The sequence below is a fragment of the Sarcophilus harrisii genome, chromosome 5, assembly GCF_902635505.1.
Source record: "Sarcophilus harrisii chromosome 5, mSarHar1.11, whole genome shotgun sequence".
Classification (NCBI taxonomy): Eukaryota; Metazoa; Chordata; class Mammalia; order Dasyuromorphia; family Dasyuridae; genus Sarcophilus; species Sarcophilus harrisii.
The window spans coordinates 268,445,159-268,589,337 of NC_045430.1; the positions used below are offsets into that span (position 1 = coordinate 268,445,159).

Sequence of the window (144,179 nt, forward strand, 5' to 3'; positions counted from 1 at the left end):
CATGCTCCTTGAAGTTGGGGACTTCCCCTTTCATTTTGTATTTGCATCCCTGGTGCCTTGTGTAATGGGGCAATGATGTGGGGAAAATGTTTCACATAGAATTTAGTAAGGTGAGTAGTGAAAGAATTATCCTTTTCCCCAGCTTGCAGAGGAAGCGTTCTTTGAAGTTCCTAGGTTCTTATTCTCCTCCTTTCTCTTTGTCCCAAGTCCAAATCCAGTGTTCTGAAGTGGCCTTATATCTTAACTGTCCCCTCCCCCCAACCCTCCACTGACATGGACTCTTGCCAAAGACACAAGGGGCTTAGAAAGCAGTGCACAGCCCATTTATCCAGGCTCATGTCAAATATTCGATATTGTTGAAACTCTGGGAACACAGGACTGTGCTCATACGTGCAATAGAAGAAAAGGTTGAAAGGCTTCATATTACGTTCACTGGGCATCTAACAAGAAAGAGCGAGAGACTATCAGCTGAAACAGAAGGAAATATTCTAGTTTTCTAATTCAATTTTCAGTCTCATGTTTCTTCATACTCATGTTTTCAGATATTACATCCTTCTGTCTCTGTTTCTTTCTGCTTCTCTGCCTCTGGCTGTCTGTCTCTCTATCTCTGTCTCTCCCTTTGTAACTCTGACTCTGTTTTTCCATCTGTGTCCCTCTATCTGTCTCTCTGTCTTTGTCTGTTGACCTGTTTCTCTGTCTCTGTCTCTCTGCCTTGATCTCTCTCTCTCTCTCTTTTTTTTTTGTTCTGTCTTTCTCTTTAAACTTTCTAATCCATTTCCTCCCTATTATCAGCTTCCTTCAGCTCCTTAAATGGAGAAATCTAATAATGAATTGATGATAAAGACTAATTTAAAAGGGGGCAGTCACTGCTGACACTGTTTTATACAATTGCCTACATTTCTTTCCAAAGACTTGCCCCTTGACTGCTAGGAAATTTTCTGTTATAAATGCATTATCCATCAATCAATGAGAATAATTCAAATACAATAAACACAATGTTTAAAATGATCCCCGAGTAGAGAATCCTCTTGTTTCTGCTTCTAAGACCACCAGAGGTCACCCTATCACTCCATCCAATTGATGGAAAGACTTTCCCTTTCCATCTAAAAGCAGTGAAGACTTACTGTAAACAGTTCTTTACACTGGCAGGTCCACGTCTGAAAGGGGTCAGTAAAGCCCTTACAAGGGGGGCAACTGACCTACTTCTAGTTCCATGATTTGTTCATTCTTTAATCAAGTCTCTTAAGCGAAGGGCCAAACCTGCAAAGATAGACTTACTCATGGCCTGAGAGCGGCAAAAGTCCCGGATCTAATTGTAAACTCTGCAAGCATTTCTGATCAACTAGTAATTAGATATTCATATTATTTATTAATACGATCAATTACCAATTAGCATAACAATTACTTATTAGTAATGGGATTTAGAATTTACATAGCACTCTTTGTTTTAAAAATTGGTGCTAGGTGGCGCTGCAGTGGATAAAGCTCTGGCCTAGAGTCAGGAAGCGACATCTTTCTGAGTTCAAATCTGGCTTCAGACACTTCCTAGCTGTGTGATCCTGGTTTTTCTCAGTTTCCTCATCTGTAAAATGAGCTGGAGAAAAAAAAAATGGTAAGCCATTCCAATCTCTCTGCCAAGAAAATCATGGAAAGTGGGACATGACTGAAACAACTGAAGTCCCACATTAAGATTTGCAAAGAACTTCAAAATATTATTTCATTCTATCCTCACTATTATTGTGGATTCAAATTATAAGAAGTCTTCAAATCAGAGAATGGATTAGAATATTTAAATTTTTTATTTTTAAAGTTTCATTAAACTTTGTCTTTACATCACTTATATTTTCTGATAAATTCCTTCCACTTTTCTTTCCCAGAAAGCCATTATTTCTAATAACGAAAAAAAAAAGAAAGAAATAGCACAGCCAAAGTAATCAGCATAACAACCTAGACTGAGGTTATTTTGCAGGGATCCATGAATTATAATATTCTTATTATATGTCTTCCTTGGAACATGTTTCATCATTATAATTTCATTGTATTTTATTATTTCATAATTATCATTTCCACTGTCGTAATCGTTTTGAAAAAATTTCCAGGTTGTCCTTATTCACTTTACGTTGGTTTTAATAAGTCTTCCCATGTTTGTCTCTACTGTTCAAATTGTTTCTTATGTGGTGGTGATATTCCAACACATTTAGGTACTACAATATGTCTAGCCATTCTTCAGTTGATAGTAGTGTACTTGACTTCCAGTTCTTTGCTGTCATAAAATAATGCTGCTATCAATATTTTGGTATAGATGAGACATATATTTCTTTTTATTATTGAGCTCCTTGGGGCATATATCTAGCAGTGAGATCTCTTGGTCAGAAGGTACAACATTTTAGTCACTTTCTTAGCATAATATCAAAATGCTTTCCACAATGGTTGGATCAATTTACAGTTCCCCAAACAAGACCTTAATGTTAATTATTCTTATTTATTTTTAAAATTTATGTTATGTTATTTTTTTCAATTTTCTAGGTATTCAATGGAATCTCATTTAAATTAAATAACTTCAGGCCTATTTTGATTTGAATTTCTTTTATTATTTGTGAATTGGAGTGACTTCATGTAGCTGTGAACAGTTGCTAATTCTTTGGAGAGCTCTTCAGATCCTTTGATTATTTATTCTTTGCAGAATCGCTTTTGAGCTAATATATTTGTTCTAGTCCTTTACGTATCTTGGATATCAGACTCTTAGCAGAGCTGAGGCAAAGACTGACCACTTCCCTTTGTATCCTAATGGCATTGCTTGTACAAATTGCATGTGATGAAAATTACCTATTTTATTTCTTACAATCACCTCTTGTCATTGTTTGGTTAGAAATTCTTCCCCTTGTCACAATTGTGAAGGGTATCTGATGTGGTTTTCCTATGATTTTTTTTTAAGGTGGGGCCCTTCTCATTCAAGCTGCATCTACTTGGAGCTGATTATAGCTTATGGTATAAATCATTGCTCTAACTCTAATTTTTGCCAAACTGCTTTTCATTTTCCCCAGCAATTCTTTTTGAATAGAGTTCCTGTCCCAAATAACTATTTTTCTCTCATTTATTAAATGCTAAATTACGTTGTTCAATTTTTTCTTATTCTTCCTGATGTAATCTATTCTGCTGATATAGTTTTCCATTTTTTAGGTAGTCCTGAATCATTTTCATGATTTCTGTTTTACAATAGAATTTGACATCTGGAGAATGCTATTCTCGTCATTCCTAATTTTTCATTATTTCTCTTGAGATTCTCATTCTTTTGTTCCTCCAAATAAATATTATTCTCAATTTACCTAGAAATTACCCGGTTGGCACTTTGGTATAGCACTAAATATGCAAATTAATTTTGGGGAGTATCATCTCAATTTTTATTAGTAGGGCCCCGCCATGAACCTTCTCTTCTCCATAACCATCTTCTCCCTTTTGGCCTCTCTTCATGACTTTGATCTCTTTCTTTCCTTTCTGGAACTATATAAAGTAGCAGTAGGGAAAGATGACATCTTTGCTTTACTTGTAAATTTATTTGGAAAATTTCTACAGTTTCCCCATTACATATAATGCTAGCTTTTGCTTCTCAATATATGCCTTGGATATAAATATAGTCCCTTTATACTTATACTTTGTAGATCTTTTCTTTTCTTTCTTTCTTAGCATTAAGATATTGCAAAAGACTCTTTTTAGATCTCTCGATATAATAGTTTTGAATATTGTTTTCTTTTAAAAATGATTATGTTAATTATTCTTCTAATGTTGAATTGTCCACTTGTCCTTGATATAAATGGAACTTGATCATAGTGTGTGGTGTTCTCTTCTTTAGAATATAATGGTTCTCTCTGGGAGCAGGTTTCTTGGGGAGGTTTTCTGGAGGCAGCCTTAGTTTCAGTTCAGAGTAACAATCCCTTCAAATACAGCCAGCTGATAAAATCCAAACGTTTATTTCTTATCTCTTTCCTTGGGCCCGATTAGCTTTCTTAGAGGCCTATCTCTCTGCTTGGTTCCAAGAGCTCTTGCAGCTTGTTCTTTGCCTCTGCTTTCTTCAGCCTCCAGTCAGCACAAAGGTGGAAGATGGAATGAATCTGACTTTGCTTCCAAGAGTGGGCTTGTGGGCTTCTGCATCTCCCAGAGTGCTCTCTGGCCCTGAGAGCTTCTTGCTTATATGCTATACACTGAGCACACACCAATCATTATATCACTGGGAGACCATTATCTGTTGTAGGATTAAATCAGTGCTAAACTAGGTTTAAACATTGCCTCCTCAATTCTATTTAGTACCTTGTTTCAAGTTCTGGCCCATAACATCTCCTCATAGGATCAGATCATACTGAACCAGGCTAAATTTGATAAATATCGTCTCTATCAACTCTAATGAGTTAACACTTTGTAAAGATTCCAACAACAGTGAATAATTATGTGTGGATATATCATGGCAGTTTTTTCCCCAGAAATTTATTTAAAAATTTTATATTGATGTTCATGAATATTGATGAAAATTTAGCTGTCTTTGCTTTATTCTTCCATGGATTAGGTATTAGGATTAGGTTAGGTAGTAGAGAAAACCAGAGGGATTATATGACTTGCCCAGCCCTTTTGTTTTAATTCTCTTTCTATTGGACCTCATTGCCTTCTTAGAGTTGAGTTGGTACAACAAAATGGACTTCAATGTGGGGAGAGAGACCCCAGAATGCTTTGATGTTAGGATATTACAGCCTGACCTCAAAAAGGCATGTGATCAACTAATTGGAAGGGGGGAAGCTTCCATCTTCCCTAAGGTAGCCAGGAGTTGGGCTTACTTCCAACACCCCACACAACTCATCGTCACATTCTAGCCTACAAGTAACCAACTTCTCTCCTTATGAGTTAGGTTTAGCCATTGAGTGATGGGGAGGGGGAGAAAAGGAGAGGATTGAGTTTTCACAACAGCACCTGAGGAGTAGCAATGGAATGCCCTGAGGTTTAAAAAGAAAGAAAAAGAAACAGTTTGAGGGCTATTGTTTTAGGCACTAGGAATTTTTTGATCCAAGGAGTGACATGATGAAAGTGATTAAGGGAGATTTATTTGGTAACAGTGTTCAGGTTACAAAACGGATTTCATTTTGTTTTTTATTATCATCTTCATTTTCAGACTGCTGTGGCTTACTTATAGTTATGAAGCCTTGTTTATGTAGATTCCATTTTGGACACATGCAGACATGAGGCAAACAGATGGATTCCTCTGGGTAAAAAGCTTACTTAGAATTTGACAACATCTTCTTTTCTTCCAGTCATGTTTCTGGGAGACAATACAAAACATGCTCCATCATTCCAAAAGAGAATCCTGCTAAGAGCATCCCCATCCCTGCTAAGTGAACCATAATTGCTTTGAGGACTGTTAGCGGGTCCCCATCATCTGTAATGAAGAACTGAAAACAAAATATGGCAAGATGAGCACTCGCTAACGTTACAGCCAGTTCCCAAAGAGTGTTTAATCAATTTTAAATCAGAGATTTAAATCAGAGATTAAGAGCTAAAACTGCAGGATACAAATGTTGCCTTCAAATGTACCAGTGTAAAACATGGCTATCTTAGAGCATTCCAACCTGGATGATAAAACATTTACTAATTCGATACATCAGAGTAAATCAGATAAATCAGTTCCTTCAGTTTGTCTTTCTTTTTTTCTTTTCTTTTCATTTTAAAAAACAAGATAGACTGCTTGTAAAGCAACTTTCTTGCAGGGACAAGAGGTGGACGTGAATTCATTGGTATGGGAGTCTGAGATGGCGGAAGAAAAAAATCATTTATTAGGACCCACTATGTGCTGAGCACTTTCTTAATCTCATTTGATCCTCACAGCAACCCTGGGAGATATTGTTTGTCCCTATTTTACAGTTGAAGCAACAGAGGCAAAGGGAGGAGACTTGCACAGGATCCCACAATCAGCATATGTATGCCAGTGGCAGGCTCTGAGGGTTAGCCCTTATGCCTCTTATGAATCATTTTGAATAATTTCTTTTATAATTAGTCTTTTTGCTTGGTAGAGATCCATAAAGGGCAGGAATAACACCATATATAGAATTCATATTGCTAGAATTAATTCTAGATTGGCTACTTTGTAGCAAAAACCTTAAAATGCCAGATCAAGGTGCCGTGGGTAGGTGGCAGAAGTATCGGCATTAGTTGTGTGTGGCCAGCATAAGAATAAGAAAGGATAAATAATAAACATTTATTAAGCTCCCACAGTATACCAGGCCCTATGCCAAGTGCTTTACAACTATCTCATTTTGGGGCAACAATGAATGACCCTAAATACAGAATTAGGGAAGCGTGAGACATTTCCAAAGTATAGCTATTCCTCTCAAATCTCATATGTTTGAATATTATGAAACTTGAAGATTCTCAAGCTACAATACTTTCCCACCTCATCATGGCGGGTTGATAGTGGGTTTGTGAAACTGGATCATTTTAGTGCAGAAGAAGGCAGGTTCTTCTATGCTGGAAAGACTTTTGAATATGGATTAAGGCATGAGACTATTTCAGATTATGGCAGAATAACCTAAGTATTAGCTTACCAGGTTGGTCCCTACCTGATGGATTGTTTGGCCAGAGTAAATTCGACCCACCGTGAAAGCCATTACGGCTCTATAAGAAATGATCAGCAGGCCGATTCTAGAAAAGCCTGGAAACTTACATGAACTGAAGCTGAGTGAAGTGAACAGAACCAGAATATTGTACACAGCAACAGCTAGATGATAGACTTAGCCCTTCTCAGCAATTCAGTAATCCAAAACAACTCCAATGAACTCGGAATGTAAAATGTTATCCACATCGAGAGAAAGAATTATGGAGACTGAACGTGGATCAAAGCAGAGTATTTCCACCCTTTTTTTGTTGTTGTTATTCGTTTGCTTTTTCTTTCTCATGGTTTTTTCCTTTTTGGTCTAATTTTTCTGGCACAATGTGATAAATATGGAAATAAGTTTAAAAGTATTGCACACATATAACCTAAATCAGATTGCTTGCTATTTTAGGGAGGGGGATGTTAAAGGAGAAACAATCTGGAGCATAAAATTTTACCAAAATGAATGTTGAAAACTATCTTTACATGTATTTGGAAAATTGAAATACTATTGAGGAAAAGAAAAGAAAATCATCAGATAGTGTTTAATTAAACAATTATATTTAATTAAAAATTAAATTAAGAAATCTATTTTCTCTTTCCCACAATCCTTTCACATATGCACCCCTCCCCCAACTGGGGAAAAAATTCCCTCATAATATACAAAAGCAAGCAAAACAAATTACCTCATTGGCCATACACTCTCCTTGTCCCCGCCCAAATCTGCTCTCTAAATCTAACTCCTCAGGAGGCAAGTAATATGTTTTCTTGTGCAAATTAGAATTGCGGTTGGAAAATTTGTATTGATTTGGGTTCCTAAATCTTGCAAAGTTACACGACTTTACAAAGTTTCTTTTATATAAATTGTTCTTCTGGTTCTGCACATCTCACTTTGCATCAGTTTGCAATTCTTTCCAGGTTTCTTTGAAACTGTTTCCTTCATCATTTCTCATAGCACAGTAATGTTCCAGCACATTTTCCATAATTTGTTCAGCTTTCCCAGCTCATGAATGCCTCCTCAGTTTCCATTTTGCTGCTATCACAAAAAGAGCTGCCATAAATATTTTTGTACTTTTGAGTCTTTATTCTCTTTATGTCTGTGGAATACAGACCCATTGACAGGTATAGTTGAGGCAAAGGATATGCATCGTTTAAAATATCTTTTCAAAATGCCTGGATCAGTTCACAGCTCCCTTAAGAATGATTACATCAGTATACCTGTTTTCTCAGTCTTTCAAGCACATTATTTTTTCTTTCTTTTTTTTTTTGCCAGTCTTATTAATCTGATCAGTATGAGGCAAAATTTTTGAGGTATTTTAATTTACATTTCTCTAATTATTCAGGACTATGTATATATATATATATCTTGGATTTCTTTCTCTGAAAACTTTTTATTATATATTTTATCAATTGGGGAATGATTTATTCTTATGTAAATCAATTTTCTGTATCTCTTAGAAAAGGGATCTTTCTTTACTGGAGAAAGATACTACAAAGATCTTCCTTATTTATCTGAGTCTCTTCTCATTTGAACTACATTGTTTTTTTTCTGGACTTCCTCTATCCCTCATCACTTCTTGCAAAATAAAGTCTTCAATTGACACTCATATGCCATAATTTGTTCTGTTCTCCAATGAATAGGCATTCCAAATACATTAATTCATAAAGTAACCATCACCGATGCTAACAAGTCAGGTTCTGAACTTAGACTCAAGGAATATTGCTTTTGGTCCACTCGTGTTCTGTAGCTTTTTGCAGTAGAATGTATGAGGGTGTGGATTATTTAGTTTTTATCTTTGTACCTGAGCACAATTTAGAGTAAGTTACTTATACATAGCGAGTTCTTAATAAATGCTTGATGACTTGAACTGAAGTTAACTGAATCCCCAAATGGGGAGTAGGTAAAGGACCAGGCTGGACCAGAGGTGCTTTCTGGGATCTGTGAGGTGGGTGGGTACACTCCTCCCTGCGCCTGTAAGTAGGAGGCTCATGAAAAAGGGCTGGGAGAGATCTGAAGTCAGGAGACCCAGGTTTGAACCAGATTGCAGAATTCACCACCTGTGAGGATCCTCTCCATATTAAAAAAAAAAAAAAAAATTGCCACCTTCCCTCCGGACTCTGTTTCTTCATCTGTAAAGTGCGGATAATCAGACTTGTAGTGTGTAACACAAAGGTTTTGGACCCTGAGCGTAAGTGTTGTTACTATTTCCTGTTGCACCGTGAATACAAAGCAAGGGGGAGGAGGAGAGGCAGAAAAGTCAGACACCCACCCCCAAGAAGTTCAGTGGGGAATGAAAAGCTTCTCCGTTTTATTCCGTATACTTCATGCAGACCCCAGTCACTAGCTTAGCGCCGATTTGCTACCTGTCGGGTGGGCAGATCACTTATGGGTGAGGCATTTTTCTAATAAAAACATCTTTTCTTCTCAATGAATAGAAAACAGTTTGTTAATAACAAAATAGTAAGGAAGATATTTATATGGTTAATACAGATTATCTTTATTGTATAACAATTAATTAGTTCTTAGAGGCAAAATCCAGTTCAAAACATACTACTGGAAATTATATTTTAGTTAATCTTACAAAGGGGATAATCTAGTTCTAATTTTTTTCATTTAAAAATTACTAATAAGATGGCAGTTTTAGGGTTCTTTGCAGGTTTGGTCAAATGTTCCAAGGCAGCAGACGTTCATTCTAAAAGACAGAAGATATTTTTGTAGCAGATTTATGCAGAGGTAAAAAGGACAATGTTTGCATCTACAAACATTAATAACAGTTCAAATGAACGCTTTTTTTTTTGAATCCAGAATTTTAAATTTTTGTTTGCATTTTTGAATTGAATCAGATGATTTTTGAATCTAGGTTTCAGATGAACTTAAATCTGCCCCAATCTCCTCCAACGTCTAACAGCCCACACTGAAAACGGGCACTTTCCATGCTACCCTGCGTTGCCCAGGGAAGCCAAGCCAGATCACTGCCTGACCTCCCTGTTGTTGGCCCCCTCAGTGTTCTGGGGAGACTCTGGGCAGGCAGGAGCTGTGTAATCTATGAAGTTGCCTTCAACAGAACACTCAGCTCTAGGATGAGCAGGCCCTGGGTCCTTCACAGGCTCCTCAGGGACATGGCAGCAGGAACCCGAGGGGGCTGGGAAGGATTCAATCAAGTGACCCCTGACCTCGACCCTGCTCTGGGCAACAGCCTCCTGTAGCCTATGACCAGAGTCTTCCTGAGAACAATTTCCCACGTGGAAAAGTCACACTTTTCCACTCACGTGCAGCCAAATCCTGACAGGAAACCCTCAATTATGGGAGCAATTATCTAAAAACCAGATTCTCCAGCAACAAGAGTGGATGATGCCATTGAAAACATATTGGCCCCAAATAGCTTATAAAAACATCCAAGGGACATCATATAGTCTCTATATACAACTTTTCATAATTCTAATCTCTTTCCAAATAAAAATGGAGAATTAATTTTTGCTTCCTAGAAATCACCCTCTTTGGCTAATACCAACTGTCCACCTCTAGTGACAAAACATGTAGGTATGAGGTTTGACAATAAAGAAAGGGGAGAAGTTTCACTTCAATTCAATAAGCACTGAGTAAGTGCCTCTTACATACAGGGCACTGGACCAGGTGCCTGCAAGAAGGAGACTCGGTTCTCTCTACTTCATTCCGTGTCTGTTCCTTTCTTGGGCCCTACCCCGACCCCAACAGCCGAGCATATAAAAATAGAAATGTTTCTTTTGTAGAATTCTTGCTTCGTTTAAAAGTGTCTTTTGCCCACTATTAAAAATATAAATGGCCTCTTTCATTCCAATACCTCTAAGTTAGACTTATCTATCATTTTGGAAACCATGGAAGGCGAGGGGTGAAAACTGGAAATACACAAAGTCTTTACCAAGTGTACCAGAACTTCTACTTTCAAAGCAGCAATGAGGGGTTACCCTCCGGCAAGAGGTATAACAATACTGTTGTAGCAAAATGTAGATTTAAATAAGTTAAGTCAAAAATTTATTTCTCGGTGACCTCTTACAAAAAAAACAACAGAGTTTTTTTTTGTCCCATGAGGCGGTTCTCTCAACGCTTCCAATTCCAAGGAATACACAGGTCTCCATCTTGCATAACAGAATAAAAATGTGAAATGCAGACGTGCATCCCCTGCAGATACGGCAGTGACTGATCGAGGAGTCGCTTCAGGCAGTCGATCATCTGGGCGCTTGAAATGCTGGGCTCCTTGTACAACTTTTTCAGAGAAAATTTCTTAATTGAAGCATGGATCAATTCATTTTCAATCATCTTTAACCTGAGACAGGAATGAGAAAGCTTTCAGAGCTTATGAACGGAAAGAAACCCCACAGAGCGTGAGTGAGGGTCACTTGGGAAGGATCACAGGCCCGTCCCTGGGGGCTGGGAAAGGGCATCAAGAGCATGTGACCTGGCAAAAGCCACATGGTCTGGAATCAAACTCAGGTCCCACCACATAATGATCGGCTTGCAATACAGTAAGAAGTGCCAGAGGTCAGAGGATCAGTAATGTACCCACTGATTTGAAGACTTAAAAAATACAGAGTGAGGCTGTGTTTGATTCTATTCAAATAAACATTGGTTAAGTGTCAGCTGTATACAGGGTGCTGTGCTCTGGAGGATCTAGCTGGTTCTCCCTGAGCAAGTAGAGGCCCTGAGAGGTAAGAAAGGCCCCCGTGTCCTGGAGCCATCTGGGAAAGCACGTCTTTGGGCCTGAGGCAGAGGCCTTCAGTCTCACCTCTGAGATGGGGGTGGGCTTTGTTGGCCTCCAAAGGCCAAAGGACTGGCTCCCTGGAGGCCCGAAGCCCCCTCTAACCTTGAGAGGCAACAGTGGGTGGGGAGGAGCTCAGCACGCAGGCCTTGGGGATGACCAAGCAGCTGCCGGTAGAACAGAACAGAGCTGACAAATACTTACTCCTCCTTCTTTTTCATGTTTTCTCTGGCTTGGGCCGCCTTGGTGAAAATGAACCATTGGAGGGACACGGGGTCGCACAGTGCTGGGATGTTGAAGTGGCCAAGCTCGTGGAGGCTGGGAGCGTACCTGTCACTGCAGGGAAATGGAGACCAAAGGCCTTTCAGACACGCCCCAGTTCCCATGCGTGGCCTCGGCACCTGTGCCACATCTGGCCAGTGGGTGCAGGACCATCCCCTGAGCAGTAGCCCAATCCCACGGTCTCTCGGCTGCCCCAGCAATCGGGACACAGCATGCTCTTCCTTCCCGAGTGCGAGCCAAGGAAACGTGAGGCTTACCTGTCCAGGATCATCTGCAGGCCGCGGAGACTGCGAGGGTGGAAAGCCAGCCGGCTCTTCAGAAGCCGGGAACAGAAGCCGTCGAGGAGAGCGTAGTACTCCTCGATGGTCAGGGCTGGCTGCAGCTCCTCCAGGTAGACCACCTGAATGCCGCCCAGCAGGTAGCTGATCCGGTCCTCCAAAAGCACCAGCTTCCTTTGCAGGGCAAAGTAACTGGGCAACCGTTCAAATAGCTGTGGCCCAAAGAGGAGAAAGAGAGCTTTTCATCAGAGGCAACCGATGTGTAAAAACAATAAAATAAAACCATCTGTTTAAAAGCACGGCCCAGAATGCAGGAAGCTGGCCAGCAGCTGGTGCATGACAGTAGCCATCGCGAGGACCTTTGGATCTAAGCCCCAGAGAGGAGAAGCCGGGCTCGTGGGCCCGCACCTGAGGAATCAGGATTTGCTGAAATGTGCTTTAGCTTAGGAGGCTGAAAATGGGGAGAAAGTCACAGCAAAGAGAAGCTGGATTCACACCTTCATCTTTCTGACTGATCTTCCCTAGGGAAGTGATGAGGAGAAAAATCTGTCATGGTTAAAACGCTAGTAGCAACTGCCAAAAAAAAAAAAAAAAAAAAAAGGAGAATCCCTAACTACTTTGCTGCAGTTGGGGTTGGGGTGTTTTGGGGGTGTCAAGTCTGTGACCCCATTTGGGGCTTTTTTGGCAGAGATATGGGAGGGGTTTTGCCTTTTCCTTCTCCATCTCATCTAGACAGGCTGCAGAGACTTGTCCTGGGTCACACAGCCAGGAAGTGTCTGAGGCTGGATTTGAACTCAGGAAGAGGAGCTTGATTCCAGATTTAACGCTCTGGGAACTGTGGCGACCCCTAGCTTCCCCTATAACTACCCTAGCTTCCACCTATAATTACTTAACCAAATCTCAGATTTTTTGGGGAAATAAATCATTCTGCTGTTTTCTAATCTAATCTGATTCTTATGAGGAAGGTCCTTCTAGCCATCCGGTTCAGTTCTAATACCTGGTCTTCTATTTGGAAGATGTCAAACCTGATCAGGAAGTTTGGGTAGTGGATGCAAGTCAGTTGTTTCTAACAGTTTTAAGGGCAGTGCTCTCCTTTTACTTTTGGGTTTCCTTACTTTTGTCCAGTGGTGATGAACATCCATGGTTCCGAGCATGACGTGGCCCGAGGCACTCATGCCTGAGCGGTCCGTGAACACGACTGTGCATCCTGACGACAAAACCAGAAACCCTTTAGCTCACCCGAGGCTGCGCCCTGAGTCCTTGGGCGCGCTCCCTCCCTCATGGTGACCTCGGGCAGCAAGAGGATGTTACATGGCCTGAGGCCAAGCACAAAAGCTCTCACTCCGGGCTTCTCCAGCAGAAACTGGCAGACTATGCTAGATGCCCACACGAGCCCCCAGGAATGAAAGATGTCCACATAAACATTACTCCCCCTCACCCCCCGTGAACAAGAGACACCCGCAGACGCACCTTTAACATTCTGCAGGACTTCCAGGTTGTGCTGGGCTAAGCGGCCCAGGCTGTGCAGCTGGCTACAGCGGTGAGCTATCCCCCAGCTCCTCTGCCACCTGCACAAAAGGGCACAGAGAGAACGTCACCGGCACATTTGGGGGATCGGGGCGCACAGGAGATGGCGACGCCTTGCCAGAGTTGCCAAGAGCCCCCTTGGGAGGTGTGTGTGCCACGGCACTATCTCCACATCAACACTGTCAAGAGCCTTTGAGAAAGTAACCAAGGAGAAAGTCATGGACTTGGCTGACTTCCTGAATCGAGAAGGTGGCTAGGTTGAATGATCATGAGTAAGCAAACTGGATTTTTAAAGCTTATAACAGAGGTGTCTAAAGCAAGGAAGAAACGTGTTACAAATTTGACACACTTTGTCAGGACTGAGAGCGCCAGCCTTGAGCTGGCCACCCCTGGGCTCACTGTGCCCGTGACAGAGACTGGCTGTATGGTCTTGGGCAAGCCATCTGGCAGGAGCTATCTTGGGTGAGAAGTGGCAAAGCACAAACTGACCTGCACTGATCCAGTCTCTTCTCTGTCGAAAATTATAATAAAACAATTATTCCCCCCCCCCTTTTTTTTAGTAAAATCATTTCATTTTCCTAAAAATCCCTGGCAAACATTATTAAAAAAACTTAGCTAACAGAAATGAGTTTTTGATACAGAAAATCATTTTCATGTATACCGTGTGCTATTTTAGTCCAAATAAAAGCTGCGCTTTCCCCCAAATCTGTATGTTTGTGGTCCACAACTGATCTTTTTTTTTTTTAACTGTATATTTCTTTCAAAGACATTATTTATGATTTTAAATGTATGTGGTTTCATATGCCAGGATTTTCTATATTGAGATTAGTATAATGATCTGGCTTTTAAAAATATTTGAAATGTTTTTCAAAATTTTGAGGGAAAATTAAATCTGATGTTCACAAATTTTGACTTGAATTAAATGTCCATTTACAACATTCTTAGTTCTTTTTAACCATAATGAAAGATTGTGATGTTATTTCCGCCCTCTTATCCAATGACAAAAATCACTCTGAAAACACTTTGGATGGCATTTGTTTTCTCAATGCTGGTAACTTAATATTGTAAAGACACAGCTTCAACAGTCAGGGAGCCCTGGCCCAAGCTGTTTCTGACACAGTGGCGGTGCAACTCTAGATAGAACACTTAACTTCCACTCTCCAGAATTCTCTCCGATCATAAATCATGGTGAATTCATCATGTGTATGGGTGAAGGGAAGGCTTGCACTGGAAATTCCTTACACCACAGAAGTCATAGGAGAATAGCAGTTAACAACATTCTCATTTGTATAGGTGGCTTGGGCCAGTTTATTGTCATTATATAAAGTCATTATGAGTAAGTCATTAACTGCTATTCTCCTCAAACTAATATTGCTTTCAGGTCAGCTGGATTTGAACTTGGGTTTTCCTGACTCTAAGACCAGCTCGCTAACTCCTCAGAGTTGGGATACAAGTATCAGATACACCTCTACAGCGCTGAACTATCCCCCAGCTCCTCTGCCATCTGCACAAAAGGACACAGAGAGAATGTCACCAGCACATTTGGGGGGTCGGGGCGCGCAGATGGCGATTCCTTGCCAGAGTTGTCAAGAGCCCCCTTGGGAGGTGTGTGTTCCAGGGGACTATCTCCACATCAACACTATCAAGAGCCTTTGAGAAATCAAGCAAGGAGAAAGTTACAGACTTGGCCAATTTCCTGAATCGACTGTGGGGAATCTGGTAATGCCCGAGGAAGAGATTTTTTTTTTTTTAAAGTATGAGGACTCCCTATTTTTTTTTCCAGTGGAAGAGCAGTCACCACTCTGAGGCCTAATTCTGCTGGTGGAGAGCATGGGCGTCTTAGCTGGCTGCATTTCCAACCCGGCCTGGGGCCTCTCCTAGGGATCCACCATACTGGTATTGGGCTATTGGGCTTAACTTCCTCCTTCCCTCTCAGAATTCCCAAACTCTGGTGATCCCAGCAAACAAACACCTGCACTTAGACACACCAGCTTAAGATGCTGCAAGCTGAGGTTCAGCCACATGTGAACTGAGAAAGATCAGAGGAACAGATCGGTTGTCAAAGAGGTAGAGGAATAAGAGACCAAAAAGCCAACATTTGCAGGATTATGGAAAAAACAAAGGAGTTTTGGAGAAAAACTTCTTCTGCTTCATTGATTACACCAAAGCCTTTGACTGTATAGATCATAACAAAATGTGACAAGTTCTCAAAGAAATGGGGGTATAGATTTTCGTCTCCTGAGAAATCTGTTGGCCAAGAAGCAACAATTAGAACTGAATGCGGAAGAACTGATTGGTTTAAGACTGGAAAAGGAGTGTGACAAGGCTACATATTATCATCTTCTTTAACTTACAAAGTACATTTGGATGAATCAGAAGCCAGAATGAAGGTTGTTGGGAAAAATATCAACAGTCTCAGATATGCTAATGAGGCTTCTCTGATGGCAGAAAATGAAGAATTAAGGAGCCTCTTGAAGAGGATGAAAGAGGAGAGTGTAAAAAGTAGCCTGAAGCTTAATATCAAAATGGAAAGATCTCAGCCCCATCGGTCCTAGCGATCAGAGGGAGGATGGAAGCAGGGTCCGATTTTTGTATTCTTAGGCACTGCAGATGGAGACTACAGCCATGAAATTAAAGACGCTTGCTCCTTGGAAGGAAAGCGACGGCCAATCTGGACAGCAGACTAAAAAGCAGACATCTCCCTTGGCGACAAAGGTCTGTATAGTCAACACTCTGATTTGTTCCAGTAGTCATGTCTGGCTGTGAGAGTTGGACTGGAAGGAGAGCTGAGTGTGACAGATTTGATGCTTTTAAATAGTAATGCTGAAGACTTTGGGAAGTTCCTTGGACAGCAAGTCAGTATTTAAAGAAATTAATTCAGAAAGCCAAACAATGAAGCTAAAGTTTAAATATTTTGGCACATATGAGAAAGCAGGATTCACTGGAAAAGATTCCAACTTTGTAAAGTTTGAAGGCAAAAGGAAATAGGAACAGCAGAGAATGAAGTGGATAAAGAGTGTCATGGAAGGAATGAACAGGAGCTCAGACTTGGGAAGTATGCTATGGGCCCAGGCTGTAACAAAGAGCTGAAAATGACTGAACAACTTTACAAGCACTGCAAAGGAGCTTTTATATGTCCTTTCCTTTCTTCCTCCTTCTTTCTTCTTTCCCTCTCTTGCTCCTGGTGCTACAGTCAGATCATGGTCTGGGCCCCAAATGGTTGTGAGACAGAGACGAATATTTTTGGAACTTCCCAGGGAACCTATTGCTCCCAGAGATGGCTGAAATGGAGAAGCAGCGGGAGAGCAGTAAAGGAGGTCCTGGACCACACCGAGTCTCTAGTCCAAGTGGGCACATGAGCTGAACAAAGCAAGTAAGAGAGTTGGAGTGTTGAGTAGTAAACCTGGGCCCTGTCTTTCCAGGACCATATGTTCTGTGCACTGGATGTGCTGGCAGTGATGACAGGATATTTCTACTTTGCAAGGAGGCAGAACCCAACTAGGAGAGAGCAATAAATCTGGAGGATTGGGGGAATTCTTTCTTCCAATCCTGGGGCAATAACAAGGCTAGAAAACCTGTTCAGTATGTAAGGAATGGGTTAAACTGCCACTGAGCCCCTTTCCCCTATGACTTTCTAAGTTCCCAGAGAAGTGGAACAATAGTGGAGAGGGGAAGAGAACTATCCTGGCTATCTATGGCATCTGCACTGGACAACCTAATGCTCTCCCTATGTTCAGAGCACTGCCAGCCGTGTCCTTGCAAGGGAGCTGAGGGCTTTTGTCTTATGGTTGTAGAGTGATGTAGTAATACTTTCAGGCAAACCCTCTATGCAGGAATGAGCTCTCTGTTACTTGAGTAGCTTCCCAAGATGGAATCCGTTGTGGAAGCCTAGAACTTTAGTCTTATGGGACAGGTCACAAGTTTTACAGAAGACGATACACAAGAGTTAAAAGAGATTTGAGTTCAAATCCTACTGGGGACCCGAGCAAGTCTTGTTACCTTTTTAAGCCCCCCTTTTCCAATACATAAAATGGAGACAATTAATACCCCTGGTCCTGGTTACACAGGAATGCTGAGTGTGCTGAATGCAGTAATTTGCCCTCCATGGAGAGGACTTATGGCCCAATGGTTAGAGCCTAGCCTTGGCGTCAGAGGGGCTGAGTTTGCACCCAAATGTAGCACCTGGGTGGTCCTGGGATCCCTACTTCTGCATATACAAAACTAAGCTAAGAGAGACAATCCTTCTGTCCCTCCTCCAGCTCTAAAATGATGAAAACACTTCAATATTGTCTATGCATGTGTCCAGCTATTTCTGGTGAAATAAAATAGAAGGACTTTGAAGACAAATAGCATGACATTAACTATGAAAGGGAAGAAAGCCAGGCGAGGGGGCAGCACATGCTCAATTTGGCCTCTGCAGGATTACCTGATATCTGCGAGCAGGAGTTGACGCGACAGTTCTTCTTTTAAACGGTTTAGTTCCTCTCTCAGTGGCAAACTATTGGTCAGCTTTTTAATGGCACTTTTTTCATTACTATTTAACCAGGACCTAGAAATAAAAAGAGAGAAGTAACCACTGGAATTGCCCATTTACTCCCACAGAATGCAAAACTAAAACTCCTATTATTTTAAAAAATGTTTTATTCCCCCCCCCCCATTACATGTTAAAATGATTTCTAATTTTTTTTCTAAAGTTTTGAGTTTAAACTATCCCTCTTTCACATATCAGACGGCTTACTTATAATCTGGCATAGATCAGCCACATGCAATTATGTAAACTTTTCCATGAGTCATTTTCTATAGAAGATTAGAACAACAAAAGAATGGGAGAAAAAAGTAAATGGCATGCTTCAGTCTGTAATTAGACAACATCAGTTCTTTCTCTCTGGAGGTAGACCATGAGTCTTTTGGCATTGCTTGGATTATCATACTGCTAACAATAGCAGTCATTCATAGTTCTTCATAGAACAAGATCGCTGTTGTTGTATATGATGTTCTCCTGGATCTGCTTGCTTCACTATGAATCAATAAGTCTTTCCAGATTTTTTTCTGAAATCACCCCACCTGTCACGTCTTATAGCACAATAATGTTCCATCATAATCATATACCAAAACTCGTTCAGTTCCGTCCCTAACTGGTAAGCATCCCCTAATTTCTAATTTTTAACTATTGCAAAAAGATGTGTTATATTTTTGTACAAATAGGTCCATTTCAGTTTTTTTGATCCCTCCCTTCCCTCCTACTTCCCCCCCCCCCCTTTCAACAGTGGTAGTTCCTTTTTTTCCCCTGAATTTATTTCATTTTATTTTTTAGGTTACTTTTTTATTATAGCTTTTTATTTACAGAACACATGCATGGTAATTTTTTAGCACTGACCCTTGCAAAACTTTCTGTTCCAACTTTTCCCCTCCTTTCTCCCACCTTTCCCCTAGATGGCAAGTAGTCCAATACATGTTAAATATGTTAAAGTATATGTTAAATACAATATAAGTATACATATTTATGCAGTTATCTTGCTGCTCAAAAAAGATCAGATCTAGAAAGAAGGTTAAAAAAAAACCTGAGAAGGAAAACAAAAATGCAAGCAAACAATAACAGAATGATGGAAATGCTATGTTGTGGTCCACACTCATTTCCCATAGTTCTCTCTGGGTGTAACTGATTGTCTTCATTATTGAATAACTGGAACTGGTTTGGATCATCTCATTGTTGAAGAGAGTCAGGTCCATCAGAATTGATCATCATATAATATTGTTGCTGAAGTGTATAATGATCTCCTGTTTCTGCTCATTTCACTCAGCATCAGTTCATGTAAGTCTCTCCAGGCTTCTCTGAAATCATCCTGTTGATTGTTTCTTACAGAACAGTAATATTCCATAACATTCATATACCATAACTTATTCAGCCATTTTCCAATAGATGGGCATCCACTCAGTTTCCAGTTTCTAGCCACTACAAAAAGGGCTGCCATAAACATTTTTGCACATACAGGTCTCTTTCCCTCTTTTAAGATCTCTTTGGGATATAATCCCAATAGAAACACCGCTGGATTAAAGGGTCTACATAGTTTGATAACTTTTTGAGCATAGCTCCTAATTGCTCTCCAGAATGGTTGGATTCGTTCACAATTCCACCAACAATGCATCAGTGTCCCAGTTTTCCCACATCCCCTCCAACATTCAGCATTATCTTTTCCTGTCATCTTAGCCAGTCTTGAGAGGTGTAGTGGTATCTCAGAGTTGTCTTAATTTCCATTTCTCTGATCAACGACGACTTGGAACACCTTTTCATATGACTAGAAATAATTTCAATTTCTTCATCTGAAAATTGTCTGTTCATATCCTTTGACTATTTATCAATTGAAGAATGCTTTCTTATAAATTTTGAGTCAATTTTCTATATATTTTGGAAATGAGGCCTTTCTCAGAACCTTTGACTGTAAAAAATGTTTTCCCAGTTTATTGCTTCCCTTCTAATCTTGTCTGCATTAATTTTGTTTGTACAAAAACATTTTAACTTAATATAATCAAAATTATCTATTTTGTGATCAATAATGATCTCTAGTTCTTCTTTGGCCACAAATTCCTTCCTCTTCCACAGGTCTGAGAGGTAAACTATCCTATGTTCTTCTAATTTATTTATAATCTCATTCTTTATGCCTAGATCATGAGTCCATTTTGACTTTATCTTAGTATACGGTGTTAAGTGTGGGTCAATGCCTAGTTTGTGCCATACTAGTTTCCAATTTTTCCCAGAAGTTTTTATCAAATAGTGAATTTTTATCCCCAAAGCTGGGGTCTTTGGGTTTGTCAAAGACTAGATTGCTATAGTTATTGACTATTTTGTCCCAACAATGGCATTTCTGTATCAAAGGGCACGTGTAGTTTTACAGTGTCTGGCCGTGGTTCCAAATTGCTTCCCAGAATGGTTAGATTAGTTTATAACTCCACCAATAATGCATTAATGTCCTAGTTTTCTCACATCTCCAACCAACATTTACCAATTTTCTTTCTTGTCATATTAGTCAATCTGATAGGTGTGAGGTGGTACCTCAGAGATGTAAAACTCTTAATTGTTAAAAGACATTTGTGATTGTAGAGTTAAAAGCAGTCTCAGTTAAATCATTCAGATTTCTATTAAGATCACCAGACTCCTATCTTTCCTCATTATCATTTGCGTTTTTAGCACTTTCCAAATTTCCTGCAAAGTCTTTCCTCCTGTGCTTCAGATACTCCCATGGATTTGCATTCTCCTCCCTGATCAATGCAGACTATTGTAGCTCGACCTCCCTAGGTAAAATAATCACTTTTGTGAAAAGAATGGCTGTCACAGCTTAAGAAGTTTGGAGAGAAAAAAAAAAAAAAACCTTTGCTAAGAAATTCTTCTTCTGAAAATATGTCCATGCCATGATGCTGATGGGCCATGTGACTTCCAGAGAGAAGTGAACCTCCACTCGGGTATCCGGGCTGCTGACTTTCTCTTGGTCCAGCTCTCCACCTTATCTGGCTGTGCGCTGTTTAATTTATTTTCGATTTCGACTTGTTTGTGCTGGGCACAAAGTACACAAACCAACATGTTAGAAGTGTATAATTTGTCTTGAGCTGTCACAAATGCACAGCAAGGGTTCCGGTCTCATCACCCCTCCTGAGACCTAGAAGCTCCTCATTAACTCCACTGTCCTCCTTCAGTCCATGCTCCTCTAAAGCTCCTCAGGATGTCAAGTCGCCTTTAGGCCAAGATGATCCATGATTTCTATACCAGAGAAGCTTGAGGATTCACAAAACCTACCCTCAAATTGCTGGCAGGCCACCTTCCTTAGAAGGAAAAAAGCTTACAAAATCATCATTTAGACTTTTTTTTTCTCTATGCGGATCACAACTGTTTAGAGACCACCAAACTTCAAATTTCATAACTGATGGAAAGGCTGAACATGTTTTAATTCAATATTTGATCAATTTTCCAATCAAAAACCTGAAACTAAATTACAATTTAGCCAAGAGTCATTCCCAGCCAGCTATTGATGCCAAGGATCTCAGAAATCACCAAGCCACAAATGATAACACACATGCAATAAGCAAACACACAAATAACTCCTTATAAACTGTGGAACAACCTTACTAATTGGGGGGAGGGGGGAGCGGAGTAAAGGGGAAAGATGAACTCAGAGACAAAGATTCCATTTATTCCTTCAACAACAAACCACTCAAAATTAAGAAAACAAACAAAAGCCAAACCACTAATTTTTAAGTGGGCAAATGTTCTTAAAATTCAGCCTAATTCTTGCCTAAATTTTTGTAAGCATAAAATCCCCACATATGCATTTATACTCTTGTATATATTTGTCTATATATTTTTATGCCTTTTTATTAAAGGGCATTTTTTTCCTGTGCTGCATTTTCACAACCATAAGCCCAAACATCAGCATGCTCTTTAATGCTTCCACTAATTAACTTTTTGAAAAGGAAAAATGAAATTTCATAATTTCACAGTGATTTTAAGCTTGTCTGTTGTGCTTTTGGACAGTTGGGTAGTGCAGTGGAGAGAGCCGGGCCCAGAGTCAGGAAGACTCATCTTGGTGAGCTCAAATCTGGCCTCAAACCTACCAGATGTGTGACCTTGGGTCAGTCCCTTCACCCTGTCTGACTCAAGTTTCCTCATCTGTAAAATGAACTGGAGAAGGAGCAGGATATTTGCCAAGAAAACCCCAAATGGGGTTGTGAAGAATCATGACTGAAAATAATTGAGTAGCATTATTGTACTTTAAAATTAAACATTAATTTGTAAGGCGTTTTCTTGGGAAGTCAAAATACAAGAATAAAGTAGAGTTAAATATCTGCGAGAAAGAAGGAATCCTCTTTTCAAATAGTCTCCAAGGCTCCATGGGAGGGTTCTCCACTGAGGGGGTTTTGCTTCAGATAATCTCCAAAAGAACTTGGAAGACAAGGCCCCCATCATGAATCGCTGCAGCCCCTCCCCCAAAGATGGAGGGAATAAGCCCTGGAAGGTGTCTGAAGGGCCAGCTTCTTCCCCAAACACCCCAAGGACCTGTCACATTAAGTCTTTGATGGTGTTCCCTCCTCTCAGATCTGCCAGGAACCCCCTTCAGCTGCCACACAGTCCAGGGCACTCATGGTGTGCAGTCAGTAAGGGTAGGAGACAGAACTGGAAGCCGACCCGCTCCCATGTGCCATATTGCCAAGTCAAATGATAATGGACAGGTCTGGACAGGAGAGCACAGCGAGTGCAGAGAAGGCCAAGGGGAACATTAAAGTTAGATTAGAACTTACATAGAAAATCTGGACTGCACAGAGATACCCAAGAATGTGCAAAAAGTTGCAAAAGAGCTGGGAAGAGGAAGGTTCGACTTTAGAAACGCATCCGTGATGCTCTAGAGCACCGTCCGTCACTAAGATTCCTGGGCAGAGGGAAAGGAGAAGGATGGAGGGATGGGTCGGGCTTCCATCTTTACCAGTGGAGAGGCCCTGCACATGAGCTGATCAAGATCCTGGAGCATCCTGGAGTGGAGGCCACTGGCCTGGCCAACAACAGGGGCCCAGGGGCCACAGGGCTGAAGTCCAGGCACGAGGCCCTGTTGTATGAACAGCTCAGTGGGGAGGGCACTACCGACCCCCAGTGTCACAGCAAACAATGACAGTGACTGCCCTGTAATGACAGAACCAGCTTCCCCTACCAAAGCATTTTGAGAGAACACTGGGTGGTGGGAGATTGCTAGACTCCCTGCTTGGCCACCACCAACTTATTTCTCAGGCCAAGGTATCTTCTGCGCAGCATCTCTGCCCATGGGACAGCACTGGCCATCTAGCAGGTGGACAACCCAGGTTTCTGGGTAGAGACTGAAGGCAAAGAAGTCCCAGAGGCCTAAAGAGTAAGTGATGGGTCTTTCACCCGAGGGGCTTTAAGCACTTTTATCTGTGCAGCGGTCACTGACCCACCAGATTCCTTCTCTTCAGCTTTCACCTCTGCCTAGGCACTTGAGCTCTGCCCCAGACCTGGGCTGCTGTTTGGTGAGCATTTACTGGCTTTAAACCAGCCCCAGCAGGCTTCTCCTCAAGAGGAAGAAAAGGCAATGAGTATTTACATACCACCTGCTGTGTGCTAGGCACTGTGCAAAGTGTTTTATGGACATTATCTCACTTAATCTTTGTGTTCTAAATGCCCCAAACAGAACGGATCGCCAGCCTCAGTTTCTCCTGAGTTGTAGTATCCCAATTCTTTTAGGACAGTACTACGTTTCTGTATCCAGCCTCAGTCATCTGCCTATTCCCATGACTGGTCTCTACCATTCTCTTATGCCCACAGAGAAGTCACAGACTTCTGAACCTGGCACCGAAGGCCATTCATAATTTGGCTTCTGCTGACCTGCTCTGCCATCATTGCTTCATTTTCATTCTTGATCTTTCCATCCTCTTCCTTCTAGACCCACTGGTCTATTTACTGCTCTGTGCCTGCTAAGGGGTCCTGCGCCTGGAACATGATCCCTCCCTTTCCTTGATTCAAGGCTCAATTTGAGGTTGACTTTTGCGAATCCCCTCTTCCTTCATCTCAGGGCTTGGGGTTCTCTTCCTTCTTCTTCTTGTATTTACTCATCTGTATATTCAGTTTATTTTTACAGAAGATAAATCTTTCAAGGAGAAGTTGATGACCCTTTTCACACATCATGCCTCTCTGCCACGTTTATATTATTTTTCAAGCTCCTCATCAACTTCCTTCTTCTGTTTAGTCTATGGTATATGAGCTCACGTACCACACTTTCACGTGGCTTTTCCCAACCCTGGATGTTGCTCCAGTTGCTCCCCATGCATCTCACTGTGAATTCTGGGATTTCTTCCTCAGGATAGCTTCTTCATATACACTGCTACTCCATCATGTTCCCTTTTACAAATTGAATGAATGAAAAATAATTAATTCAATCCTTTGTATGTGTAAAATCCTGTGCCGCGTACTGGGGATGTGGATACCAAGATAGGGAACAGAACCCTGGCTCCAGAAGCTCTAATGGGGAGACTACAGAAATCATAAGGGGAGGCCAAAGCGCAGCAGCAAAAGGACAGGAAAGTCATTTCCTCTGCCAAACTGCAGCCATGTTCAATATTGACCATCAATAGATGTAGCCTAACATTACTGGGGGATGTTCACCTTCACACTGCTAAGAATGATTTACCCCCACCCTGAAGGTTGAGGAAGCATTACTCCCTTTAAGAAAATGAGTTCCAGTAATAGTAAAATACCAAAGGATTTCCTCTTGGATAAAATTTATTTTGACATGAGACTAGAAAAAGAGTGTCCTTAGAGAAATTCTTGTTGGCCTAGTATGAAGGATTTGGTTTGCATCAAGAATTTATTTTCTGGGTTTTCAGGAACTGTAGACAAAGAAGCAGTTGTTGGGCCACAATCCCCAGGACTGAGGCAGCTGGGTGGCACTGTGGTGGAGAGAACATTGGGACAAGCTGGAAGACTTCTTCCCAAGTTCATTCTGGCTTTAACCCTGTCTACCTCAATTTCCTCATCTATAAAATGAGTTGGTAAAGGAAGTGGCCAACGATTCCAGGTGGGGTTGGGGCTCTGGGCTGACCCTCTCAGTGGCTGGATGTTCCTGGCAGCTGCTACCTCCAGACTTTCCCTTCGGGTGCCCCAAGGGCACAAAAAGACACGGAGCTGTCTCCGGGCCAGTCCTGCTAAGGTGATGACTATGAGATCACCCTCTTCATTAGCCTTACTTAATACATTCTCTCCTGGAAATATTATCTTTCCTGCTCTTCTTCCTACTTTGTAGCCAGCGGGGGGTACAGGGTGTGGGGCACTTTTCTTGAAGCTTTTTTGATCAAAATTGTGAAAACTGGCAAATAAATTTTTATTGGTTCTCATTAAGTAGACTTCATTCCAGGCCCAAATATTTTAGTCTATGGTCCCCAAATCAAGCATTACATTGTTAAGGAGAGACTGCAGAGCTTGCCTTGGAATCAGGAGGAGCTCGGTTGGAGTCCTGCCTCCTACACACACCCTGGAGGTTCTGTAGCTCCTCTCTCACATGACTCTGGATTACCTGCTGATTTGCAGTTTCCCCAACAGGAGTTCTTGACAGATAGTTTCCAGGTGTAGGTCATCCCTCCCCCAGTCACACAGATGGATCCTCACCAGACTTTTAGCACTCATCATGAGTCCTCCATCTCCATTTGGCTTCCGAGGCTTCTTAGCTGGGTGTCCCCTGTCAGCCCATTAGCTCCCTCTGATGACTTCAGAGCAGCACTTGTGGTCTCTTCATCTCATCAATGATCCTCTGACATTCTCCCAGCCTAAAAATGCTGCCCATGCATCCCATGGGAACACGCGAGGAGACCCTCTGGTCCTCTAGGAGGAGCACCCTTCCCTTTTCCTTTCAGGCCTGAGTCTAATGACTTGGGAGCTCTCAAACAGCCTTTTTCCAGGTGTCCAGGTAATGACTTCAAATATTCTTTCAGGAGCAAGAAGAAAGGCTTCTAAGAAACAACAAATTCAAATTCATTTTGAACACTACTATGTGCAAAGCACAATGGCATTTAAATTGAGAAAAAAATCTAAACAGAAACATTAACTTTTATCATCTACGTTATGATAGATAGGAAGCATTTTTTGGGGAGGTCTAGATACAACAATTTACTTTTTGAGCATAAACTAAATAACAGGATTCCTGTTCCTAGCACTGTTGGTTTTATTTTAAAAAATGAAAATGCCCATCATGGCCCAGTGCCTGCTGGAAGAGTGAAATGACTCCTCCCTCAATTTGTCTGACCAAGTAAGGCCAGTTGCTCAGCTGCTCAAAGTCTGGGAAATGGAAGAATGGCAACATCCAACCAAGTTGAAGATTCATTAGCTCTTAGCTAATAAAACATCAATGGGAATCCTGTTTACTCTCCAGTATGAGAAGACGGGTGGTCAGAACCAAGCTACACGAAGCTAAAAAGATAAAAATGTGAGACTCCTAAATCTCAGACCATGCACAAGGAGACAGGGCTCCAGAATTACCAATGCCAGTCATTCCTCACCACCCACACTACCGCGGTCACTTATGGCATGGTGGTAGCCGATTAGTTATTCTTCCATCACGTTCCACTCTCCACGAGAGGTTTCTTGGCAAAGATCCTGAGCTGGGTTGCCATTTCCTTTTCCAGCTCATTTGACAGATGAGAAAATAGGGTGAGGTGACTTGTCCAGGGTCACACTGCTAGTAAGTGTCTGGGCACAAGGAAATGTGTTATGTCTTATAGCCAAACACTCTTTGGAAGAAGGTGTTACTGTGGCAGTGGTCCAGCATTTTACCTTAAGCATCATGATTAAATTAGCTGAGTATTTGATCAAACTCTAAATGGAAAATGAATGTGGTTCTCACTACACACCTAAGAAGAGAACAGAATGTGCCCTTCTGGGGAAAGGGACCTGTATGTGCACGAATGTTTGTGGCAGCCCTTTTTGTAGTGGCTAAAAACTGGAAACTGAATGGATGTCCATCAGTTGGAGAATGGTTGAATAAATTGTGGTATATGAAAATTATGGAATATTACTGTTCTGTAAGAAATGACCAACAGGATGATTTCAGAAAGGCCTGGAGAGACTTACATGAGCTGATGCTGAGTGAAATGAGCAGGACCAGGAGATCATTATATACTTCAACAACAATACTAGATGATGACCAGTTCTGATGGATCAGGCCATCCTCAGCAACGAGATCAACCAAATCATTTCTAATGGAGCAGTAATGAACTGAACTAGCTATGCCCAGAAAAAGAACTCTGGGAGATGACTAAAAACCATTACATTGAATTCCCAATCCCTATATTTATGCACACCTGCATTTTTGATTTCCTTCACAAGCTAATTGTACAATATTTCAGAGTCTGATTCTTTTTCTACAGCAAAATAACGTTTTGGTCATGTATACTTATTGTGTATCTAATTTATATTTTAATATATTTAACATCTACTGGTCATCCTGCCATCTAGGGGAGGGGGTGGGGGGGGTAAGAGGTGAAAAATTGGAACAAGAGGTTTGGCAATTGTTAATGCTGTAAAGTTACCCATGTATATATCCTGTAAATAAAAGGCTATTAAATAAAAAAAAAATAAAAACAAAACAAAACAAAAAAAAAGTGAAAAAATAAATAAATAAATAAAAATTCAGTGGGGGGGAAAAAAAAAAAAAAAGAATGTGCCCTTCTGGAAATAGCGCCCCCACCCTGAGGAAAAGGACAGACCTTCCTTGGGAGTTTCAGGGTTTTGTTTCCAAGTATTGCCCTGAGTGGGTACCATTGGCATGGGGCTCCGGTGGCACATGGTGCCTGCCTAGTGCACAGCACTGGATTACCAGCCAAGGAGTTGAACTACACCATTGATCCCATCCACTCTACACTGATTTCTCAGCTTTCTGGGAGGGAGAGGGAAGAAAAGTCTTAGACCTTCAGAGAAGAAACCCATCCATACTATGGGCTTCACAAAGACATGGAAGGAGAGGCAACCCTCACAGACACTTCTCTCTCCTCCTCCTCCCTTCCCCTTTTCTCTCCCTCCTATTGGCACAGAAGGGCAAGGGCTGCAGAGAGCTACTGGCCTGGAGCTGAGATGCTGGACTTCACAGCCTTCCAAGCTCACCCCGATCACTCAAATGGGCACCGGCAACGTCAGGCAAGTGTTACTGCAGCACACAAGCCAACATCCACGGCCGGCGACCATTCACTTCCTCTGTCTCTTCTCCTTTGACTTGGCTGGCTCTCAGCATCCCCGGCCCAATGTGGTCTTCTGCTTGTCTCCTGTACTTTACTTGGCCACAAGCCTCCGCTTTTTACCTACCTCAACCAAAATTCCCTAAGAACTGATTACCCAGTTAAAGTACTACATCCTACTATGTGACCAACAGAATTAACCCCCCTCAAAGAGGGGTAAAATGGGCCTAGCTGGCCTAAATGAAATTGTAAAACTTCCCAAAGAGATGTACAACATGCTGTCTCGGCTCCAGCACTAGTTCATCCTTATCTCTTGTCTGCTCGGGGTTACCCTCTGACCTTTTTTTAAGCTTGACCTTTGTCCTTTTCCTCTGAGCCTCTCTTGCACAGTTATTTGTATTTATGCCTTTTCTCACCCTCCAGGGAGATCTGACTCTTCAGGCATTCCCACTTTCTAATCTGTCCATCTCACATACAGAAGGCACTTTAAAATGCTGCCTTCCATCAAACACAGAGACCCTTTGGAGCTGCCATCAAACCCCCCAACCCCTTTCTGCCAGAGAGAAAATAAGTGGTGCATTAGCCCCCAAATCTCAACCATAATTCAAGCCAAACCAAAGTGGGAAGAGTGATCACAAAGAGTGAAAAAGGAGTCATTTTCTCCTTAAAAAGCCTCAAATTGCCCACATTTTGGGTCAGGAGGCCTTTCTGGTCTTGCATCAGATGGCGGGCCAACAGGCTCCAACAGTCCTTGATATAAAGGGATGAAGCAGAGACCATCTGGGCCCATGCAGACCAGGAGACCAGCGTTCCTCCCACATGGAGCTTCATGTCCCACCTCAGGACCTTTGCCCAGCTGGACACCTCAAGGACGAACTCCTGCTCCTCTTGTCTCTTCAAGGCTGAAGCCTGTCCCATCAGGCTTCTCTGAGGTTTCCTTCTCTTCCCACCATACCTGAAAACAACCTCCTCATGGCCTTGTCACCCCGCCAGGATGTGCCCAGATGGCCTCTCCTTTCCCCTTGATGGCAGGGACTGTCTCACTGCTGCCCCACCTCAGGGAGTGAGACTACCTGCCCCAAGGAATGAGACGGCCAATCCTTCTTCACAATCCAAGCGTCTGCTGGGAGCTGCCTGAAAATTTGTGTAATAATTAGCAAAGGTTTGGGTGTCAAGCTTGTGATTGATTGAATTAGCAGATGGCTTCCTGGAGCTGGATACTGTCTGTAAGGCAGCTCTCCCAAAGGAAACTCTCTTTAACAAGGCCAGGCCTGGCATTCCTGTGGTGGGCAGAGATGAGTGCAGGGTCACCTTCCAGGACATGTTGGGGAAGGGGGTGCCATCTTTAACCTTCCAAATGATATGATCGCTCTTAAGAATTAGCTCATGTTTGAAACAGGAAAGGAACGTTTGTAGAAATGAGGCATCTGGGTAGACAAGCAGAAACATGCAAAACCTTCTAGTGTTGGGTCACGGGGTGTCCTCAAAGTCTCAGAGCAACTTGAGCTTTAAAAATCACCCAAAGACTTTTGGGACATCCCGCAGGTCATTTTTTTTTTTTTTTTTTTTTTTAGCAAATAAAAACTTTATGAAGAAAACTGTTGCAATTCTGTGCCGTGGCTGTGGCCAGCCTTTGCAGACCTCCACTTGAGGAAGATCATCACCCTCAAGAGACTACTGCCCACTTGGTTAGCCATTCTGTGTACAAATTCTAGTACGAGGTAAGAAATCTTAGGGGAAAATAAATTTCAGAAGGGCATCATGCAAGGCAGCTGAGTCCATGACACACCAGATTAAACAATGCTGATGTTTCCTCCTCATCCTTTGTGCTTGGGGTCACCGAGTTCTCACTTACTGTAAAACTCTGGGTCAAAATGGCAGATTCCTGATGTTGTCCAACAATGTTCTTCTTGGGCAGCTCACCTTGGGTCAGTGTCCATCAGAAAATCTGTTCTACATTTTAGACCGACTCATTCCTCCTGACTATGGGCCTTTGAGCTCAACATCAGAGTCTCATGGATACCCATGGGAGGTCTTGCATTGTCTCATGTGAGCAGCTCTGCTTCCCATCCTTATCTCATGACCCCTGGTCCTACACTTCCAGCCATGCCTATTTTCCACCCTTCTTCTCTGTAGCTCTGCCGACTACCAGTTAACTCCCTGATCATCGTTAAATTCACATATCAGTACCCACATCTTCCCCAAAAGTCTTAGAATAATTTTGTCTGAGGCAGAAAGTCGTGCAATTGTGGCCAACATCATGAGGAACCAGGGAATTTCATGGCAGCCAGGCTTGTGCATTTACATCTTTATGAATCTAATCCAAGAGGCAGAATGGTTGGAAGTTTGGGAAATACAGAAAACAGAATTAGGAACATCTGGATTCCAATCCAGTTTCTGAGACTTCCTAGCTACGTTGACTTTGGCCAAGCCTCTTAATCTTTGCCAGCCAGATGGAGATGATATACACCTTCCAGTTTTGTTGGATGAATAAAGTGAGAGAATATCTTTAAAGTGCTTACAACAGCTCCTGGCAAATAATAAGTGCTTAATAAATGCTCATGTGTCCTCCCTTCCTTTCTCCTCCCCTCCTCTTAATAGTTTTGTCCCCTTCTTGATTCAGTCTTACTCTTGGTCAGCTGGGATCTGTGAGGAGCAGATGAGCAAAAAGAATCTGAAAAGCAGCTGATCTGTCTGTTGGTGGGTTGTAAAGCATTGCCTTCAGGATTTCTGTTAGAACATGGATGCCAAAGAATATTACAGGGAATCTCTTTATACCGGATATCAAGAGCAATGTTTTTGATTGTGTGCCACTGATCAGTTCCAAAAATAATTTACTCCAGCAATTGTCAACTTAAAGACTGCCAAGGTGAAAACTGGTATTATTTTTTTCTTTCATTAAAGAGACAGATTTCTAAAAGTTGGCAGAATCTTTCCCTAGAAACTTTTTTTTTTTTTTTTTATAGCATGGGTAATTTTTCAGCATTGACAACTGCAAAACCTTTTGTTCCAATTTTTCCCCTTTCCCCCCCACCCCCTCTCCCAGTGGCAGGTTGACCAATACATGTTAAATATGTTAAAGTATAAGTTAAATACAATATATGTATATATGTCCAAACAGTTATTTTGCTGTATAAAAAGAATTGGACTTTGAAATAGTGTACAATTAGCCTGTGAAGGAAATCAAAAATGCAGGTGGACAAAAATAGAGGGATTCTTAGAAACTTTTAAGAAACTCACTTGGAAAAGAAATTCTTACCTTTTCAGGTATTTGACATTATCAGAACTGTTTGAAAAAAAAAAACAACCCACTTTAATTTGACTTATCAAAGCTGTCAAATAACAATAAAAAAGGTTGTAATACTAAACTTTTTTGTTGTTGTTTAACTGCTATCCTTTTGGTAGATGTGTCAAGTATCTCATAAACATAAATTTTTCAAAAGACCCAAGTGAAGTCAATTTCCAAAAATAATTAATGTTCAAGAACTATTCCCTGAATGATTCTTGAAATTTGAAGAGTAAAGTTATGAAAGATGGAGACTGATGAGGCTCTAAATTATATATCATTTCAAAAATAGTGTTACTGGATGAAGAAATTAGTTTGAGACTATTTTTAGTAATTTTCTATAAAAAAAAGATTTTGAGATATGTGCTACAATGGCAGCTTAATTAAGTAAAAGCATTTACATACATGAGAGAAGTTTCCATTCTTTGGACTTTTTCCAGTTCTTCTTCAGGGTCCTTGAATCCAGTAAAGGAGTAGTAAGTCTTGTCCCATTTAATAGGTCTGTCAAATGTCCTTTTTGCCCCCTTGGGGGCTTCGGAAGCCACATTAGCACTCAAGCTTTGGATGTGCTTAGTCGATAAGCTACAGGATTTGAGAATATTTAAGACGGTGCTCAGAAGATCTCTGCTATGCAAAGTCAAAGTGACGGCTCGGAACCCTAAAAAATGGAATCCCATGACAATTAATTTTGGGTTCAGTTTCATATCACCTTTGCTTTAAAAAGGTAATCTATCCCATTCAAAACATATTCAAATGAATATATATGTTCTATTCAGTTCATAAGATCTAAGTGTGTAATGAAAAATTATCCTTAATTACTTTAAAATTAAATTATTTTTAATGGCAAAATATTAGTGAAAAAACAAAACCTTTCACCCCTCTACTCTCAATATACCTGCCCGTGTACTGCCCTCAACCTCTATTTTAGTTTCATCACTGCTATGCAAAACTGAGTGTTGGTAAATCCTTTATAGCTAAAGGGCAGCAATCTAGAACATGACACCTTAGAAATTAAGGGTTACCAATCTCAAGTCAGGGGATCAAGTTTGGGATCAGTTTCCCTAGCCCCAGTCAAAGGAAAATTTCCTATGAGTTAGAATACACAGAAGACCTTCTTGGGGCCACGAATCCTGGCAATCTGAAGAACAAAAGCCAGCCTCTCTCTTTTAGAAAGAATTTCAGAGAAATCATTTTGGGGCACACCAAGCATAGGAACCTAAGTTTTCATTGTGTGGTGGGACAACATTCCCTCTGATCTCATATTTGCTTTCCCACAGGGCCAGGCCTGCTGTTTCTATGTGTGATTGATCATCATGATTTTTGAATCTGAAGACATGACTAGTCATCATCTTCTTGAGCCAGTCATTGATTTAAGTCTGAAGTTATTAAATGATTAATAAGAAGCTTATTTTCTAGAGTATGTCTACAGAAAAATGCATACATCACTGCAATCCTCAATGGTAAAACAAATGCAGGACATGGTTTGGGAATCAAAGGGACATAATTAAGGCACATAAAATGTTATTCTTCCCTCTACTTTAGAGCTGCTTTGTTCCATTAATATCTGAAACTTACATTTGGTATAAGTGCTATCCTGAGACTTTCTATTCCCCATTATTTAAATACATTTTAATTTTCTCTGGAACTTGCTGACCCCTATCAATTAGAGTGGAAGGTCTTAAAGATTCCTTGAAATATCCAGGAGAATAGGGCAGCTGGATAGTATAGTGGACAGAGCACCGACCCTGAAGTCAGGAAGACTGGAGTTCAAATTCAACCTTAGACATTTTACACTTACTAGCTTGTGTGACCCTAGGCAAGTCACTTAATCCCAATTGCCTTGCAAAACAAAACCAAAAAGAAATATTCAATAGAAGATGGGTTGAAGCTTGTCCAGTCAAAGGCATGAGGTTCCCTTTCTGTGACTTTGATGGTTTTTATCTTGAAGATTTTGCGGAGGGGAGAGAGGTGCTGGGGACAGACAATGGCCCTGGAATGGAGAATGGGGAGGAACTAGAGAAATCAGCCTACAACATCTTAGAAAACCTGTGTTATCCCCTTCCCATGCCTCCATATGCAAAGTTATGTGAATTCTGCCTGAAAGAGAAGAATTGGGCTTTGGAATATAATAACAAAACTATTAAAAATTCAAAATAAACTAATGTCACTTTCCATCAATTTACACAGCATTTTTCTTAAGTTTCTTAAGAGAAACCTACATATAAAACAGTTGGTGATGGGCAAAAATCAGGATTCTTTTAAAGATGATTACATTTCCTCTGTGGTGACCCTGACCTAGCTGGGCTGGGCCAAGGCCATGGCAAGAGCAGCCACCAGTCTGACCACATCCCTCTTCTTTTTCTAGCCTGGTCATAGTAGCAAAAGCACGATTCAAATGCTCTGTTCATATTCCTCAAGCCATTCTTAAACATCAGAATGACTGACATCATGCATCTAAGATATAAAAGGAAAACTGTCCTGCATTCTAGCAAATGGAAAAACCTTCAAAACCCTTGAAGCATGTGGTCTGATCTTCCATATTCTAGACAGATGGTCACCTCTAAAGTCGACAGAGAATCCCGCTCTGGGGATTCCAAGGCTAGTGGCTATTGGGCTTTCCTAGGACAGAGGCTCTTTTCAAAGATTCCTCCCCACATTTTTATGACTACTCTGTACAAGGAGGGTGAACCGTGTCGGAAGCATCGTACAAACAGACAAGGCACCTAGAACATTCAATGATTCGTGGCCATCCGAGGATGTCTGCTCGGTTTCTCTCACATAAAAAGTAAGCTGAGTTGGTTTCAAAGATTTGAAGCCCGGTTTCTGGAGGTTTTCCAAGTAGGCACTTAATTTCTTAAGAGAATTTTCGTTGATTTCCTGGGGGACAAAAAAAAGTAGTCACATATACAATGATGTGAAACAATAGGAGACTGCTATTTGTCAACATTAGAGGAGGCTTTAGATAATTTAAAAAATTTACTATCTATGTAATAGGGTACTAAAATCTGAAAGCGAATTGAGGGGTTTATTAAAACGACTGACTTTTCCTCTTTTCATGTGTTTCTTTGTATTTCAGTGCAATTCTTTGACTTCTGGGGCTGGCAGCACATCCAGTGGCAGAGGCACAGACCTGGAAATACACTGTGTGTACCTGGTTCTCTTTTACTGGGCAGTCTAACATCTGCTGTCCAAGGTACTGGACTGGATGGACCTTTCCTCCTACATCTTAGGCAGTCAGTGAATCCAGCCCAGAGTACGTGAGGATGAAGTCAAACCCAGACTAGTACTTCTAATAATACTCATGTAAGTCATATATGCACCAAGGGCAAGCTAGAGACTCTGAGTTCTAAAGAGATTGGCAACAATCTGAGATGCTTTATTCTCTTAAAGACAAACAAGGAAGTCAGTCTGGGTCTGGCTCGCTATATTCCTTTCCTTGGGAAAGACCTTGGGAGGATGGGGGAGAAGATTTCAACTGGGGAGCTTGATGCATCTGCTGCCTCCCTTGGCTCAGTCTAAGAGTGAACATGTAAGATCCTGGGAGGGTGGAAAATCTCTTTAAAGAAGATGTCTCAAGACCTCAAGTCCATTTAAAAAAGCAAGCATGGGTTAGGGCATGAGGCTGGCGGGGGAGTCACTCACTTATGGGTTCCAAGTTTCTTGCTGTTTGCATGATCTAATTATAAAATAGTAAAACATTTCCAAGAGAACAAATACAGACCATTATCTATTGTCATATCAGAGAGATGAGTTATGGGTAATAAATTTTCCAATCAATTAACCATGATTTGTTTTAAAATTAGTGTCAAAAACCACACTCAAAGCATTGGCATTGATTTATTTTTAACTAAAGTTATATTTTAACTATTTTAACTAATTATATTTTTTCTCTTTATCTAATGACAGTTTAGATTTTCAACAGAGTTTTAGAAGAAACAAATTTGCTCTTTCACAGTCAGTCATTCTCAATGATCCTCAGTCAATTGGCAAGCGTGTATTATGCAACTCCTATGTGCCAGGTGAGCTGGGGGTACAGAGACAAAAGTGGAACAGTCCTTAGTCCTCAAAGAACTCCATTCGACTGGGGGAGGCAACATGTATACATTTCATTATTTGCAGAGTACACACAAAATGAACACAATGTAATTTGGGGAGGAATGGCAGTAGTAGCTGTGGAGATCAAAAGCAAGTTCAGAGATCAGAAAGGCAGAGGGGAAGGAGGAGAGCCCTCCAGGGACCAAACTACAAAGAGGGAGATGAAATCTCTTGTGTACAGAACATCCAAAAGGTCCATAGGGCCAGACTGCACTGTAAATGGAGGGAAGTCACAGGCAGGATGTCTGCAGAGGCGACTGAGAGCTTTGTATATTGGACAGGGGAGGTCCAGGACAATCTCTGGTGGCCCGTGGAGCATGGCTTGGTGTGGAAAGACTGGAGGCAAGGAGACAAAAGGGTCACTGCCATAGTACCCAGGAGAGGTGGTGAGGGTGGGTGATAGCTGTGTGTCTGAGTTCTGAAGATGGAAAAATGAGATCTGGTGACCATGTGTGAGATGGGGGAGCTGAGAACAGGTGAGTTTAAGGAGGATGATGTGTCAGCAAGTGGGAAATCAGCAAGGGAGAGGGTCTGGGAAAAGAGAATGGGTTCTGCTGGGCCATGTGGTTGGAGATGCTTCCAGCACATGGAGTCTACAAATAGCTCGGCGGTTCTGGGATGAGGATGGGGCCCTCAGGAGAGACCAGTTAAGAAGGGTAAAGAATCCCAGAAGAATGTCTTAAAGCACTTCTAGACCTTTTCTCCTCTGGTCCTCACCCACCTTAGGCCATCTTCACATTTAAGGAAAGAAGGCTCAGAGGAGGTAGGAGGCCCACCCAGGGTCCAGGGTGGGATTGGAATCCAGATCTCTCTAATTCTGCACTATGACACGCTACCTCGCCGTGGGTATGTGGGTTCTATGACAAAGGGGAAAACATCTTGAGATATTTATTAAAAACCGTGCACTGATGACACACAAAACGACGGCCCCACAGGCATCATCAAGAATGGATTCGACAGAGTGTCCCAAAAGTCTTAGTGCTGCTTGAGGCGGATAAAAACTTCCAGCTGCACTGAGACTTTTGGGACACCTGCACTCAGGAACACCAATCTGAAAGATTTTCAAAATTCTCCATTTTTCTTCTAAAAATCAATACACAAAATGTAATTGTAAGTAAAATTTGAATTAGTTTATTACATTTTAAAATTTCATCATCATGCTCTTTCAATTAGGTACAAAAGAATTATCCCAGCCCAATCGACAAACCCAAACCGACCACCCATCCACAGCACATTTCACTAGGCCTGGTCACACCCAACAAGCACCAAGGGGACCCAAAGTACAAGGACAAATGCTCACCCTCTCTCTGGGATGCTGTCCAAAGAAATCTGGGTGCACTGCAAAATAGAAAGGTCTCAGAGCATTTACGGCCTCAGCTCCTGAGAGCGTTCTCGAGTGAAGAAGCCAGGGGAGTAATATTTTCTCTAGACATAACCTTATAGGTATATAAAAAAGGTTTTGTTATCCATCAAGGCATAAAGAATAAAAGTAAAGGTACAAAATGATTCAAATAGATATGATTAAAATAGAACACGATTTCTGGGTAACAAAACTTCCAAGAGCAGTCCAAGTAAAGAATATCCTCTTCTGAAATCTATGGTAAGCTTGACAAGATCGTCCAAACTGAGTTAACGTTCCCCTTGAGGCCCAAAGACATCAATGGTATGAGGAGGACAGCATAAAATAGATTGGAAAATATGGTGTGGGGTTAAGAAATGAGTGACCAAAGCCTGGGACATTATCCAGAAGACTCAAGCTTGTCTACTACCATCCCTTTCTTCAAAAAAGAAAGGTGAAAGGCACTGGGCGTAGTAAGTACTGAACAACATCATTGAAAAAGATTATCAAAAATGGGGTTTATTTCGGAATCAGCTATTTATATGGCTACGTTGTCATCATACTGAAGGTCAAAATTAGCATCAAATGGAAAGAGAGTAAAAAAATAAGGAACCACTAGAAATAGTTACAACTACTCCAAAGTGAGTTATTATAAGGAGTAAACAGATGACAGGAAAAAAAAGGAAAATAAAGCTACAGATACTGACTTGGATTATCACCATTTCTTAGATGAGCAAAATGGATATAAGGTGTCCAAAAGAGCCCAGAAACTGCTTCAACCACAAATGGGCAACCTTGTCACTAAGTAAGAACAGGAGGAATTTCCTTGATAGCAGGGACTAAATCATTTTTATCTTTGTACCCCCTGATGCAATACTTGCCAAAGCAGTGCTTACATAGCTGATCCTTAATTAATGCTTAGTGATTGATTCATTCCATTAAAAAAATCTCACTTCTCAAATGGAGCGCTATGGGCAACAATAGCTTCCATTTCAAACTCATCTGTTAAAATATGATGGCGGCAAGGCCTGTTTTTCTGACCGGTGAGTCTGGGGCACACAATCTTCAAGGGCCGTGCCCCCCCCGCCTCGACCTACCACAAGCTCGACTCCCTCTTGGGGGAGCTTTGTCTCCTTACCAGCCACTCCACCTCTAGCTTCTCTCTCGGCTCCCATTCCACTGAGGCCCCACCCAGGCCTGCTCCCCTGGGGAGCCCATATGTCTGAATCCCCTCTGGTTTCTGGTTCCCTTTACTCATTGTTTCCCCCATTAGAAGACAGGATCTTTGTCATGTCTGACTCATTGTGACCCCATTTGGGGTTTTCTTGACAAAGATAGTGAGTGGTTTGTCATTTAGAAGGAAATTCCATTTGATAGATGAGCAAACTGAGGCAGATAGGTTTAAATGACTTGCCCAGGTCACACAGGGAGTAGGGGTCTGAGGCCAGGTTTGATTAACAGGGTTAATGCCCAGTGCTCCGTTCACTGCCCCACCCTGCTGCTTAACAAACGCATCATCTGTCAACAGTCTAGATGATTATAAGTTATGTTTATTTTACAAAGTGCTTTTTCCCTGTATGCTTTTCATAACCAAGTGTTTTAAGTGTCAGTATGTTTTTTCCTTCTAAGCCTCTGGAGGGATTTCCAAAGACTTGGCCAGTCTTAATGCCTTTTCACTTTTGCTTGCTTTCCCCGCAATGATTTGAAATTTGAAAAACAACTGTAAGTTAGCTAACATAATGAAATTTGTTTTTAATATTAAGACAAATTTGACAGCCAATCTTACCTCCTTATAGGTCTCAAGTGGAAAAACATTTCTATATGGTGCTGCAAATCAACTTCCCGGAATCCATTAATCACTACAAGAATGAAACATAATAGGAAGAGAACAACTTTAAAAACAGAGTACATGAACTTTTTCAATCTTTTACAAAGGAAGTGGAAATTTTCTTAAAATAATATTGCCTTAGAGTAATACTATAATGTCCAATGACGACAATATTAAATTGCTCTAAAGAAAAAACTTCCAAATCCCCTCAAAACTTTGATTCATTATTAGGATAACCTTTTAAACATTCCAGTTCACTGAAACATTCCACCACGGTGATTTAAAAAATAAAAGATATTTTAAAAATTCATGTAATGTGTTCCTGGAGCCTGTTTATTCATTCAGATTTGAATTCACAATTATCTTACCATTCAAAATTAATGTCACACTGCAGACTTCTTTATGCGACATTTATGTTCATGCTCATGAAATCCTAATTAAGAGTTTTCACAACTGATGACTTAGGCAGAGAGAGTGAGGCTGACTTCATGTAACTCTGCTTCATGTAACAAGCGCAAGTCAAACCATTACCCATGATGTCATTCATTGTTTCTCTTTGAAAATGAAGAATGAATAATTTTTTTTTTTGATGAGGCAATTGGAGTTAAGTGACTTGCCCAGAGTTACACAAATAGTAAGTGCTAAGTGTCTAAGGCTGGATTTGAATTCAGGTCCTCCTGACTTTGAGGCTGGTACATAGAACAACATTTAAGGGTGACAGGAAAACTGACAATTTTTAAAGGCATCTTTGTGATTTAAAAAAAAAAATCAAACAAAGGCATTAATTCAGTTCCTACTATATCCTATGCACTGGAATAAGACCTGGGGATACAAGAAAAGGCCTTTCACAAGGAGCTCACGGTCTACAGGGAAACAACATGCTCTGCACAAACAAGAGAGATACAAGACAAAACAGGTAACTTCCAATAGAAGGCACTGGGATTTGACAGGCCTAGGAAGGGTGTCTCGTAAAAGCCAGACAAGCCAGGAAGCAGAGAGTAGGAAGCATGGGGAAAGCCCAAGCAAATATCGAGGGCTGGGAGATGGGAGGGCCAGGTGGTCAACATCATGGGACTGGGAATGTGTGGAAGGGAGTGAAACGGAAGCAGACTGGAAAAGGAGGACAGGAGTGGTTTGTGAGAGGCTTTAAAAAACAAACACAAGAGTTTACATTTGGTCCTAGAGGTGATAGGGAGCCCCTGGAGTTGACAGAATGAGTGAGACAAGGTCAGCCCTGGGCTTAAGGAGATCCATTAACACCCGCGTGGATGATGGCCTGTGTGTGGTGCACTCTGTAACAGTACAGGAGGGAGGTGATGAGGGAGGAAACAGTAGTGTCAGAAGAGAGAAGGGAGCATAAAAGGAAGAAAAGGAACAAAATCAGCAACTGACTGGACAGAGGAAGAACCAGAGAGAATGAAGCACTGAGGGCACCATCGGGGTAGAGGGCCTGGATGATTGGGAGGATGCTGGTGCCCCTGACAATGACAGTGAGTTAGGAAGAAGGGAGAGCGCAGTGAGGAAAGATAAGGAAATCCTTTCCCATCTGGCTTCTTTGCTGGTCTTCATGATCACCAAAGATGAAATTGCTTCTAAAACTCCCTTCCTCCCCTCATTTCCCAGCCCAGCTCCATGAATGACTTTGTCATCTCTCAACACCACCCTCCCCCATGCCCATCCTTTTCAGCTCCCTTGTATGTGTCTACCTAGTGAGGCTGTGAGCTCCTTGAGGGTAGGGATCAACTTAGGCCTTTTTTGGTATCCCAAGTGCTTAGCACAGTACTTGGCACATAGTAGGTACTTAAATGTTTACGGATTTTAACTCCGAGTTCCATAAACTCACACTGAGTTTTAACTGTCATGAGGCATGCAGTTCCAAATATCCAACAGGCAGATTTGAGAATCATTTGCATAGAGACAGTAATTAAATCCAAGAGAGCTAATGAGATTACCAAGTAAAACTGTACACAGGGAGAAGAGAGAAGGGTCCAGGACGGAATCCTGAGGCGCACTGATGGCTAACGGACATGACCTTGATGCAGATTCTGCAAAGGAGACCAAAGGGGTGGTCAGAGAGGTAGGAGAACCAAACAAGAGCATCATCATCAAACCTTACAGAGAAGATGGCATCAAAGGGAAGTGTATGACTGAGTGTTCAAAAGTTGTGGGGAGCTCAAAGAGGGTGAGCCCTGAGAAAAAGTTATTGGACTGAACTCAGAGAGGGCAGTTTTGGTTGAGTGATAAAACCGGAAGCCAGACTAGGAAGTTTGGAAGGGAAGAGGAGCCATCCATCACAGCCTGTCTTTTCTCTGAGAGAAGCTATCAAGCTCTTCCACCTGCTTTCTGTTACACCAGGTTTCGTGTGGTAGGGCAGAGAAACAGGCAGCCTTGGATTGAGTGGCAGTGTGACCTTGCAGATGGTCCTTAATCTCCGAGTACCTGCAGCAGTGCTAGGCCTGTACCTGCAGAGGAGGGTGGTCTGTACTGGCAGCCGACATCTAAGAGCCCCTGACACTTTTTCCCTGTGGAATCCCTTCATCTTTCTGAATCCTGGATGCCCCATCTGTAGGTCTGCCATATTTAAGTTCCAGGGTGGCCGCCAGGCTTATGTGAATGAGGGCACGCACAAAGTTCTCTGCAGAATTAAGGTGACCGGTACAGATCAGAGCAGTTCTTATTTTACTAACCAATCAATCCACAGCCTCAAGCACAGGCCTGAGCCAGGTACAGGGGACTGAGGACACAGAGGATTAATTCGTCTCTGCTCCTGAGGCAGCTCCATTTGAAGGGGGAGACAACTGATAATAGCTAGAGAACAAATCTAGCAGCTGGAGGAGATGGCACAGAAGGAGGGGCTTAGGCTCAGTCTAGAAGAAGAGAGACTCTAGAAGATCAAGAAGTGCTTTCTCAACATGGTGGAAGAGCCAACCCAAACTAGGAGCAGGAGTCCCAAGAGGGAGAAGCAGTGAGATGAGTGTGGCTGGATCGCCCAGCCCGAGGTATATGTGGAGCCCAGGGAGTGCACAGACTAGGTGGGGTCTAAGTTTCCTATACCCCAGACCTTGGGCTCAGGGCCAGGAATACACACAGAAGCAAAAGCCAGTGAAAAGGACAGGGAGAAGCTAGTGGGGAGTGGGGATCAAGGTTGGTAAAATGATGTTCCAGGATGGGCTCACCAATCCACCGAGGCTGCAGGGACACAGAGGGAGGACAGTTAGAGCACGGCAACTCTGAGAAGGTCGTCAAGAGCCAAATAAAGGGACTTTATATTTTATCCTGGAGACAAGACTATTAAGTAAAATGAAAACCATCATACTTAATATGGAACTACTACTGGCACTGACTTTATTTCAGGCAATCAACTTCTTTTGTACATCTTTTTACCTTATCTGAATAACCTTAATGCCAGTTCTTTATTAAAATTCTGGAATCACAATAAACTCTGATTATCCCATAACTTCCAAATACCAATTCCAACAAGTAAGTATAACTAATTTATTCATATTCATAGATATCCATAGAACAAGAAACCAAGTCAGAAGACACAAAGAACAATAAGCCATAGTCCTTGCCCTCAGGAAGCTTCCTGACTAGTTCAAAGTTGAGACAAATTCTCAGCTCTGCTCTCCCTGGGCATCCCTCTAAGTGAGAGTATTCATTTGAAAAGAACAAAAGATTGCTGCACAAACACTTTGGCCTCAAGTGGAACTGATTTGCAGTTGGATGAACCAAACCATGAGAATGTTTTCAATAAGAAGACTAATGAAAGCACATTCACCTCACTGGTCCCCAGACACTTCCTCTTTTAATGCAGGCTAACATTCAGTGAACTGTCACGGATGTTCCCACACTGTTTCACAGTCTACCAAGAAACAAAGGCCCATTTTCCAGCAGCCAAAATTTCCCTCTGAAGTTGCAGGGCTATGAATCACGCAACACAACAGTCTCTGAAGACTTAAAATTGTGGGTCATCTGAAGGGCTGGCACGAGGAGGCAGAAACATAATCGATATGTTACTTTCAAGGACTGCAAGAGAATTGGCTTAAGAGATGATCATGAGAGAGATGGGAGGCCAGCAGAGAAAAGGACCTGGTCATGTGGCCTGAGGGAGGAATGGACTGGACCCATCGTGGGCTTTGCTGAAAAAAGCCAGGACAAATAGTGGGTGAGCTCCTCAATGGCTATTTATCTATTTATAGGAGAGCCTGGACAAAGGTCACTGCAGAAGGCTCTGAACTGCATCTCTGGAAAGAATACTCACAACTCCATCCAATGCATTTTTTAACTCATATTTGTCTTACAGACCACTAAGACCCTCCAGATTTTTTTCAGACAAACTTTCTAGCCTCATCTTCCCCAATTTAGATCTGTGAAAAAAATCTATCCTTGTGAATTGGTTTCCTCCCTTCTGACTTCATACATGCTCAAGTCCCCTCCATTCTGTTTAAAAAAAAAAACCTCTCTATTTCACTATACATCTTGAGTGATCTATCCATCCTCCCTTTCTTGGCCAAACTCCTTGAAAAAGCTGCCTCCATTTTCTTTCCTTTTATCCATTTAGTTTTTTCTAATCTGGCTCTCTCCACTGACAGAATTTTTCATCCCCAAATCTGAAGGTCATTCCTCAGTCCTGACATTGTTTACTTTCTCTTCCCTCCATCTGATCATGTCAGGGCTCATATTCCCCCAGCTTGTCCAGGATCCATTGTCTTCTCCCCCAGTGGCCACCATCTCTGTGTAGAAGACTCCTGCCCCAATCTCTTCTCAGAACGGTCCTTACTCCTACAAAACTAACTGCCTAGTGGACATTTCCAAATGGATGTCCCAGAGAGACCTTAAACTTGACATGTCTCAACTGAATTTTTTACCTTTCCTCCTAAATGTCTTTTCTGCCCCCCAATTTTCCTGTTTATGTTGAAGGCAGTACCTCAGATTTGTGATTCTGTTATTTTTTTTGTCTTTTTTGTTATTAAAGTTTTTTATTTACAAAACATATGCATGGATAATTTTTCAACATTGACCCTTGCAAAACTTTGTTCCAAATTTTTCCCTCCTTCCTTCCACCCTCTTCCCTAGATGGTGGGTAAGATTTGTGATTCTGAATTGTGCTGGACTCCTTATTCTCCTTTATCCCACGTCTTATCAGTTGCCAAATCCTGCTGTATGTACACTGTAGATTCTTATATCTTTCTCCACAAACCTTTCTTGATTCAGGCTCTCATTATCTCTCACTGGATTACTGTGGCAGCCTCCTAACCGGTCTCCCTGCCTCATTTTTCACTGGTCCTCTGAATCCTCTATAAGGCTGCCAAAGACAAATTGGTTCTAGCTAGCTGACCCCCTCCTTAACCAACTCAGGTGGTTCCTATTGCACTTACTTATCCTTCCTGCCTTCAGAGAATGACTTTTTTTTTTTCCCTTCTACTTGTTGATCCAGAAAAATGGACTGGATATTCTCTCGGAGTCCTTTCCTCCTCATCCCAGGTACTGCTTTCCTTATGAAGCCTTTCTCTATCTTGCCCTCCCTATTAAACAACCTTGCATCTGACTACTTTGTATATTATTTCCCTTGGCGGTATGTATAGTTTAGTTTGTGCCTATTGTAAGTTGGGATTGTTTCACTCTTTGTACTTCCACCCTCAGTCCCCTACTTGTTAACCGAACCCAAGTGTAAGGCTTTAAAATGACCCTAAATGGAATCTAATTAAGATTTACTCCCGATTTTAAGCTATCAGATCTTTCCAAATTCTGGTTCTATCATTCAGGGCTTGCTTTTTCAACTCTATATTACTGCAAATTTGATAAGCATGTCCATACCCACATGCAAGATGCTGATAAGGCAAAAGGCTAAGTAGAGTTCCTTGGAGCTCTCCATTAGAAACCTCCTGAAAAGGTAACACTTATCCAATTCTGAATCTACTTCACTACTATCAGCCAGTCCCTGGTTTCTCCACCTGTGGGTCATGACCCCATAAGGGATCTTGATGAAGGCCCGTTAACTTTGTGATTAGTTTACTAAAACAATCCATCCCTTTAATAATCTTATTAAACTTTTGCCAGAAACCTTAACCAAATTCCTTCCCTGTCCAAATCAAACTATCTACCTTTCTCTGGCCTTATTCTCCAGAGGTTTCCACTGACAATGGCTTTTTCCAATCCCACTTGTTAGTTCTTTCATCGCCCTGAAAGCCAGGGCTTTCAATTCATTTTTTTTTTAAAATCACTAATCAAATGTTGTCAAAGCTTCTGGAACATGCCTTAATTGATAACTATCGTTTAAAATCAGCACAGTAATTTCAGGGAGATGTAAACTAAACTACCTAATTTCAGACACAGGGGAATAAGTGGAAAGAACAAGAGTCAGAAGACTTAAGTCCCAGCTTTGTCACTTGTCTAATTTCCGCCAACTTTAGTTTCCTCATCTGTAAAATGGGCCCACTAATGCTGGAAGTATTTGCCTCTCAGTAAATGCTAAGGAAATGTGTGGCATTACTAATAATTCACATACTATTAATTTACCTAATAATGTGAGTAACAGTCCTTGAGATCTGGAGGCCTCTAAAACGCTCGGTCATCTTCCATATCCTAGATCCCCATTAGCACACAGTAGGTGCTGAGTGTCAGTAAATGAATGGAACATATAGAAGGAAAAGGCAGTAAAACCTATTTTCTTTTTGAGCAAAAGTTGGGGAAAAGGAAAGAATAAAAAACAAGGGGGTCATTAAAATTTCCTAATAAATCACGGCAAAACATGAAAACGCCGGGGGGTGGGGCATTTGTGGCTTTCTAGAGGCACAGAAGGACAAGGGCCTGGCCAGTGAGGCTCGGGAGGCAAAAATCCCTCCTCCCCCTCCTCCTCCCCTCCTCCTCCCCTCCTCCTCCCCTCCTCCTCCCCTCCTCCTCCCCTCCCCCTCCCCCTCGTGCCCGGCCCTGCCCTCAGCTCACTTCCCCGGGCTCCCTTCTGCCTGCAGGACGCCCCCCTCATTTTCCGCGGGAGGGCGGGCCCGGCCCTCCGGGGCTCACACGGGCCTGCAGCAGCGGGCAACTCCTGAATGACCGCTAGGGGAAGCACACGGCGGGGACGGGGCGCCCCACAAGCGGGGCCGTGGCAGGACAAAGCGGCTTAGGACAGTGGCCCGTGGGTTTCGGGAGTCCGAGGACCACGGGTGACCCCGAGCTCGCACGCCCCTCACGAACACCTGGGACCCGGGGCCTGTGCCCTCGGCTGTACGGAGCAGAGGTCCACAGGGCCCGCCGCACGGAGGGGGGCGGGGTCAAAATCAAGGTCAGGGGAGTGGCCCCTCCTCCCGCAGCCCCGCCGGCTGGGGCTCACCTGGGCCGGACGCCCGGACCCGCGGCCGGCGCGGCTCGCACGATTACACCTTCCCTCCCCCGAGGCGGCGCGGCTGGGGCCCAATTCACGCGCGGAGGGCCGCCCACGCAGGGCCACGGTCCGGGCCAGTCCATTTGGCCTTTGCCCCCAGTCCAGCTCCAGGGTCCCGCGAGGCCGCGAAGACGTGGGGAGGAGCCGCCGGGCCGCACGGCCATTGGCTGCTCCCAGCCCCGCCCAACTTCCTGGCCCCTCCCCATTCTGCAGTGTCTGTGGGGCTGGAGAGGACGAAAAGGTGCCAAGGTGCCAAGATGCGGGAGTGCAGCCTTAGGGAGGGGAGCGGCCCCAAGGCGCGCGCCTATTGGCTGACTTGTGCCAGACTAGAGTCTGTGAGGTCAAAGCGGCTGGGGAGGGCAGGGGAAAAGGGACTTCCTCTGCCTTTGCATTGGCTAAGTTCCTCGAGGCCCCGCCTCGGATCGCTCCTGGGTCTAGCAGGACAAGGTGGTTGGCGTGGGAACCCGCCCCTCTGCGCGCTCATTGGCTTGGCTACGTAAAGCTCGGGGAGGACGCGGTTGCGGGAGCCGTGCGCCGATTGGCTGAGCCGCGCCAGGCCTCGCTCCACGGCGCGCGCAGCCTGAGACCCGTTAAAGAAGCTTCCAGTGGCCCTTCCTCCTCAGCTAGTCTTTCCCCAGCCACCAATTCTGGCGGAAGCTCAATGTGCTTCTCCCCCAACCCTATTCTCTGGAGAAGGCCCTGGTGCTGCCCCAAGCCCTCGGCCTGCCCCTGCCCGGTTCCCTTACCAGCCTGTCCCGGGAGAGCTTCGCCCACTCCCGCCGTCTGGTTTAAGGGAGAGTGAGCCCGCGGGCAGGGAAGGGAGACAGGGACACGCCGCAGTGTCCCGCGCGCGGGGGCGGGGGGGCTTGAGCTGCAGGTGGTAGAGTTTGGAGCGGGGGAGGAGCGTAGCTCTTGCGCATGCGCTCAAGCCGGCCTAGGTTCTTTTCTTCCGATTGGTTGATTGACCTCAAGCCTGCGGAAGCTTCGAGAGCCAGCTGGTTTGGCGCCTGCGCAGTAGCGACCCCCTCCCCCCCACTGAGCGCGTGCTGTAACTTGATTGATGCTCCGGGGCAGTGACACTGAGCCAGTCTCGGCTGCGTGACGTTCCTCGGCTTCCCCTTCAACAAAACGGGGGGTTTAGACCCGAGCCTCCTCGGGCCAAACCCTTCTCTGGGGCCCCTGCTGCCGCCCTTTCCTGGGAAGTTGGAGCCTTGGGTCTACCCAGCACCGAGCCATCGCTGGCCACCCTGGGCTGCTATTGACCGTTTGAATGATGCTACTGTGTGGATCTAGTACCGAGACACACGACATTCTTTTGTTCCTCCCTATGACTTTCCATGGCAATTCTTTCCTAGATCGTACAGTATTCTTTTGAGTTGTACGATGCTGAATACATAAATTTATCTTTTAAAAAAATATTCACCCAACCTGCCCATTAATGTTTCTTCAATTATTTACTTGTCTTTATTTGTTAATAGTGCTTCACACTTATATAATCCCTTAATGAATCTTAGGTACACTCCAAGATATTTGATAGCTTTGTAATCTTGCATCTCCCTGCTGGATTTTGTTGGTTATATATTGGTTAGTGCCTTAAGTGGATTTATTTCTGGTTATTAATTTTTACTTTATTTTCTAGAGTTCTCTATGCCATCATATCAAGTACAAAAACAGTTTTGCTTTCTTTGCTTATTTTTATTCAGTTTCCATCTCTTCCCTTTAAAGGACCAGATTTGTAAAAAATGTTCTATCTGGCTACAAATTTTCCACTCAGCCATTAGTCTCCTATATTAATTTAATTACATTCATTGTCTTTATGTGAAAACATCTGGCTCAAGCCTCCAATTAATTCCATTTCTATTCACATATCAGGCAGGAGCTACAAATAGCAAAGCACTATTTAATACAGAGTTTCAACCCTACAGGTTTGTGACCTTAAAAAAGTTAACTGCATTTATTTTAATGTGACTGATTTCCTTTTAAATCCTATATATTTTATTTTATGCACTTAAAAACATTACTCTGAGTAGGGGTCCTTGGATCTCACCAGATTGCCAAAGAGTCCATAATAAAAAAGTTAAGAACTCCTGATGTAAAAAGATTAATAACATAGAAGGGGAAAGCAAGCAGCAAGATCATTATTAGGCTCTATAAACAATGAAAACAAGCTCTCACAAACTCACCCATTTACAATGGGTAAATACATCATGCTCATTCCTCGCAGATGGAGTTGTGGCTGGAATACCTTTCCATGAAGCTCTTTGTCTTAATCTAAGTCACTGTTTGCACTCCAGCCTCCCACAACTGTTGCTTGCCTCAGAAACCACTTGTCCAGGGCTGTTGGTTCAGCCTTCTAAGTTGTGGCTGCTTCTGGAAAAGGGTTATTCCTCTCTTAGGGTTGGACTGCCTGGGATCGGAGGCTTTGGGTCGGAGACTCTTAGTCCTATTTTCCACCTACCTAAAGCTCTATCAGCTGGTGTTCAAGGGGCTCTCTAAGGCAGCTGTGGGGCTCTTCTAACAATACCATTCACATCTCACACTCTCTTGCTGAAGCTTGGTACCCACTCCCCTTTTGCCTCCTGATTTTCCCTTTGCCCCTTTGAAGCTTAGATGCAACTCAATTAGACAAGGCTCCTTGGGGTGGGTTGGTATGGAGATGAACTGGTGATCTCGATGGGTTATCACTGCCATCATGGCCAAGACTTTGTCCCCTTGACAAAACTGTTTCCACTGCCTTGTTACCGACTCCCTTCTTCTCCACTGGCCCCTCTGCTGACACCGACATGGGAAAGGTCACAGTGTTCATTTCTTGACTCCCTAGTCAGCAAACCCAGTGCTCGTTTACACCCTCCTCTTCCTTGGTGTCTCTATCACCTGACACTACTGACCACCGCCTCTGCTTCTTGGCCTCTCACGCTTGTTTTTCTCCAAACATTTCTCATGTCTTTGGTTGAATCCGGTCTTTCTTCAGATCCAGTCACAGAAAAAGCATGGGGCATGAAGAAAACTGCTTATGTACATCCCCTCATCTATAAAGCAGTTGAAGTTACAATAGCACTTGAGAGTACTTCAACATAGTTTACAGGACAAAAATCCAAGACAAACCACCCTTAGTTTCAAATTCAAAGTTTAGACAAGAGAACTTGGGCAATTCTAAAAGAGGAGGACAAATTCAACTTCATAGCTAGCCCTGAGACTTGGAATGACATTTATGCCCGTAATGTGGTTCTAAAAGGGTTTGTTTTTTTCAAAGAAATAGGATGAGTCAAAGGAAGTGGAAGGTGAAAAACACTGTGTAATATGATCATGTGAGGAAATCCAGGAGAAAATGGGAGAAGTATGGGTGATGACAATGATGGAAGAAAAATATTGTCATTAAACTATAACACAAGCTACTTGGACAGAAAGAAGAAATAGGGCATTTAGGCACAGAGTCAGGATTCCGTAGCAGCAATATCTACCACTTTCTGCCATGTAGCCTTGGCTGTTTTTTAAAAACTTGGTTCATCCAAAGTATTAGGGCTCAAGTTGCTGAGGTAGCTTCCTAATTCAAAGGGGAACACCCTAAGAAAAATTTCTCTTGGAAATGGTGAAAAGATGCAGAAGGTACGCTTTTCACCTGTCCAATCTAAAACATGATAGGGAAAATCAGAGTCAGATAAAGAAGTAACATAACAGAATGACTTATGATGAGTGATTAAATACCAGAAAGTCATATTAAAGATTCTTGCAGCTCAAACTAAATTAGATCTGGGATAGTTCACACTGGAGTGAAGTCTTGTATGGTCAGCCATGCTATGCTCCTAATACCACTTGGTTTATTATTAGGCACAAGGTTTCCAGTGCTTGAGTGTAAACAGAAGACTTCATTTGTAAGACATTTGGCCTCTGATGGCAAGGATACAGCCTTCGCAGAATTCATAAGGCAGAAATTATAACTATCTGTATAATCAATATAACCACCGTTATATTGCTTAGTTGTGCAAGAATTTAAAACAAAAAACCAATGTGACAAGTTTACATAAGATGTAAGATATTCCATAGGAGATGAAGGATTGGAATTGGAAGCTGTCTACTCATGTGGGGAGAGATAACAAAAATCCATCAGGAATGCTACAAGGAAAGCAGATTTCTAGAATGTCACAGATGGATTGTTTGTAGAGGACTTTATGGAGAACATGAACAAGAATCACATGGCACAAGAAAGGATGGAAGGTGTGACCTCCACAGTGGGGGAAGAGTATCCACATTCATTCACTCTCTGATCCCTCACATTAGGTTAATGTATTTTAAATCAGACATTATGTATTGGTGCATTTGTGTGTGCTCTAATTATCTGACAGTTGTGTTTTTTTGGCGTTTGTAAATTATTTTTGAAAGTATCAGATTTTCTTTCTAGAAGTTTCTGCAATACTTGACATGAAGTCACAGATGGCATGCTTATCAAATTTATGGCTAACCTAAATCTGAAGGCAGCAATATGGATTTAAAAACTGGATCCAAAAGGTCTCAACAAGCTTAAAAGACAAACCAAATCTAACAATAAAGAAGTTTGTAGGAAAAAATTCCAGATCCTGAAGAGAAGTTCAAAAAAATCAGCCATACAAACCACAGGATAGGGAAGCAGTGGCTCATTAACAGCTCACGTGATGAACTAATGCTAAGTGAAATGAGCAGAACCAGGAGATTATACACGGCAACAAGAAGACTTTATGATGATCAATTCTGATGGACATGGATCTCTTCAACAATTAGATGATTCAAACCAGTTCCAATTGTTAAGATTAGCTAAAGATGACAGGAAAAGATAATGATGGATGTTGGAAGGGATGTAGGAAAACTGGGGCACTGATACCTTATTGGTGGAGTTGTGAATGGATCCAACTATTCTGGAGAACAATTTGGAACCATGCCTTAAGGGCTATCAAACTGTGCATGCCCAGTGTTTCTAGTGGGCTTACATCCTAAAGAGATCTTAAAGGAGGGATAAGGGACCCACATGTGCAAAACTGTTTGTGACAGCCTTTTATGTAGTGTCAAGAAATTGCTGAGTGGATGCTCATGAGTTGGAGAAAGGCTGAATAAGTTCCTGTATATGAATGTTATGGAACATTATTGTTCTGTAAGAAATACCAACAGGATGATTTCAAGAGAGGCCTGGAGAGACTTACAGGAACTGATATTGAGTAAAATGAGCAGAACCAGGAGACAAGATTATACAATGATCGACTCTGACAGATGCGGATCTCTTCAACAATGAGATGATTAAACCAATTCCAATTGTTCAGTAATGAAAAGTCAGCTACATCAAGAGAGAGAACTACGGGAAATGAATGTGGACCACAACATAGCATTTCCACTCTGCTATTGTTTGTTTGCATTTTTGTTTTCCTTCTCAGGTTTTTTTCTTTCTAGATCGATCTGATTTTTCTTGTGCAGCAAGATAACTGTATAAATATATATACACATATATTGGATTTAACATATACTTTACAGGGGTCCTCAAACTACGGCCCGTGGGCCAGATGCAGCAGCTGAGGTTTATCCCCTCACCCAGGGCTATGAAGTTTCTTTATTTAAAAGGCCCATAAAACAAAGTTTTTGTTTTTATTATAGTCCGGCCCTCCAACAGTCTGAGAGAGTGAACTGGCCCCCTATTTAAAAAGTTTGAGGACCCCGGCTTTAACATATTTAACATGTATTAGACTACCTGCCATCTAGGGGAGAGGTGGAGGGAAGGAGGGCAAAACTTGGAACAGAAGCTTTTGCAAGGGTCAATGTTGAAAAATTACCTATGCATGTGTTTTGTAAATAAAAAGCTATAATAATAAAAATTTTTAAAAAGCAGGTGGGCATTGCTGTAAGATTATTCATAAGTGAACCAATTTAATTTCATAGGACAATAGCAATGTTTATCTGTTCTTTTATAGGATCACAAGTTTCCATGCCCAGGAGGTCCTCACATCAGTGAAATCACACACCCAAAGGTATGGTAGCATTCAAAATTGTATAAGACACTGTAGCTCAAAGTATTATACATAGAAATCACTGAGTCCGGACACAGTGAGAACTGCCTTTATTACCATTCATTTTCAACAATGATTGCTGGAACTTGAAAAAAAAAAGTCTTTATAACCTAATACTTACTGAAAAAGCCAAACTTTCCCAGCCCATTTCATATTCTCTTTCAACCATTTCAGGGCAGAACAATGTTCCAAACTATAAACTTGCTCCATAGTAATATTTACTGTCATGTGCTTAATGAAAAGCTTTGGATCCGATATCCGAGCAGCCATGATCAATCTTTCCACTGCTGTTCTATAGTCATCTTTACTCCGGCCTTTGTCTTCTTCACACCTGTAAAAGGACCATTGCATCAAGCACAAAAAATTGAGAGAAGCAATATAAAGTCTGTTTCCTTCATATGGTGCCACAACCAACCTAGAGTTAAGATCACACAACTTTCATGCAGGAAAAAAGCCCTGGACCAGGACAAATTACTCCATCTCACAGCAGCTCCTTCCTCTCATCTGTAAAGTGAAGGCAGAGGCCACACACACACCCAGACATGGGAGAGCTGGGCTTTATCAAACCCAGTATTCCATCTGCTGGACAAGGGGGAGGTGCTATCTTTTCTACTTGATAATTTGGAGGTGATGCTCATTTGATATAATGAATGTGAAAGTGTTTTGTACACTATAATGTGTAATATGAATGTTATTAGTCACTATTAAAATCTAGGACTGTTTTGCATTTGATAAATGCATATTAATACTTGCTGCATTGCATAAATAAGGAATATAATACTTTTCTAAGTGTTTGTAGATAAAATTCTACCTCACCATGTCTCTTGGATCTGTTCCATTGTTTCACTCACACTGACAAACCACTCTAGTTCTAGTCCTTAACATTTCTCAACAAGTAGTCATTTATGTATTGATGAACGTTTTGCAACTAAACATGAAATAAAACCTCCAGTGAGCTCCCAAAGGATATGTGCTGTTTTAACATTTTCATTAATACCTTAGATGACATGTTTTTCAAATTTGTAGATGAATATAAAGGTGGAGGAAAAAGAGCTAGCTAACACTCTGGATGAAAGTTGGGATTCAAAAGACAGGTTAAAACATTGGATTGAATACAATGAAATTTAATAGGGAGAAAAGTAAATCTTACACTTGGGTTAAAAAAAAATCAATCTTACAGGAGTTTGTCTTTAAAAGATCTGAGGGCTTTAGTGGATTTCTAAAGTCAATGAACTAAAGCCCTCAGATCTTTTAAAGACAAACTCCTGTAAGATTGATTTATGTGGAGGGCTAAAATACCTGTGATCTTAGACAAACAATACTTGGCAGATAGTGAATAAATGCTTCTTAAATTCTCAATGACTGCTAACCAATTGGACTACATTTAGAGAGGCAGAAGGTTCAGGACAAGGGAAATGAGAAATGCCTGATCAGGAGGCCACTGAGTCAGCTGGAAAACAGCCAGAGAAAGGCAGCAGGATCAATGGACAGAACCAGGGATTTGAAAAGCTTAGAGGGGAATGAGATTGTATGTCAAGTACTTGAAGAAGGAAGAACAGCAAACAATGAGCAGACATTGTAAAGAGACAACTTTGTAATGAAGGAATGGAAAAACTTCCTAAGAATTAGAGTTATTGCAAAGAGGACTTAATTCCCTGAGGAAGTTGATGGTTCCCCCTGAAGAGAAGTCTTCCCACAGTGTCTGGATGAAGCGCTGGGTAGTATGGAGAGAGTAGTCTCTGAAGTCCCTTCTCACTCTGAGATAACTGGTGACTGCTACAGAGCTTTTAACCGGTCATTCTACTTCTAGTCTCTTCTTTCTCCAGCCTATGCTTTCACTACTTTTAGTTTTAAAGATACATTTAAATTAAAAAGTCACAGAACTGTTGGCTAGACAAATGAAATATTAAGTTTCTAGTTTGTTTGGACCTACTGAACAAAAGGGGACAGACAATAAAGCTATAAAGTGTGACTACATCACTTATTTGGATACCCACTTGGTAGTGCGTTTCCTTCCTCTCACACAAAGTAATGACTGTGAAATAGAGTTTAGTACTTTGTTTTCTTGACAACTGTTGGTCTCTTGATTAGTTTTTCTTTGGTCCAGTAGGGCAGATTGGACAAATTTGAGTTCTACCTTTCCTAGGATAATAGAAAATCCCAACTAGAGGCAAGAAAATGAAAGAAAGTTACTTTACTTCTGGGAGAAGCCAATCTTGTTGTCTGGAGAAAAATCAGACAGAATCCTCAAAGCGTGAAACACAGGTTAGGAGAGAAGCAGACATTTTTTCTAGGCCCTATGAGATTATTTGAGCATCAGATTCCTATTAAAAAAGGGAAGCAATGGGTATGATGATAGGAGAGAACACAGGACAAGGAGTTAAACATTACTGTAATTAAATCAGGCAAGATCCTTAATGTCTTATGGATTTCAGTTTCTTAAACTGTAAAATGATGGGAACATATTAGGCTATGATGCTGTGAAAAGTGGTTGATTTGGGAAAGTGAGAAAAGTCTTCAAAATACTTGCATAGTCAGCATATACCCAAAAGCTATATAACAAAGTAGTCCTGGTCCAATTTTCTAAGGCTCAGAGATGGCCACAGAAGTCCAAGGCACAAAACAAATGGAAAAAGGAAATATGATCAACAAATAGAAGAGGCAGACAGATGACACTGCTGAGGACAATCTGGGAGAGGGCAGATTCAGAGGCCAAAGAAGAGCAGGGTTATCTTGGCAGAAACCCTGATATAATAATGAATACAATCACAAGGTTGGGCTGAGCACTAGTGAGCCATAGAAAGCCTCTTGGTTAGAGTACAGGACAGGAAGCAGGAAAGAGATGCTTGTAATTAGAGAACATATCATGAAAAGAAAATGGGGAGTTAACCGCATCCCATGAAACAGAACAATGATTTTACTAAGTTCCTTAGATCACTTTCCTGGTATCAGGGATTCTATCCACTAGTGGAGAGGACCACCTTCCATTCCCTTGGTCATGTTATGCAGGAAATCCTTCAAAGAGCTCTACCAAATGGGCTTTTCTGGCTGGCTTGAGAGGATGGAGCAGCACATCATTCCTGTTTTCCCTTATTCTCCTCTGTCTGTTAAAACAGTATGCTTCTCTTGTGCATTTCTTTGCTAGAAGAGACTGCCTTGTGTGAATGGTTTAACCCCTCTACTGCCTTGTGGGTGGCCCTGGGCTTGTACTTTAATTACTCAGAGACTGTGGTGTTCCAAGACTCAAGGCCATAAAGCTTCACCTTAAGAACACTGTTGTTGAGAAAATGGGCCCATTTCAGGGAAAACTTGGAATTGTTAAAAAGTTCTATACGTCATTCCAAAAATAATCCAAGCTACTTTCCTCCTCTTACTGAATTTTGAACCCAGCTCACTGACCGATATTTGCCCAAGATATATGTTCTACTGGAACAGCTCTACTGAAGGAACTGCACATAGTTAGATGAAGCATTCTTCAATCACTTGGTTTTTCCTGTGTAACTAATTAGGCTTTACTCTTTTGAGTTACTATGGATCTCATAAAGACAGTGCAATATTCCAAGGCATAAAGCAATCAAATTGTTACCTGCAAATATGAGTATCTGGAGAGTCTCACCATCCACAGGGATTCCCTTTTCCATATGTTTGTTGCTAGAGATATGTCATGACAGTAGCAAATACTTTGGGAGAATATGCATGTTCTTATTTTTAACCTTGTTTGATAATAATCAGAGAGTTGTTGACAGTTATTTTTGTTGTATCTTTTAAGGAATTGCCTATAATTTTCACATTCACAGGAAACAATTTTCTAAAGTTATAATATCTAATATGAGAGAGAAGAAAAGTAATCGTTTTGTTTCCTGATGGAATATTTGATGACTTCTTTCTATTATGTTTCTTGTCCTCACTAGGGCTACCTTAATATGTAAAGTATTAAATGCTTAATTCAGCAATTCTAGAGAAATTTGTAAGCTATATAGAGATGAAAATTTATTCAAATTGGATAAAAGAAAACTGAAATATGAACACTAAGGGCACAGTCCCTTTTATTCTATTCAAAGAGGATCATAAGCAAAAATCTTTGGGGGAATTTTCCCATTATAATGTACCAGAATATGAGAACTATAGGAATGATATTTGAATCTTATGGTAGATTTCTGGGAAAGACAGTTCAAAGTTTAGAAACTTTGACTAAAATGTTATTTAATAGCAAATATTTTATCTGGTCTTCTTCCATAGATTTTTATATTTTTATTTTTGTGTTTCCATGGTCTCATAGCTATAATTAGGTACTTTTGCATTAAGGTAAAGATGCCAAAAAATGTGCCCCTAGTTAAGACAAGGCAGAGGCGGGGTAGGGAAGGAGACAGAGACCTGCAGAAAGCTATCAAGGCAAAAGAAGAGGAATATATGCAAAACTATCACAAAACTATGTGATCACATAGATCCCAACTATCAAATAATCAATTTTGATTATTCTTGCCAACCAGACACTAAGTTTTATTGTTTGTTTCTAAAGGACCACAAGGGCCTGCTAAATTTGGCATCTTGAAAATAGTTCTTTTATTAGTCAGTATTTGATAGGTCCTTGCTAATTGTGTACCAATTTGAAAATAACAGATGATAATTATTCCAGCTTATATGCCTCCACTTAAGTATTTATGAACTGAGCCAGAGACTCAATAACTTGTGCAAGGTCACACAAAACAGTAAGGGAGATATGGAGGGTTTCCATTTTACCAGTGGCTTTCAGTCACCATCTTATTTATGCTTCTATGGCCTCCACTCAGTCAAGTATCTTCACTGTCTGTTTTCAATGTAATATAAAATAAGGTCTACAAACCTTTTCAGTACTATTTGTAGTGTCTGTGAAGAAGCACCAGGACTCTGAATACTACTAGCATTAGATACTAGAAAAATTTCAATAGCTAAAAGCATTTCAATCTCAGACAGGTAGGAAGGAATTAGCAGGAGTTTTCGGTACAAATTTCCTTCCAATGGTGGATAACAGCCCAGTGACAGAGCACCTAAAAGTTAAATAAGACATTAATTATAAGACAAATATCACAAAAACATATGACTACACATGCACATATATATGTATTTTTATAAAATCCAAACTTCTAAAATATATTGGGATAAATTATTTGCATTATAAAATAATGTCATTCTCTCCAAAAGTATGAAAAAGCCTATTTCAAGTGATTCTTCCTTATACATTTAAAAGACTAACTACACATTTTTAAATGTAAAACAAAGCAGCAAACATTTCTCTGTAAAAAGGCCATTGATGCCCTTAAGCTTAATTGTGTATTATAAATTCATAAAACTTTTCCAGGATGGTATGGTTTATATAGTTTAAAACTGCACTTAAATGATCTTTTATGATAAATAAAAATTTATTTTCAAAATTGGCAAATGTACCTTAAAATACAGTAGTTTAAAAAAACCATTAAATATATAAATAATATATCTATGATTTTAAGATTCATATGGATTTCAATTGCAACTTACTTTTGTAATGAGCTCTGGCTTTTGGCCATAAACAGCTTCTCCCTAAAGCAGTAATTAACCTTCTGAGAAAAGAAAAATCAATAGGGATGTTCTTTGAAAACATGAATTCTGCAACGGAAGATGACACACCCAGACTATTGCTCTCTATGCAAGCATCTAGAAGCTTGTTAAAAAGAAGGCTATACTGCGAGACTTCCACAGTTTCTGAAACAAAGAAATGATATTAAATTTACTAAACTGATCTGATTTAGTAGTCAAAAATCAAGCTTTCTCTCAAAGTTTCTTCCTTGGGGAACTAAAATCAGCCTTCAAATCCTGCCCACATTCCCACTTTCTAAGCACGCTTCTGCTACTTCAGGCCACAGTGATATCACCTTAATTTCCACAGCACTCACTGATTGTACCATCTCAGCATTCACTTATCAACTGTGCCCTATCTTCTATGTACCTATTAAATAGTGGTGCCTAAACTTTAACATGGGGCCTCATTACCCTATTGATAAGCCCTTGGTATTGAGCACTGTTGCCAAATCCTTATGCCTCTTCCCTCTTCCCCCAGATCCTTAACAACATGTAAAATTTGCTTAATAAGTTTCTTTTCTAAGGTATGAATTGTCTGGCCCTGGAAGCTCAAAGGACACCCTGAAGATGAATGACTAATGATATAAATTTAAATTATATACCTGACCTCCATATTTTGGGGGTTAGATTTTTTAATAGAAAGCTGGAGACTCATCAGAAGAAAGAGCTGAAAGGTCAGAGATAACTTGGTCATAAGTAACACAGAGACTTGGATATCTAGAAGGAAAGTTCTCCATGGAACCACTCTAGGGAACCACATTAGCCTCAGAGAAGGCAGTGGAAAGGATTAAATAATTAGAGTAGGAAGAAACCTTTGGGGGACGACATCAATTCTAATTCCCCTCATTTTACAGAAGAGGAAATTGAATAACTAACCATATAAACTAAACTCAGCATTAGCACCTTATATTTTCAGAAGTATGCCCAGCTTTTAAGATTACATTCTAACTTTTTGCACAATAGATAGTGGGGGTAATTATTGTTGTTGCAGGCTTATTCAATTTATGAAAATGGTTCTTTAAATATAAAATTCTAGGATATTAAACATTCTATGTATAGATTAACGATTTGATAGACTAGGAAAGAGAAAGCAGTGAAAATGAAGTCACCAATATGAAGATCAAAGACCAATTTAAAATAAAGAAAAACATCTGAAATTTTTAATATAGGTATAAAGGTCATTTAATTTATACAAGAAAGTGAAAAAATCAATCAGTTATTAAATAAAGTGAAGGGATAGTTATAAGGTGAGACAGATGTAACTATGCTGGAAGTCAAGAATTACTCTCCTATAAAAACAGATCTTAAGGGGAGAAAATGGATGCAGATTTTTCCAAACATACCTTGAGAATTTTGGAAACCGGGTAAATTCTGGAGAACTTCAAATGTTTGTCGGTAAAGGCTCTTGGCCAAGATCTCATGTGCAATTGTACAGAGCAAGTTATGTCTGTTGAGAACATCCATCCTATCACAGGGCCATAGTGGTGTATTTATTATCCATTCTGACTCTTAAATGAAGAAAAAAGTATTTTATTATGAATATTTCATCTATATGAATTAAGGCTATTAAAATTCAATTATCCATAGTCAACAATTTTTGCAAATATTTTAGAAATTTCTTCTTGGAGAAAATAGCAAAATTTTAATTGGTGGTTAATCTATATGTAGTGGCCACTATTCCTTATTCTAAATATATAATCTTTTTCCTTAAAAGAAGTCTATGAGAGCAGCTAGGTGGCACAGTGGATAGGGCACCAGCCCTGAAATCAGGATGACCCAAATTCAAATCTTAATACTTAATACAAACACTTAATACTTCCTAGCTGTGTGACCCTGGGCAAGTCACTTAACCCCAACCGCCTCAGTTTAAAAAAAAAAAAAAAAAAAAAAAGGACTATAGCTTTTCATTGAGATCAGACAATATAAACTCTTAGTATCACATTCCTAAGGCAAAAATCAAAACATTTATTAGGACCTGAATAACAGAAATGTTAAAACAGAACTTTGAGTTCATTCATTTGGATATTTTTTCCAACAATTATAGTGAACTGGGGGAAGAGGGAGAGAGCACAAACAGAGAGGAAGATAGTACACTTCCTCCAGAAATCACAGACCAACAAAAGAGAAAACATGTCTATACTGAACCATATGACCACATGGCAACACATCTATGTATTTAGACATGTATACAATATGGTTTAGAAGGAAGAACATTAGATTCAAAATATCTGACTTTGATTCCCCAATTTTGCCATTGACTGGTTATTATGTAAATCTGGGCAAGTCACAACCTCTAAGTCTTGGTTATTTCATCTGCAGAACAAAACGGTGCTGCTAGGATCTGTAGTCCATACCCCAGATAGCCATTATGATCAACTGAAATCACATAGTTAAAATTATATGTAAAAACTATTTATTCAAAATGCCAAGGAGACACTCAACAAACAACGAGAGTAAGATGTGGTTAATCAATGAAAGTATCAATGAAAATTTTTTATTTGGATCATGTGTGTGGACTGGCTCAAAGATGTTTATGGTTTTCTAGATATCAAGGAATGAAAAAAGCATTTTAATTGGCAATATGGATACTGGAAGAGATCGTGTAATATGGCAAAATAGAGTAATAGTCTCGACATCAGGAAGAGCTAGCTTCACAACAAGCTTCTGATGTTTGTGAGTTGTGTGAAGGATGAGTATGATTTCAAAATCAAGGCACAAGAGCTGGTACCCTAACCACAAATTGGGAAATTTGGAAGAAAGGTGAGTCCTTTCAGCTCTGTGTGTCTTAAGACCACCTGTCAGAAATGATCTACTGAGTAACAGTTTGCTAGCTGGTAGAGGGATTTCCCACATCAGGTGCATCCTGACACAGTCACAGATCTTAGACATAGTTATGTATCTAAGGCTGGTAGAGTATAGACTGCTGAGTCGGTACAAAGGAAGTGGAAATGGCATTTGGAAATGAGCTGAATGTCTGGGTTTGATGGGATGAGCAGTTGGAAGCTATACTGGTTCTTGAGGAATGAGATGATAGGAGAAAAGTTTTGGGGGTGGACTTGCATAAGATATTTGCATATAGGATTAATACTATCCCCTGGTCAAGCCCTCACTATTCTAGGGATTTTGAACCCTGGCTAGTCTTCATGAAAACTACAAGCTAAGGTCCCCACACTTGATCTTTTATTCTCATTTCCCTTATGGCCCACTGCCATGCTCCAGTCCCATAGCTACTTCCCTAGTCTGTACTCTTTGGAATATCTGGGGTTTAAAAGCACCAAACTTCCCTTCATCCAAAATCTTTCCCTCTACTTTTATCTTCTGGCTTACTTAAAAAAATTTTTTTTTAAAATAATAGCTTTTTATTTTCAAAATACATCCAAAGATAGTTTTCAACATTTACTTTTGTAAAACCCTGTGTTCCAGGTTTTTCCTCTCTCCCTTCTTCCTCCTCCCTTCCCCTAGGATAGCAAGTAATCCAATATATAGGTTAAACATGCAATTCTTCTATACATATTTCCACAAATTATCATGCTACACAAAAAATCATATCAAAAAGGGAAAAAAATAAAGAGAAAAAAGCAAACAACAACAAAAAACTGAAAATACTATGCTATGATCCAAATTCAGTCCCGTAGTCCTTTCTCTGGATGCAAATGGCTCTCTCCATCACAAGTCTACTGGAATTGATTGGCCTGAATCATCTCAACCCTCACTTGAAAAGAGCCAAGTCCACACAATTGATCATCACATAATCTTCTTGTTGCCATGTGCAATGCTCTCTTGGTTCTACTCATTTCACTCAGCATTAGTTCACATAACTCTTTCCAGGACACTCTGTATTCATCCTGCTGGTCATTCCTTACAGAACAATAATATTCCATTATATTCATATCCTATGACTTATTCAGCCATTCTCCAATTGATGGGCATCCACTCAGTTTCTAGTTTCTAGACACTACAAAAAGGGCTGCCACAAACATTTCTGCACATGTGGGTCCCCCTCCCTTTTTTTATGATCTCTTGGGTAACAGGCCCAGTAGAAACACTGCTGGATCAAAGGGTATTCAGTTTGATAGCCCTTTGAGCATTGTTCCACATCGCTCTTTAGAATGGATGGATCAGTTCATGACTCCACCAACAATGTATTAGTGTCCCAGTTTTCCCTTATTCCCTCCAACATTCGTCATTTTCTTTTATTGTCATCTCACTAGCTCACTCTTGATGACACAGCTTCCTTGGCCACCTTTCTAGTCCTGGTTCCCATCTCCACTTCTAGGCTCTCCTTCCTCCATCATCACTCCTTCTCCTCCTCCTCCCTCAGTTCAAATCTATCACCCAATCAAACTCACCAGACCTCTGGCAGCCTTTATCTTATCTCCAGGATACTCTCCTTTGCCCCAATGAGTTCAGTACCTGGCTCTCTCTCCTTCCTTCTTGATTCCTGTCCTTATTTTAGAGAATTTCAACATATGTACCAATACTCTCTTTATCACCCTAACCTTACAGTTATTCAGTGTTTACTCATCTTCCATGACCTATTCTTCCATTTGCCTTAAAAATGGTCATGACTTTGCTCTTGCCATTTCCATGTACGTGAACTCTGAAATTCTCTTAGTTGATCAGTTTCTTGCCATACCACCTCCTCTCCCCGTCTTCCAATCCCACACCCTGCTTTTGGTCCACTTTGTGACTTCTGATACCATAACTTCTCAGTTCTCTTCCAGGTCATCAAGCCTTGGGCTAGCTTCACTGGCTTCCTTTCTCCATCATGATCCCTTGGTATCCAGTTTAATTCTATATTGTCCCTTTCATGCCTTCATAGTGCTGAGGTCAGCCTCAGATCACTCGCATCATCTGCTGCTTTTTCTCCTGCAGATGACAGTACTCTCTAACATCCCCCCACCTCTAAAATAAACATGCTTCTTAAAGAGTCCATTGTAAGAGAAGAAAATTGAAATGCTGTGTGGTATCACATTCATTAAAGCAGAAAAAAAGTTCAAGACAGGAAACTCTGCAACTGAGTTAATTGAGGCATGTCGTAATGGAATGAGACATAATGAAAAAAATCCAGTGGCCTGGTATTTGATGGGAATTTAAAAGTTGCTAAATTATGGGCAGTGGTCAGAAGAAACACATCCGTTTGATTGAGGATAGGAGCTTGCCAAAATATTTAGGATGTGCAAAGAATATAGTTTTCAAGGATTTTCATTCAACCCTTTCTCCCACCGAAGTAGGCCGTGTAGAAAGGGTAAGCTAGGGGTATAGGAAGTAGCAAGATCATGCATTCACTTATTTGACAATGGTGGGGGGGGCAAAATCAACAACATACAAACCCATGGAAGTAGTTCTTATTGAATTGAAGATATCAGGCTATTCAGAGTATGTAATGATTAGATTGGATAAAGTAGCTTAGTTCCTCTTGAATTCTTGCACCCAATGTTATGTAAAAAGATATTACTGGGGGTTGCTGGGTGGTGCAGTGAATAGAGCATCAGCCCTGAAGTCAGGAGGACCTGAGTTCAAATCTGATCTCAGACACTTAACACTTCCTAGCTGTGTGACCCTGGGCATCCCAATTGCAAAAAAAAAAAAAAAAAAAAAAAAAAAAAAAAAAAAAAAAAGATATTACCCCCAACATCTGTTGAAGGATGTTCTGAGTTTCATACTAGTAGACCTCCTTTATTCGGAGTATCCTTTCTGGAGAGAGTAGGGACAATGAGTGGGGCATTATAGTCTAAGTTTTAATTTCCCCCCTTTAAAGCTATGTACAGAGTTGGCTTACTTTCAAAGGTTGGATAATATCAGGAAGAACGCTGGTGTCCTGGAAATCTGGTCAATCTTAAGTTGGTTTGCTCAAATATTCTCCCCAGAATCGTCCTGGAGCTATCTTAAACTCAACAGATCTAAAATGGAACTTGTTTTTTTTCCTCCCAATTTCTATTCCCCTCCAGACTTCCTTATTACTACTGTCAAAGGCACCACCCCTTGCCCAATCTGTTCATTTTACTTTCATAAAATCTGTCTTCATAATCTTGTCTGCTCTGACACTTGTTATCCCTCTAGTACAGGCCCTGATCTCCTCAAGTCTGGATCACTGCACTAGATTACTAGAGACTCTGCTTGCCTCAAGTCTCTTCCAACTCTACTCCATTTTCCACTCAACTGGTAGAGATCTTCCTCAAGTGCAGATTTGACCACGTTCCCCTCTCGTCCCCCAAATAAACTCCCGTCGATGTTCTGTCATTTCTATGATCAAATACAAATTCCTCTGGTATTTAAAGCCTTTCATAACCTCCTCTCTCTCTCTTTCCAATTCATCCCTCACCAAGTTCTCTGTAATGCAGTGACATTGGCTTACTTGTTCCTTGAACAATATACTCCATCTTCATACTCGGGCCATTCTTTCTGGCTGTCCCCCACGTCTGGAATACTCTTCTTCCTCATCTACATCTTCTGGCTTCCTTCAAGCCTCAGCTAAAATCCCTCCTTTGGAAAGTCCTTCTCAATTCCATTCATTCTAGCACCTTCCTTCTGCTGATGACTTCCAGTTATCCTGTCTATAGCTTATGTGGCCATGTTATCTTCAACATAAGGTTGTGAGCTCCTCAAAGGCAGACTCTGTATTGTCTAGTATCTCTCTTTGTATCTCTGGTGCTCAGGTGCACAGTATCTAGTACACAGTTGATGCTTAATAAGCCTTTAGTGGATGATTACAGGAAGAGATGAAGATTGGAGGCAGATAAATTGATCAGGAGGGTGTTGTCACACAGCAAGCAGGTGGTGACATATGCCAATTCAGAAATGAAAGCTAAGTATTTATTCCCAAAATATTATGGAGAATCAGTAGAACCCTGGTTATGTGAGAGTGAAAAGAAATGAAAATAATTTCCAAAGTGTAAGCCCTGGTGATCTCTGTCAGGGAAGGAGAAGTTGAACAATCACTCAAGTTGTTATAGAGAGGAGGCTTTTCATGTCATTTCAGACTAGATGTCCACCGAGGTCCCTTACAGCTTTCCTACTCTGAGAAATAGGCACGTAGTTCTCAAAAAATAGCATCATTCTATCTTTTACGATTCTTCCATCTTTAAGTGTATGCTTCTGTGATCATCATGCAAGGTCTGTAAGAGGCTTTCCAGCAAAACAGATGCTGAATGTGGCAAATATTGGGTTAAAGTTCTGTTTCCGGCTCTCTCCTGGAGCATCTGGCTACTAGACCTCCTAGCTAACAGCTAGAGTCCGTCCTTGTCCCAGCTTCTTATCTGAATCAACACCACAAAGTGTAGTTCTACCTCTAGTGGTCTGCTATCTTCCTTGGATCTTGTGTTCCCTCACCATGAACTGCTAATCTTCAGCTTGTGTTCTCTGCTTTGGCACTCCTCAGTGGGGTCTGTCTAATCGGTGCCATCTGATCTGGATTTCACAGGTGCTCACCACAGGCCACAGAGCTCTCTAATTTTAACCCCAGAAAGGAAACTACTCCTATGTAAAAAGCTCACAATGACAAAGGATGGGACCTTGGAGGGCTCCCTGGGCCAAATCGGACTGTACTACAAGTGGATGACATTTTCAACAAGTATGGAACTTCAGGGGAAAATTATACTGAAATCAATCCAGTTTAGATTAGGTGTGATTTGTTTGTCTCATTCAGGGGACAATCTGATCTCCAGTCTTAGATAAAAATGAATTTATTCAACTTTGGTTGATCTTTGCTTTGGCCTTCTAAACTTGACTGCTCTCGACCATTTCACTCAACCTTCCACCATCCATCAGGGACTAGGCTGCTCAGCATCTTGATATCTGCCCTGCCACCAAGTACAAATCCCCATTCTACTCATTTCTACTGTACTCAGGAACAATAATCAGCTCAACATTACTACTAGTCATTACAAGGAAAAGATCAGTTGAAATACAGAACAAAATACAATCCCAAATCTTTTATATCTTTAGCATATAAATATAACTTACCCCTCAATACCCAAATGGCACCATCCATACTCCCACTTTTAAGAAAAATTTCTGCTGCCACATTAACAATCTGGCACCGTGATGCTAACTTCTCAGGGCCAGTAAGTCCTTTTAAATTTGTGAAATGGATTTGCAGTTCATGCAGTTTGTCAAGTACCTTCCTTCCCTGTAGCAAAAACAAAGAAAACCAACTAACTCGATTATATTACTTTAGATATTTGGAGTAATAAAGAGTTACTCACTTATTATTGGTACAATTATTCAATTTGTCAATTATCTAGGACCTTACAATCTTTAACTATGGACAACCATTAAGGTTTTTCAATAATTAATCTAGGAGTAAATTTAGCTACTCAAATAACAAAAAAGCCAAAGTAACTGAGTTTTACCAAAATTTGCTTTTTCTTATTAATTCAGATACAGAGATACAGGTCTATCAGAAGTGAACCAGACTTTGAAGTTATGTGTGTTAATAATTTACTCTTCATCACTTTTTTCTTTTAGTATGGATAACAATAATAACAAAAAAATCTGTATATTTTCTCCACCAAAGGATTAGGAATATTGCCAAATTGAGCTATTTAAGAAATGTCTTTCCTTCTAGCATGGAGGCATATAAATTCTAAAGAGTCATTTAATATATTACTAGCTTTTACAAAGGAATCTCAAAGATGGTTGGGGATTAATATGAAGGACACAGAGGACTTTTGGCTATACAGAAATCCCTAAATGCCACAAAGTAGAACAAGTTATCTATGGAAAGCCAGATAGTATTGAGACACACAATGACCTTTGGGATCACCACAGAGGACTGACCCCCAGAACTGTACTGCACTGGGTAATTGCAAGACCAATCACTGAAGGTAATCAGAGTGTAAAGACACAGTTCCTGCCCTTGAGGGGTCCGCAGTCTAATGGGGAAGAGAACAAACAAACTACAGAATGAACTGGAAGAATCACCAGGCAGGGGACTAGAATCAAGGGGGAATTGGAAAAAAATCTTTCTATAGAAGTTAAGATTTTTAGCTAAGACTTGAAGAAAGTCAGGAAACAGGGATATACCTTAATCAACAATCAAGTATCAAGATAAATAAAGGATTTAACCATTGTAGGGAGCCTATGTAGAGTTGTATTAAAATATTCTTCTTCACAGAATTTTTTTAAACTATTAAAATATTCCTAGATTTGAAGTAGTCAGGATTTTAGTTCTAAAAGGAAATCAGTGGGAATTGAAGCAATCCTTGAGTAACATCAAAATATGCTAAGTTTGGCTTTATTTCCTATGAAAGAAGTGTGCATATGAGTGTGTTAAATAAGCAGCATTTCTGTGTTGTAAGGTCTATAAAGTGCTTTATGTGTACTTTTTTTTTTTGATCCTCACAATAACCTTTCGAAAAAGATATTAGTATCCTTTCTTCTCATTTTACAGAGAAGAACAGAGATGGGAGAGTTTAAGCGATCCCTTAACTGCTAAGTTATGGGAGGTTTGAGCTCAGGCTCACCACTGTGCCTGGTGACTCTAATTACAAGGCACAGAATACCCTTATGAGGGAGGGCAGGGATGTAAGATACTGGTGCACTTTTCTCCTTAGGCCCTCATTCCTCCTCCCTTCTGTTTTCTATGGACCCCTCTATGCAATGACTATTAAGGGTCTTTTTATCCCAATGGGTGGACTTGTCCTTCTTAAGGATTTAGGGAGACTGGTACTATAATAAGCACAGTGACCAGAGTATAAGCACAGCACTGAAAGGTGGCCTTAGGTTTTGATGCCAGAAGTCCATCTCTAACACCAAGATACACATTGGGTAGGTTTTTAAGGGAAAATACAACTGTCTTTTAGTCCCTTGGATTAAGCCCAACTATCTCTGATATTACCTCACAAGAAAGATAATATATAAAAAATGACTTTATAAAATGTATATGTCCCCACACTTGGAGTTAAGATTCTAATGCTGAGCAGAGGGGAATTTAAAACAGCTGTGAGTCAGGCACTGTTTCTTTAGGCTTTCCTACATCCTGGTCCTCTCCAACTCATCAGCCATCTGCATGGACATCATTTTTGTCTCCCATAAAAAGTATAGAGCTTGGGCATGGAAGTGCTTAATTATCTCAATATTTAAACTCAACACATTTCATTCCCCAAAACAAAATAATCCCTCTCCCCCCACCATGAAATACCTTTGACCACTGTAGAAGTTTGTGATAAAAGTAGACTGCACTGATTCCGATTCTTCCCAATAAAGTTTTATCAATTTCACTGTTTTGGGGATCTTTGCAGACTGAAAAGTAAATAGTTATGATGTAACAGAATGTGAAATAGCAACTTAACCTGTACAAATTATTTTAAATGATAGATTAAAGTAATATTTTTAAAGTAACATTTTTATACTTTATAGTAATAAATATATTATCTCAAATAATTTCAAATCAGGTGAGACCTCAAATTTTATTTCAGTTATTAAGGAATTAAATTAGGAAGAAATTATGAGATTTGCTCTCAGTGACAAGAACTAAAAAACTTGGAATGTTCTTTTTTAATTTGCTAGCACCCTTGTTGCTACTTCAAATGAAAAAAAAAATAAAGCTTATGAAATAGTGGAGATTAGAACTCCAGAATCTTGGATTTGAATGCTATTATTCATGCAATTCACATGTAATTTAGTTTATAAAAATTCTTTTGTAGTTAATGCATCATTGAAAGAAGCAAAATAAGCATATAGAAATAGGTTTTCATGTTCGCTTCCTTTTAATTTTATAGCATAAAAAGGCCCTTCTCTCCCCCTCCCCCCAGCTTTTCTAGGGTCAAGAGCAAGCTAGGAGTCAATTTCTGCATCACTTCGTGACAATAATAGTAACTTTTACCTGCATCAGCAAATTCACAAAAAGGAATTCCTTGTCTTTCTTCTTTGTAATCTTTGGTTAATGCTTCAGCAATGAAAGCTGAAAATCTCTGAAGATCTGCAAATTTTTCACAGCCCATTTTTACATTAATGTACAAATTTCCCAAACTGGTCCAGTCACCTTTTTCTTTACAATGCTATTGAAGATGATAGAAAAAATGATTACTTATATACTAAATCAAATAAAACCTTTAAATAGGCATTACAATTCTATGCTGAGGTACACCTCTCTTTTCTGAATATAATAAATTCTTATGAATTCAGGAGTTATAGAAGATTTCACAATTTAAGTCTTCAACTTCTATTTAATTCCATGAAGTATCCCCCATACTGAATGGCAAGATGCAATGAATTTCACAAAATTAGGTTTTCAGATATGTAAACTATTGAAATTTTACTAGTTTCAAATAATTATGTTTTCCTATAACTTGGACTTTATGAATGAAAAAATTGTTTTCTTTCCATCAATTAAAAAAAGACCATTGATGATATACCCTTGTAAGATTGATTACTAAAATACATTTTTGTAAATTTAATCATGTTAAGTACCGCTAAGCATTTTAAGAGCAGCTTATGCTTAGTGATATACTCTTCTATAAAAATACCTACATTATTTATTTCATTTTTAAAGGTAATTTTTTTAAAAAGAGAGAATATACTTAATGATGGGGCAATTGCATGGCTCAGTAGAGAGAGTACTAGGTCTAGAATTAGGGATTCTCCTCTTCCTGAGTTCAAATTGGGTACCAGACACTTATTAGATGTGTCATTCCCCTGTTTGTCTTAGTTTTCTTACCTATAAAATGAGCTTGTGAAGGGAATGGCAAACCATTCCAGTATCTCTGCAAAGAAAATCCTAAATGGGGTCACAAAAGTTGGACATGACTGAAAAATGAATGGACGAATGCTTAATGATAAAATATTAGTTTGCTATACATTCTGTACCAAAAACTGTATTGAAGGTCACAATTCCTGTTATATACTTTAAAGATCTGAGTTGAGATACTTAATGATACAGGTGTGCCCACATATTTATGCTATAAATTCTTATATTAGAGCAGCTAGATAGTATAGTGAATAGTGTTTAGACTGGACAGATTCCAGTCTAGGAGTCAAGAAAATGAGTTCTAATCCAGCCTCAGACACTTGCTAGCTCTGTGACCTGGGGCAAGTCACATAACCTTGTTTGTCTTAGTTTCTTAAGTCAGAAAAGAAACTGACAAATATACGATCTTTGCCAAGAAAACCCCAAAACAAGGTCAAAACCAGTTGGTTATGACTTAAGTAACTGAATAGTAACAAACCCGCTACTTTCACACCATTAAGTTGATCATCCACTTAAATAATATTTAATATTTAATTTAAATAATAATTAATATTAAAATACCATTTCCATGGAATAACTGTGATATGTAATGTTTCATTTAATATTCCGTTTTTGTAGAAATCACATTAGATGGTATATGACTATGATCAAATTACAACTGTGTAAGTAACATCAATTTGGCTTGCATATTCTACTACTAAATCAATGGCTAGGTAATCAGAATTAAAAAAAAATGCAGATCCTGAAGCTTAAAATTGACCAGTAACTATTCTCTTTAATGGAATATGTTTTCTAGTTAAAATAAATTTTGTTTTCTCAAGTTTAATAAATCTACAACATAAAGAAATTAGTGTTAAGAGTGGAAATATATTTTAAATCAGTTATTTAATCTTGGTTTGCTAAAAATTTGAGTATTCTTCCCTCTTCAAAAATTTTAAGTTGAAGATATAATTAAATATTTTCTTTGGATTTTTATTGTATGAATAGAAAATAAGCAATCTGTCTTAAAAACAAAAGTTCTAAGTCGATAGGTCACTTACCTCTATTTCAGTTATTGCTGAATTTAAGTCAGAAAGCCAATTCTTTTTAAACTGTCTCACCCGTAACCTTTAATAATGGAAAAAGGTTAATTACTCTTATGTTTACCAGACTACAAGGCTGGATATTTTTAGAAGTTCAAATGCTTTTCACCTTAAATAAATTTCAGGATGATATAAAAGTTTCTGATCTCTAAAAAGTTATCAGGAAATTTAAAAATAAAATTCACTGTAGCATTTACCATAGCACTTGTTAATATAGAATGGTCCGGAAAAAATGTTGCAGGGAAAAAAAAGAGGGTGTTAACGGCAAAACACAGGAAATCATTTTAAGGGGATTAGAAACTAGAGTCTTCTAATATATAACCAAATCCTTCTTTAACAATTAGCAAAGTTTTTAGTTATTATGGGGGAGGAAGAAGTGTCTGCAGCTATTAAGGACTTCAGCAGAATAGAAAGTTTGGGGGAAACCACCTGACAGAAAGATGAATGGCTCAAAATGCAGAGCAAGGTGTTTATGTTTGGACATGGCCAATGAGGGATGCTTGACTGTGAATATCACATGAGTTTTGTTTACCTGTTGCTTTTTTCCCCTCAAAGGAAGGAAAGCAGGAGGGAGAGAGAATAAATGCTTGTTAATGGCAAATATTTTTAAGAGAGCTCTGGCTAAGTATGGGGTTGCTCATCAGCGTCTCTCTAAGAGTTGGTGCTACCTAGATGGAAGCTTGGTTTGTATTTTCCAAGGGAAAAAATTTTCACATCTGGCTGACAACATTCTGTTGATTCTATGGATGTGAGACAGTCTATCTTCAAGGTGTAAAATGTAATACTGGCTCAAATGAGGCAGACTGTATGAACTGTCTAGTGGTAGTACATCACTAGTATATGGTGATGAGGATAATATTCAGAACTCTCCTGACTTACAAGTGGGCTACAATCTAAAAGTTCATTTTTTAGTCAGCTGTTGAGAACTCAGAATTCTGTTAGAGAAATGAAAGTTGTTTGTAACAGGTTATTTTTTTTCTTCCTTTAGTAATATAATAGAAACCAGTGGGAAAATATAATTTAAGTTAGGAGAAATATGTTTTGCAACCAATTTTTTTTCAATGGTGTGTATTATCAATATAATCTTTGTCTGAAATAATGGTCAGAAACCACTTCTTTAAATTCATAAAGTCCAAGTTGAGAAAATATAACTATTTGAAACTAGTAAAATGTCAACAGTTTACATATTTACTACCACTCTGAAAATCTAGTTCTGTGAAACTCATTCTATTTTGCTATTTAGGATGGGGACACCATCACTATATTCAGAAGACATTGAACACTTAAATGGGTAACTAAATTATCATGAATTCATAACTCCTGAATTTATGAGAATCTATTTTATTCAGAAAACAGGGGCACCTTAACAGCACAGAGTTATAAAGCTTATTAAAGGTTTTATTTGATTTGGTATATGTAGTCATTTTTTAAACCATCTTTAACATTATCGTAATTAGAGATAGATGAGGAAACAGAAAAAGCATTACAGAGATTCTAGAGGGACACATCTGGGTACTCACATAAACTTAAGAATAATCATCAAAAGTAACAAGTATCTAAATTCTGAAATGGTGGGAAATAGAAGTAAAAGGTAAGGGCAAGCATATGTAAAATCCTACTATGAGGAAAGAAAGGAGGTGGAAATGAAAGACCCTCGAGGATCAGAGGATGGCCAAGATGAGTACCATCAAGGATCATCAACCCAGGACATGCAAACTGACACCTGGAACAGCTGTAGGGTAGATGGACAAATGGGAAGCAGTGTGTGAGTGACATTTCTTAACTTAGACATCTGCCATTTGGGCAAGCCTTGAGTATGAGACTGTTTTAGATGAGAGCATGAATAACTTGCGACCAAGTAAAATTCTGTGTTGATGTCTTAATTTCTGAACTTATTTCTGAGCCGAAAAGGAAAAAAAAAACATTTTTGGTATTTTAATAAAGCTTTAAAAAAAAGCTTTCTTACCTGGATTTCATTTCTAAAACAGCATTTATTTCTTGTTTGGAAGCCTGTACTTGGTATAAGAGCTTAATAAGATAGTTAAAATGTTCAGAATCAAGAATCATCCCAGCTTCTACAAGCTGCAAAATAGCAAGAGAAAAAATATTTGACAATACTTTCTACTGCAAACATTTAGACAAAACAAAGCATTCAGCCATTCTTCTTCTGCTTTCCTTAGACTGTTAATTATTGCCAAAAGTTATGAGGATAGAACCTACCAATATCACAAAAGAATTAGCTAAAGAATTAACCTACCAATACCACAAAAGAATTAGCTAAAGAATTAAAATATTTAACTAGGAAAGTGCTATTTTAGGCAGTGGGGAATAGTTGCTTAAAAATCTGCTCAGAAAGTTTCTGAAGAAAGCAAAGCCACTCTGAAAACAAAATGTGATAATGACAAATATTCTAAGAGTGTATGTGCGTGCATGTGTACCACACAGACCCTAGTGGTATAAACAGAGTGCCTATCTATCCACACACCCTAATATACATAGTATATTAATTGGATGCATTAGATTCCAAAAAAAGAATTATTTTATATTGGGGAGTAAGACTCTCCTTCTTTGCTCTGGGTCTGCAGAAAAAAGTGGCCCCTCTTCTGATAAAGCCAACCTTCACCCCTAGCCCCACATCGGTTCCTTCCATCCCACCCACTCTCAAGCTTCCAAACTATCCTAGGTGGTACCTTCATACAGAATGCTCAAGTTCGTTTGCAAAGCACTGCCCACAGTCACTCATCTCCCACTCTGGAAAAGCAGCCTGGTGCAGGGCTATGTGGAAGGTCAGCCTCTCAGCTCACCACCTGCCTTTAACTCACACCCTAGAGGTAGCTAACTTTGGGCAGGCTGTCCCATCTCTCAGTGCTTCAGGCAATTCTAAGATGATGGGCTTTAGACAAGTTGCTGTTCTGTATCAAGGAAGGAGTTTCTCTGCTGTGGAGTTGGTCCAGGCCAAAAATATAAAACTAAAAGCAGATTTACGAAGCAGATCCTAGAATAACCATCCCTACTTTCACAGGTGAGGACACTGAAGTGCCTTGTCCATGGCCACAGAAGTATCAGGTAGGATTTGAAGCCATATCTTCCTGAATCCAAGGCTAGCCCTACACTTTGCTGCCTCTTTCTAATCCTCAGTGCTGAGTTTTTCTAGACACTTCTTCCCTGCTCCCCATCACGTGTCTTGGTCTCTCCCATTCATTAAAAAACAAAACAAAACAAAAAACCAATTCCCTTCAAGCCTCCTCATTCTCTTCTCTCTGTCACAATCAAATCCTTCTTGTTCCCTTTCCTACTTCCCTTCCAGGATCTCAGCACAGGAAGGGACCTCAGGGACCATTTAGTCCAACCCAATTTGAAGCAAGAATTCCTCATACTAAATATCCAATAAGTGGCCATTTGGCCTGTTGGAAGACTCTTGGTGTTGGGAGACTCCCAACTGCCAGAGAGATCACCCTAATCTAGCGTCTTTCTAATTCTAATTAATTGTGATTCCACAGCTTTTCAGGTCAAACTCTTCCATACTACAGTCCTTGAAATACATAAACCTAGCGATCACGTCTTGTCTGAGTCTGATTCCTTCAACAACGGATCCTCAGCTGGCATGGAGGCTTTCACCCTAACCAAGGTCCTTCTTAAACTCAGAACACTCCAGAGCAGCAAAGGATGCTGGGGTGCGGTGTCATATCCTTATTTCTGGATGCAAAGCTTCTTTTCATGCTGACTTCCATCTGTTCTTCTCTCTTCTCTTACCCTCCTCACCAGGTTCCACTATAGAGTTCTCTCCATACTCTTCCCCTCCCCATTTATCTTCTCACCTTCACTGAGACCTGCCTTCCCACTGATGACACAACCTCCCTAGTTACCCTTTCTAGTATGTCTTTAACTCAGAATGCTCTTTGTTCCTTATTGCCATTTCTAGACTCTTCCTTTACTATTATCAACTCAATGAACTCTCCTCTGAAGTTCATTCTGTCCTTATCTGTCACTTAAGATCATCGGAGCTATTATCTATTGACCCCTCAGGATATGAGCTAAAAAAACTGAGGACATTAACCAAAAGTTCCTTCTTCTCCTTCCTTTATCTCACATCCCTCAGATCTCTTCCTTCACCCTTGATAAGGAGAAGGGTCACCTCTAGGTGATGAGCAAGTCCCTTTACATGTATTCTTGAAACCATTCTATCCTATCTATTCCAGGAAATTGTCTCCTTACTTTCATTCTTTCAATAATCTATAATCACGATTCTTTGAATCAAACTTTTCAATTAATTCTGACTCTAATCATATTATCTAATTATATTATTGTTTAATTCTGTTTCTTCATCTTTTCCATAATAGGATGAAATACTGTGTCAAATGTTTTACCGAACTCTAGGGTTTGGCTGGCTAATATACAAGTTTAGTAACCCTGTTTTTTTTTTTTTTTTTGCAAGTGAACTCTATCAAATATTTTTATACATTTAATATTTTTCCTGAATTACATGTAAACACAATTTTTATCATTTTGAAAAGTGAAGTTCAAATTTTCTCCCTCTTTTTTGTGCATTCTTGAAAAGACAATTCGATATAGTCATGGTGTGATTAAAAAAACATTTAAAAAACACAAGAAAAATAAAGATTCAATAATGATTTAGAGCATTTTTATATGCTTACAGATAACTTCCAATTGGGTAATTTGATATACATATATATATATATATATATGTATATATATTAAAAAATTAAAAAATTGTATATATATGTATATATATATATATATATATACACACACACACACAATTTTAATTTTTAGGCCTTTGAGAATGGTTGAGTATTTATTTCTTTTTTTATTATAGCTTTTTATTAAGATATATGCAAGGGTAATTTTTCAGCATTGACCCTTGCAAAACCTTCTGTTCTAACTTTTCCCCTCCTTCTCCCTACCCTGTTCTCCAGATGGCAGGTAGACCCAATACATGTTAAATATGTTAAAGTATATGAGTAACCCTATTTTTTTTTAAAAAAAGAAATAAAATTAGTCTAGCATGATGTTTTTCACCAAGATATGCTACCTTTCTGTAATCACCACTTTTTTCTAGCTCTACTTTTTTTTTTTTTTTTTTTTTTTTTTTTTTTAAATGATCACATCTAGGATTTCCCCCTGGAACTAAAAGTTAAGCTCACTGTCCTATCACATTTGCACTACAGTTCTCTTTCCTTTTTTTTTTTTTTTTTTTTTTTTTTTAATTAGCACTATTTGTCCCTTCTTCTCCACTTCTGTGGCAGAAAATTCTTCAGGTTTTCATGGTCTTCTCCCCCCTCTCCCAATAATCTTTCAAAAATCACTGGCAGTAACTGAGCAACTGCAAAAGCCAGATGTGAGTTTTCCTCCAGAAAAAAGAAGAAACAGTTCATTTGGTTCAGATGACCTAATTTCATCAAAGGCAACTAAGATGGCCTCTCATGATTTTTCTTTCATATTCTGAACTTCAATTCACTATAAGCTTTGTATCCACATCCACCCGCCTACATCTCACTAACTTCTGTCTCCAGTCATTGTTAACCTCTTGACTCCAGGCCTGGATAAAGACCGGCTATGAACTGAACCTACCTAGACCCCAAGCTGTCTCTATGAATTTCCTCTCTGATCCCACCCCACTTCTAAACTTCCCTATTTTTGTTGGTTCCACTGTCCTGCCAGGTATTCAGAGCCACAATCTGAAGAATTCTTATGTTTTCTTCCTGCTGTTCTAAGTAAATCATGGTTACATCTTTTCAATTTTACCTCACTCTATCTTCTATATCTTCTCCCTTCTTTTTCCTTTGTCTTTTACCTGGTCTACTGAAGATGCTATCATATTGGTTTGCTTGCAATCAAGACTGAAGTCATCCAGCTCTCCTCTATACAAATGTCCAGTTAACAATCCTAAAATGGAGCCATGAATATGTCACTCCCCTATTCAAGTTTTCAGTGGCTGCTCTAATGTCTCTAGGGCAAAATTCAAACTCCCCAGCCTACCACTGAAAGCCCTCCACAACCACCTTTCCAGACTCATTTCATATTACTTGCCAAATGTTTCTGCAGCTCTTGTCTTGAGAGCTTGGAATCCTTCCTCTAACCTCAGAAGTTCTCAGGTTCTACTTCCTACAAAAAGCCACGAGCGCTCTGCTATGTCCAGTTCACTATCCTAGAATTAGGCAACTAGGTGGCAGCAGTGGACAGAGCACTGGTACTGGAGTCCAAAAGAACCGATTTCAAATCCATCCTCAGACACTCACTAGTTCTGTGACTGAGGAAGACATATAATATGTGTTTACCTGAGATCCCTCAACTGTAAAATGAGGATATTAATGGTACATTTTTCAAAGATTGCTGTGAGGACCAATAAGATGCTTGTTAGCCTGGAGTAGGTACTTAATAAATGCTCATTTCTCCCCTTCTTTCCCATCATAATCTGTGTATGTATATATATATATATATATATATATGTGTTGTATCCTTACAAGAAAGGATAAACCTAATAAAGATGGACTACTTCATGTTTTTCTGTTTATCACCAGTACCAATAGCTGCTTAATAAATGTTTTAAATTAAAAAAAAAGTATAAGAGGACAATCATACCTTGCAAAAGATATCAATTAGAGTTGGTACAGCATTCCTTAAGTTCATAGATGCCACATGCTCAAATACTTTTATTAATACTTTTAGAGCAGGCTGGATAAAACAAAAAAAAGATGCACACTCATTTTCACAATTTCTTCTTTCAGGATACTTTTGCTTTCTCAAATTAATTCAGGCTGAAAATGCACTTGTTCTCTAGGAGGTATTTAATAAACATAAACATCAAGCCACTAAATTACACAAACAAATGCATAATGAAACAACATTCACTTAGTGAAAAAACTTTCAAAGGTATTTCTAGATTACTTACCAGCATTTTGACCATTATGCTGATGTTCACTACCTGAAACACTTCTTTCAATAAACAGTGTTTGAGTAAAGAAATCAGAAGGTCATTTAGCACTTGTGATTCAAAATGTACCCCAGGAGGAAACTTTCTGTAGTACTCCATAAACAGGTTTACTGAAAATGTAAGATTCAGATGACATGATTTTAAGATATTGCCATTTGGAAATTAAACACAATTCAGTAAGTTTTATTAAAAAAAATGAGAGGCCTAGTGCCCCCAGCATATTAAACTGCTGTTTGCCACCCCATACAGAGTCTCGTAACTGAATGTTGGTTATGCATATAATAATAAATGACTTATTATCAGTAAATGTTTGATTTGTATACCTATTTTATATACCTACATACCTGGGGTCACGTAAAAATTTCTTGGGTGAAATGGGGTTGTGAGTGAAAAAGTTTAACAAGTCCTGCTATAGCCAGGAGAAACCTTAATGATCTAGTCTGTCCTCTTCAATTTATAATAAGGAAACTGAGGCCCCAAAACACTGACTTCATGGTCCCACAAAGTTACACACATAACAAGTAAAAGAGCTTAGTCAATGAACTCTACAATCTATGTTCGCTGTATTACATTAGAGATGCTATGTCTTAGAATGAGACAACTCAAATAATTTCGATTTGATTAATAATAATAGCACCTGATAATTATAGTATTTACAGAGCAAAGCATCTCAATACATTATTTCACTCAAGTCTTAACACCACTGTAGGTATATATTATACATATCATTTATAAATGAGGAAACCAAGTCCCAGAGAGGTTAATTGCAGAGCTAGTCAGTACTGGAAAAAGAACTGGAATTTAGGTAATCCTGACTCTCCACTCGGGCACTTTGAGCACCAAAGACATAAAAAGTCCTGGAAGCATGAACAAATATAGCACAAATGCAAACTGTTTTTAAAAACCAGCCTTGGAAAAGAAGAGAGAAAGCTGTATCCAGAAGCCACAGGAGTGAAGAATAGCAGGGACAGAACAGGACAGGGCTGTTCCTGCTCAAGTCTTCTTTGGCTTAAAGCAACAGAGAGAGGCTTCTCAAAAGCCAGCTAAGCCTGAGGGGCAGTGGGAAGACTGGAGCACAGAGGGCTGGCACGCGAGTTTGGGGTGTGCTGCTTAATCCCTCAAGGTTGCAGGGCTGTCAACTTGAACTGGATGGAGCTTCCACACCAAATATTCCTCATCACAATGAAACCCATCCACTGCATTTATTGAACACTTGCCATGTGCTAAGGGCTGGGATCCAAAATGAAGAATGAACTAGACAGATTTATGGCCTGTGCCTCATTCATGCAAAGAAATGGTGATAAGAGTCAGGAGTCTGATGACTTCAGGTAATCTGGCCTAGATCCAATACAAATAAAGTAGTGAGTGATTCTATCGGCACTTTGACTGCTGAGCCACTGTCCTAGTGAATGGGGAGGAATGACCAGGCAGGAGAGGGAATGATCTCAGGTCAGAGAGGGATGAGTAAAGCACCACGCTGCTGCAGGCAACTAGAAGATGTAAGTAGTGTTGGTCTTGATAAAGAAAAGCAGCCCTTCCAATTAGAGACTGGAATACAGGAAGAGAAAGGGAACTATGGAAGGTTCTGAGCAGTGGAATGTGAGAAGAATGGTGGATAGTTGACCTCTGCTTTTGGCAAAGTAGGAGCTGAAATTCTCTGCTCAGAGAATGAAGTGATACAGGAGGGCTTGAGGAAAAAAGAAAAGGAATCTGTGCTTGGCCCTGGAATCTCCAACATTTTTACCAGTAACTGACTTGGATAAAGGCAGAGATTTATCAAATTTGCAGATGACACAAGCTGGAAAACTTAACTCTCACATTGGCTAAAAGAGTTAGTATTCAAATAGACTTTGGCAGGATATTGAGTCATACTAAAAAAAAAAATTACACATAATATGGATAAATGCAAAGAATTAGACTGGGATTAAAAAAAAATTAACTTTACCCCCATAGACTGGGATAGAGGGGTGTTCCAAACTAATTCATCTACATGCATCTCAGGCAAAGGTTATGTACAAATGTTAACGAGATGGGATCAATTTTGAGCTGTAAGAGATCAGACTGAATTATATTTGTGAAACTGTGTACTAATTTTAATAACTCTAAACTTATATCCTCCAAAAATGCTCTTCTTTATACCTAGCAATATTTTCCTAATGATTCTATTTTTAGTCATGAATCACAAAATACATCACAAAATAACTCAAAAAAATCTATGGAATGATGCATGGTGGACATAAGCAGAGAATAAAATTATGATAAAAACATAAAAGTGGAAGATAAAATATCCCCTAAGATGTATAGGACTACAAAAGAAGGGGAATGAAAGCTCAGAGTTGGTGCAAGTTAACAGAACAATAGATTAGTATGTTTGTTATATAAAACAAAAGGTCTCAAGTGTGTCAGTTTGGTCTTGTATGGAAGATTTATGTTGAAGCACAGATGAAAAGACATCGGGGTGGGGGGGGGCTAAGATTTGAATCTCTGTTGGGATATCAAGACAATCTATATATTGAAGAAGAATGATAAGTGGAAAATTACATCCTAATACACATGGAAAAGATTTTCAACAAGGAGTGAAACAAAAAGTATTTTTTATTGTCCTTAACTATTCTATCTCCAGAGCCACAATGCTCTAGCTGGGTTCCACGAGTGATCTCTACTCTGCACTCCACCTCTACAGAACTGTCAAACCTTCTGATCCTTAAAAAAGGGCCTGATCAGGTCACTCCCCTAACTCCCATGTGAGTGACTCCCTATTACGTCTAGGACCACATACAACCTCTTCTTTTTGACATCTAGAGTCTTTCACAATCTAGCTCCAACCTTTTTTTTCAACTTCATTGTACTATCAATAGGTATTTTTAAGTGTTGCTCCTCTTCCTGAATTCCACGGTTCAAACTCCCCTTACTGTTCATCACACAGAACACACTGTTTCTTCTCCTTTGTTGAATTCTCCATACCTGGAATTCTCACCTCAGAATTCCTTGTTTCCTTCCCAAATCTGTCCAACTGGCATTTCCTGCATGAGGCCTTGCCTAAGCCTCCAATATCTACCCCTACCCTGCCCCCAAATTACCTTATTTTGTCTATGCTTATATGTGTATATGTTGTCTTCTCTGATAAAATGTAAGCTCCTTGAGGGCAGGGGCTGTTTCATTTTTGCCTTTGTATCCCCAGCGCCCAGCACAATGCCTGGTACATAGTAGGCACTTACTAAATGCAAACATCTTGTAATGTCACTAATGAAGAGAAAAAAAAAAAAGAACGTCATTGAAATATCTGTTATATTGCCAGGTATCAAGTCCAATATTAATGGAAGATTTCTGGCTATTGATCTGATAGTCTTAAAATTTTCTTGCTTTTATCTTTATAAATTTTTAAATAGTACTTTCAAGATAACATTTTAAAATGTCAGAAATTTTTTTTAGAATTAAACTGAGTTCTACAATTGAGTTGTACAATCTCAATATAATTCTCAATTCAATGTTATCAATACAATTGAAAATGGCATACTATGGATTAAAAGAAGTTATCATGAAGATAGATCTCAAAGATTGTCAAATAATGATGAAAAGCCATCCTCATCTAGGCAACTATATTTTGGAGAACAAAGTATGAATTTCAGCTAAGAATTTCCTTGAGTTGAAAGACTGATAATTCAGTGTAGGGCATAGAAAGTGGCAATACAATGGAAAATGCTACACACACTTTCTCTTTGCACAAATTTAATTTTATGGGAACATCCTTGTTTAAAGATATGAAGATCATCTTTAGGGAATGTCCAGAAATACCCTCTACCATGCAATCTGTTAGCTCCACTTCTCATAGACAATCCTTTGCAGAAGAGATTTCCTACTTCCCCAAGAGTTATTCGTCATTATTAGGAGTTTCTCCCATCTCTTAAGAATAAAAGACCTGCCTCTAAAAGATGCAGTGTACTCCTCCAAGATATTATTTCCCTTGGGGTCACAAGCAGAATTTTGAGTCAATTCCTCTTCTAGTCTCAACTTTACTTAACAAACACATCTAAAGATTGGCTTAAAACTATGCCTTTGGTTATCCCTTTCCACTATTACAATATTATGAATTTTCCTTTTTTTTTTTTTTTAATCAATCTGATCCTTTAGTGATCATAACAGAACAAAACCTAGTAACTTTCCTTAAGTCTTAACCTCCATGACCACAGGGAACCTCACAGTTGTGAGGTCAGTTTACTGATGCCTTCCATATTGTCCTGGAGGATCTAACTCTTGTTTTTCCCCCCCCAAGATCATGTAAAATAATGAGCACTAATCATTTCAGAAAACAGCAAAAGTCAGTAAAAGTGAAAACTGATCTGTAGAAAGCTTGGGATAAAACCCAACTACGACTCAGAATTGTTAAAGGACCTTGGAAAGAAGATCATTCTAGAGTGTTCTCTATTCTTAGCTTAAATGACAATGGAACTATCATTTTTTGATTCCAACACCGCAGTATTTAATATACTCATATAAGGAATGGTACAGAAGATGAAACTGGGAAAAAGCAGCTAGAATGACACAAGTGCACACAGAACTCTGTGCTGGAGGAGACCACTTAGTAAGGATTCCTATCCTGGGGTCATTTATTCACCATTAGATAGATATCCTACTGACTTTTGTTTTCTAGATAAAATTGTAATCAGATCATACTGCTACTGGAAAGACCATGTCAATCACTTCCCCTATTGCTCCATTTATTATCCCAATCAATTCCCAAACCAAAATATCCCTCCTTGGCGACCAATCCTCTACATATGTTGTCTCTCACTAGTAGAAGGTAAACTACTTGAGAGCAGAGACAGTATTTTTATTACCAATGTTGGGCACATAGTTGCTTAACAGATATTTTTCCATTCATTCGCTAATCATCTGAAAAGGAGACATCACACAAAATACTACCACAAAAAAAAAAAAAAAGACAGTATAAGAAGACAGTAACTAATGACCCAAAGCTTACTATCTCTTAACTATAAAATCCTTTTGAGAACGCTCTATGCATGTATCAAGAGAATGTTTGATGAAAATAGAAGGGTATAGGCAGACATTTGTGGATCACTTTATAATTATTTTTAACAGATCATCTTTGCCCATAGGATGTAAAAAAAAAAATAAACTAAATCTCCTGAACCCACATAGCTCCAAGACAGCCACCAAGTGGCTGCAAGATTCTCTTTGGAAAATCATGGGAGAACACAGACAAGAATTCTTTTTTTTTTTTTTTTTTTTAAATTATAGTAACTTTTTATTGACAGAATCCATGCCTGGGTAATTTTTTTTTTTTAAACAAACATTATCCCTTGCACTCATTTCTGTTCCGATTTTTCCCTCCCACCCTCCACCCCCTTCCCTAGATGGCAAGCAGTCCTATATATGTTGAATATGTCCTAGTATATCCTAGATACAATGTATGTGTGCAGATCCAAACAGTTTTCTAGACAAGAATTCTTAATGAAGATGTGGGTTGTTGGGGAAGGGATAACTATATCAATAGGAGATGTTTTCGATCATTTATTTCTTTGAACTCGGGTAAAGGAAACAATTCCTGGTTCATAATTCATCATTGTCTTATGTCAAGGCAGGTCTTTATCCAATTTTTGGTAAAAAAAAAAATCAGGCTTTATGAAATATGAGGATTAGAAAAATAAACCTCCTTTATTTATATAACTAGCCATCAGAAAATTTGAGCAGACTTTTTGCCTTCCTATTTACTTTAAAATTTAATTGATCGAATAAGGTAGTAGCAGAGTTTCAAAGATTGCTAAGGAGTAGTGCTTTATAAAACAGAGAATGCTATTTCCTTTAGGTGGTCCACTTTTTTCTTCCTTTTAATTTTAATGTGGCTTATTTTTACATAGCAAGAACATTAACACCAGTTCTCCATGTATTTTTTTCTTTGGTTGCTTTCAAAATTCAGATCTTTGGTTGTCTGAAATGACTATCATTAATGGTTTTACTCTTTGCTTTGTACCTTAAATAGCAAATGACAGTTAATTGGTTCTCAATTAAACAATTTTGTATCATCTTATAGGTAGATGACTATTGTAGTATCTTATTTAATAAATGTTTACTGATACTACTGTTTTTATATTGCCAAAGTTTCTCCTGGCATTCCCCCTCTCTGAGGGGTACTCCATATAACAAATAATTTCTTTAAAGAAAAAAAAAGTAGAAGAAGAAAAATATAAAGTTCTACTCTCATCATGAAGCTTTCAGCTCTGCAAAGGTATGAGATGGAAGGTATCTTTTCATCTCAAGTTTTTGAGAACTCTTTGGTCACATACTATCCAATTATTCTGAGTGGTCAAATTAAGTAAGTTTCATTTATCTTTAAATAATTTCCTAAGAACATTAGCACATATAAAAAGGATTACAGAAAAGAGAATATACTATTGACTTTTTGTAGGTATTACTAAATTTACTAAGCATTTATCAAGAAGAAAATGTGATTATTCAACTTCAGAGATGGTGACTTATTCCTTCATTCAGAATAACTGATCCTGGGAGGGTCTGCAGGAGGCAAACTTCTGGCATCTACCTTCCTCCCATGTTTGTGACAGTATGGCAGTGCCTACATGTGATAGATTTGTAGAAAACATTAAAATCCTTTACCAGGGAATAAATAACACAAGTATATCCAAATGAAAGTGCCTTCTTTTTGAGACCCAGTGAACTTTTGTACATAATTAGCTATTCAATTTTGTGGCTATGTACCTGTGGCTAGTGATGACAAGACAATAATAAAGAATGACTTGACATATTATTTGGTGGTGTTCAGGCAGTTTAAGAACAAATTATCTGTTTTGTGTTAGTTGTTAAGATTGACACATAGTTTTGGTCATCGATTCTATATAGTTTGTAGAAGAAAGCATGATTTCTTAAAATAGAACACTGGAATGTGAATCACATGTTCCAGGGAGTATGAAAATGTCTGGACATAATTTAAATTGTTACTCTTATTTTTAAGCTGTCAGAAAAAACAGACATTTATGATTTCTACATATTGGTACTGTTAAGTTGTGGGTCTCTAGCTTCACACAATTGGATATCGAGATAGCTGCAGAATAGGATTAAAACCTGCTCCAATTTGCGTACTTAAGACAGCTGATTTCTCAACTATTTAAGTGAAGCTGATTCTGGAAGTCATGACTATTGCTGGGAGCCCAGCAGAGTCTGGATGAGTCGGTGTCAAAGTGCAGGCACTACCTGTGGCATCAGGACAGCCGCAGGAGTCCCCACAATCATTCCCTGCTACATATTGTGTGGGCCAGTCATTCTTCCCATCTACCATGCTCTCAAGTCTTCTCAAGTACTCTAGGTGTTTCTCTAATCTCCAGTTTCTCTGGGCTACACTCAGTATTTTGGTGGAGGAGTGGAAATTGTGGGGATACTCTTCTCTTGGGGAACAATGCTCAAAGACCACAATATTTATCCAAACTGTCAATTTCAGAAAAGAATACTATCAAAAACTGACATCTTCCCACCCCCCACCCCCGAATTTTTCACCTAGTAATTTTTGAATGCCTTGTAAGAAATGAAAATCCAGGTGAAAAGTGAAGGAACAACTTTTGAACCGAATCCCCTAACATGAGTTGTATGCTCTTTGTGTATTTTATATGGATTTGAGAAGGATATTTTATCTCACCTGTGTTCCCTTTTCATAAAATAAAAACCCATTTGTCAAATTCTCCAAGGCAAAAGAGATAAATAATAAATTTGTATAAATTACTGGGAGACATAATGCAATTTATGCATGTTTATATAAAAGAATCAATATGTAATTTTAGTAACATAGGACATACATGTTTTATATGTAAATAAAATCAAATTTTTTAGAAAAATCTCTTTCAATAATTTGAGTATGGAAAATTCTTAAATAATGAAAAAAATAGTGCTTTATAATGACTTATAGGATTAGATAGTTACAGATACATTTTAAACAAGCAAATTATTACATTTCAATACTTTCTTGGGCCCGCAGAACTTTTCCAGAAAGTCAGCATATGCAACTGAATTTTACATTTGAAATATACACATCACTGAGTAACATTTCAGCAGTTTGTCTCATACCTGCACGTTGAAGCAGACACACCTCACCAATATTTATGTATTTCTTAAGTATTTCCATGCAAACCTGCAGAAGCCATGAAAAATTGTTATGACTCATTCTTGAACAGATTATAAAAGCAAAATTTACATAAATAGTAGTTTTATCTTGTTGGCTGCTCCACATTTTGCTTAAGTTTAAATTATTTGGGATAAAAAAGATGGTCTTGATTCATAGGGACATAAGAGAGAAAAAAAGCCAATTTTAAAGACATCACGATGTAGGAGTCTATTAAAAAGTATATAGTTATGATTCTTAAAAAAAACTGTACTGATCACTTCAGATATCAGGAATTAATTCATTAGACATGTGCCTAAAACATTTAAATATTTAAATTTAGAGAAGGTAAAAAGGGAATTTATGTTAAAGCTTTATGCTAACAATGCCAAAAGAGTTAAGGCTATGGTTAAACTGAATTTTCTATCTCTAGAGAGCTTTCCAAAGAGAACTCTCTTATAATGCTGTATAATGATGTTTCTGACTTTTCCAAAAAGAGACTGACTTTTTCAAAGGGAGATTCCTTGCTTGTGAAATCCAGTTACCAAGTTTGAGATGTAGAGTAGACAATCTTATATTGAAATGAAAAAAATAATTCTCTTTGGCTTTTAGTTCCTAAATTAACAAGACTTTTTTTTCTCAGTTTCAATTTTCAATAAGAACTATTATAGATTGTACAACTTTGGCAGCATTTTTGAATATTCATTACAAATTTGAGTACAGAAGAATCGTATTATATCACTGATGGTGTAATCCTTTACAGGGTCATGATTATCTTTTTAGCAAGCCACTATGTTTTTCCACATGAGACAAATGTTAGTCTCTTAACAGTTTTTACAAATTGGAGATCTGTCAAAAGACCAAATCATAGAAAGGGAGTTAAAAGGTATCTCAAAAGGCTTTTTAGTGCCACATATACTAAAGAATCCTTTCTATGACATGCCTGCTGGTATCTCCAACTCAACATCTCAAAAGAACTCATCTTCCTCTCTCTCTCCCACTCACCCTTCTTTTTAATAGCTCTAATTTTTTTGGCTGAGGCAATTGGGGTTAAGTAACTTGCCCAGGGTCATACAGCTAGGAAGTGTTAAGTGTCTGAGACTGATGCGGGAAAGATTCCAATCTTTGATTCCCAACCCCCCCTAGCTAATGTAAATTACCCTTTGACTCTCAAATCCTGGTCCCTTTGAATTCCAATAGAAGATCCGGACCTGTCCCAGCCCCACCCGGATCTGAACCAACTTTGGGGCTACACCCCAAAGCCCCTCGAGCTAAGTCTCTGACTTAAAAGGACCACACTGGGAACCCCTCTTTGCAGAGATTCCAAACATGGTCGCCATGTGAGTACCCTCTGTCCACTGGACCCTCTGTCCAGTCTCTACCTTCACCTATCTCCTACTTCTAAACTCAGTAATAAACCTCTTATTAATCTAGCTCTCTGGGCTAATAAATGCTTTTATTGGGAATCTGCGCCGCTTCTAGACCTCATGTACCACCGTATCCTTGTGTCGAATCTAAGGGGGTTGCAGGGGAACTCTGTTTGACTCCCTGTACCCCAAACCTGCCACTAGACCTTAACTAAACCCTAATTGCATTTAGGTACCCCAAATGTAGACCTCAACACGTGGTCTACACCTCAACATTCGGTTCCTGACCTCAACAAGACCACATTTGGACTCAAGTCCTCCTGACTTCAGAAGGACTGGTGCTCTATCCACTGCGCCATCTAGCTGCCCCCAATATCTCTATTTCTTTAGAAATTCTTCCAGTTATCTAGTTTCATAATCTTGCAATTATCCTTGATTTCTTATGTACCTTCCCTCTCCATTTCCAACCAGCTACCAAGTCTTGTTCAATCTACCTCCACAATGTCTCTCACATTGATCTTTTTTCTTCCTCTAATCATTTACTGTATTGGGGTGGGTGAGGGGGAAGAGGGGATTTTGCACAGTCTGTCTCAATTTACCACTATTACCATCTCACCATATACCTTGAAAGCACTCACTTCCATTTTTCTTTTTCTTCAAAAAAGTTAATATTTCACTTCAAATTAAGCTTCTTGATCTCCTCAACTCCTAGTTCTTCCTCCTTGAAATGACCCTGTATTGACTTTGTATAATATCTCAGATGTTTGTCTCTCCAGACAGAACAAACTCTTTGAAAGCAAGGAGATACTGTTTTTGTCTTTGTATTGGGCACACACAGTGCCCAAAGGAGGTGCTCAATAAATATCTGATGACTGAATTAAATGTAATCAAAGAACTTATCTTTTCTCTGGACAGCTTCAAAAAGGTATAATCCACCACCTCTTAAGAAGACGGCCTACTCTTGACCAGCTCTAATTGTTAGAATGTTTTCTCTTATCTCAATCCTTCATTTACTCTTTGCAACTTTTACTTACTGCAGCCAATTCTGGGGCCCAACAGCATCAACCTAACAAAAGCATTTACTGGATGTTCTCCACATGCTAGGCACTGTGATAGTCTTGAGTAGAAAAAGCCAAAAAAAAAAAAAAAAAAAAAAAAAAAAAAAAAAAGAGGCAATTCTTTCTCCCAAAAATCTATCTGGGAAGAACTTGTTTACACAACAAATACAAGTGAATGCCAACTCGGATGATCACGTGCATACAAATAAAATAAGCTAAACCAGTCAACACAGCAACTTATCCAGAGAGGATGGATACAGTTTTCTGGAGGCCTGAGCTGTAGTCTATCAGATCCCCAAACTAAAGAAAAAAGGAAAGTATGTTTTATCACCTATATTCTGATACCATCATTACATTTAATTCAAGTTCACTGCCTTTTACTTCTTTAACTGTAGTCACCATGTATAATACTTTCCTGGTTTTATTTTCTTCATATGAACCTTCCCAATCTGAATTACTCATATTAGCCACTGCTTAGTATAATGTAATATGCCATTAAGTTCATATACTGTGACTTCTCCAACCATGCTTCAATGGAAACCCTTTATTTCTAGCTTTCTGCTACACCAAAGTGTATTTATTAATATCACATAATAAAGGACCATGCTGTCTTTGACCTTCTTGGAGAATATCAACATACTGACTTTTCTTAAAATAATTCCGAGTTATTTTCTAGACCAGCCATACAATTCAATTCTACCAGTCATCCCTTTCCATACTCCTTCCAACACTATTTCTATCTTTTGTTATCTTTGCTAAGCTGATGGATCTGACTATGAAAACTCAAAAGCTGCTTTAATAAGCATTTTTTAATAGTCACAGGGAAGATTTTTTCATGTTCCACATTCTTAGGTCTTTTCTTCTGTAAAGTAAGCTAAATCATATGTCATTTATTTTTCTAACTCAAGCCACCCTTAACATAAAGAACAAAATACATTAATAATAATGGCTAGCATTTACATAATGCTTTAAGTCTTTCTGTAGTGCAAAGTACTTTATAGATACGCTTTCATTTGCTCCTCATAGCAGCCTTGTTAAATAGATACAATTATTATTTCCATTTTATAAATGAGGAAACTGAAACTGAGAAAAGTTAAAGACTCATGAGGCTAATATGCACATAAGGCAGAATTTGAACTCAGATATTCATGACTTTTAAAGCCTGGCATTTTATTCACTTTACCATTTAGCTGCCAGCATTTTGATTTAAATAAGGTGATGAAAGCCAGAGTTGAGGTTTCTGATATTTCTCAGAATGGTTACTTCAACTGAAATAGGCAGACTAGAAAATAACAGACCCAGAATCAAAAGTTATTTAACTGAAGTTTAAATATCAATTTGTGAGGATCAGGGGAAAAATTAATCTCAATTTCAAAGAAAAAGTCTGAAGAATCTAAAAGTCTTTTTCCTCCCCTGAGAGTGTGCAATCCTCACACATCATGGGGCATAAACAATATTACACAAAGGCTGACTCCAGCTTTTTTTTTCCCATATAAAATAATTTTCATGCAGACAAACCCAGAGTAGAGATAAGAGCTGCTGAGACAAAGATAAAACCAAAAAATGGGGCAAACCAAACTCATCAGCTGTTACTTATAATTCACTGCCTTAGAAGGTAACATTTTCAAATAGAACATTACTTTCTATATAGAACTCTACAAGGTATATGATTTTTTTGGTGGGGCAATTGGAGTTAAGTGACTTGCTCAGGGTCACACAGCTAGCAAGTGTTGATTCCAGGGCTGGTGCTCTGGGCCATGTAGCTGCCCCAAAACTATGTGAGATAAAAAGGTGGCAGGGGGAGCCAAGACTTTCAGTACTTATGTGTATGAGGGGGCCAAGACCTATTGGGATCCTATTGTAGGTATTTCATTTGAAGCAATGGGGCATACACTCTGACTAGCTCAGGAGATTCTGGCAGATTCCTCCCTGGGACTGGGGAAGAGTGAGGCTGTAAATGCTCTCTGTCCCTCTTAAGACAGCAGTGTCTCCACAGACATACAGCCACCTGGGTTTTCCTCAATATAATTAACCCCTGGAGGTTTCTTCCACTATGAACCACATATCATTTCCCTTAGAAAAGGGTAGAAGAAAATGCTTTTGTCTCTCTGGTGTCTAAGATACTATGGAGGCAATTGTTATAGTCTTAACTGAAGGAAAGTAGGTCAAGACTTCCCTTTGATCAGGAAGGAACTGCAGAAGAACAAATATTTCCCTCATTGTCATGTTCTGACCCAAAGGTGCTCATCACTGGGCCACAGCTCTTTAGTGATGATCATCCGAATCCTGCCTTGAAATTCAATCAGTTATGTGGTTCTGATGCTCAAGGCTGCAGCCATGTTGCTGCTGCAGGAGAGCCCTCTGGGAGGTGCTTCTGTCTGGCTCCCCAGCAGTACAGAATTTGACCATGAACCACACATGACTGTAGAAAAAGACATAAAACTAGCTCTGGACTCATCTGATACAGCAGCAAGGGGCCTGCACAGTGGGCAAGATGAATGAGGGGAGTCCAGACCACAACAACTGCCACATGCCCACCAACTTCTCCAAACCTCCCTATTTGTTCAGGGTGCTAAGACTTTCCTACCAAGTCTGGGCTACTACACAGAGCCCATCAGAATGAAAATGTAAAAATGTAAAAACTGAACTGGACTGATTTTGGTGCATGACTCAGACCAGCTTCTCAGTCCTATGCTTGTTAGCATGAGATTCTTATTTGTCACTTTACTTGTAAGTAGAAATGATTTAAAGGAGGTATGATTACAGATATAAAAATCTTTTCAAATTGAGAACTCATCAGGATACACTTTAGGAAATAAGGAAAAAGAATAGATTATCTGATCTAATCCAAGAATAAGAAAAAACTCAAGAAATGGCTAATCAATAAAACAGAAAATGAAAAACTAGAGAATTTGATGCAAGAAAGATTCCAATCTTTGATTCCCAACCCCCCTAGCTAATGTAAATTACCCTTTGACTCACAAATCCTGGTCCCTTTGAATTCCAATAGAAGGTCCGGACCTGTCCCAGCCCCACCCGGATCTGAGCCAACTTTGGGGCTACACCCCAAAGCCCCTCGAGCTAAGTCTCCGACTTAAAAGGGCCACATTGGGAACCCCTCTTTGCAGAGATTCCAAACATGGTCGCCATGTGAGGACCCTCTATCCACTGGACCCTCTGTCCAGTGCCCTCCTTATCTCTACCTTCACCTATCTCCTACTTCTAAACTCTTTTATTAATCTAGCTCTCTGGGCCAATAAATGCTTTTATTGGGAATTCCACGCCACTCATATACCATCGTATCCTTGCGCCGAATCCAAGGGGGTTGCAGGGGAACTCTGTTTGACTCCCTGTACCCCAAACCTGCCACTAGACCTTAACTAAACCCTAATTGCATTTAGGTACCTCAAGTGTAGACCTCAACATGTGGTCTACACCTCAACATTTGGTTCCAGATCTCAACAAATTCACCTCACTGCGGACCAAAGTAACTACTGCATGTAGCCATTTGTTTATTTGTACAACTTCTATTTTACAATAAAAATGACTAACTTTCAAGAGAAAACATTTAATTACATCATTTTAGAACCATCCATTGTTAATAAAATATGGGTTAAAAGTCAACCTTTAATTTTTCTTAGTTGTTTACTATAAATAATCTCTTCTACAAACCCTTAGAGACTGTACCTTTTCATCTGCTTGTTCAGGAATGTGAGTAAATTTACACAGTGATCGCTCACAGCCACGTAATGTATTAAAATGAAATTTGCAGTATCCATGGGGTAACATCATCAACCCCAGGGGCTTCTGGAACATCTACGGATTGTTTTTAAAGGAAGGGAAAAAAATCAGGGTAAATACTTTCAGCTAGTAAAATACAGGAACTATCTGTATGGGCAATGTAAGGGAAGAAAAGAGACATTAAAAATAGGTGGGAATGTTACATATAAAAATGAGCAATATTAGCTAGGGCTAATTTAACAAGAAAATAAATTTCTATTTTATATTTGCAAAAGAGAAATTTACTCTTCTACCAATTTTCTTTACTTTTCCCCAATACAATTTCTAATAAGGTTGTTACATATTATTTAACATGTACTTTAGATAATTGCTTAACTGAAAAAACCCCACAAAACTGGAAGGAAATGAATGACACTTAATTTGATATAGAATGACCAGAAAATTATTGAAAATGAAGGAAATTTACTTTCAGTATTTCTAAGAAGCAACTTTTCATAACTAATTTGAATTCCCCCCACCTGAGAATATGAAGCAATTAAGCATGTGTACTTCTATGAGTGTTGAGATACTTACCCCTGCATTTTTTTCCCTTTTAAATATCTCACAATTTTCAGGATTCTGTAACATAAGGAGAGGATATTTTCCTGAAAATCTGAAATCTGGGAAAAAAAGAGACATAAATCTGGTTAATCCCATTTTTATTTCAGATTCACAAAACTTCTTTTACATGTGCTGAAGATTTTCTTGGAACTTTAGAGAGTATCAATTTCTATATGGGAGCCAGGGATACTTAAATCTATTCCATTCCAGTACAAATTTTCTAGAAAGTCAAAGTGTTATTGACCTAGTAAGATAAAGCCTCTTTTTAGGCATCCATAATAAATTTGTTAATACAGCACTGGGATAATAAATTTTAAACTCGCCTAAAGGGAAGTGAAGAGCTATGGCCACAGGAGGATGCCACTTGTCCATGAATGAGAAACAACAGTTATGTTTCCATAGTGAGAAAATCCGGATGTCTGAAAATGGAAATAGTTCAGCGGAGGGGAGCTCCTGAAACCAGCTGAAACTGGGCAAAACTGGGTAGAACTGGTTGGGTAGCTAAAAAAGTAGGACAAAGTCATAGCTTGGCTGGAGTCCGCATGCTTAATCGCTTTATAAATATTAACTTCTTCTCCCCAGGAAGAGCTAAGGCTCATTTCCATGGTCATACAATATATGCAGCAGGAGGGAAAATACATTGAGTGTATGTTGTAGGAGGACTGGGAAAATACGTTAACTTCATCACGCCAGCCAATAGAGAGATGAAGGAGGGACTCTTGCTTCTGTAAAGTGCATGTGTGCTCATCTTGAGCTTCACACTTGCTTCCTGCAGAAATGTATTAAAAAGTTGACTATTGCAATTTCCTCCAGAAATGTAAAGAAATTGACTTGAGAATGAATGAGGGATGTGTGTGTGTGTGTGTGTGTGTGTGTGTGTGTGTGTGTGAGAGAGAGAGAGAGAGAGAGAGAAAACGAACAGGCAGGTGAGGTAGGTGGTGGTAAAAATTGTAAGAAATAAATATTTGTGTGCTTACACATACATAAATATACATACATACATACATCAGTATATATTATACACACATAATAAGTATCTGTAACAAACAGCAGAAAATTTTGGCAATTTCAAGGAATTAAGCAGAAAAAACAACGATACAAAATCCATTACTATTGGAAAGGTCTTTCCATCCAACAATGATCTCTTTTCTCCTCCAAAGATAGCAAGTAAGATCTATGGAGTCCAAAAGAAAGAAGCGTGAAACAACTGAGTTGAATGAAAAGAGTAAGACAGGCTCTAGGTGCTTCCTGAGTCAAATCAGTGTGCTTTATGACTTTATTTGAAACATTATGAATTTTAAGAAGCCAGATGAAAATACCAACCAGCTCACAGTTGTAGAACACTTGAAGCTTTGTGGAGCAGTTAAATTAATGCTTTCATTTAATCTTTTGATCAGACTTGTAAAGCAGTTTATGTAAATGCCATTAGCACCAACACAAATGATGAAATGGCTGTTTAAAGAGCTTCAGTGACTGCCCACGGTTATGTGCTTGGTAAGAATTGGGGACAGGGTCTGAATTGGAGGCTTTTGACTTAGTCTAGCCCCCTTTCAATTAAATTGTGCAACTTTATTTTTAAATAGACTATACAGACAAGTCTTGTCTTTACTTGCCTTCCCGTGCATTCTTGTGACTTTACCCTGCTACACTTAATCAAGATTTCACTATTTCAATAGTAGTCACCATATGGAGGCTTTAAAGAAGTCATTTTCTAAGCTATGAGCATGGACTTTCTTGCATCAAGCCACAAAGATAACAGGATTTTTTTGGTTCATAAAATAATACCATTCATCCAGGGTTTCAGGATCGTGCCATCCTGATGAGCTTTGAGATTCAAAGAAGGTATTGGCAGACATGGGGTTGTTGGACACAGGGATGTTAACTGGCGCTCACCCACAAGAATCTCCGCATATTTAGAATCTTTGCTGTATTAAAAGAAAAATTGCAACCAAAAACTTGTTAAATCAGTAAAGTATCAGATATTACTTGTAATATCCTACACTTTGCAAAGTGTCTTTGGAACTTTAAAAACAGTATTTTCTATGCTTACTTAACCTTTCTTAACCTTAACCTATCCTCATGTCCCACCATGGTCCAAAGGTAACCCTAGATTTTTAAAGAAATGTGCCAGGAGACCTTAAAGCTCTGGCTGATCCTACTAATTGACAGAGGTTTGAAATAAGGGCAAAGTCACAAAATGGGTTGTTGCAAGGACTAACTTAGCCAGGAGCACCACAGCATGTATCTAAAGACACTTCATGAGTTTGAGGGGGTAACCACACAAGATGAAAAATTGCAGACCCTTAAAGTATTTAAGTAATTATCTGATAAGAAGCAAACTGTTTCACTGTTAGCAAATAAAAATTGTACTAGAAAATTATGGTAATATTAACTAAAATAAACGACTTTTAAAAAAGGATGAATAATTCTTAGGGGAGAATTAAAAAGTGAGCCAGGTTGACTTACATTTTTTATTGTTGTTGCTGAGGCAATTGGGGTTAAGTGACTTGCCCGGGGTCACACAGCTAGAAAATGTTAAGTGTCTGACACCAGATCTGAACTCCTTAAAAAAAAAAGTCCTCCTGACTTCAGGGCTGGTGCTCTATCCACTGTGCCACCTAGCTGCCCCTTGACTTACATTTTATAGAAGAAATAAGACACTTGGTTTAAACTCAGTTTTTCCAACATATTTTTTGTCATTTTTCTCCTTTTTAAGATTTTCCAATTGGATAACTCATGAAAAACATGGCATGGGGGACAAAACAAACACTGCATTTGCAGGCAAAAGAAGTGGCACATTAACCATGTGACCTTGGCCAAGTCATTCATTTCTGGGCCTCTTTTTTCTCACCTATAAAAAGGGGAAGAAGGGTTAGGCCAGACTGACCTCTAATATACCATCTTGTGTTCAAATTCTATAATCCTACACTGTAATTTATGTAGTTTTAATTATTGTGTACCAATTGAACTCTTGCTTAGCTTCATTCAATAAACAGTCTCTTTATTTTTGGCTGTTTTGCATTTCTGGGCTTTATTTTTCATAAAATAAGTGACCTGAGCTAAAAAATGTAAAGTTTATATTAGCTTTAAACTGTATTATTTCTTCTAAACACGTTCTTTGAGATCTGTTGGGGGAAACACACTGTCCCAACAAAGAAAGTCATCCAATTTTGTCCTTATACTTGCTTCTATGACTTTCAGAAAACCATACATTTTCCCCTGCAGTATATGTTAGCTAGCATCTCTTCCAGTCCCTCTTTCTGTAGCAATCTTTTCTGACTCAGATACATATATGCTGACCTCAAGAACCCTTCTAATTCTCTTTTGGTAAATAGCAACAATTACCACAGTGGAAAATTACACTCATTTTCTGACATGTTAAACAATTCATATCTCATATTTGGCCCATTGTTTAACTTACAAACTGTATTAATATCTTTTAAAATATTACATAATATTATGGCGCTTTTTAAAATAATCTGACAAACCTTTTTTCAAGTTCAAAAATGTTTTCTTTTTCTTCTTTTATTGTCACATTACCTGAAAATTTACACTGTGAAGAGAACAGAGTTAAACACATGTAGTTGAAAAGCAGTATTATGTCATTTCTAAATGTCATATCTAGATGACCAATGTCATTTCTAAAGGCTGTGATTAACAGCAAATTAATTTAAAGCAATTATTTATTAAGCTACATTTGGTCAAAGTTAAGGAATAAATTTCTATGTAGTTCTAAAAAAATTATAGAATCACTATACCTTTACATTACCACTTTCCTTTAGCTAACTGTAAATAATCACAGATGAAGCAACACATTTCTCAACTTCACTTTAAACTTAGATCACATATGCCAAAATTTTTAAGTTCTGATAAACCAGGTTGTTTGACTTCTAACATTTAACACAAAACGCTAAATCAGATAGTTACTTTTCATTCTTCAAAAACTTGTGAAATTTATAATTTATTAGAAATAGTTACTTCTTCAGTAGCATAGAAAACATTTAAGTTGGGGAAAAAACCCCAACAAAATACTATGACTACAATTATTTAATTGTAAGATCATTTTGATTCAAATAACTGTCAACAATTTAGACATCTTGACTGATTGATTAAACCAGGCACCCAAGGCTCTGTCTGATATAATGTGCCTAATGGAATGAGACTCTTAGATGTTGCTTCCTATCCACAAGACAAAAAAGAATGAAAAAGGAAAGCTCAAGCAAGTCATTTTTTGCTTTCCTCCTAATAAAAACCATCTAGACACAGCAAGAGAACCACTGTCAATTTGGACTGCCCTGAGTACTTTAAGCTTAAATATATCAAATTCTTTAGTTCCAATTTCTTTGTCAAATACAGATCTTACTCTATGGAGGCAGCATAAAAAAAAATCAACACTTCTAAGACATACAGTCTCTAAGAAGCAAAGAATCGAGGATATGAAAGAGTATTTTAAAAGGACACCTCAGCTTTGTTAAATATCCAGTCATAGTTTGAGCTAATGGGATGAGGAAACCTAAAGAATATAGCACAGCTACAGATTCAGACACGCTTGAGCATATGGTAACAGCATGATACAATATCCAAAAGTGTGAGACTTGGTGTCAAGAAGATCCCAGTTCAAATCCCAATTTGGACATTTACTAACAATGTGACTCAACTTCTTTAAGCCTCAGTTTCCTCATATGAAAAAAGGAAATAATAATGGTAGCCATCTTTAGAAACGTGTGAGAATCAAAAAAGAAAATGCATGGAAAGCGTTTGTAAGCCGAGTCAAAAGCCAGTGACTTGAAGCTAAAGAAAATTTCACTAAGAATTATTTTTGTAAGGTTCAAAACATTTTTGACATATGCACATGACATCATAAATTAGTTTTTTTTTTTTTTTTTTAGGAAACAGAGTGCCACAATAGCATAAAGACATCTTAGTTACCTTGCATTCAGAAAAATAGGATTTGCCCATCAGGCTCTGTGCTGAGCACTTTACACTATTACTGTTTAATTGGATTCCCCCCACCTTCCCCAGAATAGCTTCATTTTACCATTGAGAAAACTGGGGCAAACAAAAGTTAAGTGACTTGTTTAAGGTCACACAGATCAATGTCCAAAGGTGGATCTGAACTCAAGTCTTTCCAAAGCAGTGTGTTTTGAAGCTGCCATGGTGTAAGTACAACAAAATCCTCCCTAGATTGTGGGCAGGGCTCTAACCTCATGTATCAAAGTGATGTTTTACATCAAGTGAAGATTTTTATCTCAATAAAACAGGACCCTATCAACAGAGGTAATATCTATGCAGAAGATTCCTAACATAGCATTACGTAACTAGAGAGTAGAAAGACCAAACTTTCCCCAAATACCTTTTCCTCCATGTCCAGCCCCTTTTTATGCTCATTTAACTCTGCTGGGTTTTCCTCCTCATTAGTGATCTTTCCCAAAGAATTATTCAGAATCGGAGAATCATGCTTGCTCTCATTTACTGGAAAGATGAAATGTTTGACTGTAAAAGCTTCAATGGTACAGAGACCCACTTACTTACAGGCACAAAGAATGTTATTCAAATGAATCAAGAACTCTGTTTAAAATTTGAAGGATCAATAATTTAAAATGAATTCTAATACCCAAATTAAACAAAAAAAATTCCTTTTACACAAAAATTCTTTTGGAGAAATCCATTAATTAATGGTGTGCTATATTAATATAGTTAATTAATAGTGTGCTATAACTGTTCTAAAGTAAAAGAAGTAAAAGTAGACACTACAAAAAACTTCATGCTTATATAACATGGATATTTTCTTTAATAAAAAAAGTCAGAAAGGTAATAAAACAATATAAAACTATAAAAAATTAAGCTGATTACATTTTAACATAGAGGAAACAAATACATGTTTGTGTCCAAACTATAGATTTATCATAAAAGTCAATACCAAATTGGAATAAAAATGAGATAGGAATGTAATTCTGAGGAAAATCCAATCTGACTTATTTAAATAGACTATCAATTGAAAAAATAAGAGGAAACATAAAGAGCAGATTATAGAAAAGCTACCACTATTTTCTAAAAAAGTTCAATCATTATAACAAGGAGATCAAAAGGGACTGGAACTTCCTCAGCCAGCAAACATTTTACCTCTTTGGCAGTAGTTGAATAAAAAAGAAAATGAACAAAATACGTTTCTCTTCTTGGTTTGGATCTATGATTTTACCAGGGTAAGGAACTCCTGGTATGGAAACTCTTTCCAGCAATACAAATGGAGTAACTTTTTAAAAAACAAATTACAAAATTTAAACTATTTGGACATGTGTGTGTGTATATATATATATATATATATATATATATATATATATATATATAATATATATATTGTATTTAACTTATACTTTTAACATATTGGTCAACATGCCATCTGGGGGAAGGAGGGAAAAAGTTGGAACAAAATGTTTTGCAATTGTCAATGCTGAAAAATTACCCATGCATATGACTTGTAAATAAAAAGCTATAATAAAAAAAGAAATATGAAAAAAAATAAATTACAAAATTTAGATGTGCATATGCCTCTGAAGAATTAAATCACTCATGCATAGATAAAAGAAATGAATAAGCACTCTTCACAGAGGAATAATCTGAGCAAACAGCTAGAAAGAAGGAAAGAACCTACATATCAAAAAATATTTACAGCAATTCTTTTTGAAGTGGCGAAGAAATGGAAACTATGGAAGTGCCCATTAATTAGCTAACAATATTTGGAATCTCATGGAATACTACTGTGATAAAAATAATGAAAAGTATGGCTTCACAGAAAGAACTTGTATGAACCAACACAAAGTGTAGTGAGTAGAATTAGAACAATTTATACAATAACAAATATTAACAACTTTGAAAGATTTAAGAACTCTAATCAATGCAATGACCAGCTCTGGTTTCAAACTTACTTATCTTCTGACAAAGAGGTAATGGGACTCAAGGGCAAAACAAGGCAAATTCTGACAGTGGCCATATAAAAATATATTTGCTTCACTATGGATTTTGTTTTTCACAATAAGGGTGGTGGTTGAAATGCAGAGAAAACAACTGCTTGTTAAATACAATAAAATTTAAAAGTGGGCACGTAAAGGAGAGGGAAAAGAAGAAAAATATAGGACCCAACTGGGCTTTTGGGTATTTGATAATTTAAAAAAGATTGCCAAGAAGATATGGTTTATATACTGCCTTGAAACATCATCAGCTAAGTAATTCTGATTAAACTACCTGGTCTCTCAGTGCCCAGGACATTCTCAGCTAGTAAAATGCTGAAGAAAAATGCTAAACTGGGCTGGGTAGAAGGGGTTTCCTCATTACGGGAGCTCCCTTCACCAAAAAACTCATAGATTTGTCCCACCCACCCATCTAAAAATTTTTTTGATTCAACAAAGTAAAATGGAACCTTAAAGGCTCACAATGTATCTTCCAAGTCTGTATCAAAATCACAAGACCCCTTAGGCAAAACAGAACTTAAAACTTTTTTTTTTTAATGGACTTCTGTCTGGTGATATCAAAAGAGGAGTAAAGCAGGGAGACATGTTGACCAGAAATGTTCACCACTGAGAGGAAAGTCAGTGGAGAGTCTGATGAGAAAGGGCAATGGATAAGTCTTTTTTGAGATATTATTGTGCTGACTGCTTCCAAGGCCTAGAACACCACAGAAACTTTTAGATAAGATCTATAATTGCTCAAGAGTTTGGCCTAACTATCTATACAAGAAGTAGCAAGTAGGGGCAGCTAGGAGGTATATAGAGCACTGAAGTCAGAAGGACCCGAGTTCAAATCTGACCTCAGACACTTAACAGTTCCTAGCTATGACCCTGGGCAAGTCACTTAGCTCCGATGTTGCTTATTAAATACTATTACATTCCTATCTCATTTTTAGTCTTCCAATTTGGTATTGATTTTTGCTATGATAAATATATAGTTGTTTGATCAACACCTTCACAATACTCTTATCAGCATATGTATCCGAGACAAGCACAGCAAATGGACCATGAGATAGGTTTAGAATTGAGCACAAGATAGAGGAGCTTGGATAGCCTTTGGAGAGTTGTCTGGAGCTTTTAATGACTTCAAGTTTCTCCCTGAAACTAAGGCTCATTTAAAAAACAACAATACTCAAGGATGCTATGATTATAAATCATGGAATACTATATAGGCAAAGATTTAAATTTGAGAGCTCCCAGGATAAGGGTGAACAAATTGCAAAACTGAACAAGAATTGGGCAAGATGAGTGGCATAAAGGATATTAATAAGAAGACAAATTAATGAGAAAAAAAGACCAATCACAAAATGAGTCATGACCAATGTGTTCCAATGATTTCTCTGCAATGTCAAGAGAACTGGAAGAAGGCTCTTTTCAAGGACATCAGTTATGAAATGTTATGGGATTACAAGGTCAAAAGTTGAAAAGGATGGGCAGGTATAATTGGATTTTAGTAGCATCTGGGAGAATATCTGATGATAGCACAGACTCATCCAAGTAAAGTGATGTAATCCACAAGTCATTTCAATGGTATATCAATAGATCATATGACTATTATAATCCAAGTAGTTTTCCAAAATTTTAAAATCTTATAGTCAAAGAAATATAAACAAAGCCATGTCTTTCAAAGCAAATGTTAAATTTAAAAATAAAGATGTTAAGATATTTTAAGACTCAAAACCCCCTTTCCAAATAATTCAGCAAACATCTAGAAAATGTTTCCTTGAAGATTAAACTCTGAAAAAGCCTTCTTCCAATCACAACTACTTAATATATTCTAAAAATGATTTTGTCCAAGTTAAATGAATTTATTTTTGACCAAGCCTGAAAATGATTAAAAAATTCCCTTTTTGTATTAATAATTTTGTTAATTTAAATTACCAGTTATTAATGAAGTGCTGGAACAAATGATTTCTGATGTCAACGATCCATGGTCCTGTGCAGGAAATTCTCTATCATAAAGCAAATTAAATTTGAAAATTCAAAATTTATAATTAAACATTAACAACCTATCACCAGCTACAATAGTGCTGTATGCCTAGCTCAAATCCTAATCTTCTATAAAATCTCTCTCAACTACTTTAGTCTACAGAAATATCTCTACATCCTTTCAATTACATTTTTCTAAATACCATTGTTTGGTACTTAATCACAGATTTTTAAAAAAATAACAATGTATGGAAGTATACGAACCTCTATAAAGACTATAAAATTTATACAAATTCAAGTTAGTGATCTAGGTACAAATTCAAATCCTGGTATTTATTTTCTCATTATCTATTTGAGCCTGGACAGATAATCCATTTGGCTCCATTCCCCCATCTCAGTTTTTTCATCTGTAAAATGATCAGACTGAAATAGACAACTTCTAAGTCATCCTCCCAGTTATTCCTTCCAGTTCTCCATCTGTGATCTTGTGCAGGAGTCTCTAAATTCCTCAGATGCAGAGATCCTTGTCCTGCAAATCTGTTTTCCCGTGCATACAGCATATCCCGATACCTTTATTTATCATTCATTTCTGAATATATCTCTTCCTTTCCCCTTACTTATCAAGCCTAAGAGGCCTTCCAGTTGGCCCTTTCCCTTCTATCTGTCACGTGGAATCACATAACTCTGGATTTTCAGTAGAGGTGGAAAGAATAGTAAATTGAAGAGATCCACAATTCCTGGGTCCAATCAATGAAACTAACTGGTGGTAGAGGAAGCTCTTGCACACAGTCACTAACTGTGCACTGGCCCAAGCCTGGCAGTTTTAACAGCAGACACGTACCAAAAATTATTTGGACAGTAGAGAATAAAGATCAAATGTAAGAAGCCTAAACGGTAGATCTACAGACTACTTTATGCTCTAATGAGATTTAAATGTCAGATTTAAATGTGATGGAAGAGTGGCTACCATAATCTCTGGCCTTGCAGTCTGGCTCTTTTCCTTTTGTTTATCAATGTCAGGAAAATAGGCGCACTAGTGCATTGCTGATAGGGCTATGGATTAGTACAACCACCTCAGAAAATAATTTAGAAGAATGCAAATAGTGACAAATGTCCACACCCAAGATTCTCCTACTAAGCAAATATGCCAGAGAGATGTAATAATTGGAAATACCAAAAAAAAAAAAAACCCAAAAAACCCCAGTAACAGTCTATTTATAGATTTAACAGAAAGTCCCCCTATATCCCACAATTTCCATTACACCACAGTTTGTGGTAGCAAGAGCTAGAAATAAAGAAGAGGCCCACTGACTGAGTAATGGCTAGATCTACCATAGAAGATCAATATATGACCAAGCTATAGCAAATGACAAATATGATGAATATAGAGAAGCATGTTAAGACACACAAATTGATGCAAAATGAAGAGCTGAAAAAAAATGTAAGTGGAAAGAACCATAAAACAATCACAAGTGAATACTGTAAAGTTATTAAAAAGTATGGCCTCAAAGAAAAGTTATAAGAAGACCCTAGCCCATTCATTGGCAGAGATACAAACAAACTAGATATCCATGGACTAAAGAATGGCAAACAACTATGGAGCATTATTGTATGAAATTAAGCAATGAATATACTGAGAAACAAGGAAAGACATGAACTGGTAAGAATGAAGTAGATCCAAGAAAAGAACCTATGTTCGGTTTAAGTGGAAAGAATAACAAGCACATAAAGTGAATATTCAAAATTAGAAAATGAGGTCCTCAAAAAAGTGATTTGAGAAGACCCCCCCTCCCCCAATTCATCTGCATTTCTGATTCTTGTGATGAGTTGACTGATTTGGCTGATTTTTTCTCTCTTTTCCTTAAAACAAGCAAGTTCTAAAAGATTTCTTATAACTCAATTGAAACAGCAATGAAAGGATTATTTGAGGAATGTAAAGTGTTTTCTCTCAGCAGAAAAAAGATAAAAAACTTGACACTTGTCTAACTATCAGGGGATTTATCTCTAATGTGACGACACCCACTTATCAACTTATATTAAAAGGAAAGACTTTTTTTGGACATGAGACATGTGAAAGAAGTAAGAACTATTTGGAAAAACTGCTGAAGGAAATATTGGGGCTTTTTATGTGACATTTGGGAAGCCCCTGGGAACTGTTAACACATGAATTTTATTAGAACTCAAGGTACCAAGGAAGCACCTGAACTGCTAATGTTGATTATCCAGCCTGAGTCCTAAATCTTTCTGGGGACAAAAAGGTGCTATGTCAGTTGGGACTTCAGCTGCAAAACAGAGATGACTTTTCTTTTTCTCTAATGGTCACCTTCATTCTCACTTCCATGGAAGGGAGGATGAGGGGCTCTCTGGAGCTCGGGGGTCCCAGTTGCCTTCCTCCCCACTTCCAGCAAAAAAAGCAACTTGCTTGCACATGGCAGCTAGAGAGGCCACATCGTAGCCTAGGAGGGTCTCTGGCTGAGGTCTGCTTTCACTTGGTGTCACTTTCTCTGAGCATAGAAGAAGGGTCAGAGCATTCCTAGCCTTAGCAAAAGCCTCTGGAGTTCAAAAGGAAGGTCATTCAATGGGAGAAGTTAGTAGGACTGATGTTTTACATTGGCAATGATGAGCACCGACAGGACCAGAAACCCAACTCTGGCCTGGCTGGTCAAATCCCTTTGAGTCACTTAAGACATTATGTAGGAGCATGCTAATTTCATTAATATAGTGAATCATCTGAGCATTGATACCATGATCTGTGTCACCAGAAGGCCAGGTAAAAAGGGAGTGGAAACTCAAGTCCCAGTCCCAGAAGAGTACCCAGGGATCTGGGGGTAGTGACTCAATTTTTTCCACTGTAAAATGGGAATAGTAATCACACCTAACTTCCAGAAGTACTGTGAGAAATGATTGAGGTATTTTATAATGTACTTAACACAGCACCTGGCATGCAACACAGGTACTTAAAAGATCCTTTCCTTCTTTCTTTTCTTCTTAGTATGGGGAAGGGAAAAAGGGAATGTTAATAGGAGCCCTCAGGCCCCAGCACTGAGACACTGCCAAGGTCTGGCAAAGGGAAACAGTGCTTGGTCCTAATCACAAAATAGAGCAACACAGGCCCAAGGGGTCTATAATGAGAAGCTGGCCCAGTGTATCCCTCTGCTTAATGCAATTCACAAGTCCCTCTACACTGATATAGTATATATATCCCTCTATAGTATCCCAGAAGTCCCCTGGCAGCTCCTTCCCAGGGAGGACTAGGAAACAAAAATGGTCTTGTTTTCCCACAGCAGGCCAAGATGAAACTATATCCAGCTAGATATGAATTGAGGGATGGGCCTGGAATCAGGGAGACAAAGTTGAGCAAACCATTTAAACTCTGCCTTAGGTTCTTCAACTGCAAAGAATGATTAACAGCAGCACTGATTCCAGAGTGAGGATCACTGGAGAGATTCCTAAAGGACTTAGCACAGTGCCTAGCTCACAGTAGGTGCTTAATAAATGCTTGTTCCCTTCTAGCCTACGGGGAAGCAGGTTCCATAGCACCAAGTGGGCATGACCATGGACAGTGACAAAAAAAGTAAGCTTAATAGTCATTTTGAAAACTATCTGCAACTGACAGGGTCCCTCCATGCCAGCAATATACTAGCCAGGGGACACTGGATAGTGATCTTAGGAAAGGCTGAGAGGAGGGGCTCTGAACCTTCTATCTCTATTTCAACAGAATTTGTTTCCTTTGTAATCCTGTTTATTTTATTTTATGCAATTAAAATGTTATTCTGAAAAGGGCTCGATAGGCTTCATCAGATTCTTAGTGGTCCATGATACACAAAAAGTTAAGAACTCTTTGCTTAAAGGTGGATTCTTGTAAGGCAGGAGATGTCATCTTCACTGTAACCATGATGTCTCAGAAGCTCCTTCTGGCCCCCTCTTTACACCTGAGGACCCACGGTAATCCACAAAGATTTGGCAGCCCCCACCCTTTAGAATGTTGTTTAGATGTGAGACATGCTCTTTCCAAAAGGGGACAGTGTAACCTGGGATTTCTGGCTTTCCCTCCCCTCATTATTCATTCACTCTCTCATGGGCCATTACATCGCTTGTTGTTTTGCTATGTTTCTGGTTTGGTTTTTCCTCCATCAGAGCTATCTCTGCAAGGCTTTCCAAATCTCCAAGGTTGGGGTTTGTCTGTTAACAAGCCTTAAAGACATTTCATTGGAGGAATGTCTTTGAAAATAATTTTCTGAAGTGTGAAATAGCAGCAATTTCTACCAGTCTCCTATATGGGCTGGGCTAGTTTTTTCCTCTTAAAAAAAAGGTATGTATGTATGTATCTATATCTATCTAGGACTCAAGTAACTCAGGGGACTAAAGGCCTGGGGGTCTACTGGTGCTTTCTGGTTACCCAAGTACCAAAAAATCACAAGGAGAGCTCTAGCTCATTCTAGGAGAGCTCTAGTTCCTTCCCGATTCAGACATCCATCCTGGGCAGCAGAGAAACTCAAGAGCTGCACTAAGATGAATCAATGGTTTGTCCTCACTGAATAGCTTTGTGGACTATCCTTCCCCCAAAATAGCTAAGAAATTCTTTTAACAGTTAGAAAAGCAAATATTTCATTTCATTCTTTTTTATTTAAAATTTTTTTATTGTGTTGTCTCATTTTATTCTAATCTCTATGCTAAACTACCAAGAGACTGGCCTGGTTATTCTTGGTCTGCAAAAAACTCCCACAGATCGTGACAGTAATTTTAAGTTAAATTAACTGAATCTAGTTAAGCCATTCTGTAAATGTGTACTCTGAATCTTCTATGTTTAGCACTTCTTTTATGTGTAGACATAAAATACTGGTTCTAGATATGAAACATTTTATATACCGAGTACCTTTCTCCTTCCCACTGTCCTTTAGCAGAAATCTTAGATGTAAGTCTAAACCTAAGTTATAAGTAAACCATAACCAAGAAATGATGATTAGTGTTTAAGGAACCAAGGATTGTGGGGAGATGGTGACTAGATTAGCTTCTCCTTAAGAGGCCAGGATTTCCCCAGGATTTAACCTGGCCTGGTTCCAGACCCTTTATGAAGAAGAGAATGTAGTTGCCCAGATTGACAGACCCAGGAGCCAGATTATTAATCTTAGGTAACAGAGATTTTTAAAAAAAGAGAAAAAAATCAGTTTTGCAAAAAACATGATTTGCTTCTGATAACATAGATAGAATTTATACCAATAGACTTGGCCACCTATACAATGTAGAGAAAGAGACAACTCATAGCTTTTGAACTACCTCCCCTTTCATTGACCACTGCCGTTCATAAATTCAGGACTTCAATACTTGGCAGCCTATTAAAGAGAAAGATATAGGAAGGAAAAATAGATCTTCATACTTGCCATAAAATCAGGTCTAAGGCGAAAAGACAGAGGGAGGGCATTGTAATATGTATATCTTAAAATAGATTTTAAAGTTCTAGGATTAATTTCCTCCATTTAGAGCTATTAAATTCATTGGCTTTCCTAGGAAAGCATTAACAAGAGTAAGTAGAACACTTGGAATAACATGCCCCGAAGTGCTCTGAAAAAATTACAAAATATTGATTGCATATGGCAAAGCTTTAATTCATAAAGGTCAAGAATGTTTTCACCTCCAGTGTCAACTCAATATTTCACAACACTGCTGCTTTATAGCTTATTCCAAAACAGATTTAAAACATTCACAAATAACTTGCCTAAAAATAAAAACAAATGGGGTCAAACTAGCAAAAACAGCTTAATTTTATTTAAATTTGAGGTGGAGAGGAAAAGCTTGTTAAGAATTAATCAATTATGCCTGGGACTGTGCCGAGTCCTAAATTTACAAACAAGGTTTGAAAAAGACAGTCCCTGACCTCATGGAGTTTAGAATCTAATGTGGAAAATACAAACAAATGCATACAAAGAAAAATATATAGGAAAAATAGGAAAAGCACTGGAATTGAGAGGCTGAGGTTTCTTGTAAAGGGTAGAATTCAATTGAAATTTAAAGAAGTCAGGGAGATTAGTAGTTAGCACAGAGGAGGAAGAGCCTTCCAAGCATGGGAAACATCCAGAGAAAATGCAGATAGCTGTCCATTTCACCATGTGAGACAGGGTTGAAAGAGGAGAAAGTGGCAAGAAAACATCTGAATGACAGGAGAGGAGAAAGGATACAGAGATTATGGTGAATGGCCTCATTTTTTTCCCCCAGTAAAATATGACACAAGGTTCTCACCTGAAAGGGGTAGGGGAAATGGACACAAGCCTCAGGACTTTTGAAGAAGGATGAAAAATTTGGTAGAAACTCTGTGGAGAGTAGAATAGGAAGATAAAATAATAATAGTGGGATTGCCTAGAAGAAGTGAGGGCCCAGGTGAGGCTACACAACGTCAATTTCATTTAAGCACCTGTGTAGACACAAAGGTTACAACAAATGATAAGAGTGATCCAGGCTGGGGGCCTGCCTGAATATAGGATTCAAGAGAGATTTCCTGGAATAATAATCAGAGAGAGAACTTTGTTCACCCACCCTTTAATTACTAATATCAAATGAAGAATATAACATTCTCTTAGGTACCTTGTTATAACCCTTAGAATGCCCCTACCCCACTTCTGAAGAATCAAAGTCATGAATGCCCAGAGGGTACTGTGGAATGTTTCTAATATTTGCTCAATATAAAGGATCTGTCATGTACCAAGAGGGGAAAATAAAGGACAACTAGCACTTAGTAATCATAAAATTCCACAGAGGATGAACTTCAGGACATTGGACAGAAACTCTGCAGACACAAACCCTCTCCCACTTTATTCCACACTTCAGGAACTCCAAGATTACAAAACTGGCCAATTAGAGGACGGTAGTATGAGTTTGATAAGATACCAACAGAGCATTCAAAGTGGTGATGTCTTGACAGGTAGATGGTATTCAAAACTGAGGAGAGCCAGTGAGACTGGCTGGACACAGATCTAAGTAAGCATTTGAATAAAGAAATCCCTGGAAGCCAATGAGATCACCAAGAGAGAGGACATAGAAAAGAGATGATAGACTTGGGATACTAACTACAAATGGAAGGGAGAAAGAGAGGAAATGAATGATAATTTCTGATCAAGCCAAAGACATTGAGGACAGGGATTGGAAAGCCAAGAAAGTAAGAGTATTCACAGAAGGAGGGGTTATAAAAAGCTATAGAGAAGTGAAAGAATTAGGGAAAAAAACACCTCTAGAAAGAATTGGCAAGTACTGAGTGTAGATCAAAATCATACTTTTTTTCATTTGTTAAATCTCAAAACTGTCCCTTCTCAAGTCCATAATAATCTTAGGTGATAACCACTTAAGAAAAATCACTCTTACAAGAATGACCTCTCATCATTGAGAATTATTTAAAGGAAATACTTTACACTCCAAGAATAATTTACCTCAGTTTCTTCAACTGTAAAATGTAGTTAATTCCTGTTGTAACCAACCTCACTCTCCGAGTTGTAAAGTCCAAGTGAGACAATGGATTAAAACAGTTTACAAAATTTTAAAGTACTATATAAATCAGTAATTTCTTAGCACTGAGCTATGGCAGAATACAAATTACTTGGAGAGGGGAGCAAAGATTCTCATAATTTCATTTTAAGAAAGCAATGTCACGTTTGCTAGGCTAACTCAGAATTTTGGACCTCCACAAGATCAAATAGGAGGAGCTTACTTCCCTACCTTTGGTTAAATCTAATCTATGTCTGCTGAATGCAGGAAACCATGAAGTTTCATTGTTCTCTTGTTTTTTAATGCTGTTTAACAATGACAATCACTCTAAAGAAATGTGCCACAGTTGTATCCCTTAAAGAGCCAAAGTCAAGGACTTTCAGAGATCCTGCAGCAGCTGTTGACTTGGGGAAGTGTTTAAAGGTTTATTCAAGCCCACAATGAAATTAAATCAAATCACACTTAAGTGCAGAGTATAGTTAAAAACAAAAACAAAAACCCAAGAACTGACCAATAATTACTGTGAAATTGCTCAGTTATGTTCAGAGAAATTGGCTAGTTAGAGGAGTTCATTCTTCTGTAGTACAGTATGGGTTTTTCAGGGTTAGAACAGGCAAACGTGTGTGTGTGTGTGTGTGCACGTGCGCACACGCGTGTGACCAAACAGCTACTAAATGCTGTTTTGGAAGAATTTTTGTCATGGGCAAAGCAATACAAATGCAATTTTTAACTGATATAGTTAACATTTTCACTTAAGGTTATACCAAAATGTGTTAGAAATCTAGGTTGGTCAGCTTTTAATCAAAATGCCTTCATCAGATTGATAAAAAACATTCACTACTATTCCCAATGTTTTGGAGATTTTTCCCCTAACTTCCAGTGAGCCTGAAAGTCTTATCCCCTTTGAGGGGGTAATGAATTCTGATAAATATTGATATCTTGAAAGGCAGAACTGTTTGGTAATTAGAGAAATTCTCAAATGGAAATGGAATACAGTTGTATCATCATGATATATCATGTCACATGTTAATGAAAGATTAAGAAGTTTATCTAAGATAGGGAGATGCATACTTGAATGGTCTAAGAACTCACCAAATTTAAACACCACTGCAAACCCATGCGCTATAATAAGGAAGACCAAATTTGAAAATTTGGATTATCAAAGATCCATCATCCAATGAGATAAAAATGTGGTTTCATGATAAATGATTAAAAGAATGTGTCAATCTTATGAAATCAGTGCCAAATTAAATAAAACAAATTATTTTAGCAAAAGGATTTATTGCATATAAAAAGTCTTTAATGGAAAAAAGTAAAAAGTTTTATGTCAAATTAATTATTTTACTTTGTTCCAGGCAACATGCACATCACTGTATAGACAATATGGAATAGAAAAGCATGAAGCTACTGCCCCTGAAGGAACTAATAATCTAATTGGAAGGCTATGACTAATGTATGAAGTTGCAAACGTAAGCCCGTTTTAAATTTTAAAATGAAGTAAAACACGAGTATTTTAGGAGTTCAGAGCTAGAATAATCCAAAGATTTTCTATGGAAAACTAGAACTGGAATAGAACTGAGAAGGTGAAAAGAATGGGGGGGGGGGTTGTGTGGCATTCCAGATCAGGAAAATATAAGCAAATCACAGCAAAAGAAACAAAGAAGCCTGAGCAGGGTAACAGGTAGTGAAGGAAAAGTAGGAGAGAGACAAAGAGCAGATGTCAGATAGAGGAGCTATTCCCCTGGAAAACCTTCCCCATTCGTTAAAATCAGAACAAGGCAATCATTTCTGCTCTACAAATGAACAAAGCTAAATAAGCAGTTTTAGCAGTCAAAACAGCAGAGCTTGGGTTCTGCTGAATAAAGAGAAGGGGAATCTATGGCCACCATAAGATGCTGATGAAACCCAAATAGGTTTCATTAGGTTCTGGGTTTTCCTTTTTTATTAGGAGAAGCAGAATCATACTTGGCCTGATTTAGCAAACTCCAGAGCAGCCTCAAAAGCTAAGGGGCTTGAGCTGAATATGCCAGGATCCTCAGCTATTAAATGCTTGTACTATGTATTTGCTGAAAGGGCTCTGAAAAGGATTCCTAAAACTCAGGCCCAAAACTAGCCATCAAAATGACAGGCCTACATCCCCAGGTCTGCACCAGGCACAGACTAACTCTCCCAATTTTAGACAACAGGAAGGCCCAGGGATGTTGGGACAAATCCTCATAAGAATCCAAGACAGCAGAGACAAAGCACACACACTTTCCTACAGAGGTTTTCTATAGGAAGTCCCTAAAGGACTTTGAGAGAAAACAACACATTGAAAATGTTTCATATGCTAGATGAATTAAAGAAATCACAGAGACCATTTAGGAGACTATTAGACTAATCTGAATACTAGCACAAAGATTAAGTGGCAAGAATAGAGATAAGTACAATTTAGAAACTACACTGAGAAAAAATTTGTGATGATACTGATGAGCAGATAGGGTTCAATCTCCATAGGTGGGAATGAGGATCTCACTGTAGGTGGAAAGGATATTACAGAACATGAAGACAATGAGGAAATAGATCCTCCTGGGGAGGTGAAGACAAATCAGGGGTCCAATAGACAGTAAGAAGTGGAGCAAGCATTTGAAACCAATTTTTTCTCATTACAACTTCACAATTTAGCCCTGCAACTGGCACAGGTGGTGCAGTGGTTAGAGTTATGGGTCTGCAATCAGCAAGACTCATTTTTGAGTTCAAACATGGCCTCAGACACTAACTAGCTGCGTGACTCTGGGCACTTAAGTCTCTTCACCCTTTCTGGCCTCAGTTTCCTCATCTGTAAAATGAACCGGAGAAGAAAATTGCCAACTACTCCAGTGTCTCTGCCAAGGAAACTCTAAATGGAGAGAACTGAACAACAATAAATGCTCAAAGGAAGGCCTTAAGGTTTGAGTCTACGTGAATGAGAATAGTGCAGAATGAAGAGGAATGACTTGGGGGAAGTTCAGTTTGAGCTAATACACAGCTGGCTGAGTAAAATTCATAAATATTTTTCCTATGAAATCATTCAACAACAATCAATTTTTCCCCAATGCCAAGACTAATATTAAATATTCCCTGGTCATGTACTGCAAAGAGCATGTTTTTCATACAACTTTAGCACGTGCTGTAATTATCATCAAAAGGTAGGAAACAGAATGTGGTTTTCCAGACATCAGTTAACATTTGATAAGACTAGAAAAAACATGATTTGCACCTTTATAAGCAATCTGGATCTACATCCAATAAAGTATAAGCAAAGTAGATGAGCTCTTACAAATAGGCCCTCGTGCCCCATTTGAACAGTGAAACAAACCCAGAGAGGGAGTTAAACTGAGTCTAACAGTTAGCATCTGTGAACACACAGCTATCTTTACAGTTTAAAACAATAGTGGCTTTTCTCCCATCTTGACATCGCAAAGTGTTTTGGAAGCCAGCCCTTGGCTTTGGAAAAAGGATTCGGGAGTCACTCCAACAGTTCTAGGACGTCTTTGATGATGAAGACTACAGCCCAGCCGAAGCCTGCAATGCCTTGCGATTCTGGTCCAGGTTCTCCCCAAAGTTTTCCATGGGGGGAAAAAAGGTTTTTAATATATACAGATTAAGAAAAGACAAAGCCCAGAACAAGTTTACTCTCCTTTTCTGTCCACTGCCTCCTTCCCACCTTCCTCCAAGTCCACTTGAACCTCATATCTGGCATCTTCCCCACATTCTTCACACTCCCAGTGCTCTCCTTGTGAGCCCAAGTCCTTTGCAGTTATTCTCAACTGTTGCCATCTTTGTAGATGAAACTAAATCGATAACTTCATTTTCAACTACCTGCTGGAGAATTCTGGGATTCCTGATTACAAAACCACCTTATCACTTTGTTTCAGACAAAAACAGCTACTTGCTAATGTCTTAATTTTTTTTCTTCTCTGGACCTTTGCATACCTGGAACACCGCCCTCTCCCCTAAACATCCTCAGCCTTTCCTTTAAGCCCCAGCTTAGGTGCTACCTCCAATTGGTCCTCCACACTTCAAACAGCACCATTTAGATTTCTTGTTGGCTAATTACCATTCTCATCTGAGTTCTTTTGGGTTTGCCTTTCTCTACTATTAGATCATAAGCTTCTGGACAGCAGAATCTAGGTCTTAGCCCACATTTCTAATGATAATGCCCAATGAAGGTTGCTTCCTCATTACTGTTATGGGGATTGGTTTTTTATCTCTATTGAGGGTGTCATCCTCAATTCCTTGCTTTCACTCATTCCACACATAATCTGTTAAAACATCATTCCCAGAGGACCCCTTATTCCCATTCTCATCCATCACTCTCACTGAGAGCCCTATTATCTCTCCTGAGGATTCTTGAAAGAGCCTTCTAATGGGTCTTCTTGATTCCAAGTCATCCTCTGCTCTGCTGTCAACAGGATTTTCCTGAAGGTCATGATCATGTCTCATACATCACATAATCATTCAGTAATTTCCCCCTTCTTACCATTTCAGTCTCATACTTTAATTCCCTTTCATGAATTGTTCTAGCCTAGCCTCATAGACCTAGTTGCTGTCTCTACATACACTACTCCACCTCCCATGTGTGTACCTTTGCACTGGCTGTTTCCATACAATGCTTTGCCTCAACCTCCATCTCCTTAGTTGCCCTGGCTTCCTTCAAGACTTAGATACTAAGTCTATTGCGGACTCAGTCCTAGTGACCATTTTGCTTCCAGTGTTGCTGGTCTTTTTGGTTGAGAGTCGGCAGACAGTGGGTAGCAACTTTTTTTGCTCCTTTCCCTAGACCTTATTTTACTGGATGTGCTTCCTTCTGTCTAATTTTATTTCCTATGATGTGGCAATGGCCCATCCCCTTTTAGAAAGATGTACTTATCAGAACAGTCTTGCTCTTATTTGGGCAGATTATCTTTAAAAGCAATTCCCATTTGAATCCCAGGCTGGCCAGAGAGGCCAACCCACCAATGCCTTTCTGCTTTGTTGTCTTTAATACAGACCTCTTAAACTTTCTTTTCCTGAACAAGGGATTTTCATTTTAACAATCTATTCTGGGATATGTCCTGTGTGTACCTACATGTTCTCTTCTATTAGAATGTGAACTTCAAGGATAAAAGCTATTTGTTTTCCTTTATAACCGCATGTTATTCTAGCACATAATAGTAAGCAAAAATGCTTTTTGACTGAAACTTGGTGTTTCAGGCAGGAAAGACATCATATGCCTACATGCTTGCCCCTCCTCTTAATTGTCTTTGTTAAAGGACACCAAACACCTAGGTCACTTAATCTCCAAACTTTTTTTTTTTAGCTTTTGCTTATTCTTGTCCCCTTTTCTCTCTTCTATTTCACAAAATCCCATGACCTCTTGTCATGCACCACTGCAACATCCTTTTAAACTTAGTTGCCTTCAGCTTCTCTTCTTCAAGCCATCTTGTACACTGATTCCAGACACAGGGTGACATGGTAGCTATCTTTAAGTAGCTGAAGGGCTACTATGTAGAGGGACTGGAATTGTTCTGTTTGGCCCCAGGAAGCAGAATCAGGAGTAAAGGGTAAAAGTTGTAACAATTACAGCTTCTCAAAAATGGAATGGGCTGCCTTGAGAAGTGGTAGTTTCAAACCCTGGAAGCTCTTCAAGCAGAAGTTGTATAATAACTCCTATAACTTATCATGGGGTTGGATTACATACTAGAGTCTCTTCCAAATCTCAGATTCTGATTCTGTTTCTTCCTAAACTGACCTCAAGTTTGAATCTAGGGCCCAAGAGTCTCTTTATATATTACCAGGAAAATAAGGCTCCTTTGTCTGTCTGTGTCCCTAGGTATAAAGTAGCAAGGACTAAGATGCTCATCTGAGCCAGAAGGTTTGCTCTTCCTGATGACATCTGCCACTCTCTTCAGAGAGCACAGTCTTGCATTTCCCCCCTTAAACTTTCTTATGAGACTTGGAAAAAAAACAAAACAAAACTATAAACTACAGTAATGAGGAAGAACACCAATTTATAATATAAAACTGTGAGATTTGGCTATGATGATAATTTTAAAGGGCAGTTATTAACAATAAAAATTGGGACAGTCTTTCAATTAAGAAATATGCAAATTACAATGAAAATCCAACAGCATGATAGCTTGATGAATTAAGAATTTGATATTTTCAAATTCCCATTAAACAAATATTTTCCAATCCCTGTTAAACAAATGGACAAACTTTTGTCCATTAGGACAGTACAACCAACTATTATTTATCAGTTGTGACCATATGGGAAAATTTTGTGAGAGATACTGGAGAGTTTGCATTTTCTTCTCCAGCTCATTTTACAGATGAGAAAAATTGAGATTAAAAAGAGTTAAGTGATTTGCCTCAGATTACAGTTAGAAAATGTCTGAGGTCAAATTTGAACTCAGGTCTTCCTGACTCAAGCATTCAAGTGGATAGTATTCTATCCACTGTACCAGTTACTGCCCTACAACCAATTGAAGTGACATCACAAAGCTAGACGGAAAGCGCAATCTATAAAACTAATCAAATATGTTTAACCAATGACTAAGATAGCCATAACATTTGATTCCTTAAATCAGTTTTTTTTTTACCCTCAAACATAAACAACATAGTTATTTACAAAATACCAAACATTTTTTGAGAAGAAAAACTAAAATAAAGTTGGGGAAAAACTGGAAATAAAAGATCTGTTTAAAAACTGTCAACATCATCTCTTTTAATTCTAAATCTAGGGATTTAGACAATTAAAAAATCCCAATAAAAACAAAAAAGATACAATATAAATCTGTACAATAAAAATAATATAATAAAGCTTGGGGAGGAAAATGAAACACCATGAGATTTAAAAGCAATTAGAAATAAAAAAATGTACTTCCAAATCATTAAGAAATCAAGTTTCTGAATATTAAAAACAAATTACTTCTTGAATGCTAAGTAACTTTTCAGGGTAGGTTAACATAATGCTCACGTACTTAGTTTTACACCTATAACATGATTATCTATATAAATACCGTACAATATGGTGATCTGTGCAGAGACAGAAGGCAATGCTTTTCCTCTACAAAATTAACTCACTAAATCCCAGTTTGCCTCAATCACAAAAAATAGGAGATGTATTTATTACCTAGTTTGAAAACTACATAAGTGAAGGAAATGCATTTGAATGAATGGAATTATCTTTTGTGATTACTATTAAAAATGCCATCAAAATAATTTAATCTCTTGACATACAGAAAAAGTGCAGATTGATCATCAGGTGTTTTTTAAGAGGGGAGAAGTCCAACTTAAAAATCTTCAAAGACATGAAATGTAGATAAGGTATTGAAGTAAAATGCAGGGTAGCCAATTTTTGATTATTTCCACTTTTTGTGCCGTTTCAAACAGTTCACTCAAAACTATCTTAAAATTCACCATGCTCACAGCTCCTTGAGAATTGAGGCAAAATAGTGTATAAAAAAAAAAAAAAAAAAAAAAAAAAAAAAAAAAAAAGCACCAGTCAGGAAAGAACTGCCTTCAAATCTTGACTTTCCTACTTCTTAAGATTTGACTTTGAATAAATTAGTCTCTCAGTCCCTAATAGCAGGTGGCACTAGGTCATTTGTAAGGTCCCTTCTAATTCTATGATCTCACAATGACATTATTTTAGAACGAAGTAATGGCTAAAAAAAGTTGTTTAAACCTTAAACTTTAGGATTGTACTGTACACCTATAGTTTTCAATGAAATTCAAATATAAATTAAGTATGCATCCTTGGTAAAAATGGTAGTGAGGGTTGTTTTTTAAACTGAACTCTAGCCACTATACCACCTCAATGTCAGTACTTGGTTAAGAATATGAGATAAATTTGTACCCAGCAAGATTCCTGTTTTTTTACTTACTATCATATTTTAGGCTTAACATCTGCCTGGAAAACGAGAGGTTGACTATGATTATATTTACTTAAAGTGGAGTATTTGTTAAATTTTGTCCTCCTAGGAAATCTTGTGTGACTAAAGTGATTAAAGAGAAATATTTCATCACAGTAAGTGCAAGCTTCACATACATTAATTCTATATACATTTATAAAGTCTATAGCATAACTCCATAGTTTCGTCTGTTTTTTACTTTTATCTCTGTAAATACAGAACATTAAACTCAATTCATTTAAAGGTTTTAAGAAAAATGGAAGATAGAATCTCTCCCTTAACAAATAAGGCTTTTCCCTCCCAGTGAAAAGACACCCCATGGACATCAAATAGTTGAAATACTAACCACAAAAGTTAAGTTTATAGAGAGGAGCTGCCTTTCAGGGAAAGAAATGTATTAATCCAGAAGATATTAAAAAAAAACATGAATTTAAATTATATTGGGAAATCCTATTTGTTATTATTGCTTAATATTTTCCATTAACTACATATGCAATTTAATATTTACTATTGATTTGTAAATGTAGCAACAAAAAAGTTTTCTATCATATACGTACACCTGATACTTATACCTAATCTAATTTCTAAGATTTAGGTAAACTTTTACTTCCACTTTGCTTTTCTCATAATTATTTCCTTGTCTCAAATACTGTGATCTGAAATTACATTAAAGAAACAAACCCACTACCCAGCTTATTGGTAACTGAAAAAAAAATTATAGTGTAACCTAAAAAAGTAAAAATAAAAAAACAAAAACTGAACTTCTGCAATATTTTGCATCTAAAAAGGTACCTCTTTACATGCTGACAGGCATACCCAGAGTCATTGCTTGGGTCTCTTTTCTCTTGCAGTTTCATAGGCTTTGAATCAATTTCTTGGAAGTCTTCCGCACTATTAGGTTCTTGGTTTTTAAAAGCATCATCTGACGTAAATAAAGGTTCCCCTTCAATTCCAAAGAGGTCTGGATCATCTTGAATTACATCAATTACAAGGACATCATCTTCATAAGCTTGAAGTATATCTGGAAATGCAACTTTAATTTCTGCAAAGCTTTTTCTGGATGCTTCCTCACCAACTTCTCCAGATGAAATAAAAGAATCAAACAAGTGAGGTTCCCTGCAAGGTGAGCATAAAGGGCTTCTCTTTATATAACCAGAATCAGAAGAAAAATCACTCTTCTCATAGGTAGGAACTATAGTTTCTAGGACAGCCTCAGAAAGCAAGTCAGGTGAATTCGTTTTAGCTTGTTTCACAAAGCTCTGAGAAAAAGTACTAGAGTTTTTACTGCAGATCTCATCAGTATTTACTTGCATTAGTGGGACACCAGCTGGGATGCACAGAGACTGCTGGTTTAAATTTACTGTACTGCCAATTTCTTTCATCCTATTCTGTCTAATTTCTGTTGTAGAGAAATTGTCAAGAAGCTCCAGGGGACTATAGGCTTCCTTCTCTGTCTTAACATTTACCTCCTTTTTGGGTTCTGTTTTATTCTTGAGTAAAGGGATTTTAAAGTTTGTCAGCCGCCCAGTATTTAGCATTTTCACTAAATTTGGCACTGCAAGTGTCTGTTGGGCAAGAGCTGCTTTCCGACTCATAATTTTGCCTGCAACACTGTTTACATCCTGATTATCTTGAGAAGAGGACAGATTAAGTTTTGCTGAAATTCCTTTATCTTTTCTTGGATTCACCGCCAAATGTAGGGTCACATTAGTTGAATGGGTATTTTCACTGCCATTAGAAATCACCTCTGATTCAATTCTACTCAGATCTTCCGACTTCCCTTTTTTGTTATTGCTGTTTACATGCTCCTCTATATCCATTAAAGGAGATGTTAGCGCAGTAACAGAAGACAAAAAACCTTTTACGTCCCCTTTTTCTTTACTTGAAGGTGTTTTCTTTGCTTCTGTAACAAAACTCTGTAACATTAATTGGGCATTATCAACTAAGAGTTCATTACTTAGAAGCAGCCTATCAGAATTATCTTCACATAGACTTTCTTGAGGTGCAGAAGGAAAGGCATTTGATTCAATTAAGATACCCTTTTTATGACACCAAACAGATGTCCTAGCACATGAATAATAAGGCCAAATTCTTTTACCAGTCATTGGAATTGCTCTTCTACAACTTAGTTTTAATTCTTCAGTTTCACTTTTAAAGTCTTCTGAAGCTCTCTTTTCAACACAATGATAATCAGAAATGTCAAATATATCTCGAGAGAGTTTCACGATGGGGTTTTTCACCAACTTAAGGTGTTCATCTGATTTTGTGCTTTTATGGTCACAGGGCTCTGGAACAGTCTTATTTCTTTCTTTTCTACCATAGGTTTCAAATGTTTTCTCAAATGTATCATTTGCATGGTGTCTTATGCTCATTTTCTTGTAATTCTTCTCTTCAGTGATTTCCTGAGAACTAAGAGAATTATCCATTAAAGAGGAACCCTTTCTGAAAACAACTGAATTTGTTTTAAAATCTAAAGTATCTTTGTTTTCTGTGAACATTTGCTTTGCTTGTAACAACAACTCATCTGATTTGTTATCCACATTTGGGAAATTTATCTCAGGAACTGTTTCATCCATTTTTTCAGATAATCTCATCCTTTTCCTGGGTTTTCTCCCAACGCCTCTTTTAACTTCTTTGGAGTGCTTGTTTTTTGTATTTTGAAAGCAAGAAAAGGTGCCATTATTTCTGTTCTGGTGTAATCCTTCTTTGTTTCCTTCAAGCAATGATTTTTTTGCTCCTGCAGTTTCTTCCTTTAACAGAAGATGAGGGATACCATTCACATCACTCTTCTCCACATTCTCTTTCTTTATCTTTGAGGCCATTTCTGCCACATGCACATGCTCACCACTTTTATAAGCAGGACTTCTTCCATCACTACAATCCTTTAAAAAGGGTTGGCAATTACTGTCGCCTTTAATCACTGGACCCATCTCTACTGTAGGTGACAGGCTGTTATGAGAATAATTGGAACTCTCCCTGTACAGCCCATCTTGGAACTCTGCTAAAGTGTTCTGTACATCCCTGTTTTCAGCTACTTTGGGAGAGAAGGTTTCTAACCCTTTAGGTTTTGCGATTCTAATTTTCCTTTTATTACATTGTACTAAGTCTTCCTTGCCCAAAGTCTGCATTAAAGTCATGCTTTTAAATGCACTGGACTCCATTGTTTGAAAAGATTCAGAACTGATTAATGATTCCTTCATGCTATAATCACAAAGCAAATTCAAGTCAGTTGCTGGCGAAAGCTCATCTTTTCCACTTAAATCTTCTTTAGTTTTTTTCTTTGCTAAATAAAAAACAAAAAACCAGAAATCAGTATTCCCGATGGCTCTCGGAGTAGAACTTAGAGAGAAGGGTTCAGTAAGCCTATCTTCTGAGCACTTTAAAGCCTCCCCCTGCGACAGACAGTTGGGCCAGTCTGGGCGGCAGGCTAGGGTGCAGGATCCGAGGCCCCCCACCCACACCTTCCCGCCCGCGGCCCAGACCGGGCTCTTAACCTCCGTTTCCCCCTTTGTAGACTGCGGACGCGGCCACACCCCGCTCCCCCGCCCCGGCTGCGAGGACGCCCCACCTCTGTCCTTGGGCTCCGGTTCCTCCTGCCCGGGCACCGGCGGCCGCTCGGGGGCCCAGGGGGGGCCCAGGCTCCGGCTCCGCCTGCGCCGCTTCCGCTGCTTCCTCTCCTCTCCCGACCCGTCGCTGAGGCTCTGCTCGCCCGAGGCCTCGTCCCCGGCTGCACAAGGCCCCGCTCCCCTCAGGCCCCGGCTGCGGTCCCGGCTCAGCCCGCGCCCCGGAGGCTGCGGCCGCCGCTCGCTAGCCGGCCGGGCCTCCCCGACGCCGGGCCTGCGGCCGCGCTTCCGCCGCGGCGCCTCCTCCTCCTCCGCTTGGGCGGCCGCCGCCGCAGTCTCCCGGGCGCGCCGGCGCCGGCGCCGCCTCCTCCTGTCCCGCCTGGCTGAGGCGGACTCCGGGCAGGGCCCTGCGGACAAGGCCGCGGCCCGAGTGCACAGGCGGCGGCCCGACGCCCACTCCCGTTCCGCCTCCTCGCTGCCGCCGTCGTCGCCGTCGCCAGGCCGCGCGGGCCCCGAGCCCCGCGACCGCAACCGCGGCATGACCCGCCCCGCCCCCAAGCAGCCTCCGCCGCCCCCGCCTCGACGTGCACCCCCGGCTGCGGCCGCCGCTGCCACTGCCTCGCGCCACTCCTCGAGCCAGCCTCGCTCCCGGGCGCGCGCGACTCGTGCTTCTCACACGCTTAGGGCGAGGCAGCGGGAAAGCGGAAGTGACGCGCGGGACCCTCCGAGCCCCCCCTTCTGCTCCCTCCCTCCCCCCCCCAATCAACCTACACCGGCGCCCCCGACATCAGCAGCGTCCGGAGCGGGAGCTAAAGCGAGGTTCGTGCAGGGGCGGGGAGGGGAGCCCGAGGCTGGTCCGTCAGGCGGCTCCTCCAAGCGAAAGCGAGGCCGGAGGCACAGGAAGCGCGGAGGGGGGCGAGCGCGGAGGGGGGCGAGCGCGGAGGCTCCCGTGAGGCAGCCTCCGGAGCCAGAGAGGCTCGCGCAAGGGTGGGGGCGGGGGAACGGGGAGAGAGGCCAGCCAGGCGAAAGCGAGGTTCGCACGGGAGGGGGAGGAGGTACGGGGGCTGGGGGGGGGGCTCCCCACAGGGTGGAGGCCTCCATGGCGAAAGCGAGGCCGGCGCACGGGAAGTGGGGAGGGAGGGAGGGAGGGCAAGGCCTGTCAGTCAGGGGTCCCCCGGAGCACAAGTCAGGCCCACGTGGGAGGGGGAGGCTCTCAGCGGGTAGCCAGAGCCCCCGCCGGGCACATACAGTACGCCTTACCCCGCTAGCAACTGCTCCTTGGGCACAAATGAGGCCCAGAATCCACGAACGAGCATTTATTAAGCGCTTCCTCCGTGCCCGGGATCACCCTCGCAGCCCTCACCCGGCGGAGCGCCGGGTGCCAGGCGTCGGAACCCTCCAGCTCCCAGCAGCCTTTGCGTCAGCGCTGTGCTCACTGCTTCAGAGGCACCCCGGACCGCATCCCGCCCCTCCCCCTCCCTCGGGGTCCGCCATCGGGGCCTCTACGCCGCTACCCGGTGGACTAGGCCGAGTGGACTTTCAGCTCCTCCTAGGGAGGTCCCGGGGGGACTGGACTCCGGGGGCCCGGCTCGGTCCCCCCCGCTTTCCCAGAATTCCTCACTCACCTTGACCCTCTTCCATCTTTCAGGCCCTTAGCCCAGGCTGAGCGCCCTTCCAGCCGGGATGCGCCCTCCGCCCACTTTCTCCGCTTCTGGCTGCCGGGCCTCGCAGGACGAAGCCACACCCATCGGGGCTGGGCAGCCTCCGCTGGACAGCCTCTCCCGGGCTGCTCCCCGAAGCCTGGGGTCACTGACCCTGTGCACCTCTGCGAACGCCCACTTCGGAGCTCCCCTCCCCCTCCCCCAGGCGCCCCTCCCCCGGGCCCTTCCCTTAGCAAGGAAGCCTGTAGCTGTGGCGGGAGAGCGCCCCCGTTCCAGCTCTCGCCTTCATGGCCATTCTCCAATCTCCGCGTGGGCTGGGGAAGGAGCCTGTTCGAGGCACTCTGAACTGGAGCCTCCCAACCCCTATTCTAAGAAACCCAGCAAAATGAAATCGCTTCTGGTCCCACTTTCTCTTTGTTTTCTCCAATTGTAGGTAAAAAAAACAAAACCAAAACCCTTTTTTTAGTTATACATATACATTTATTTACATATTTTCTCATGAATTATGTTAGGAGAGAAAAAATCAGAACAAAAGGGAAAACCACAAGAGGAAAAAAAAAGCAAGAAAAAAGAAAACATGAGCATACCGTGTGTTGATCTATATTCAGTCTCCATTGTCCTCTCTCTGGATGAGAGCGGATCCCAAAGTTTATTGGGATTGCCTCGGATCACAACCGGTGAGGAGAGCCGGATCTGTCATCGTTGATATCACGCTGTATACAGCAACAGCACGAATGTGCGTCCCGATTCTGCTCGTTTTGCTCAGCATCAGTCCCCCGTAAATCTTTCCAGACTTTAGTAAAATCAGTTTTTTTGTTTTGTAGAACAATGATGTCCCATTACATCCATATCCCGTAACTCACTCAGCCATTCCCCGCCGATGGGAGTCTGCTCATTTTCCGTTTCTTTGCCACCACAAAAAGCTGTTACAAACATTTTTGTACGTAGGGGATTTACGATTTCTTTGGGACACAGACCCAGTAGTGGCACTGCTGGTCAAAAGTTAGCACAGTTTTAGAGTTCCTTGGGCGAGTTCCAAATTGCTCTCCAGAATGTAGTTGGATCATTTCACAATTCCGTCAAAAATGGATTAGTATCCCACGTCCCCCCCCAACACTTATCCTTATTTCTTGTCATTTTAGCTAATCCGAGAGGTGTGAAGTGGTTCAGAGTTGTTCTAATTTGTATTTCTAATCAATAAGTAATTTAGAGCATTTTTTTTCAGCTAACTATAGATGACTTTAATTTCTTCATCTGAAAATTGTTGACCATTTATCAATTGGGGAATGACTTGTATTCTTGGAAAGTCGATTCAGTTCTTTATATATTTTATTTTATATTTATTTTACTGAAACAGTTGGGGTTAAATGACTTTGCCCAGGGTCACACAGCCAGGAAGTGTTAAGAGTCCAACACCATATTTGAACCCAGGTCCTCCTGACTTCAAGGCTGGTGCTCTATTCCACTACACCAACTAACTACTGCCCTAGTTCTTTAAATTTTTAGAAATGAGACCTTTATTATAAACACTGGCTAAAATTTTTCCCCCTAGCTTTCTGCTTCCCTTCTGATCTTGGCTGCATAGGTTTTGTTTGTGCAAAACCTTTTTAAATTTAATGTAATCAGAGTTGTCTCTTTTGCATTTCATAATGTTCTCTAAGTGTTTGGCCATAAATTCCTCCCTTCTCCAGAGATCTGATAATGCTCTCCTAATTTGCTTATAGTTTCTAGTCTCCCCTCATTCTCTTGAATGACTCTTCCTTCCTTGGCTCCTGAAGTTGAGACATCTTGGTCTGGTCACATTTCCTCTCTCCCTCATTTTGGACCCCAGCCAAACCCAACAATTGCTGAATCCAAATTATTTTCATGCTCTTCTCTCGCAACACCCAGCATGAAGTTTCAAACCATTTTTAAGACCCAGTTCAAATGTAATTTCCTCTATGAATCTCTTCCCTGATCTTCCAAACTAAATCAATTCTTCCCTCATCTGATTTCTTAGCTCTCATTCATTTAATCAAAATATAAATTATAAACTGTGTATGTCTAATTACATTCTCTCTAAGAAATTGCTCAAGGCAAAGAAACTGTCTTCATCATCTGTGTTTCTTTCCTGTTCCAACCCCACATCCAGCCCCAAACTCTGCTTTGAAGAGTCAGTACTTAATGAATGTTTGCTAAATATTAAAAATGTTCATTAATGCTTATGTCTATTTATTTGGACCTACATAGGTCATCTTTAATGTGAAAGACAAAATATTCTAGTGTTGATCAATTAATACTCTATTCTTTATAGCCAGTTTGAGACCACAGCATTCCTAGATTTTGCCAGTCACAAATTGTGAAAATCAAGTTTTTCTTATTAGGAAGGGAGAGTGGAAAAATTTTACATACTTTTGGTTTTCATTAAAAACAATTTTTTTACAAGCCTTTGTGACTTGCTTCCACTGCTACCTCCTCAAATTGAACAATTAAAAAAAATGTCCATAACAGATAAGCACAGTGCAACAAAAATTTTGAGATTGACCATATTGGAAAATGTATATCTTATCCCGCATACTAGTAAGAGGCTATCCCTTCTCTTACAGTATATAGATAGAACATGTTTCATCTTCACTCCTCTGAAATTGTGGTTTGTCATGCCGATTGAAATTCTAAAGTTTTTAAAAATTTAGAACGTTTTGATATTGTATACATTTGTGCAGTTCTGCTTTCACTTTCTATCAGTTTATAGAGATCTTCTGAAACTATTCATTTCATGATTTCTATGGCACTTTAGCCTATTATGTTCATGTATCATAATGTGGTTAGCCATTCTTCAATAGATGAGCACCCCTGTAGCTTCCACTCTGGAACTACTTATAAATATTATATAGAACTTCCATTTATAGTCATGGATCCCAAAGTTCATATATTGTCATAGAGTTCCTAAGAATTTTTTTTAATTTATGTACTTTTAAAAAAATATTGAGATATAAGTCTGGTATCATCTGGTCAAAGGATCAAACAGTTTGGTAACTATTTGGACAGAGTTCCAAATTGCTTTCCAGAATGACTGTGCTAGCTTTATAGACTACATTAGGGTGCCTGTTTTCCTGTAGTCCCTCCAACATTTGTTATTTTCCTTTTCTGTTATCCTTGTCAATCTACTGGGTAAGAAAGCTCAGTTGTTTTAACTTGCATTTCCATGATTAGTGATTTGGAACTCTGCCTCTCCCCCTTCCCCCCCCCCCCCCAGATTGTTGTTGTTAGCTTGCATTTCTTCTTTTGAAAACTGTCCGTTTCTATCTTATTGACCCTTTCAATTAACTGGGAAATGGCTCTTGTTTCAATCGGTTCCTTATGAACTTGGATAAGAGGTATTTATTAGAGGAAACTTGCTATAGCAGTTATGCCCAATGAGCTGTTTTTTTGTTTGTTTCATTTTAGCTTTAATTTTATTTGTACAAAAACTTTAGATCTTCGTATAATACAAATGTTCTATTATCATCAATTCTTTCTGTCCTTTGTTTTATCAAATTCTTATCCTTTTGTTCTGAGAGACGATTTCTTCCGTTGCTCATCTAATTTACTTATATCACTTTTTATGTCGAGAATATATCATTTACAGTTTTATCCTGGAATGTTGAGATGTTGAGTTAATTTTTGTCAGAAAGCTAGTTTTCCTAATAGTGACTCTTCTCCATAGAAATTGGGGTCTTTGGATATATTAAACATAATGCTTTGTTCATTTGCTTCTATATGTGCTATGTAGCTAATCATTTTTTGTGAATTAAACTATTGTATGAAGCAGTAATCATCAAAAATACTTTGGTTAAAAAGGTCAAGATTTGGCATTGAGAGGCTCTCTCTCCTTCCCATTCCTCCCTCTCCATCTTCAGATGACCTCAGTTTTTTGAGATGAAGATGTCTCTTTCAGATAAGGTCTATGATCCTATGGTCTCCCCTGAGGCTATTTCATTGATTACAAAGCTCTAATTTTGGAGAAATTTTTTTAAAGCCTCAGTTTACCTCTCTGAAACTTCTACCCACTTTTTCTACTTTGGCCCTTTGTGGCCAAGCAGAACCTAACTAGGCTTTCCAGATGATTGCCCTTCAGATACTTGGACAATTCTCATCCTTCTTGCTTTCCTTTCCCCAAACCCAATCTTTTCTCCAGACTCAATGCCTCACTTTCCTACCACACAACAAGATTGAGATAGTTTAACTGGTGAATCATAGCTCAGCTCACATGCTCAATTGGCATTCTCACTTTAAGACAGGGGTCCTCAAACTACGGCCTGCGGCCAGATGCGGCAGCTGAGGACAATTATTCCCCTCGCCCAGGGCTAGGAAGTTTCTTCATTTAAAGGCCCACAAAACAAAGTTTTTGTTTTTAGTCTAGTCCGGCCCTCCCACAGTCTGAGGGACAGTGAACTGGCCCCCTATTTAAAAAGTTTGAGGACCCCTGCTTAAGAGGTTATATGGAAAACCATCCTTTTCTCTCCTTATCCCTGAAATTGATGGGAAGACAGTTGAAGAGTCACAGAGTATGGATAGATACGGATGAATTGCTGTCTACTTCATAGGAGGGAATGCACATCAGTGAAGTAACGATACGGATACAACTTTTATTGTTAAATACTTCTAGTAAAGGTTTAGGCCAGGAATTTTCAGAAAATACATTCAAGATACCACTTTACATCAGAGGAACACAGAAGGCACTGTTATATTGATTGACTAGATACAAGTCATGTATGACACATATAGCATCTATGTCTCAATTTTTAAATGACATAAGATGAATCACTTCAAACTATATACTTCACATACCACCCCCCTACACAAATCCATAGGATATGTTTTCTAAGCAATAAAATTACCAAAGTGTGAATTGTGTGGGAATTCCTTATTTAAATATCATTTCTTAGCAGAATCATAACCTACATGTGACTGAGGCAAATTCCTTTGTGGGGTTTTGATCATAATCTGATCTGTCATTGTCCCCATTGAGAGTTTCACAGCTTCTCTACTTTGTCATGAACCTAACTGCCCCCCCCCCCCCCCTTCCTCCACTTTTTTTTTTTATCCCATCCCAGTATGGGCCCACTCTAGATCCAGGATCTTTATTGCCTCCTTTGAATAAGAAACAAACACTCATAGGATTGTTTCTGGGCTAGATTAAAAAAAAAAGTTTTCATGAGTCCCCCCTCTACTTGTTCATGTGATATTATTGGCAGAAACATTTTAGACATTGACATATTCCTGAAAATGACTTGAAATATATTTTCCCCACTGTCCTGATATGTGCTTAATCTTTTCTCCTAAATGAATTCCTGGTATTTTGCCAGGCTCAGATCCATGATTCAATTTTCTTTTTACTTTTTTATTAAAGCTTTTTATTTTCAAAACATATATAATTTTCAAAGTTTACCCTTTTAAAACCTTGTGTTCCATTTTCCCCTCTAATCCCCCACTTCCTCCCCCAGATGGCAAGTAAACCAATATATGTTAAACATGTGAAATACTTCTATATATATTTTCATAACTGTCATGCTGCACAAGAAAAATCGGATCAAAGAGGAAAAAGAATGAGAAAATAAAATGTAAGCAAACAGAAACAAAAAGAGTGAAAATACTATGTTGTGATCCACACTCAATCCCCACAGTTCTTTCTCTGGGTGAATATGGCTGTCTTTATCACAAGACCATTAGAAGTGGCCTGAATCACCTTGCTGTTGAAAAGGGTCAAGTCCATCAGATTTGATCATTGTATAATCATGGGGTTGCCATGTACTACTCACTTCGCTCAGCATCAGTTCATGTGAGTCTCTCCAGGCCTCTCTGAAATCATCCTGCTGTTTGTTTCCTATAGAATAAAATTCCATAACATTCATATGCCATAACTCATTCAGGGGACATGATTGAATTTTAGATTAGATCTCTCTCTAAACAGGGGCATCATCCAATTCTAGGTTTACCCAAAGATAATATGTATTTTCCAATAAGTGTTGGAGATCAATAAAATCTAGTTCAACTCCAGGTGGGGAAAAGCTTTTAAAAAATTTCTGCTTCAAAAGTCATGCAACCTACCAGTATTATTTAGGAATTCAGATTTGTCTTTGAAATGCCCGATTAGCTTTCTTTCCACTAGGGGACCTCAGAGTCATAGCTACTAAAAAAAATACCAGATTCATGTTTCTCTCGTCTCCTTCCTAAACTCTAGAAAATATCTAAAGACCTGGAGAAGATTAGTTTATTTCTATTTAAATTCTCAGAATATTTAACAGTTATGACATTAGACCCAGGAAGAACTAAATTTTAAGCAAGTCAAAAATGATCATGAGGCAACCTGCTCTCTGGATACCAAGAGACTTCAAGGCTCAGCAGCTCAGCTGCCCCTTCCTCAGAAAGATCTTCCCCGATTTCCTCACCTGGTGTTCTCTGCACATCTTTTTAAAATCTTAAATTTACAAACCAATAAACTATCAAATAACTTTATACAAATTATGACTTACAAAAAGCTCAAGCTTTGGGGCACAAAATATTAACAAAATACAAAACATGCTTATTTATTAAGCAGATAGTTTAAAGTAGTCAGTTTCTAAGTTGGCCTTGTCTAAAATACATTAATTTAAATTCACTAACTTTAACAGAAACAAAAATGGTCTATGAAAGTCTGAATACTGTGTCTTTAGCCCCTAGAACATTTTAAAATCAGAGTCTCTGCCCCCATCCTTGGGGGCCTTGTATTGTAGTACATATCCTTGTACATTCCCACCCTGGCTAAGTTCATTAAGCACCTTGAGATGTGCCTATTGTCCCCTCCCCTATCATTCCCAATGCCTAGAATAGCATTTCACATAGAAGAGGGAAAGGGAACAAGCATTCACATAGTACCTGTTATGTGTTAGGTCCTATGCTAAACACTCTACAAATATTATGTCATTTGATTCTCACAATAACCCTGGGACGTTGGTGGTGTTATTCCATTTTACATTTGAGGAAATCGAAACAAACATTAAGTGACCTATATAACAAAGTAAGTAAATGAAGCTGAATTTGAGCTCAGGCCTTGCTGATTCCAGACCTGGTGTTTTATCCACTGAGCCATGCAGCTGCTTAAATGCAGTAGGGGATGCTTAATTAAAAGAATGCTTGCATTGAATCTTGTGGAGTGAAAATGGCAACTAGCAATGGAAAATAAAAAAGAATAAAAGCTCTAGGAAGTTTCTACAGTATATCTGTGCCCTGATTACTCTAGAAGTCCTTGTAGTGTTCACATTCCCAATTCCTATCCTCTGAAACGCGAAGGGAATTGTGAAAGTAGTGCTCCATTAACCTGTGTGGAAATGTCATTATCATGGAAATACTGTGTAACCAGTGTGGCCCAGGAGCCTTTACCCAGAATCCACAAGCAGTGATGTGGTAGAAATGGCAACTGCAGGATTGTTGGATGGAGAGTTTGACGGGAAAGTGGCATTCCAGCAGCACCCTCACCTTGGTACCACATAGGGGGACCCAGAGGTTCTGCCTCCACTTTCAGAGGGATGAGTTCCTGCTTTGCTGTGCTCAGGGCCAAAGAGGCTAATGATTTGTGAGCTACACAAGCCCCTCAAAGGCAGTCTTTGGCATCTGATCCAAGTTGGGAATAGTATAAAAAAATCATTGGGTGAATCCAAATGCTGGAAGACTTCGAGAAAAGATGGCAGTGGTAGTGACTGCCAGGAGCTAGGATGAAATTATCAGACAACAGAGCAATGGAAGTGAAGAATTCAGCAGGGACAGCCATCGTGGGAAGTTCCAGCACCCAAAGCAAGGACTTGGCTATTGGAGTTGGGGGGGGTGGTGAGCCAGAAGGGAGTCGGTGAGTGAAGGATAGGAGGGAGCAGGGGAGGTCAGCAGGTCTATTCTAAGCAGTCCTGTAATCACAGCCCTCTTCAGCCCAACCTTCAGCCTTATCTTTCTCTGAGGTGAGCAGCATCAAGCAAGACAATGTCTAAAAATTAGCTGGTCCTCAGCGTTCTCTGCAGCCCCTAATCATATTCTCAAGGGATTGGATGGAAAAGTATTATACTGATTTCTTCACTAAAGAAACAGGGCAATAAGGAAAGTTACAGAAGATGGCAAAAGATTTCATGACCTTGCTTGTTGTGGATATTCCCACTACACATACACATAAGGAAAATGCTGTTAATCTTAAATCCATCCAAGTTGCCCTTGAATAAGGCATCTGAAGGGGGGAAAGGCATTGAGGGAAACAGACTATAGCAACAAAACAGGGCAAAAGATTATTAGGTGACTGATAAAGAAGAAAAAATAATCAATGGAATTTCTGCCGTTTTCTACAGCTACTGACCAGAAGGTAAATAAACTTTCTGTTTCTTTGTCTTGCTAACTACTAATTTAAGATATTAAACCCTTATCTTTTACATACTTTTGGATAAATCTTTATGTTACTGTCTCTGTGGCCTCTTGCTAGTGGGGGATTAGGTCTTGAGAGGTACTAGGGAGATGAAACTTCTGGGTGCAAGCTATTCAAAGCCATTAAACTTATTATACTGTTTTTGAAAAATTGTCAAGACTGAAAAGGATCCAAAGAGCCCATAATTTTGATGATGGATCCAGTGTACATTAAGATGAGTCACAGAGAAAAGATTCGAGTCATCTGCTCCCTCCTTCTCTCCAACTCCATTCTAGTGCCTTCCTACTGGGGAGATTGTAGCCAAGAGCAGAGTACTAAATCTGGGTTGAATTATGAATTTGCTGAAGATCTATTCTACTTCTGTCTCCATTCTCCAATAATTCTCTACTCACTAGAAAGTTCGAATGAAAGGATAAATCCATTTCAGTATTTCAAATTAAATCTCAGAAGTTTCAGTCATACCCTTCCATATAAGTATTTATCTTTCTAATTTTTTTTTGTAATGAGTCCATAAACTCTTCCTTTCTCCACTCTGCTCCATTTCCAACAATGCTAAAGTTAAATGAAGAATTCCAAGCACTTGATTTCACACTATTTAACAGAAACGATTATTTAAAAATTCAATAAAATTAAAAAAAAATGAAGAAAATTGCCTGAAGCTAAAAAAAAAATGCTAGACAGGCACTTATTCTAAACCCACTCAAAGATAATGATCAAAGCAATTCATTCTCTCAGTTTGGTAAGATTATTTTAGAGAGGAAAGATTTCTCCATTAAAAAAAAAAACAACTTTATTAACAGTACAAATATTCAAATGGAGTAAAACAATTTGGTAACATTTCCATTTATGATCTCATCTCCTCATGGTGTCCAGAAGCTTTCCTAACTTATCTAGTCTAGAAGTTAACTTTTTAACAACAACAAAAAAAAATGTCCTGGACTCCCTTGACAGTCTGGGGAAATCTATGTGTTTTTTCTTAGAATTTTGTTTTAAAAGCATGAAAAAAAAAAAAAAAGAGAAATGGAGATTCATGATTCAATTTTCATTCAAATTTCTATTTAAATTCTCAGAATATTTAACAGTTATGACATTAGACCCAGGAAGAACTAAATTTTAAGCAAGTCAAAAATGATCATGAGGCAACCAGCTCTCTGGATACCAAGAGACTTCAAGGCTCAGCAGCTCAGCTGCCCCTTCCTCAGAAAGATCTTCCCCGATTTCCCCACCTGGTGCTGCTCTCTGCATTTTTTTAAAATCTTAAATTTACAAACCAATAAACTATCAAATAACTTTATACAAATTATGACTTACAAAAAGCTCAAGCTTTGGGGCACAAAATATTAATACAAAACATGTCTATTTATTAAGCAGATAGTTTGAAGTAGTCAGTTTCTAAGTTGGCCTTGTCTAAAATACACTAATTTAAATTCACTAACTTTAACAGAAACAAAATTATGTCAGTTAGTCATCAAATTATTTAAAAAACACACACACACACACACACACACACACATACAAACAAATTAAGGACCTGAGGTAAAGAGCTCCTGCTTTACAGGAAATCTATTCACTAAACAGGGCCTTCCTGTAGTTCTTCACATTCTTTGGGTATCAACTCAGCACAAGAAGTGACCATCAGTTATCCCTTGGTCTCTTCCTAGTTTTACCATAGACAAAACAGGCAGATCCATCTCATTTTTCTATCATGCATTTCTTCTGAAACTTTTAACATGGCTTCTGGGCAATTGGTTGGCAATAAGCTGTAGACTATCCACACCCACTGGAGTAGTTTCTCCATTGATCTTTGGATGACCCACAACATTGGTCCTTTTGAGATTGTGACATTCTGGGATTAGCTATCATAGCATCACTGAAATAAATTTAACATGTTCAAAATGGATTTTGTTTCAGGGAGAAGTTTTTAAAAGCATCGAACAATTTAACCAGTGCAACTCTGGCTGTTCAATCTGTATCCCATGAAACATTTAAGAAATGTTATTTATAGTCCATCATCTTATTCTCCTTAAGCATGAGGATTATTTCTTTGATTTCTCTCCTCATATAGATGAAAAAATTGAACTTTGCACAGATACCCTAGTTTTTTGTTGTTGTTGGTTGTGGTGTTTTTGGTGATGCCATATTTTTGTCCTATCAGTTCTTCCTTTCTTCTCATCTCTCCCCTGATGAAAAACAAAAAGCCAGCCAAGATGAGTTCTCTTCTGACTTGTTTCCAAGTACCACATTCCCCCACTCACCCAGGTTCAGACCACTGACGTTCTTTATCTTCTTCCTCTCACCTCTCCTGCCCAGCAGATATACCATCTGGGGACTATACAATTGTCTCCCATCTGATCTCCCTGATTCTAATTCCCTCTGTCTTGAATTCAGCCTAGATAAGTAAGCACAGTAAGTGTCCTGTAACACAAGCCTGATGAAACAACAGATTCTAGAGCTGAATGGCTGAAATTTCATTTTTTCAGAAGAGGAGAAAAAAAAGGCCCACAGGGAATAAGTGACTTTCTTGTAATGACAAAGGCAATAAGTGATAGAGATAGAATTTGAGCCCAAGTCTCAAGCTCCCAAATCTCACGTTATTTCCACTATTCTACACAGCTTCTCACAACAGTCTTCTACTCCAAGACATTAATCTAGTAGCTCTTGATTGATTATTGAATAGTATTTGAACTCTTTAACTTGGTGGTCAAGAACTCCATAGCTTGGCCCTAGCCCATTTTTCTCCTACTTCTTCCTCCCCAAACCCAAAGATCTAGCCAAACTGTTTCTTTTCATTCTCTGAATCGACACTCAAATCAGTTTGCTTCTGTTCCTTTGCTCCTGTAGATATCAGCATGGAACTAAACTACACATAGAAAGCCCTCATGAAATAGCTATTAAATAAATGAATTAGATCTTAATGATGAAAATGTAAAAAACATAATACTGGAGACAATGTAAATCAGCATATGTTATGTTCATTTTTTTTTCCTTTCTTTTCCCTCTTTCTCATGGTTGTCCCTTTTGCTTTGATTTTTTTTTCTAATGACTCAAATAAATGCATATAAAAATGAATGTACAGGGAATAACCAGAAAACAAGAATAAAAAACATTTAAAAAAGTAAGTCAGATGCGGAACTAAAATGAGAATGAGAGCTTTTATCCAATTTTCTCCCTGGAGATTTGTGTTTAATAATAGTTTGCATCCACATAGCAGATCAGTTATAAGGCCCTTTCATTTACATGATCTCTTTTGACAACATTCCAGACAGGCAAGTATTATGACTTTCTTTATTTAAAAGAGGAAGAAAAAAAAGTGTCAGAAAGGAAGTTTGTATAATGGAAAACATAGTAACCTTCTAGTCAGAAAGTCTAGGTTGGAATAATATAACTTTGGGCAAATCACAACCTCCAACCTCAGTTTGCGACCTATAAAGAGGGATACTAGTACTTGTATTCCTTACCTTACAAAGAGGTGGTAAGAAAAGTCTCTTGAAATTTAAAAGGAATAAGAATCAGGAATTTCTGCATCTCCACCCTGCCCCCCCCCCCATCCCCTTAAGTCTTCCATTAAGTTAGGACTGGGTTGAATGAAATCTTTGCCACTTCAACAGAATGATAGTTCTTTGGCAGAGGCTCTTGAGGTCATCCAGCCAGATTTGTTGGTTTACAGAGGGGAAAAATCTGAAATCCAGGGAGTAAGGGGATTTACTCATTTAAAGAATAAGAACTGGGATTTGAACCTATAGCCTCTCACTCTAAATGCAGATAATCTTACATTTTCTGATGATGTGGATTGAGGAAATCAACATTTTGAGCTAAGTTATTGGAATAAAACTAAAGACTATAGTCAAGAAATGCAAAGTTAGATTTATTTCTTCATTAGTGATGACAGGGGAAAAATTTAATCTAAATACATTAATATTCCTACTGGACTTTATCTTCTGGATTGTCAATTCTTAAAAAAAAGATATTGATTTCTATCCAGTGAAATCCATAATCATATCTTTATAAACTATGTATCTGTGCTTCAAGATCATAAGCAGAAGGTGTGTGTGTTGGGGGGAGGAAGAATAAGACATTACTGTGCTTAAGGGGTTAAAAATGAATAGGACATGGAATCAAATGAACTATTTTATAGACTAATAACTTCAAGAAAGGAATTTCTTATTAACTCCTCAAAGCTCTCCATAATTCATATTCTGTTTCTAACACCCCCCCCCCCTTAGTCTTGCTGAAAATCTTTTAAGGATAGAATGTAAATCTGTGGGACTAAAAACTTTGTCCAAACATTCTAGTATCATCCAAGGGCAAGGACTATATTTCCTATCATAAGACAAATTGAATTTCTTTTTGAAGATAGACAGTTGGACCACATCTCATTTCAATGAATTGTCATCATGGTACCAATGCAGGTTTCTGGTTAGTCATTTAAAGGATGTTTGGAGATGGCTAATTTCAACCTCATTCATTATTGCACCTGCATATGACAGATGGGAAGGTTTAGTGTTGTCTAGTTTGAAGACAAATAGATGAACCAGATTTCTCTCCATTATACTTCCCCATCAATGAATTTCCATTATTTTGAAGACAGCTAAATTCAAGAGTAATCTCTAATTCACTGGGATTCATGAAAGGACAGGTTCAGAATATGAAAGTAGTATGGTATGGTAGATAGCATTCCAAATTTAAAGTAAGAGTCCCTGGGTTCAAATTCTGCCTTTGTCACTTATTGACCATGGCCAAGTCTCTTCATCTGTCAGAAGAGGCATTTGAGTGCGACCTCTGAAAGACATGAACTAACAATCTGAGCCTATATACAGTAAGCTGAGGCTTTGTAACATTTTTCATTGGGTGACTTGAAATTTAATTATGTAATGCTTTCCCTTCCTCCCTTTATAGCTTTCAACAGTTTTCTCAAAGTCACATTAATTAAGGAGGAACAAAGCCACTAAAAAAATCCACCCATAAAACCCCAAACAAGGTATACTTAGAATCATGAAGATTCAACCCAGATGTTTTGATAAATCCAGTAGCTTATGTAAGTTTGATATTCTTGGTGTATTGTATGATGTACAACGTAGTAATCAAGTTCCAAGTGTACCTGGAAGAAAACAAATGGTGATTTAGCCAACTCAAGCAGTTACCCAGGTGTGGGAGAAGGAAGATAAGTAATCAAGCAAGGGAGACGTGAATTATGAGGATAGAGAAGGAAAATCAGCTATCCTAATGGAGGCAAACTTGACAGGCAGCTATAGTGCTGATGCCCAGGTTTCAGTCTTATCCTGAACATGCTAATTAGCTGAAAACAGACAAATGACTTTAAAAAAAGACAATGTAGTGTTCTTGGCACCTGCCCTGACTTTCCTTTCAAACACCCTAGTAATCCCAAGTTTTTATTGGGGTTAGAATTCACCAAAAATGTCTTTCAGGAAGGATAGTTTTCAGATTTTTCTCAAAAGAAAATTTTACTGGAAATCAAATTACTTGGTATATCAAATATACTTGGTATAAAGTTGATCTTTATAGAGATCAACTGTGAATTTAGCTCATTCAGGGAGTGCCTTAAATTACTTGCAAGATCTCAGTTTTAAGAGGCTTGTGAAAAGTTGGGCCATTCCTTTTACTCACTGACGTCTTGGGAAGAAAAAGTACAAAAGAATCTGTCCTGTTGGGGTTGCCTTTTAGTTCAGTCACTTCTTAGTCCTAGTTTCACTGTGTGAAGACAGGCCAATCTACCCCAGCTCCTCTTCCCCCGCCTTGGGGCATTTCAAGCAATATACAAATTAGCCCTTGATCATGGTGGAGTCAGAATCCCAGTCTCTTCAGTAAAATACTGGACAAGGAATCATCTAGCAATTGTCCAGAGGTTCTGCTTTTTATGCTTACTAAAAATCACTAAATGTCTCATTAACATCAGAGGGCCAGCGTTTAAAGTCTAGCCCGTCTCCTCAACAGTAAGTGTAGAGAACTATCTGGCTCGGACTCAGTGGGGTCTGAGGCCTTTTGCAGCGATCCTCCATTTCTGAGGGCAGCCTATTCTTTGCCTCTAGATAATTACAGAAGTTTTTGTAAATCACTATTCTCAGGCTCTTTTTTTACTTCTCCTCTGCCTTTGTCCCAACCATTTTACCATTTGGGAAAATAGAAATTTTAAGCTCAAATCAGGCAACTCTGGTAATAAAAATCCACCATGAAGTCATTTCTCCTTATACAAAACCCATCTCTTACATTGCAACGCTCTACTTCATTTGTGTATGTTTTCCTCCTTCATTTTTTAAGGGGAGGAGGGAGAAGAGACCTTCCTTTTAAAGGACATGGTGTCCCTTTCTCCATCTTGGTCTGGCAAGACCATTGCCAACAGGGAATTCAGGGCCAAGGAGTTTGCTAGTGGTTGAAATCTAGGAGGCCTCAATTGTATCCACTCTCCAAGTCCAAGTCTCCTTCCCCTTCTCATCTCCAGAATACAAAACATTTGGATGCTGTAGCTCACACCCCAGTTCTGTGGGGTAAGAAGTGCAGACCCTGTAGGATCATTCCTTCAAAATCAAGGCAACTTTAGCTCCAAACGGGAAGCTTGGGAAAAAATATTCTAAAATGCAGATCACACTAGCTTGCAATAATTGTTTTAGTTACCTCCTCCCTTCTCCCCATTAAAAACAACAACAATAATAATTAGAAGGAAGCAATAAGGAAAGTTTTGGTCTTTTGCTCTAGATCAGAGTTTAAGTTGGGATTGGTGAATTTATTAAAAAAATCATTTTGATCAGTATTTCAGCAAGATCAGCTTCCTTTGTAATCTTCTGTACTTTATGATTTTTGAGAGGGGTCTCTAGGGTTTTCTGGACTTCCAAAAGGGTCCAGGACCCAAAGAAGGTGAAGAATTCCTGGTTTGCATGGGACATTTCAGGAAGGAAAGGAATTTTAGGGGATTAAGATCAAGTCAATTTCATCACAGCTGAACTTTGTCATTAGAACAAGTTTAGCAAAAGATTAGCAAGAAGTTTCTGGCCTCAGATCCACCTACCCCAGTGGAAAAAAAAATTGTAAAAGTAGATCTCCTACATCCTTCTTGATCCAGGACATTTGTTTCCTGCTGATTATTATGGTTCAGGACCTAGCAGTTTAAGTTCTGAAAGTAAGCAGTCAAGTAAATAATGATACCTGCATTTAGAAAGAAAGGATGATTAAGGTCAGAGAAAAGGGATTGCTCTGTGGTGCCATTTCTCTCAAGAAATTAAAACAAATTGAATTAGAATCACGCAGAAATCTTCATCTCAGTACACTCCAGTATCCCAGATAAGCAGCCATCTATCCTTTAGTAGGGAGCTTCTATTGAGGCTGAACCCAGTACCAGGAAACTGATTCTCAGGAAGCTTTTCCTTATAATAAAACCTGAATTTGCCCTACCATTGCAGGATACTAAGAGGAGGGGGCAAGAAAAATAACCTAATCCTTCTCTCTTACAACAGCATTTTCAAATACTTGACATAAGAATACCCTTCCCGTCTCTAGGCTACTTCAAAAACATGATTTCCAAGGTTCTTCTCCATTCTTGTCCCTCCTTAGGTGTTGTCTAGCTTATCAATGCCCTTCCTTAATGACACCCAGCACTGTGGGCAGACCAGAGTAGAACAGAGCAAACCTTATCATGTGATATCAATCTAGCTGCAGCAGTTGGGACTTAACTATCACATGGAAAACAAGGGGGGAAATCTATAATCCCATACATTAGTTTGACTCAATGGGATTTCAAGAAACATTCCCTATTTTAGATACTTTTCTCTCTTCTCTCCCATTCAAAATTGAAACTACTTCCATTAATGTAGATATTTTAGTACTTTATTAAAAATAATACTTGCTGGTCAGAGAGAATTGAGAGGAGGATGAAAGATATCATAAGAAAGAGGGACGGTTTAGAGACTAAGCTAATGGCTAGCTACATTCCTCTCACCTAACAGGGCCAAGGCTGACAGGTATGTTCTATGTTTTGATCTGCCACTGAAGAGAAAGCTCATTCTTTGGAAGGGAAACTTCTCCAAGAAAAAGCCTTTGGTTTTACAGAGGGGGGAAAAATACCTTTAAGAGTCCTTAGCTGCTTTTATATAGGAATAACTCTTGATTATGCAGCTATAGAATTTGTCTAGGTCCTAGAATGCCCACCACCCACTTCTAGATTCAAGCTAAATATGGCAATATCTTCTACCAGCTCTTATTCCAACAGTAGCTTTCAAACTCTAACTTGCTTTACCAGCTTTAGTTTCTAGGAGCCCTACCTTTCTGCTTAAAAGCCCCAGGCCCCACCTTCAGCTTCCTATTTATACAGATGAATTTCCTGCCTTTTAGTTTATTCCATTCAGCTGAGCTGGTTTCTGCCCCTTCGTGCTAAATTATGCCCCCTCCATAGCTATTGGAAATCTCATAAAGAAAGACAGGGGTAATTTTGTGTGTGTTTTAGATTATTTCCAACGTATATATGTGTGAAAAGAAGCAAGAAGAAAAATAGATCTGTGAAACAGTATAGAAGGCAAAATCTATTTTTACGAGAATTTCAATTCCCATTATTGATTTTTATGTGTACTCCAAACTGTCTTAAAAACTTTGTTTGATTCTTAAATGCAAATAAAGTTTACTAAGTTTGCCAATCAAAAGCAATTAAATACCCTTGGAGGGATGTAAGGGAGAAATTTAGCTGATATAAAAGCAAAAAAAAAATCAATAAAAATGTATCCTTTTAAAAAAATGTGTCCTAAAAATATTTTTATACCAATTGCAAATATATGAAGGTGCTTTTTCTGGTTCCATTTTAAGATTCTTAGAAAAAGAGAGTGATTTCCACATGATATTGGTAAAGAAATACCTTATGCATTCAAATGAAATTTATCTATGACCACTGAAGCTATTTTAGTGATCACAAATAAATCTTACCGTTATTGACAACCTTAGTTACTTAGCTTCAACATCAACAGAAAAATTGAAGTTTTGAAACATTCCAGTAGGACATAAATTTGTAGTCCAATGACCACAGGTACAATTTTTCCACTATCTTATGTTGCTCCTTAGCATCGTGCTGAAAATAAATGGACTGCCTACTGGGCTTATTATTTTGGTCATACAGACATTTTCACTGAACTGACATTTGCTGTGACAAAATTGATTTCTAGAGACAGTATTTAAATATAATAGAAATTATAACAAAGAATCTCATACTTAAAAATATATAACTTATGAGTCTGAGATGGGTGACTAATGGACATTTGAGAAGCTCTTGCATTCTAGAATGAGGGACATGAAAGGAGTGGGGAGAGCTTTGCTCTTGACAAAAAATAAAAGATGGTTTCTCAGGGAAATCTTTTTGTTCTTTGTATATTAAAATGTTTGTTTTTTGAGGTTTAAGTTCACAATAAAAATTTTTAAAAGTGATCTCTTTGAGATTTCTAGTGGGGATGGAGGACTTATTATTTAAGCATATTTGGGTATTTACATAATAGCATGTTAGACTAATCTTCCTGATAGTCTTTTATTCGTTTGCAAAAAAAAAGAGTATTCATGGCAATTTTTTATTTATCGAGTTTTTACGTTAGTTTGTAAGATAGTGAAATGATTATGTGTTCCTTCAAAGTTAACACCCCTTGCCTCACTATACCCTGTCTAATCCTATCTGGTCCCCAAAAATTCATTCTAATCAGTCTCATCAATATCAAAGGGCATAATTTTTTCCTATTTCTGGCGCCAAAGATATTGAACCAGGGAATGCATTCGAGCCTAGCAGGAGTCTTACACTCAGGTATACTTTAAAGAGAATTTTCCCCTTCCATTTAAAATAGTCAAGGATTGTTATTCCCAGGTCCTTTCAGCTTGACTCAGTGCCATGAAGGTTTTGTTTTTTTTTTTTAAATAATCTTTACCTTTGAATATCATATTTCATTTCTTTCAACAGTGTCAGGCAAGGTCAGGCATAGCAAAATTGTACATATATTCAGAACTCTGGGACTAAAGGCATTGCATTTTAAGTACCAGAAGCTTTTTGAAGCAGGTTTGTTGTTGTGGTGGTGAATTTTTTTTTAAAGTAATGTACAACTTAACTACAGGCTAGGAACTGAGCAGGTCCTTTGGAAATATGAGAGAAGCCAGTCCTGGCAAAGCACTATACTAAATTATATTTAGTATATTATTATATAATATATTATTATATTACCCTCCTTTTGGCCACAAGGACTTCCTTCTAACAGTATTACTAAATTCTCTTTAAAGTTTGTTGGAAACAGAAAAACTATGATGGCAGGCCTTTGTTGGTAATGGGGGTTCTTATGTTGTTTAAAATTACACTGAGAAATAATCAAGAATTGCCCTTTGCTTAACTTCACCTCGTGAAATATTTAACTTGATCCAATTGTTGGGTTGGAACTTTGAATCAATATTCTCTTTACTGTACGTAGAAAGTGGGTGGCTTGGGCACCCATGGATTTCCTATGGGTGAGTCAAGTCCTCAGGCACAATTCCTAGCAGAGCACGTGAACTTTCTTTAGATAACTTCATCTTCTGAGTATTTGAGATTGTAGAATATAAAGAGGACAGTCTGTATGCTTTCTATTCTTGGAATCCAAATTCAATTATTATCTGCAAATTCCAGGTTAGAGGAGAGAGCACCAGTCTAACAATAAGACCTATTTTAAATTTGGTTACACTCCTAATTAGCTGTGTGACCTTAGGTCATTTAATTAGTCTGGATCTTGGTGTTCTCATCTGTAGAAATATCTGAGTTGATTTCTGGAACTATTATTCTAGAAGTCTTTGAATTGGTCAAGTTTTTGGTAAGATTGGATGAAATGGGCGAGAGGATTTCGTGTAAGAACATGATCTGGAGATCATCCAGAGGTGAGAGGGAACTTTTTTGGGGGGGTAACTATTTCAGTAGGATTGGTTTCCTTGGTATTTGTTTGTATTTATTTTGTGCGTCTAAATCATGATTCTGAGAAGGCATCTGTGGACTTGACCTGCCTATTGAGGATACCATCATCCCCCAGTGACCAGGCCCAAATTCTAGGTGTGCTCCTCACTGCCTTATGGGTCCTTACCCCCTCCCTCCTCTATCCCATCACTTGTCAAGATCGATCAGTTCTTCATTGCTAACTTCTCACACTTCCACCAGCCTGCTGCAGCCTTATTGCCTTATCTCCCACCCCTGATCTCCCTGCCTCAAATCTCTCCCCGATGCAGTTCATCTTCCACTCAGGTGGCCCACTGCCGTGTGAGACTCCCCTCCTGGTTTCTCTGGCTTCCTTCAAACTCCAACTAAAACTCACCTTCTGAAGCCTTTCCTGGCTACTCTGGTTACTATTGTGCGTCCCTGGGAGATTATTGCCAGTCGGTCTGGTCTTTATCTTTGTGCGTTGTTGTCTGCACAGAAGCTCCTCTCAGACACAAACCTGAAGGACCCCTGGTTCTAGTCCAACTCCAGTCTGGTATTTATGTCTTTTAATTTTTCATCCCATTGATCTCTGAATACACCCCTCTTCCCTCTCCCAGTAAACTTTCCTTCATAACAAAAATTTTAGAAGAAAAAAGGGAAAAAACCAGTCTAGCAAAACCAAGATATTGACCATGTCTGAGGCATGAGATTTTCTTGTGCTGGAAAGAATATCTCACGGCATCTCAGAAGCAAATAAGCTGAGCGTGGAACAAAACAAGCCTTTGCCTGCTGGGGTGGCTGCCACAGTTTCCCCAAGTTGTCAGCGCCCCTCAATGAGGCCTTCTGGGAGACCCCAGGCCTGGATGTGAGAGAGCCTGAGCTCTGGCCCTAACCCCCTGCTGTGTTTCCTGACAGTGTGAGTGTCATTTTGGTTCCTATTTATTTGAGGACAGAAGAATTAATGGTTGACATTTAGGAAATAGTTATCTTGCAGTAGGCCAGTAGGCTTCCCTGACTCAAAAGCACTTGAGGAGAATTAGTCTTTTCACCTGAGTCCTCCAACCAATCCCTGGCTATAAATAGACTCAGTCAGGTGACCCTCTCTCCTCCTCGATTGCTCGTTCTTCACGCCTCTTGTCAAGAAGGAATAGAGTGCTTTTCTACATGAGCTTCCTTCCCCCCCCCCCCATTTTGATTAAAAACAAAACCTGGAAAAAAACCCAAAAAAACATAACTCAGGCATGGAGAGAAAAGGCTTGAGAGTCTCTAAAAATCAAAATCTTACTGTGTTTTCCCAGGAGTGGGCAAAGAAGTTGATGAGGGCCTTCTGATCCATTAGAATCAGTATCCTGGGGCGGGGGGTGGAGGGGACCCTGAGGTCAGCTATTCATTGCTCAGCTCCTCTACAGACCCAGACAGTCCTGCTGCTCTCTGGACACCCCACGGTTCATCTCTTTTGGAGAGAGGCAGCAAGTAGTAGAAAAAGGTTTAAAGTAAAAAGAGCTCGGTCTGACTTCTGCTTTTGCCACTTTTGCTGGGGCCTAAGTGCTCCTAAAATCACCTCCCCCAGGGTTGAGAAGAAAAGGATATAAGCATTTTACCTACTAGATGCTAAGTACAGCACTAAGGTTGTCTCATTTGATCCTGACAATAGGGAGGTGGTGATCCCTATTTTACAGTTGAGGAAACTGAGGCAGGCAAGAGTGACTTGCCAGGGTTCTAGAGCTGGTAAATGTGCGAGGCCAGATTTGACTTCTGGGCTCTCTATCCTATGCAGCACCCAGCAGCCGGCTTCTCTTGAATTGGATCTTCTGCTAGAAGATCTAGAACAGGGGTTCTTAACTTGGAATCCCCAAAGGTTCCATAAATAACTTTCAGGTTATCTGTGAACTTGGAATGGAAAAAATCCATCTTTATTTTCACTAAACATTTCCTTCAATTACATTGAATTACATTTAATTCATTCAGTTACAGTATTCTGAAGAAGGATCCCTAGGTTTCATGAGACTTCCAGAGGGGTTCAGACCCCTCCACCTGGAAGGGATCTAGGGCTGATCTTCAAACTCCTAATTTTGACAAATAAAGAAACTGAGTTGCCCCCGAGATGCCCCAGTAGTCTGAACAGAGCTTGGATGTGAGGTTCTAGAGTTTCCCTCTTGTTCTAGGATAAAAGACCAATTCCTCCAGCATGCCTCCCCCAGCCCATTTATCTCATGCTCCTTCACCCATTCTCCATCTCAGCCAATTCATCCACTTCTTTAATACATGACCTCTCCTGTTTCCTATATTCTCATGGATCCGCATTCTGAAAAGTCACTGATAAGTTGTGTCTAAACTTTTCTGGCCTTCGGCTCTGTGGCCTCTCTGTGGCCTGTGATATTGTCTGCCCATTCCCCCTGCCCTTTCCACCACTTCCTCATTCATCATCCCACAGATCCAATCCTTCTTTTTTCAAACTCAAATTTCATTCCATTTCATCTTATCATAGAGCCAGTGACCACATTGGTAAAGAGTGAGATGTGTAAGACAGCAACTCATTTAAGAAAAATCAAGGCGTTTTAGTGTATTGTAAATTCAGTATGAGTCAGGGAGTGACGTGGCAGCCAAGGCATTGGGCTTTCCCTACTAGAGGCTATTGTGTGAGCTTTCCAAAGCACTGTCTGACCATATCCCTACTCTATTCAGTAAACTCCAGGGACTCTCCAATACCTGCAAGTACAAAATCCTCCTTTTCAGCTTTTGATCTTCATGATCTAATCCCTTCCTACTTATCCAAGGTTCTTACATCTTGGTTCCTCCCTATGCACTCTGATCGGAGATACTTTCCTTGCTGTTCCTTGTGCACAACAAAAATACTTGGAATCTCCAAACTCCTGGACTTTGTCCCCCCAGCCTCAAAGTTTCTCCTTCCTCTTCTTTGCCTCCTGGTGCTGGGGCTTCCTTCGAGTCTCAGGTCAAGCTTAACCTTCAACAAGAAGCCTATTCCA

The 144,179-nt window shown here is 39.3% G+C and overlaps 2 protein-coding genes across 9 annotated transcripts; both read right to left on the minus strand.

The window, feature by feature from the left end:
* Window positions 1–9,105: 9,105 nt before the first annotated feature.
* TCAIM (T cell activation inhibitor, mitochondrial) lies at window positions 9,106–47,007 on the minus strand. Of its 8 annotated transcripts, XM_031940446.1 has the most exons (14): window positions 46,048–46,403; window positions 45,234–45,384; window positions 40,667–40,759; window positions 38,673–38,745; window positions 36,848–36,983; window positions 34,176–34,329; window positions 31,858–32,110; window positions 31,426–31,452; window positions 17,878–18,000; window positions 13,395–13,492; window positions 13,040–13,131; window positions 11,904–12,136; window positions 11,569–11,700; window positions 9,106–10,932 (listed from the first exon to the last, which is right to left on the minus strand). In XM_031940446.1, the coding sequence occupies exons 4-14, from the start codon at window positions 38,699–38,701 to the stop codon at window positions 10,707–10,709; spliced, it is 1,503 nt and encodes a 500-aa protein (XP_031796306.1). In that variant the 5' UTR covers window positions 38,702–38,745; window positions 40,667–40,759; window positions 45,234–45,384; window positions 46,048–46,403; the 3' UTR covers window positions 9,106–10,706. The 8 variants fall into 8 exon arrangements, with proteins under 8 accessions (XP_031796306.1, XP_023360983.1, XP_031796305.1 ...); XM_023505215.2 differs by lacking the exons at window positions 45,234–45,384; window positions 46,048–46,403 and adding an exon at window positions 46,845–47,007; XM_031940445.1 differs by lacking the exon at window positions 45,234–45,384.
* A 5,142-nt stretch (window positions 47,008–52,149) lies between these two features.
* On the minus strand, window positions 52,150–120,764 carry TOPAZ1 (testis and ovary specific PAZ domain containing 1). Its single transcript, XM_031940259.1, has 20 exons — window positions 120,230–120,764; window positions 117,454–119,944; window positions 101,225–101,295; window positions 97,693–97,811; window positions 95,828–95,892; window positions 94,125–94,264; window positions 92,313–92,398; window positions 91,686–91,814; window positions 85,540–85,603; window positions 77,407–77,558; window positions 77,097–77,189; window positions 72,460–72,575; window positions 70,452–70,518; window positions 68,548–68,722; window positions 67,864–67,964; window positions 65,685–65,850; window positions 59,063–59,227; window positions 57,639–57,842; window positions 56,968–57,151; window positions 52,150–52,455 (listed from the first exon to the last, which is right to left on the minus strand). Exons 1-20 carry the CDS (start codon window positions 120,762–120,764, stop codon window positions 52,242–52,244), a joined length of 5,337 nt encoding a protein of 1,778 aa, XP_031796119.1. The 3' UTR covers window positions 52,150–52,241.
* Window positions 120,765–144,179: the final 23,415 nt, after the last annotated feature.

Excerpts from the sequence above, each read along its gene's own strand:
- TCAIM (XM_023505215.2), bottom strand. The coding sequence starts at position 38,701 with ATGTTTTTCCACTTGAGACCTATAAGGAG. Across the intron at positions 34,330-36,847 it reads GACAGCATCCCAGAGAGAGG|GAAATCAACGAAAATTCTCT; the intron begins GTGAGCATTTGT and ends TTTGTCCCCCAG. Across the intron at positions 11,701-11,903 it reads CTGCAGATGATCCTGGACAG|TGACAGGTACGCTCCCAGCC; the intron begins GTAAGCCTCACG and ends ATTTCCCTGCAG.
- TOPAZ1 (XM_031940259.1), bottom strand. The coding sequence starts at position 120,764 with ATGCCGCGGTTGCGGTCGCGGGGCTCGGGGCCCGCGCGGCCTGGCGAC. Across the intron at positions 95,893-97,692 it reads GGCTGGACATGGAGGAAAAG|TGTAAATTTTCAGGTAATGT; the intron begins GTATTTGGGGAA and ends TTCTCTTCACAG. Across the intron at positions 59,228-65,684 it reads TGCCATTTGGGTATTGAGGG|AGTCAGAATGGATAATAAAT; the intron begins GTAAGTTATATT and ends TCTTCATTTAAG.